This window comes from Podarcis muralis, chromosome 12 (genome assembly GCF_964188315.1).
Source record: "Podarcis muralis chromosome 12, rPodMur119.hap1.1, whole genome shotgun sequence".
Taxonomy (NCBI): domain Eukaryota; kingdom Metazoa; phylum Chordata; class Lepidosauria; order Squamata; family Lacertidae; genus Podarcis; species Podarcis muralis.
The window spans coordinates 30,008,662-30,119,707 of NC_135666.1; the positions used below are offsets into that span (position 1 = coordinate 30,008,662).

Consider the following 111,046-nt stretch of genomic DNA (forward strand, 5'->3'; position numbering starts at 1 on the left):
TCTCAGTTCTACCAAGTGCCAACCTCTGCTGATTGTCTCCAATCACAGTTCCATTTTAGCTACGCATAGCTGATAATTATCTCATCTATCCTATTACTATCTTGCAGTAAGTTAATTTTGTATTGTGCGGCTACTTACTGCCAATCAATTTTACTGGATGACCCTACATTCTAGTATTTTGAGAGAACTCAATTTATATACACTGCCCATACAAACCACAGGGAGTCATCACAAAACACAAAGCAAAATTTAAAGTTCAGCAGAACTCTTCATCAAACTAGATTTTATAGACAGGGGGAGAGAAGAATGAGAAGAACCTTTTTTGGGGAGTGCACTGAATGTAGCCATAAGATTTACACAGCTACTCTCTGGACGCTTCTAGGTGTCTTGTTTATTGAGCGTTCATCCCAGTTTGTTTTCAGGCAGGTTATACTGTACACCATTCTGCCAAAAATTGTCATCCTACACTGTCCAGTGCATTTCCCCATCACTTTTCTTACCTCAAAAATCCTTTCTACAAATCCACTTTAATTGTTCAATCTGAATTTGAAAACTTTAGGCCAAGGACAAAAGAATCAGTACCCTTTTTTGTCACAAGGTAGAGCTGTTGCTTTGACATCCAAATCAACTCAGCTTCAGCTGAATGAAAAAAAGCTATTGTGTGCAACATTTACAAAACACTTATAAAAAGGACCTGTATTTGGCAATATCCTTCAGTAAGAAGCTTGCCAGAATTAGGTCAGTTTTTCCAAGCAGTTTTGAATCTGAGGACTAAACTACATGTTACATTTACTAGCATATACTCAGACACCACATTACACTATATTTGGCATAATAATCAAGTATTTACAAGTACCAAATATTAAGACACAATAAACGGGAATATTTCTTCTTAGTGCCTTATAGGTGTGTACTGAAATAGATGAGACATAGGTTTCAGCTAAGCAAAGTGATACCTACGGATTAATTCAACAGGTTTGAATTCTCTGAAAATATGTTTGTAATGGAGTATCTGCTTCAAACATTGAGATAGTATTAAAACCTTTGCTGTGCACATTCAACACAATTCTTCATTCCAAGTCAGAGCCCAACTCAGCTTTCACATCCCCATTTTCAAAGGGGAAAGAAAAGGAAATGGGTGTTACTGGAAATTCAGTCCTGTTGAATTCAATGGGATTTATTTTTCAGTACACAGGGCATACACTCCAGCTACACTGCATAACTCTCCCTAGAAGAAGGCATGCCCTAGAATAGTAGGCAGAGGAACAGTATCAAAAGAGCATTGCTAAACGATACTGGAAAAGATAAAAGATCTGAAATAGTATACCAAGATACTCAGGAGCAGCCTATATGTTACTGGAGTCCAATTCAAGATGTTAGCGTATAAAGCCCTGAACGCAGTGGCGTAGCGTGGGTTGTCAGCACCCGGGGCAAGGCAAGTAATTTGCGCCCTCTAACCCATGGATTTGCGCCCCCTAACCCGTGGATTTGCGCCCCCTAACCCGTGGATTTGCCCTAACCCCAGATGTTGCGCCCGGTGCGGCCGGCCCCCCCTGCACCCCCCACGCTACACCACTGCCTGAACGACTTGGGACTTAGATATCTGATGGAGTGTTTCTCTCCACATCAGCCAGCCTGGACCCTGAAAACAACCAGAGGCAGGCCAGGGGTGGGGTGGGGTTTGCAGTGCTGTTGGCAACTGTCACTCATTGTGCTGGAATGCCGGTTGGGTTTTTCTCTGTGACAGCAACCTAATTTTGACAATAATCTCCTCTAGAGGCATGGATGTTAACATCATTGCTGGCCTTTTGACATCTGCACATAAACCTATATGTTGTCCCAGGCTTTCAGATGGGTTGTTTAGTTTGCACTGGGGTTGTAGGTCTGCAATATTTTGCATCGTTCGTACATCTTCATTTTGATTTTAAATTGTATATGGTTTTAATCTGCATAATCTGTATTTTTATTGCTGAAAACAGTTTACGGATCCTTTGGTGAAAAGCAATCTAAAACTCTTCTAAATAAATAATATTTTAAAATGATTGATCATTCCACAATGCTGAAGAGGCAAATGCCCATTTATCACACAGCCTTTTGATATACTATTGTTACCACAAAGCAATTATACTATGTCCATTTCAAAAAGCATCTTTTAAAGTCAGGACACTAGTCCATTTAGCTCAGTATTGCTTACACTTGCTTTTTACAGCCCATCCTGAAAATGCTGGGGATGGAGCTTGTTGTAAATGCTGACGATGAATAGCTTGAAATGCAGATGGCAGGCACATGGAGTATGTTAGCTGGATAAGCATACACAATCCTATGTAAGACACTGAACATATTTGAAAGAAGCAACTCTGCAGGATACCTTTAGGCGCACACACAGGTCCTAACATGCACACTTGCAAAGATGAATAAGCATTTCATGAACTATAATTTCAGTCAAGCCTTTCATTAAAGCCTTTATGGTTCACAAAGATATTTTTGTGAGTTGAACTCATGCTGAGTTGGACTCCAGGAAGGGCTACCAGGATATTAGACCTTGCTCTACAGAGCAGGCTGGATCCTAACAATGATTCTTCCTCATTTGCCAGAAAAACAAACAGGATCTAGATAAAGTAATAAAAAAGCTGTTTAAAAGTGGCACCAGAGGTTAATTAAACAGATGAAGCCAAACACACTGCTAAATACACTTCTGTTTTACCATAAGCTTGCAGTTACTTCCTGCTATGCGCATAAACAGAACTTCAAGGCTCACTGGACTATTCCAGTTTTCCAAATACTTTTATCCTCATCACACTGAGGTAAGTTTTGCATGACCCTGCACTGCCTGCAGTGTGTCCATTTAAAAACAGATGTAGCCGTGGAGGGGTGTGTGTCAAGTGTATCCTCACACCTGACATTGTGGGTGAGTGTATACCAAGATTGCAATCACCACTACATTAAAGGGGGCCGGGCACGCGCAATGTGGAAAAGGCATGGACCACCTAATCAAGGAGTTTTCAAACATCCTTGTGGACAGCAGGATCAAGAACCAATTTAGACTGAAAGCAACATGTTGACGAGAAATTATTCCAGATGAATAAAAACTACATTTGTGTGCTACAAACAGGTTAGTGTATACACAGCTTTTATCTGATTGTAATACCATTGACATCACTTATCTTAAATCAGCTGTGACATTCTTGCCTAGGAACATTTCCTTTTGAAACATTTTGTGTGTGCTGAGTACGGTAATTATGCAAAAATTGGTTGGTTGGTTTTGCATATGACTTGATAGCTATCAGGTTTAGATGACCCTAGACATTTCTGGTGTGGGCTCCATAAAGGCTATACTGTATGAGGGGGAAAACTGTGTGTGTTTAATAATATCTGGGTATCCTGCCACTTATTTCACTGACACAACGAGAGATAAAATAAATGCATAGTGGCCAGTCTCAAAGGAGTGTGTTGGTGGTTGTACAGTAGTTGAGTTCACTCTATCCAAACGTCAGACTGTTAAGGACCATTTTAAAATGCACAGAAGGTGAAAACATTACGCATGGCAGACAAACTGTTGTCTACCTCCATGGGCGTAGCCAGGATTTTTGTTAGTGGGGGCAGGACTTTGGGGGGGGGGACTTTGTTTGGAGGGCAGAACCTATGTGATTGGTCACTTAGTTGCTTTACTTGATCTGTCCCCGCCTTGACTACACCCATGCAGTGGCGTAGCGTGGGTTGTCAGCACCCGGGGCAAGGCAAGTAATTTGCGCCCCCTAACCTGTGGATTTGCCCTAACCCCAGATGTTGCGCCCGGTGAGGCCGGCCCCCCCTGCACCCCCCACGCTACGCCACTGCACCCATGTCTTCCTCCCTAACAGTAGACCTCTCTCTCTCTCTCCTTTCTTTTAATCGTCCTAAGCATCCCCTTGGTACATGTATGTAGTACGATGTGGTGTGCCTGCATGGAAAACTGTTTGAAAAACTGACTTGAGTGCCCATGTCCCTGGGGCTGTTCATGCATTCTACAAGCATAGCTGTTTCTGGCTGCTACAGGAAATGCTACTTATATCTGAGCCTGAAGAGGTAATGCAACGTCTGTTGCATGGCAGCACACACTGTGCTGACCTGTATTATGGGTTTTAACAGGGGCATAGTCAGGATTTTTGTTGGGGGAGCACAGAACCTCAGATATGTACTGATTTTGATTGGGGGGGAGCTGCCCCCCTGCCTCCCCTTGGCTATGCCCTTGACAGGGCCACTTTGAACCCCAGGCTTGAATTTCCTCACCTCTGCTCTGCCAAATTAATCTTATAATCTATATTCTATCTCTTGCAACAGCCCTATAAAACCACACAGGGAGTGCCCTGCACACAGGGCAAAGAGCAATAAGCAAATGGGCATGCTTATTGTTCCCCAAAGCAAGCTGGCTTCGGGGATGAAATGCCGGGCCGAGGCTATGGTTGCCTAGTAAGAACTTTTATTATTTGTTTGCTTGTTTAGTCAAAGGGCGCGACTCCCTTAAGCGACACTCTGAGTCACGAGGAAATGAAGCCCTCGGGGATTAAAGGGTATTTATTCCACCCCAGAAGCTGCCAGTTATCCATCCCCGGAAAACGGCCCTAGAGAGAGAAAGCAACTGCCGACGCCGGGCTGCTCCTCCTCCCTCAGCTCTGTCACCAGGTGGGCGGGAAGCGAGGCCGGCCAGGCGCCGCCCCATCGCAGGGCCGCGGGCCGGGCTGGTTGGCTCCGTCCTCGGGCCTCATGAGGCAGCTGGCTCCGGGGCGGGCCGGCCTAGGCCCTCCTCCTCCCTCAGGTCGGGCGGCCCGAGGGTAGCAGGATGGGCGTCGAGTAGGCGCCGGCCTGCTCAGAGGAGCCCTCGCGCGATGGCCGTGACAGGGCCTCGCTCCCGAGCGCCGCTTCCGCCGCCGCCGCCTGGAAGCCTCTCGTGGCTCCGGGGCGCCTGAGAGGAGGACGACGAGGAGGAGGCGCCTTCTTCCACCGCCCCGCGCCGCCCACCTCGGCTGTCCTGGCCGAGGCCCGGGGCAAGGTGAGGGGAAGAGAGGGAGGTGGGCTCGCCCCGGAGGAGGCGGGGAGGGCGGCGTGGCGAACCCCGAGGTCGGGGGCACAAGTGTCGTGTGGAAACCATGTCGCGGGTGGGAGATTTCGGCCTGGTTCGACGTCGACGAAGCCTCCCAAGCAGCTTTTAGGGAGAGGTGTCAACTGCCCTTTTAGCCGGGGCGCCCTGGGGCCAGAAACATGGGCGTAGCCAGAGGGGAGGTTTGGGGGGGACCTCAGATTTGTATTGATTTTTACTGTTTTTTGGGGGGAGGCCCCCTTAGCTGCGCCCGTGGGCAGAAGCTCAGAGTCCCCACTAAGCGCAGATCGGCTCCCTCCCCCCCAAACGCAGCTGGGCTCGCTTACTACATCTTATAGTAGCGATGGATCCACACCGTCGCCATTGGAGGGAAGCGGAGCTGGGGCAGCTTTTCTGGGTTGCATCCCAGGATTCGCGGGTTCCCAGCTCCGTACAGTACTTGGAAGCAGAGGATTCCATATAAGTGCTGGGAGGGAGCGATATAAATCATTTTATTTCATGGAATTTATATACACAATGCTTGATTTTGGTTTAAACAAAACAAAACAACAACTTCCAAGCGGCCTGCGGAAATAATAAAGCAAAAAATAAATAAATAGGAGAATTGGCAACCATTGCTTAAAACCTTCAAAAACAGTGGGAAGCCACAGATAAAACACACTTCGACTTTCTGAATTTCCGGGTAAACCTGTCTAAACAAACATGTTTTTAGAAGGTGCCGAAAGGAGGACTGCGAAGGTGCCTGCCTGGTTATCATCACTAGGCAGGGAGTTCCAAAGTGTAGGTGCTGCCACCTTAAAACATGTGAGTTCTTACAAGTGCGGAACGGGGATCATGTGGCACCTGCAACAGTGCCAGTTCCACAGATCAAAGTTCAGTGGGCATTGGGGGGGGGGGGTAAGGAGATCTTCTAGGTTAACTACCTCTATACCAGCCTAGTGCTTGAGCTTGCTGGAAGGACTGAAAGCTGAGTATTTCACAAGAGGAAGTGGGGAGGCAGCTTGGCAGGGTTGTAAAGGCCACCTCACGAGTGGCAGGCGCTGGGCCTTGATAACACTAGATAACACTATCTGAGGAAACCGATTGTCAGAAACAGGAAGTTTCTGAAGTCTCTGCTGTGTCGAGGTGCCGCCCCGAGGGAGTATTTCTGTGAACATTTTGAAAAGCAGATCTTGCATGAGCTGCAACATAGGAGCAAATCCCATTTAAAGCAGAGGACATGGTACTTCTGCTTGCAAAGGATAGATCTGTTTGGCTGCAGTCCGAGGTACGTTTACCTGAGAGAAAGCCCCATTGAATGCAGTGAGACTTACTTTCGCTTAAACATGCATTGGATTCTCTCGTTAGATGGTTTCGTACCTCTCTGCTGCTGTTGGTGCAGAAGCCTGAAAGACAAAAAGGGATGGGTTTTTTTAAAAAACCACCTGTGGTCCTACAGGAAGGTGGTTTTAAAATGTTTAAACTTTCCTGTATTTTTTTTGTATCACACCATCTATGAAATGTATTCTTTTCTATAGCAGTTCTAGTCCTCCAGCACATATCTTTTTCTTGTGGAGTTTTAAATATTAGGGAATGCTTTTTTTCCATATGTTAACCACTTCTCCCAGTAAGGGAATATGTGGGAAGGAGGGAGCCGTGTAACTCTGAGAAAACATGTTCCAGTTCTTTGCTGTTGCTGCTCCCAGGATAGGAGTGGGATAAAAAGGGTATAAACACTGGTGTATATATAAAAAAAGAAAAGTGACATAGTATTAATGAAACTGACAAAACCACCTACCTTTGTCAAGTTTCACTGCAGAACTGGAAAGGTGTACGTAAAGCAAATTACATGGTGGCAGGTTGGAGATTAAGTTTAGGCTGAAAGGTAATGAGTGACTGACCCAGTGAGCTTTATGACTTGAGTGGAGATTTGAACCCTGGTCTCCTAGATCCAACACACTAACCACTATACCATACTGGTGCTCACACTATTCTCCCAGCATGCACACTTTGAATTTGTGCTGTTAGAAGATGAAACACACAACATATTTTTTTCAGTGTAAGTTGTTGACCAATATTACTTGTCAGTCTTCAGATTTCTTGGATGCCTTTTATTACACGCTTCCCCAATTTTAAAGCAAGTTCACAAATGGAAAATTTTAAGCATGAAATTATGGATGTGGCCGTTGTTGGTTATGACTTTATTGTTATACTTTCTTTTTTTTTTTTTTTTTTTTTTTGCTTTATTTACGAAGAAATACACAGTTTACATATTACAGACATATACATATACGTATACAAATACATGTTACAAACATATACATATACAAATAAAGAAAAAAGAAAAAGAAAAACAGAAACAAAAAATAGAAGAAACAAACAAGACATATACAGTTACGAATAACAAAAACTTCAGTCCAGCTTAGTCTTGGAATTATCAATTCTTATATTATTTCTACAGTATTTCTAAAACAGTCTACTTCGATGATATTAATTATCGTCTACTGATAAATTATTTATTCCCTGGATCGACTCAAAATAAATTAAAAATTTGTTCCATTCATCTTTATGTTTAACTGTTTTGTTTGGACTTATTTTCCGTGTTAATCTCGCTAATTCAATATATTGATATAGCCTTATTTGCCAATCTCCGATTGTGGGTAGGTTCGGGGTTTTCCATTTTTGGGCGATTTGGATTCTTGCCGCGGCCATAGCATACTGAACAAAGGTTTGATCTATTCTCTTTATTTCTTTTCCAATCATGCCTAACAGAAACAGCTCGGGATTCTTGGGAAAATTATACTTCAAAATTTTTTTCAGTTCCTCGTAGATTTGTGTCCAGAATTCCTTCACTATTTCGCAAGTCCACCAAGTATGAAAAAAAGTCCCGACCTTGTCCCTGCATCTCCAACATATATTATCCACACTTTTATACATCTTTGCTAGCTTTGCCGGAGTTAAATACCAGCGATATGCCATTTTCTCTAGGTTTTCACGAAGGGCTACACAGGCTGTGAATTTTACACCTTTCATCCAGAGTGTCTGCCACTTATTATACTCTATATTATAACCAAGATCTTTTTCCCATTTTAACATCGCTCCCTTCACCAGATCTTCTTTGGTGTCCCACTCTAATAATTGTTTATACATTTTCGACAGGATTTTGTCATTGCTTTCCAGAATTTCTACCTGATACCTTGATTTTTTCTCACTCATCCCCACTCTCTTATGTTCCCCCCATAAGGCATTGATCTGGTGAAAACGTAACCATTCTTTTATTTTATTTTTCAATTCCTCATAGGGCTTCAACTTCCATCCTTCCTCAGTCTTCACCAGAAGGTCCTCATATGTGTATCTTTCCTCATTCATATTAATTTTCTTTATTTCAGTTATTTCCGTTGGGGAGAGCCACCATGGAATACCTCTTTCAATCAGATTTCTATACCTCTTCCACACTTCTAGTAGTGGGCCTCTAATTATATGACTGGAAAAGCCTCTGTGAATCTCCCCTTTTTCTTGCCAGAGATAGGCGTGCCACCCGAATCTAATATTAAATCCCTCCAAATCCAAAAGGTCTGTATTTCTGAGGGTGGCCCACTCCTTTAGCCAACACAAACAGGCTGCTTCATAATAGAGCCTGATGTTCGGGACCGCGAATCCAAACCTGTCTCTTGAGTCTGTTAGATATTTAAACTTAATTCTGGCTTTCTTTCCCTGCCAGATAAACCTGGACAGGGTTTTTTGCCAGTTCTTAAAGAGGGAGGTACCTTTAATTATCGGGATGTTTTGAAACATGAATAACAGTCTTGGCAAGATGCACATCTTAATTGCAGACATCCTCCCCGTCCATGAAAGTTTCAATCTATGCCAAGTGTCTATATCCTTTTTGATATCCTGCCAGACCTTACTATAATTATCCTCAATTAAATTTATATTTTTTGGTGAAAGCCAGATTCCTAGATATTTAACCTTATTCACAATTTTAATACCTGTCTTTTCTTCCAATTGTATTTTGTCCTGTTCAGTCATGTTTTTTACTAGGCTTTTTGTTTTATTCCTATTTAATTTAAAACCCGACAGTCTGCCAAAGTCCTCCAACAGTTCTACAACCCTACTTGCACTGTCCACTGGACTCTCTACGGACACGACCAGGTCATCGGCATAGGCCTTGAGCTTGAATTCTTTCTTCCCAATTCTTATCCCCCTCACATCATCTGCCTCTCTTAATCTGTTCGCGATTATTTCTAGAACCATAATAAACAGTAGGGGGGACAATGGGCAGCCCTGCCTGGTGCCCTTCTCAATCTTGAAGGACTTTGTCAGGTTGTCGTTTATAATCAGCCTGGCCTGTTGTTCTGAATAGATTGCCCTGATGCTTTTCATATAGGGACCTTCAATACCCGCCGCCTCCAAGCATTGTGATAAAAATTCCCATGAAACGTTGTCAAATGCCTTTTCGGCATCTATAAAAATCAGTGCAGCCGGGACATCTATTCTCATATCTAGGTACTCAATGATATTTAAGATGTGGCGGACATTTTCTCTCTGATGTCTATTAGGGAGAAATCCCACTTGGTCCTTGTGTATATACTTCGTTAAAAGTTTCTTGAGTCTGGCAGCCATTATGTTAGCAAAGATTTTATAATCGTTATTAAGCAACGAGATCGGTCTATAATTTTTCATATCTGTTTTGTCTTTCTCAGTTTTTGGGATCAAGGTTATATATGCCATTTTCCACGAGGCTGGAATCTTCCCTCCCTGAAAAATATTATTAAATACATCTTTGAGCACGGGGACTAGATGTTCTTCTAATGTTTTATAATATTTTATAGTCAAGCCATCTGGCCCGGGGGCTTTCCCAATCTTCATCCTGCTGATAGCCTCCTTGATCTCGTTCACTGTAATCTCTTTATTCAGTTGCACTTTATCCTCCTCTGAGATATATTTCCCTTCGTTTCTATCCAGATAGTTCTTGATTTCTATACTGTTTTCACTTCCTCTTTCATACAACTTTTCAAAAAATTGAGTAAATCTATTCTCTATTTCCTCTGGGTCTTCTATGATGTTATCCTCCACTATTAATTTATTTATCACATTCTGTTTCTTTCTTTTTCTTAACTGCCAGGCAAGTAACTTCCCCATTTTGTTTGCAGACTCGAAATATCTCTGTTTTGTAAATTTAATTTTCCACTCTATCTCTTGGTTTAATATTGCAGAATATTGAGACTGGAGGACCTTAATAACCCGGATAGCGTCAGGATCTGTTGGATTTATGACCAGCTTTCTCTCATAATCTCTCAGTTGGGCCAGGATGTCCTCTTTCTTACTTTCCCTTACCTTTCTCCTGTAATTGTTTTGTTGTATTAGGAGGCCCCTCAGGACCGCCTTGCTGGCGTCCCAGACTATATCTATGGGGGTTTCTTTATTCAGATTTAGCTCTAGATATTCTTTTAATGCACCTTTAATTCTTTCTCTCACCTCTTCATTATCAAATAGGTTCTCACACATCCTCCACCTGTACTGTCTCTTCAGTTCACTTTTTATTTCCATGTCTAGGGCACAATGGTCAGATACCGTCCTGGGCAGGATCTCACATTTTTTTACCCTTGTAGTAAGTAATCTTGTTAACCAGATCTGGTCAATTCTGCTCCAGCTCTGATGGGGTTCGGAATAGTGCGTGAACTGTTTAGAGGTGGGGTTTTTATGTCTCCATATGTCAACTAGGTCTAAATTCCCTTCCATGTCATTAAAAGACTTCGGTAATTTCCCCCTGTCCAATTTCCCCTTCTTCTCGCTCCTATCCCACTCCGGCATCGGGACACCGTTCATGTCCCCGAGCAGGATTAATTTATGCGCTTCCAACTCTAACAACATACTTGTTTCTCAAAAAACTCTGCTCTGTTTGAGTTTGGGGCATAAACCGTCACGATATTGATTTTTTCCCCTCGGAAATTTAGTTGGATCCCCAGGATTCTTCCTTCCTCATCTTTACAGGTCAAAATTGGTTCCCACTTCTCTTTAACATATATTACCACTCCCCCTTTTTTTTTATATCTGAATTAATAAAATCGACTCCTAACTTTTTATTCACCAATATATGTTTGTGTTTCTTAGCAATATGGGTTTCCTGAAAACAGATTACATCATACTTCTTATTTTTCACAACTTTCTCAATTTTATTCCTTTTGACCTTCTCGTTCAGCCCATTAACATTCCATGATAAAAGTTTTAATGTGTGTGTAATTGTTTACCTTTGTCCGCTTCTAAACCTTTAACCAGGATCACAAACTATGGCCTGTCGCCTTAGCTTCCTAGAGGCTCCCCCTCTTCTGCCGTATCCCTTCCCACTACGGCCTCATCCTTATCTTCATCTGATTCTTCTACCTCCTCTCCAGCTCTTCTCCCCTCATCTAACCGGCTCCTTAAATCTCCTTCCTCTTCCTCCCCCCTGCTCCTTGTTCTGATCTCTACTTTACCCAATTCTTTTTCGTATCTTCTCAAAAACTTATCCGCCTCTTGCACCTCCAATAATCTGAACTTTTTCTCCTTATAAAAAAAACTAATCCCTTCCGGGAACTCCCATCGGAATGGAACCCCGTTCCTCCTCAGAGCTGCTGCCACTTGTTTATAACCCTCTCTTTTCCGGAGTAGCCTGACTGGTATTTCCTTGTTATACTTTCTTATGAAATGGCCAAGATTTATATTTTACTATGTTTAGAAAAAGAAAATGTTTTTATACTAGTTAAAAACATAGTAAAATATTATCTTAAGTATGAGGCATCTTCAACATGAGGTATAATCACAAACTAATTGCAGGGAAAGAAACAGTATGTTCATATGGTCAGTGTTTTTCTGCATTTTTATCTTATGTTTTCAAGCATAACATAATTAGTGTTCTTTCTCTTTCTCGGCAGAAATCTCTTCAGGAAATGGCATCTCCTAAATCCTTAATGCATTTTTTGACCTTTACATTTGGATCAGCAATTGGATTTTTCTTATGTTATTTGCTATTTAGTTTAGTGTTGGAAGAACAAGTTAAAGTTGAGCCTCATCTCCTTTACAACAATCCTCATGGCCATCACTCAGATGATGCTGATGAAAGCCATCAGCTGAAAGGACAAATGAATTTCAATGCAGATGCTGGGCAACATAAAGGTATATTTATGCAGCTGTACAGAGCATTACAGTTTAATTTTCTTTACAATATATAACCTTTTACTTCCCTCGAAAATGGATTGTACACATATCCCATGTTATAAGTATTCAAACTAAATAAATAATCCATGTATCTTTCTAGGATACAGGCTTAAGTTTTTCCCTAAATTGTTTTGAAACATTAAAATGTTCTGAGTCCACAATTAAATGCCAAGTGAAACCAAATGCCTAAAGAAACCAGCAGCTCATTATCACATCTACTTTGAAGTGAGTTTCACTTCATTAAATGTGGCTTATTCTTATGGAAGTGCACATATGATTGTGTTTAAGTTTGTAAAGCTGAAAACTTGTTGCTGGTGGCTCTACCACCACCCCCCCCCCAAAAAAAAAACCCATAGTGCTGATATCTAGGAATCTGATAATTTTTCCATCTTCCCAACTCTGGCACTCAGATATTGTAAAAGCGCCTGGGAACTTGAAATACTTTTCGTATCCTGTTTAAAGGGGATGGAGAATATCTTAACATAAATTAGCATTTAAAAGAAAGTGGATGTCATGATAAACTTTAACTGAAGTGATGTTCATTTACAGTGTAGACAAGGATAGTTCAAAGCTTTCAGCATACCTTTACAAATCTTTATTCCATTAGCCTTGCTCAGTATCACCCCTCCCTCAACAGTCCAAGTTTGTAGAATCTTGCACCATAAAGACTGCTGGAGCAGCTGTCCCATTATTGTGGCTGTCAGAGCTATGGCAAAACCGTGTTTGTTTTGAGCTTTCTTTAGAAGTACAGTGTGCACCTTTCTGATGTGCCAACTAAGGTATTGTATCTGTCATTTAATTCAACATACTTTGTTTTTTTGAGGGTGTAGCTCTAAAAATTGGCATATAATTACTTAGAAGTGCATAAATAAATATGTGGTGTTCTACTTGGGTGAAAATTCTAACACACTGATGGTATTTTGCAATTTTGCTTCCCTGCACCCCAGATGAAAATAAAAATATTGCTGAAGAACTGTACCAGAAAGTAAGAATACTTTGTTGGGTGATGACTGGACCTCAAAATCTGGAAACAAAAGCCAAACATGTCAAAGCTACTTGGGCCCAGCATTGCAACAGAGTGCTATTTATGAGCTCTGAGGAGAACAAAGACTTCCCAACAGTGGGATTAAAAACCAAAGAAGGCAGGGATCAGTTGTACTGGAAAACCATCAAAGCTTTCCAGTATGTACACGATCACCATCTTGATGAAGCAGACTGGTTCATGAAGGCAGATGATGACACGTATGTTGCACTGGACAACTTGAGGTGGCTTCTTTCAAAACACAGTCCTGAAAAACCAATTTATTTTGGAAGGAAATTTAAACCTTTCGTGAAACAGGGCTACATGAGCGGAGGCGCAGGTTATGTGCTCAGCAAAGAAGCTCTGAAGAGATTTGTGGATGCTTTTAAAACCAACAAATGTACTCATAGCTCTTCTATTGAAGACTTGGCATTAGGCAAATGCATGGAGAGTATTAATGTAGAAGCTGGAGATTCCAGGGATACAACTGGCAAAGAAACTTTTCATCCATTTGTTCCAGAGCACCACTTAATTAAGGGATACCTACCCAAAACTTTTTGGTACTGGAATTATAACTACTACCCTCCCATAGAGGTAAGATTTTTGCAGTGCTTTTCACAGTCTAAATAGGCCACTAGAAAATACCTTTTAACTTTGTCTATGTATAGCTGCCATATACTGTCACATTGTTGGCCCATCCAATTGAGAATTGTATTCTGATTGATTATTTCCAAATTCTTACATCTGCTAATAGCTCTTTAAACACACACACACACACACACACACACACACTTGGATGTATCTGAGCCTTTCAGCATTGAATCTATTTTTTCTAACACTTAAGCTTTATTATGGCTATCTTGCCAAATAAAACTGGGCAGGTGGGGGAAGAAAGAGTTTTAGATAGTCTTTTTCTTATGTCCCCAAAGTGATTCTGCTATAGTTTGGTACTTTTATGACCAACTCTGAAACAAAGTACATTTCAAAAGAAAACTTTTTTTTGCTGTTACGTAATCCTGAGCACTGATTGTTAAGTGACAAACCATAGTCCATATTAACACTTAAAATTTATTTAAAACATTTATTTCTTTATCTTGCCTGTTCATCCTGTTTTTTCTCTTTCACGGCAGGGTCCTGGCTGCTGCTCTGACCTGGCAGTTTCTTTTCATTATGTTGACGCCACCACTATGTATCAGCTGGAGTATTTGTTTTATCATCTCCGTCCTTATGGGTACCAGTTCAGGTACAATCCGGATGCTCCTAAGGATCAAGGAAAGCAAAATTTAAGTGATGCAGCAAAGGGTGATATAAAAGCCAAAGCTGAAATGGAAAAGCCTTTGAAATCCTCTAAATAAAATGTTTGGTACTGCACTGAAGGCGCCTTATGGAATGCTGAACTAAAACATTTAGCTTACAGTGGAGCTAGATGGATTTCTTAAATAATTACAAGTGTTCCTTCATGTGGCTGCAGCCAGCAGATTCTTTTCTAATCATGCTGGTAGCAAGGTCATTTCACATGCCATGAGGACTGCAAGGTCAAGTCTATAAAACTTTGTAGTGAGGAATTAAATGTCTTTAATCTTGATTCAGTAATGTTTGCACATAAATCTTAAATTGAAACAAATATCTGTTTTCCACATTGACCCACAATATGCAGTATTTTAGTCGTTTTTATCATGAAACAATGCTTTGTGTCAATTCTTGGACACCTTCAATTAATTACATTAGATACTGTTGCATTCTTTGTTAAAGGATTCAAATGTGGAGTATTTAAACAGAAGCTTATCCTGACAAAGTTAGCAGTCAAGAAATGAGCCTCCTGCTTAGATGCCAAAGTTTAATATTTAGATCTAATTTTCGAAATGTTGGTGAATATGTTGGGTTTTAGTTTCATACATTGGAAGGAAGTTTGAGAGTGTTTGAGATGTGGCAGAAGGTTAGGTAGAAACTTGAATGAGAATCTTGAGTTCTGTAGTATTATAATGGGCACAGTTTCACTAGATAAATTAAAAACATATCCACATATATTTATCATGCTTCATCCAGAAAGTTGATTACTATAAGAACTACTATGATAGTACTATAGGAAGCAGCAAACTGTCCATAGCTCCATTCTGGTTTAATGCTATTGATTCCTTTTTTTAAAAAAAAGAAAAACCTTTCTTTGTTTATACAGCTGGACTTGCGACATAATGTGATGTTATGTTGCCTGTTTAGAATGTTAAGTGTTTGATAGTTTCCATTTAGGGTTAGATGGCTGTTATTATTTAGTTCAACTTTAATAGTATATTCCTATTTCTTGTGTGACATCCTTTTGGTCAGTCTAAAACATGATTTCCCCTGTGTGTTTCAGATGGTTGTGTTGTGTTAGGCTGTTTTAAAACAAATCTTTATCCACACATGAAGGAGCTGTGTACTTTGTGCTAAACTTAACAGTAGTGCAGTTTTCCTGTAGCCATCATGCACTCACACTCTAGATACTGTGTACTGAATTATTTTCCCCCACCCAACTTCAGATTTAGACTTTCTCGCTCTGTAGTCCTGCTAAAGTGATCTACCAAGGCTTGGTTTATGTTTGCCTTAAATTCATCATATTGATGATAACAGTGAGATTTTGTACTTGATGGTGTTTGCTGGTTAGAAATCATCGCCAAATTTCCTGAACTCATTACTATGTGCTTTTTAATTGAAATGGAGCACTGGAGAATTACCACTGTCTTATAATATTGTTTACTTCAAGGTTTCCATATGCAGTACACCTCTGCCTCTCTCCATTGTTTGGGCATGGGATAATAGTATTGTTCTGTTGCCACTGTTGCTCTTAATGAATGCTCAGTACAATCTTAACGTTTCTTCTTAACTAGGTAGGCTTTACCGCACATGAAAATAACAGACTAGATTTTTAAAATTTATACTATAGAACTGTCTGTGAAGTTTTGAAAGCTGAAATTTCCAGAATGGTGCAGATCTTGGCTTTTAGACATGCTGTTTCTCTGTTACATCCATCACAAGGGGAAAGTGCAAAAAATAATAGGCATGCCAAATTCTCAGAGCATCTTTGGTGACAGATGCATTGCTGAGACAAATGTTAAGCTATTGCTCAGTAGTAGAATAAATTTTTGCTTATGTGATATATAACATCTTTTTAATCTCCAGCTTGTTTATACCCATCTCTTCTTTTGCTTGTTTCGACTTTAGTGGCATTCATCTGTCCGACCCATGTCACATGGCAATCTACCTCAAAGTATTTTCCAAGCACCTGGTATAAATTGCCACTGCTTTAGTGAAGTGTGTGGCTAATCTTCGGATGGGGAGAGTGAACTATTCTAAGTCATTTTGCATTAAAGCATCAGAATGTCTGTTAATTATTAGACCCTTTCTATTCATGAGTTTAGGTAATTAATTGCTGACAGTTTGGCAGCAAAAGGGTACTCATATCTGCGTACTTGAGGGACTCTCTAGGTTTACAGAAACTAAAATAAATTAAAATTAAATTCTCCTTAAGGTGCATGGAATATTGATGTCAGTTGAGTGAAGATAAAGCAAACCAGATATAGGGGTGGGGTTAGAAGGAATTGACCTTCTCAGGCCCCTAACAGCTTACAGGAAGTATGATGGGATATATTGCATCTGATTAGAAAACCTCTTCTCTCTGCATTATACAGAGATGTTCTAGAAATAAAGGAAAATATATATGTATATGCATTCTGGTTTGGAACCTGAGCCTTCTAGCACTGTAGGAACATAGAAAACACAGAAATCAGCCTTATAGCTTGTCCACCTAGCCCTTTATTGTCTCCTCGACCCAGCAGAAACTCTCCAGGATCTCAGGCAGAGAACTTTCCCATCACTTTCTACCAGATACTTTTAAGCATCCAAAGGCCTTGGAGGAGAGGACTTTGCCGCTACTTTCCCCTGTGAGATCTGAAAAACAATAGAAGGCTGCCGTTCCGGGCTGGTTGGAGCCCTGAACAGGAGCAGTTATTTTTCATGTGCTGGGAAACACAGCAGCATTTTCTTGCAGGTGGCACTTGTATGCTTAATATATTCTTTCATCTGGGGTGTGCTTGACAATCATTTGGATTGACATGGCCGCTCCTGGCATTCCAAGGAGACAAGATGCTGGCTCCTGGGAATTCAATAGATTCGCTGGTCCATTGAGTCCAGACCTCCCTTAATTTGTTGCCACAACTACTGAGTTATTGTGAATAGTATAAGACTCTCCCTCTATATGCTTAGTTGTGTATATTTTTACAAGATGCATGGGATGAGACTTTTAAATCCTAGAATACACCCAAACCAAAACACCTTAATTTTAAAATATTGAAACTTTTTTGTTTATGGAAATAACAGCAGAACAAATAGTCAATTCATGAAGAAGATCAGTGTTTTTACTACTCAAACCTGGCATTTTGCTCTCCCCTTGTTTATACCTATCTGAAAACACTCTTATCAATGCCTCCATTCTCTCTCATCTCATTCCCTCCCCCCATACACTCTTTCAGCGCTTCTAACTCTCCCCTCAACATTTCATTTTAAAAATCTGTCAGTCGGAATCCACCCAAATGTTTCGTCACATGCCCCTGCTGTTAATCATTCTCCCTCTTCTATTACACCCCCCTTCCAAACAATTGTCTGAATTTGATGTTCCATGACAACAGAAAAGAATATAAATCATAGTTTAAACAGTACTACTGAATTCCACAGGTCTGTATTCCATTTGCAGAACTCATTTGTAACAACCCCTTCCCTGGATCAAATGGAAACTTCACAGTTAATAGAGCCAATATGTACAATGCCCATTGAACTGTCACAGGTGTCATGTTGACAGTTCCCTTTAAGGAATCTGATTTGAAGAACCACAACTGGTAATTCAGAGTCTCGGCCTCCTTCAGTATATCTGTTTATTCAGAAACAAGAATGAGGCCCACATTTAATCTAGGCATACATTTCTAAGAAGGATGTTTCTTGTAGGAGTCACAGAATAAACATTCAAAATTCCAGCAAGATTAGCAGTTCCTTGCCCTCCTGCAGTGACAATTGCATATTCACCTGTATCCCCAAGTTTAATGTATGAATACAACTGTCCGTTTGCATCCACAGTCAGTTGAATTTATTTTCTGATCCCTGCATCTTGGCAGGTTCTAGACGTTAAAGCAAGATAGAGTTCTTGCTCCCAACTTACCAAGGTTTCACATTTTTTTCCTTTTGGTTGAGGTGAAGTCCCCAGAGTTTTATGTTGTCTTCACAGCTGTTTTTCCAGGGCTTAAGCCCCTCTGTTATGTTAGATTTAGAGTATTCAGTAGCCTTTTTCTGGTTCCCAACAGCCAAATGACTTTTCCACAGACTCAAGTCCAAATCATAGTTATCTCAAGTGGAGTGTGTTGGACAGTCATTTGTATTGACATGATGACTCGTGATGTTCTAAGGGCCCCCATACAATTTCTGCAAGCTCTTGCAGGAATGAATATGCAGCTACTGCCTCAACAGAACCAATCTTAATATGGTCCGCTACAGAATCACACCTTAAGTTTTACTTCCTCCCTATGTCTAGTCTTGCTGTTAACTCAGCAGTGGTGGAAAGGGAATTCCATACTACATTAGCACAAGCTTCAGCAAATTCAGGGAACTTTATTTCACTACTCCTTGGCAGATGAATTCTCACTTAGAACCTTCTCAAGATCAACTTCTGCAACTGTTGGTCCATCTTTTGGTTCCAAATCACCAGTACTGCAAGCCACTTGCCCTGGTACACCATAAGGAGTGTGAACAGAGTGCAGGTCTCAACCGAACTTTTCTGCCTCCTAGTTACAACTTGTACCTGGGCCACTTAACACCATGAGTTGGCTCTTGGAGAGTGCTGTCTCTAAGCTGAACTGCTGTGGCTCCTGAACCCTCTCGGCCAAGGCTACCTGGGTGGTTCTGTGTATGCATTCTGCAATCTCACATTCTCTGACTTCTCTTGTAATAATCTTCAATTCATTCTTCTTTCTATGTCCTTGAGCTTCGATCCATGTTTCTTCTGGGCCTTCTTCTCCCTCTACTCCAATTCTTGGCTCTGTTTCATTTCCAGACAGGACACCTCAAGCTCAAGCACCATTTTTTAAACCTCTATGGAATCGGGATTCATCCCAGCGTCTTTGTTACCTCCATTTGAATTTGGTGCTTTCTTATAAGGCCTCTACTACCTCTCCAGACCAAAATAACACTTGACTGCATGGCTCTGGGTCTTCTCTTAAAGTTCGGGGTCACCAAAATTCTGGGGTATTCAGGACTTCACCAGTTTTATCCCATGATTTCCAAATTCTATGAATTTGGATGCTACCACTTTGCTGCCAAGTTGGGACATCTTGGGGTCCTATAGAAGGCCCCTGGGCATCATTAGGCTTGTTTTGTCAGCTGGTTCACTCAGTCTAGACTTTCCTATTCTCAGAACAACCTGCTACCTGCGTGGATCAGCCAAAGATGCGGCATGACACTTTGATCCTAGAATCATCAAAGCCAGAACACTTAAGAACATTAGCTGTATTTATAGAAAATAGTATGTCAAATGATAAAGAACAACAAATTGTTTTACTATACTAACCTGGCATACCTGACTTCTCTCTTTACAGCTGTCATAACTCTTACCTATGCCTTTATTCTCTCTCTCCTCAACTGTTCTTGTTCTGATTCCAGTTTTCCATCATACACCCTTGCTGTCAGTCATTATTCTACTGACTTTTCTGTTCCACAGTGGATCTTAGGCAGTTTCACATTATTTGCTGAAGCACAGTTGCAGAAGTCCTTAGTAGGGTGGGTGGGGGTATTCCTCATCCCTTTCCTTTCCCCTGTAACTTTCCTTTCCCCCATGACATCCAAAAATCACTACAAGGCTCCTGCTTCATGCTGTTTAGAGGTCCCAAGAGGAATGGCCCTTTTTGGGGCCTGGGATGCACTACAGGATTTTACCGCAGGTCCCACTTGTACATCTAAAGTTATTTCAGTTGGGGTCTGTCCATCACTTGTATTGGCACAGCAACAATAGTACCACGTAGGGAGCAGTGTTTTGCTTCATACATTGGTGCTTGTTTTATTTGCTGATTTTCAAAGTAAAGGCTTGGATCTATTTCCACCAGTTACCTCCACATGTTACATAACACATCATTCTAGAAGATCCCCCCCCCCCAACCCTCAAGAACAGCAGCTGTAGCTGGAAGTGTGCCCCGTTATTTAGTCTGAGTGAGCCACCGTTGTTCAGTATTGGGAGTGCAAAGGCTACTACTGAGCCAGCTAAACATTTATTTACTTTTTTGACCAGGAGTGCCTTTAGCAGGAGGAGGCACAGGTTATCTTCTGGGAAGCAGCTTATGACTGTGGGGTTCAAGTTTTCTTCCACCCTTTTCTTTAAACTGTTTTCTCTCTCTCAGTGGTGTATGTTCAGTGTAGAGAAGCAGAATAGCACCCAGCTGCCAAATTCTGAAGCTCGACTCATCCTCGTTCATCGCATCCCTGATCTTGGTTCTAAAAGATGGAAATTGTAGTATTCTATTAAATATCTAGTATTCTTAATTACAAAAGCATGTTTGCAGCTAAAGGCACAAGAGGTCCCTTTAGGTATTGGTGTACACTCTTGTGGATTGGCATAAAATAATGGCTAGCTGAGTTGGCCACGTCCACATCATAGGCTTAAAGCATGGCTTTCTCCAAAGAACTGTGGGACTGTATTTTGTTACAGGTGCTGGGAATTGTAGCTAAGGGAGTGGTGCAAACAACAGATCCCAGAATTCTTTGGGGGAAGCCATAACTATTAAAGTGCTACAAATGTAGTTCCAGCGTATAGTGTGGATATGAACATTGCTGAGCTGAACGTCAGTTTTGATCTGCATTGCTTTTGTATTCTTTTGTGCTATACAAAATGTGCTTGTCTTGTTCAGCTTGTGAAAAAACATTCAGCGAATCGTTGCCTAATCAGATTATTTTAATCACTTTTTGTTTAATTCACTTAACCATTTTTAAAGCATCTTTTAAAGCAGTGTTTAAATTACTTTATTGTCAGAGTGATGAGATGGCTTCTGTACATATTACACTTCTAACTTCTTTGTGTTTCCATTTAACTATAATAATAAAGGTTAGGATTGTGAGACTTCTATCTGTGGAGAAAGTATAAGCTGGTCCCATCCTTGATCTCGATGTATATTGTAAAATGATACCATACTCGGATTGTAAAGCTTTTTTTGTTGTGTTTCGTGTATTAACAATGTATATTGTGTACAACAAACTGTACAAATCTTACTAGAAACACATCTGAAAAGATAAACTTAACTGCTGAGCAGTGTATTGAGTTTTTAAGTGACAGGCTGAGGGTTTTTTCACAGCAAACGGTGGCTGACTGGTTTGTTCATGTGATAAATATAAATCACTGTTTTTAAATATCATCTTTGAAGTGCCTTTCTCCATTTTTTAGCAATTAATTTAAATGAAGTGCACAAATAAAAATAACTTATCTCAATTAAAAAAGAACTCGTGGCTTTCAATGGTATATGTTGTGAATTCCATTATAGTGTTCTGAGCAATGGATCAAGAAATACTAAGTGTTTGAGTTGTATCTGAGTTTTACTCAAGTAGACACCTATTTAAATGGACCCATAGTAGTCATGACTGTAACTAACACTAGTTAAAATCCCCTTATATGGATGGATACTGTGTTTATGATGCTTCTTGCTGGAAAGATGGATCATATAAAGAGAATCAAAGAGCTGTCAGTTCTTTGGCTCATCTAGCTCAACTTTATTCTGATGCAGCAGCTGACATGTTTACTTTACTATTGTCACCTGATATATTTGTTTTAAACTCTTTTTAACATTGTATTTTAAAATTGCTGTAGCCCACCCTGGATGTTGTGGTGAAGGGTGGCTAAGAAATTAAACTAAGCTATTCTGCCAGTTCTGCTACCTCAAATCAAGAGAGCCCCTTTATCCTGTGTTTTCAGCTACTCTCTTCATTGGAGCTTCAGAACAATCTCTCTGTGCGCCAATAGGTTAACCGTGTGCCTGAATTAAAGTTTACTTACATTGTAGTACTGTAGATTTATTACTTTTTAAAATTTAAGCTAGAAATCACCACAAAGAGCCTGACTCGGTGTGGTGTCAGAGTGAACTAATAAAACTATGGCCAAGATTCAGGTGGGGTGTGATAGCTATTTATTTCTTCACTGGAAGCCCCCTATGTGATGATACCTGATGGCTCTGCTGTTTATAAAGTGCAAGGGCAAAACCTTATTGGAGTATAATAGAGAAAACAAGGCAAGACCATGTGTGCTGAATGATGATAAGCACATTCATGACATTTACCAGATACACCTGGCTTAGGTCTATGTAAAAAATTAGTATAAATGGGAGGCACTGCAAATGACAGGCATGTACATTAATTCTAATCCACTAGTCCATGAGCAAGCTTCTACTGTGGGGGTGGAAGTGGCTAACCTCTGGTCCTCTAGATCAGTGTTCCCCAACCTTGGGCCTCCAGCTGTTTTTGGACTACAACTCCCATCATCCCTCGCTAGCAAGACCAGTTGTCAAGGATGATGGGAATTGTAGTCCAAAAACAGCTGGAGGCCCAAGGTTGGGGAACACTGCTCTAGATGATGTTGGACTACAGTGTCTCATCATCCTGGACTACAGGTCAGCACTGTAGCTCAGTAGCTAGAGGACCACAAGTTAACTACCACTGCTGTGTATCAAACCACTTTCTGAGTGAGGAACCATGGCATAAAGGAAACATGCTGTGGACATCCCTAAAGGAGGTGATTGAATTATCCATGTTTTAGTGTTCAATATGTAGAATGCATAACTGCATTCACAAATTACACAAATGCATAACTGCAGCATTTCCATGTAAAAAGAGTGGACACACACCCTCTTGTTCATATAATCAGTTTAATCATTACCCATTTAGCTTGTACAGTACTTTTGCGTAGTGGTAAGGTCCAAAAAAAATACACTTATGTACATCTTTCAGTGCTTTTTTCTGTTAAAATTCCCCTATAAATTGATTCTACTCTTCACTGCACTCATTTGTACAAGAGCCCTGAGAAATAAAAATGTGTGGACTTAGCTTTAACAAAAACCCCAAAATTACCAGCCCTGATCTGGCATAAGCCATTTTTGTTACTCATCTGAGCTTAACTGAAGTAACTTGGTGGCTCTTGTGATGAGGATACATATGGAGGGCCACCAGTTCTGTGTGTTGAGCTGCCCACCACTACAACGGGATCTTGGCTACTGTAGACATCTAAAGGGAAAGAAAGCAAATGCCACGTCTTTTGATGATCCTTGGCTGCTAAATGTAGACGTTCCCAATCAAGGGCACTTTTTTCCACTTGTTGCTTTGACAGATTTTACCAGTTTCAGGTATCCTCCATTGTTCTGCTCTTCATTTCCAAATAACAAAAGGTCATACTCTACTAAAGCTAAACATTAAAATCCTTGGTATCTTTCTTGTTAAAAGTTCCTGAAACACTGCCATGGGCAGTACTAGAGCTAAAACACAAACACGGAAGTATTAAGATGCTTTTTGGCGAGTGAAGCTATCAATTACGAAGATAATACGTTCTATAAAATCCATTGAATGCATTGTAAAAAGCAGCAGGCGTGGTACAAAACTAGTACTTGCATTAACACAGCATTTGGAACTCTCTAGTATTCTTATACAAACTCCAGGAATAGTTCGCTTTGTTTTCTTCTCAAAGCTCGAGTTCTCTCTGTAAAAGAACACAAAAACAACATTCATACCTGAAATACGTCAACGGAACCTTTTCACTTCTGTAATAAGAGTATTCTGCTCTTAACTAGTGCAGCTCTAAATATTAACTCCCTCCTGCTCAAACTTCCAACAAGCAGCGTTGAACTTTTTAAAGAAAAGGCAGGCAAGAGATATTTATAAATATATTTTATAGCCACTAAAACTTGTTTAAGTTACTATAATTACAAAGTCACAGAAGAGTCAGCATGATCTCTTGTGCATATAAGATTTGCACCTGACTGTTATAAGGAAAACACTCTTTGGCGGAGGTCTTGCTATTAACATGACGTACCTGCTCAGTCACGAACGCAGGTTTCCCGGCAGTCCTGTTCTGTCTCAAACCTATTTTGGTTACCGTCGCAGCCTCCATACCAAAAGCGAGCACAAGAATTTACATCCTTGGCATAATACCACATCATTGTATAGTCTCGGCAGTCTCCGGTTTTCATTGGTTCGAAACATCTGTCATCTGGAAACAAAATGGGTTGGGTTTTGTTGTTTTTTGGTTTTTTTACATCTACTGAGACCTGCTCCAATTCTACAGAAGCACAAAATCTTGGGCCTTGTCTTCCTCTGCTATGGTGCTATGAATAGGTGCACCTGAGGTATTTGGTAATGGGAGGGTGTATCTGTAAACAACAGCCACTCCCCTCTTTTCTACAACCAAGGCAAACCTAGCTTACTCCTGTGTTTGCCGGTTCTGCCAGTTTTGCTACAGAGCTGGGCTGTACACAGCACTAACTGACAGCTATCGTCCCTCTTCCCCAACCTTAGAAGACGTAATGCCGTGGTACCATAGTTTTCTTTTTACGTTCTGTGTTGAAGCTCTTCAAGTTTGTCCATGTTCCATTCAAATACAGAGGCTTCTTTCGTTCTATTATTTACTGACTAGACACTCTTGCACACACATAACCTGGGACAACATGTCAATGGCATTTTCTCCCAGGCTGGGATTAGACATACAAAACTGTCTAGTTAATGTGCCCCTCTTGTGGCTGTTATGTCCCACAAACCCACTGATGACATGCTAAAGACTGTAACCTGTGTTTTATTCTGTCTTTACCTGCTTCAGGCCATGAAGTGATCTATCAAAAGAGGAAGAAAGCGTTCCCCTTAACTGGTGACCTTGTTCTGTTGCCATGTGATAGCCTTCAATTTCACTGCCTCTATAACTTCAACTTTGTGGGGAGGTGGCCCATACAGTCGTACCTTGGAAATCGAACGGAATCCGTTCTGGAAGTCTGTTTGACTTCCAAAACATTCGGAAACCAAAGCACAACTTTTGATTGGCTGCAGGAAACTCTGGAAGCCAATCGGAAGCCACGGAAGCCCCGTTCAGGTTCCAAAAATAGTTCACAAACCGGAACACTCACTTCTGGGTTTGCAGCGTTCGGGAGCCAAAACGTCTGAGAACTAAGCTGTTTGAAAACCAAGGTATGACTATAAGCAAACTCAAGACCCTTAAAAGCCCATAAAGTCTGTACATAGCTCAGTTGGTAGATCATGAGACTCTTAATCTCAGGGCTGTGGGTTCAAGCCCTATATTGGGTGAAAGATTCCTGCATTCCTACCTTCCAACTACTATGATTCTATCCCTTAACCCTTCCATTAGAAGAATCCCTTCACACCTTTCGTATGAGGCTGCAGAACAGCTGGCAGAGGTTGCACACCTCTAGTTACATTAGATATGCGAGTTATATCTGGCTTGGGAGTTCTGAATTCGAAAAACTCTTGTGTCTCATGAACAGAAGGGGCGGCTGGTCGTCTGTGACTATCAGGAAGTTGCTTAGAAGGAGCTGTAGTAACATAGCGGTCCCATTCAGAATGCGACACTCCTTTCTCACTAGGAACCCCTGGCAATAGCTATAAAAAAGGAAATAAAGAATTAAATGTCAGTGGCAAATAGGAATAGAGGGAAATTCTATTCAGTTCACATCTCAGATCTATCAAACTCACACTTTCTGAAACAATATGAAAATTTAAAACACAGCCATCATTCATCTGTTTTTTCAGTGCAGTTGTCCAACGAACCAAAGTTTATGAAAATGAATGTGTATGGCAAAAATGAATGTATTAGTGAACATTACATATGAAGATGCATTGTATTAGGAGAAATTGCTTGCAAAAATGTGTACAGTCATCTATTGTATGCAAAAATGTGTTTGTTAGGGAAAATTTGCTCTTGAATGCTGAATAATTTTCAGTAGGATTTTTTAAATACAAATTCCTGCAGAAATTTGGCGAACTGACTATAAGATTGGAAAAATGACAAAACTTTCCAGCCTTCATGGTAAAACTAGGTGAACTTAAATACCAAGGCCAAGAATTGAAACCTGGGAACGCCTAAGTGCAAAAAAAAAGACATGCTTTACTACTCAGCTATAGCCCTTCCTATATAAGCACAAATCTTTAGAAATACTTACAAAATCAGTAACTTCCGGCTGATGTGGAGGGACGTAAGGCTCATGTGTCTCAACTACAGAAAACTGACCAGTGTGCTGTGTTCTTGTCTCAAGTCCTGGAGAAAGGGCTGAGCTGAGCACTTTGGTGATGTAGGAACTGAAATCGTTCTCACAGATTTGTTTGAAGATCTTATTCTCGAGAGCTGAAAGGGTTAGATGGAAATACACATAGACCAGGAATGAGACCGAGCTGATGGTGACAGGCCCATTTGTTCCAATCAGTGGCCCTCCAGAGGTTGTTGGACTCCCAGCAGCCCCAGCTGGCATGGCCAGTGGTCAGGGATCATGGGAATTATATGAATGAGTTTATTATTTTGGTCACAGACCAGTTCCAGCTCACGTACAAAATCAAGGAAGTTATGAAACACAATAGGGATACAGTGGTACCTCAGGTTACATACACTTCAGGTTACACACTCCGTTAACCCAGAAATAGTGCTTCAGGTTAAGAACTTTGCTTCAGGATAAGAACAGAAATTGTGCTCCGGCGGCACGGCAGCAGCAGGAGGCCCCATTAGCTAAAGTGGTGTTTCAGGTTAAGAACAGTTTCAGGTTAAGAACGGACCTCCTGAATGAATTAAATACTTAACCTGAGGTACCACTGTACATTTAAATTGGCAGTTCGGTATAGCAGCAGTTGAAATATATAAATTAGATCTTACTCACTAAAATATAACCTGAAGTTGTCATTTAAAACCTTAATCATAATGATATGACAGCTTGTTCCCTAAGTTTTATAGCAATCACACAGAATTTGGCCCATGGGAATTATAGTCCCAACACCATCTTGGACGGCCACAGGTTCCTCACCCCTGCTTTAAATTGATGTCCGCTCCACAGTATGATTTGTACATGTTGTGGGAGGGTTAAGATTGTTTCTTTTTTATGCAAAGAGAGTGAAGGTTATGGGCATTAAACTGTCTTGTGGGAAGGACTAAAGGAGGAGGCAGAAGAAGGCCCCCTCTGGAGAAGACCATCTCCAGATTGACTCTTCACCTCCATCCCTGCTGGGCCATTCTACTACTGTCCTTTGGGAAGACGACTGAGGACATTTTCCAAGTTGAAATTGTTCATTGTTGGGTTTTTTCTACAGTGGAACCTTGGTTCTCGAATGGCTTAGTTGACAAACAAATCGGCTTCCGAAAGCCAAAAACCTGGAAGTAAGTGTTCTGGTTTCCGAACGTTTTTTAGAAGCCAAACTTCCAACGTGGGTTCCGCTTGAGTGCAGCCAATCGGAAGCTGCGCATTGGTTTTCGAACAGTTCCGGGAGTCAAACAGACTCCCAGAACGGATTAAGTTCGACAACCAAGGTTCCACTGTAATGTGATTTAATGCTACATGTAAGCCACCTTGGAAGGAAGAGCACCCGAGCAGGCAGGATAAGAATCTAATCCTTATAATAGCTGGGCTTACTGAGAAGAGGAGACAACCTGGGATGTGGGGGGAGAGCAGACAGACTAGAGCAGGCATAGGCAAACTCAGCCCTCCAGATGTTTTGGGACTACAATTCCCATCATCCCTAGCTAACAGGACCAGTGGTCAGGGATGATGGGAGTTGTAGTCCCCAAAACATCTGGAGGGCCGAGTTTGCCTATGCGTGGACTAGAGCTTTGTACAACCCATACTTTTAAAACACATGCCATGCCCCAAAGAATCAAGGGAACGGATGTTTCTCTCTCCCAGAACTACAATTCCCTGCACCCTTCACATACTACAGGCAGAGGGCCTTCTAAGTAGTGGTGCCCTCCCTATGGAACTCCCTCCCTTCAGATGTCAGGGAAATAAACAACTATCTGGCTTTTAGAAGACATCTGAAGGCAGCCCTGTTTAGGGAAGTTTTAAGGACTAATGCCTTATCCTTATCATCTTGATTAAAACGATTTTGCATGCAAACATTAAAACAAGGAAGTCAGCAAATGCAACAGTTAGCAACATGCCGGGGGAAAATGCTTCCATAGCTATATAGGTATTCTGAATATATACACACACTAAAAACAAGCATTGCTGCTGTTCCTTATTATACTTTATCATCATGCAAAAGCTCTGACTGCTATCTACAGCAACTAAAATTTATAATACCAATATGCATTACTAATATTCCAGCAAATAACATTCCAGAGAGATTGCTCCCTCTTACCTTGCAGGGTCATGAAATCATCTATCTGGTAGACGTGCTCTGGGTCCGGGTCTGAAGCGATGAGGTCCAGATCTTTCCGGAAACTTTCAAAATTGGGATCGCTCTTCTGAACCACCCCAATGACAAAGATTTCAATGTTGAGAGCGTGGGCGTTCTTCACAACCACCTCCAGCGAATTCTGATCGCGGCGATCTGCTTGCCCGTCCGTTATCACAATAGCCACCTTTCTCACCCCTGGCCGGGCAGCCTGGAACACATCAATGGCGTTGCTGAGAGCTGTGGCGGTGAACGTGCCTTCCCCCAGGTACTGCATGGCATCAACGGCACTTTTCAAGCTGTCCTTGTTGGGGAACTGCTGCAAAGTGGACACCAGCTCAACTTTGTGGCTGAAGTTGATGATGCCGACGCGAGCCGTAGCTTGGTTAACGGTGACGGCGTCAATCACCGTTTTCACAAACCGTTTGATCCGGTCAAAGTTCTCGGGCCCAACGCTTTCCGAACTGTCAATCACAAACACGAGCTCCAGAGGGTTTTCTTTGCACTTAACACCGCAGCCTGTTAAAAACAGGGTGAGATGGGGTTAGAATTAAGTCAGCTATCTGCTATGTAGGGACACAGGTGGTGCTGTGGGTTAAACCACAGAGCCTAGGACTTGCCGGTCAGAAGGTTGGCAGTTTGAATCCCCGTGATGGGGTGAGCTCCTGTTGCTCAGTCCCTGCTCCTGCCAACCTAGCAGTTTGAAAGCATGTCAAAGTGCAAGTAGATAAATAGGGACCGCTCTGGCGGGAAGGTAAACGGCGTTTCTGTGCACTGCTCTGGCTTGCCAGAAGCGGCTTAGTCATGCTGGCCACATGACCCGGAAGCTGTACGCCGGCTCCCTTGGCCAGTAAAGTGAGATAAGCGCCACAACCCCAGAGTCGGCCACGACTGGACCTAATGGTCAGGGGTCCCTTTACCTTTACCTTATCTGCTATGTAGATTTTAAATAATTCCCCAAGAGTTGCAGACTGGGGTCCAATAAATAAATAAATGTTCTGATGTGCACACAAGGTGCTTCCTCTGTCCGTGTGCATGAGAAAGGCTTCCCTACATTCCCTTCTGACAGCAACTTCAGATACATCTTGGAATCAGTGTGTACATGCTGTTGAAAATTAGGAAAGACAGTGGACAACCGCACCTGTTTTCTGTGGATTCCCAGCACTGGTGAACACTGCACATTCATGCTATTTGGAATAACTGTTCCACTAAGGGTGGCTTCATACATGTGATTTTTTTCTTCTTTTCATTGGTATAGTGCTCCTCACCTCACACAGAAGTAGAGATGCAGCAAGACAGTAAAGGTAAAAAACAGGTAAAGGACCCCTGGACGGTTAAGGACCTTCCTGCAGCCAATCAGAAGCTGCGCTTTGGTTTTTGAATGCTTTGGAAGTAGAACAGACTGCCGGAACAGATTCTGTTCAACTTCCAAGGTGCGACTGTTTAAGACTGCAGAGACATGGGCCAGCACTTGTGAAACAGCACTCCCAGCTATTTTCCTTCCATTCATGGTTCTTTCAACTCCACCCAATAAATGTACACACTTCCAAGGTCAATTCTGAATTCTTTCAGGGAAAGCAACTAATACGATGAAATGGTTTCATTCCTTCAGGTAGATCTTACCACATATCTCCATTATGAGTTTGATTACGTCTTCTTTCTGAAAGAGAGGAGCCAGTTCAGTTGTGATTTCAGATTTGGAAGTCAGTTATGCATCATTGCCTAATTGTTTTTGTTTTGTTTTGTTTTCTAATGGAAAATTGGGTGCTTGCTTTGCATAAAGCAAGTGACAGGATGTTTTGAAACACTAAAAAATATTATTGTTACAGTGATATTCCGATGGTTCTCTGAACATGTCTAAAAGAGGGGAAAGAATCATGTCTACTTGCATGGGAGTGGAAAGTGCCAAAGTTCGCTCAATTCTCTCATGTCGAAAACGGAAATTAGTGCAGCAAATGCAATCCGTGTTTTCTGCTGTTTTCACAACAGTCTGCAAACAATATTTAATTGAGAATGTGTATTGTCGTCCTCCTCCCCCTGCCATTTGTATTTTGTGTTCTTTGCGTTGAAATGAATGGCCTTTGCATTGAAATTAATGGTATGATGTAATGCTACAATACGTAATTGATTGCATAAAATTCTGTCTGCCACGGCAAGACAAACAACATGGTTTCCCCCAAAAGCTGAACTGTAGCAGACTAGAAACAGCGCTGCGTACATGGCTCAGAACAGGTTGGAACACATTTTCCAACAAAATACGTAGTTAAATGATCCTTAATCTGTGACAGAGATGTCGTTTTTATTTGACGCAACACAAAATATACAAAAAGCCCTGCTGGATGTGGCCAGTGGCCCATCTGGTCCAGCATATTGTTCTCATATCGGCCAACCAGAAGCTTATAGTAAGACCACAAGCAGGTCCTGGAAAAGACTGATTCATTCCTAGCTGTAATCCAACAACATCTGGTGAGCCACTGATTCCCCATCTCTGATCATAAAGAGTGCCAAGCTGCAGCTTTTACCAACGGTCACATTTTTATGATAAAACACATCAGGATGTACTTACAGTAAGACCAGGTTCACCTTTGAGTCCTGAAAAACCCTGAAAGGTTGTATAATGATATAAATTATTAAGTGCACTATCTTCTGTCGTGAAAGAATAAATAAAGTAGTTGTGTTTTTTTAAGTGTTACCCTTGGTCCTGCAGGTCCAGGTTCTCCAATCTCTCCTTTGTTACCTCTCTTTCCCTGGTCTCCTTTCTCTCCAGAATCTCCCTAATAATAAGATACAACATGGCTATAAACCTGGCCCTACATAATTGGTCACATGATACAGCACACAGATACCATTTGAATGGTAATGCCCATCAACTTCGGGGGGCAGCCCCCTCAAATATTTTATTGGGGGGTCCGAAGGAGCCTCGGCTCCCATGGATAGAAGACTTTTTAATTTCCATTTCCTATTTTCCCCCTTCTTCCTCCTTTTCTTTATTCCTTTATTTCTTTAATCTTGGTTGTTTCCCCTCTTTTTCCTTTCTAAATTAGTTTGCTTTTTATTGTATTTTATGTTGAAAACTTTTAATAAAAACTGATTTTTTAAAAAAGAGATAGATGGGCAACCCTCTTACCTTAGACCCGGGTAGTCCAACCCCCACAGAGCCTTTTTGTCCTGGTAAGCCTTGAACACCCCGATCTCCCTAAAAACGACATAGAGATTTGCTTAGAAATAGCCTTTGTAAAAAGACTGTAACATTTAGCAGCTGCAAGCAAAGTACTGTTCCCTCGGTTATTTAGGTCGTTTTCTGTTTGAATGCAGAACTGTCTGCAAGGATTGCATTTGGCTATACCCATATGGACATTTATTAAACATACAGGAAACAAGCATGCAGGAAATCCACTGACAGATGTTTAGCCAGCCGTCTTATCCCTTTGAGCAGAGCAGCTTTCCTGTCACTTCCATATGGAACAGTTATGTTAAATGTGGCCCAAAAGCATACCCAGGGCTCAGCTGCTCAGCTTAAGCGGCCACCAATATTGCTCAGCCACAGGGTTTACTTACATGACCCAGAGACCTAATACACAGATGCTCCTCTTGTGAGACAGCCTCACATGATGGGAAGCAGTTTTCGACTCTATGGCTCTAAGCCAGTGGTTCCCAAACCTGAGCGGCCACTGGAGGTGTCAATGACTATCAGGCTTTGAAAAGCTGGCATTGCTGTATCAAGTTTATCAATTTTGTTGACTCAAGCTACATTGGATTTTGAATAAATGTGCAACTAATGGTTACAGCTTTTAACGCTGCTGTGTAATCACCTTTCTTAGTGCATCGTGATTCAACCACTATTCTGAATAATGCTCTTTATAGGGCAAGGGGCGCCAGGGATGAGTTTATGGAGCCAAGGGAACAGTGGCCCCCAAAAATATTTGGAACCACTACTCTTAGCCGTCCAAACCACAAGCCCCGGAGCTTTACATACGCAAGAAGTGTCACATTCCTGACATCTCTGTGGCCATATAAGGAGTGATGACATTTTTGTAGGTGACAACACACTTGCTTTCTAAATTTTGAATTGCCCCAGAGGAGTCCCTACCGGATTCTCCATTCATTCAACATTTGGTACTCTCCTCCAGGCCACACCCCCTCCCCAGGCCACGCCCCTCACAAGCCGTGTTCTGCGCCCTCACTGAGGTTCACATAAATGGGAAAGTGTCTTTAAAATGCATTGCTCTAAGTCAGATTCTTATGGGAAGGATCCAGCTCAACATTTGTTTTGTTTTTGTTTTATTTTGACAAAGTAATAATCATAAATAAATAAGAATAAAAATGTGCACCCCACCACCGAGACCATTCCATTGTAACTATCCAACCTCCCAAAATTTCAACACCTCTTGCAATGGTTTGACCCCTTTCCATTTTACAAATTCTACAAACACCTTCCGTATCAAAATCATGTCTCCTACATATTCCCCATCTTACCTTAATGGCACATCTCAATTTATCATTAATAGCTACACCTCTTTATACCATTCCTCCATTTTATATTCTGCTTGCCCCTTCCACTTCCCTAGCGATCATAATTCATGCAGCTGTTGATAAATTTGTGAGCAAGTCCTTCATAGCCTGCGAACCTTCCACCCCATCGTAAATTGATAATAATGGCAACTCTGCACTTTCAGTCAACTTTAACCCAGTGATTTCTGTTATCTCCCAGATCAACATTTTTCCAGATATTTATAGCTTTGGTATAAGTAATTGCCTAGTCTGGATGACAGCAGGTGTGTGTCTCTCTCTCTGTGTGTGTGAAGTCATCAGGTTATAAAGGCCAAAACTGAAATTCTAGTTTAAAAGATATGTCACTGCTAGGACACCCTGACACAACATGATGGCCTTTTAATTTGTTAGAGCAAACAGTATTTACTCAGTTATTTCACTTCCATGGAAGGGGAAAGTCCAGGGTATGACACATCCACAGTTCATCAGTTTTTCCAGAACAAATTTCTGTCCTTGATCAAGATAGAGTTTTAAAGGCCTGATCTTTTCACTCCAACAGGGCTGGCACTCAGTTAAGAGACCACTGTCTGTCAACCAAGTGGACATTTAAAATTTAGGTTTTTGGGGTTTCTTTCCCCTCTTAAGCAGCAACATAAATAGTTCCATGAAACAACTGTGTAATGAAGACAGGGCAGGGGGAGTCATTTGCAAAATACTTATGTCAGCACCTACATTCTTACCTTAATTCCTTGTATACTATCTCCAGGAGGACCCTGTGGCCCTGGCAGACCTTTTTGTCCAATAACACCCTAATTTTAAAAAAGGGGGGGAAAGGAAATAAAATTGTCTCAGATTAAGGGGGGGAGTAGTTTAAGATAACTCCAGGAAGAAGTCAGAATTGCATAGTGTCATGTAAAATTTTGTGCCCATCTCTGCCTTTTCCAAATGCTGGAAACTGTGAAAAGAATTACAGTACATATATGAGCCTTTGTAACTGCTTGGGGGCACTTAAGTGCATTCCTATACATGTCTACTCAGAAACAGGGATGGACAAATTGATCGATTTCAGTTTCTTGCAGCTTCTCCTTCTTTCCCATCTTAATTTCAGTTCTTTGGCAATTGGCTTTTTTCTTTTTTAAAAAAAGAAATCCTTGTGGAAACCCATCGGCATCTTAGTGCAATTTCTCCTAATCAATGAAATTTCACATGCAGTTTTGACTAATGTATACACTTTTGCAATTCCCACTAACATAATTCATTTGTAAGCAATTCCCACTAACATAATTCATTTGTAAGTCATTTTCATGAATAGATGCCTCTTTATGCATGCCATACAGTAATGTATGTATTCTTACATGCATTAGTTGGTTGGAAAACTGCATTGAAAAATTCAGAGAAGTACAAATTTCAAAGAATAGTCATGTTTTGGTTCATGTAGTGGTTCAAAAAGTGTGGATTAAATGGTTTCTCATTAAAATGCAAACAAATTCAATTTTGCACCCCTGCCGCAACTCGGAAATAAGGCCTATTGAGGTCACTCCAGGTAATTCAAAGGCTGGAGTAAGAGGCCAGCAGAATAAGGGCAGCCATGGAAGTGTTTAGGGAGTAAGGAAGCTGATAGCACAATCCCACCTATTTCCCCTTCTCTCTGCCCTTGGTCACGTTCAACAGCCAGCCAAATTAAATGACAAAGCTGTCTTGACTATACCATTTCAGGCTTGGGATACACATTTGGGGAAAAAAAGCAACCCCCCCCCCACACACAGAAAGAAGATAGGCTGAACCCTTCCCCCTGACATGCTGATTCTCTGTGTGCAAGTGCTTATCCTTTGCTCCTTAAGGTAAGCAAATGTACATCCACAGCAGTCACCTGAAGTCTTGGGCTAAAAAGAGCCTGATGGCTGGAGTGAACCACTCAGTCCCCGTTATTGAGAGCCGTAGGATCAGTAGCATTCTTCCACAACTAACCCCCCAAACAAAGGCAACACTGCATTCCTTTGCTGGGTGCACTGCATCTAACAATTCAGCCACAAAACGAAACATTATAGAAAGAAGTGCTTCTTTTGCAAGGCACCCACAAACCCGTTAAGATTAAAACAGGCAAAAAAGAAGCAGCTAAGATACTGAATGTAAGTTAGCACCAGAGCATTCCAAGAAAGGTGGCTATCAGGTTTAATTTAAATATATAAGGGGCAGGAACTTCTAGATCAGGGGAAGGGAACTTGTGGTACCTACAGATGTTATTGGACTCCAGCTCCCATCAGCCCCAGGTAGCACAGACAGTGGTCAGGGAAGATGGGAATTGTAGTCAAACAATATCTGGAGAGCCACACTGCATATTCCCAATCCTTCTGCTAGACTCTGCAGAGATTCTTGCTAACCTTGGGCCCAGGTATTCCTATTCCTCTTTGACCAGGAGGCCCCGGGGGTCCTCTTGCTCCTGGTTCTCCCTAAAGTAAAGAAAGACAAAAAGGAAGAGGTTCAACACAGGTATTACATCCACAGAATTTTATGAACGAGCCTGTTTTCAAAACAAATCATAGCAAAGGATGTTCCAACTTAAAAGCCGGCAAGCGTCTCATAGATATCAATAGCTAAAGGCCACATTACAGGTGCTATTAATTTATTTACGTGCATTCTCAGGGCAGCCCATAGAATAGAAAATGCACAATACAGTAAAATGTAAAGCACCATTAAAGCAATTCCCAATTAAGGTTTTTTCTTTATTTATTTTAAAAGAATATTTAAATGCACACCCAAACCAAAGAGCAGAGAATCAAAGCCACAGAGCCAGGGGAATATTAGGAGCTACAACAAAATTCAGAAAGGTCTTGGAAAATAAAAGACATTTAAAATGTGGTGGCAAAAAGGCATTAAAGTTAGGTACACGTGGCCCTGCTTGGGAAGGGCATTCTGCAGTTGAGTCACACAGCCACTGAGATGCCCCTTTCACAAACAGCCGCATGCTGCACTTCATTTGGCTTGGGCACCCAGAGAAAGCATTGGGATAAAGATATCAGGGTTGGAGTAGGTTATCCTTGCCCAAGTCCAAGGATCATTGGCCTGGGGCAACTCAAAGGCAGACTTTTTTTACTGGTGCCACCGGTGTTGCAAAACACAATGTCTGTATAGACATTGGGTTGGCTTTTGAATATCGCACTTGATCTCTCAACCTGTTTTTAATTGCTATGGGGTTTTTTGTTAATGGGATTGTTTTACAGTCTGTTTAATTATGGTGTGTGTCCCCCCTGTTTCTTTTAATGCTTGTGTAACCTAGGAGACCAGAGTTCACCGGGTCACCTTGAACCAGTCACCAACACTTAACCTAACCTACCTCACAGGCAGGGCCGGATTTAGGTTTGATGAGGCTCTAAGCTCCTGAAGGTAATGGGGCCCTTTATATGTCCAGCTGTCCTTTGTCAACAACAAATTGTCACTGTTCTTTGTGCTGAATATATGCTATATGGTAATTTATGGACCTAATAGGTATCTAAAGCCATTTGCCCATGTTGCCATGCAACCCGTCCATGCAGAATGTAGGCACCCTATATATATAGAAATGAGGGAACCAGTGATATTTTAGGGAGCAGGCTAGCAGGCGGGGCCCATGACTTACATCATAGGAGCCTACACAACACAAAACACTGTTGCTGTATGTAGGTTTTATTTTGTTTGTTTTTGATCTTATATTTTGGAAGTGTACATCCAGGTTTTTTTCCTTTCAATTTTTTTGGGGCCCCCAAGAGAGTGGGGCCCTAAGCTATAGCTTGTTTAGCTTATACATAAATCCGGCACTGCTCACAGGGTTGTTGGGAGGATAATGTAGAGAGTGGGAGAGCCATGGATGCTAAACTGAGATCCTTGGAGCAAAGGTGGGGAATGAATGCAATAAATAAGCCAAATATGGGTGAAGAGGAGGGCTTTTTTCTGGTGGACTCCGTTGCCATTATAAGAGAACAAGGGAAGTATTCACAGTGAGTTCCGGCACCTCTTTTTCTAGAAAAACAGCATGGGGGAAGATGTTTAAAGGTTAAAGGGGGAACCTTTAAAGGTTTTAACCTTTAAAGCCCTATATGGCCTAGGACCCTCGTACCTACGGGACCGCCTCTCCTGGTATGCCCCACAGAGGAACTTACGGTCTTCAAATAAAAACATCTTGAAGGTCCCAGGCCACAGAGAGGTTAGGCTGGCCTCAACTAGAGCCAGAGCTTTTTCGGCTGCGGCTCCAACCTGGTGGAATGCCCTGTCGCAAGAGACAAGGGCCCTGCAGGACTTGACATCTTTTCGCAGGGCCTGTAAGACAGAGCTGTTCCACCAGGCCTTTGGTCAGGGCGCAGCCTGACTCCCTCCTTTGGCAATCTCTACAAAGCTTTAGTCTATGGTTGCCATCAATTTGTATTTTAATTAATTTTTAGAATGTATTTATAATGTTGTACTGTTTTAGTGTTGTTAGCCGCCCTGAGCCCGGCTTCGGCTGGGGAGGGCGGGATATAAATAAAATTTATTATTATTATTATTATTATTATTATTATTATTATTATTATGTTTGTATAAATAAATAAGAGATGGTCTCCATGTTCTCTCTCCCCTCCTGCCAGAGAGGGAAGCAATTCGGAGCAGGTAAATATTGAGGAGTGTGGAGAGAGGTCTTCACGAAGTTCTCTCTCATTCTTTGAATGATGGGGAAAGCTTCCAGAACTGTTATTTGGAGCAACCTTCTTCTCCCACAGAGTTTCTAACCAGCCTAGCACTTAAAGGTTTAACAACTCAAACACATCATGGAGAAATGTCTAACAAAGCTGCCAGAGATTTAAATAATAGGACAGCTGTTGACAGATGGCTGAGAGCAACTTGATCTTGGTGAAATCCCTAAAGGACAAAGGTCTGTTTGACAATTTGCGTACAACTGTGGTTTGTTTAGGAGGAGGAGACGTCTGTGATATTAGAGAGGGGGCAGCCCAACCTTCAAAAACTAGTTAATGGAGAAGCTTTCAGGGCTGGAATGCTACAACTTCAATGCTTAAATCCGAGAAGCCTGTTTGACTGGTTTGTGGATCAGACTGTGAAAAGATCATGAAGATTAGAGCTGCAGCAGTCCTTAAAAAAACTCAGCAATCTTACTTGGGAATAAGTCCTATTAAACTCAGAGGAATTTACCATGGATCACACACGTGTAGGCTTGCATGGTTGATCTTGAATGCTAAAGATGGGGCCAAACTACATGTTATAGACCTGTAACTGGAAAACATCTGAAAGCAGCTGTGGCATGTTCGCATTTGGACTGGGGAGGGGGAGCTGAAGTGTAGGGACATGAAGTGTCAAATCCTTTTTTTTCTTCATGGTGGCATTGCTCCAACCCCATCCCCCGAGCAGTTATTATTTGCACATCGAGAGGCACATTGATTCCATGTGCTACCAGCAGGTGGTGCCAGAGGATGGGTCCATTTCTGTATGGGCCTTTTGGTATTTGTGGATGAGTTGAATTTGTATCTCCACCCACCCACCGGCTTTTCTGATTTATTCACCGAAAACATTGTGATTTAACTGGATTGCAGGCTACTTGGGAAACCCAGCCAGATGGGTGGGGTATAAATAATAAAATGGTTGTTGTTTGTTGTTATTATTTATTATTATTATTATTATTATTATTATTATTATTATTATTATTATTATATTATTATTATGCCCCTCTGAACTCACTCACTTAATTTCAAGTAAACCTGAATACGACCAGACTGCTTTAACTTTAATTCACAGGACTACTGCAAGCAAATGTTTCTCCTCTTAACCATTTCAAAGACGGGCTGTTCAAAACATTTACTGTAAATACTTAAGATACAGTTTAGACATGTTGCTAAACCAGCACTCCCTTCTGGATCAGGCCAAAGACGTATCTAATCCAGTATTATGTTCACATGCTGTCCAAGCAGATGGGAAACCTGTAAGCAGGACCTGAGTGCTGGCTGGGCTTCTGGGAGTTTGGAGCTAAACCACGGTTTAGAGCGGAGATGGGGACTCTATGGTCCTCCAAATGCTGTTTGGCTCCAACACCCAGAAGCCCCAGCCAACATGACCAAGGGTCAGGGATGACGGGATTTGTAGTTCGACAACATCTGCATGGTCAAAGGTGGGGATTCCATGACCTTCCAGATCACAGAATCAGAGTTGGAAGGGTAATCTAGTCCAATCCCCTGTAATGCAAGAATCCTGTCCAAAGCCGGCCCTGGATGGGCTCAAACCACCAACCTTTTGGTTAAGAGCCAGGAGCACTGACACATTGCGCCACAGGAGGACTATTGCTTAACTGCAGCTCCCATCACTCCTGACCATTGACCATGATGGATGAGGATAATGGGAGCTGGAGACCTATATCATCTGAAGAACCACACTGAGAGCTACATGAATGGGCCTATTCTCCCAGGCTCACACACCCCTCTTTTCTCCCCTGTGTGTCCAAGGGCAGGGTGGACGAGGAATCAGAAGCTTTTCTTTCAATTTTTTAAATTAAAAATGCCTTCTGGAGTTGTCTGAACCAGTGGCTGTGGTTTAGCACTATGGTTAGTTTCAACAAGACAGCTTCACAGCCTGTGATTTGAAGTTGACTTGTTTTGGAGCTAATCATAGTTATTATGTGATACATAGTCTAAATTAGTGTGAAATCAAACATTAAACAGTTTGCATATATATTATATAGACAGGGGTGTATGTCTTATTTTTCTGCTCCTCTCGATTAACTCTGTGACCTCTGGTGCATTTATTTTTAAATTGTTCCACTACTGTGAAAGACAAGGATAAGGTTCTCCAAGCGACTGCACATGCATCATAAATTTATGGAATGATATGGGTTGGAAACAACTCTATATAAGGGAAGTATTATGTAAATCTGTTGAAATGGATCCAAAGATATACAAAGAGTTACCATGCTGGGCTTTTCACTTTGTTTTTGTTTTTTTGAACCGCAGGAATTTTTCTGCATACTTATTTTTTCTTAATTAAAAAGGGCGAGGGAGGAAGAAAATGCAGTCAGCTGAAATTGAGCTAACTGGCAGTTACCGTGTGTGAGATCAATTAAGACGCCTGGGGCGAGGAACAGACACTCAGCTCTTTACTGGAGTTGAGCCTATGTTTGATAGGCCAGGATCTTAACATGATACGCTTCCTGCAGCTGGCTCTACCTTGCCCCCCAGAGACCACTGTTGGTGGGTTCCCCTTCCCCCAAAAAAGCTTTGGCTCTGTTCTTCAGTAAAAATGCTAGGGTAAGCTATTCCCACTGTTGTGGTATAAAGGCTGCGGCTTTACAATTTGCATGCCTTTTATATATATACTCAGTTGTTGTGATTACAGCCTGCTCCTTTGCCCTTCATGTCTATCCTATACACAACAAGAAAGTCACGCCTATAGTGTTCCCGCATCCCACAGGCGGTTTTGAGTGAATCGGGCCTCTGTTTCACCAAATTCCTCCTTTCTGCTGCCTGCATATGTGAGCCATCTCTCAAGGCCAAAGAACAGAGCTCCAATTGAGATTGAGGGAACATTCTTACAGAGTGATACTTAGTGGAATTCCAACTTGTATGTAAATGTGTTTATAGGGGGCTCTTCGGTTAAACAAAGCTGTTCGTTTTTTTAAAAAAAATTAGAGGAAATTAGAGCAGTACAGAAGAAGGATTGGAGCAGGAAATCAAGCCCTACTGATCGCTCTGTGTGTGTGTGTGTTTTCTATACCTCAATAATACAGAAAATAAATGACAATGAAAGTGGCTGCCAAACCTCTGTGAGAAGGAAAACAATAGCCGGAACAATTTCTATGCCACATTTCCAAATATTATCTCAGTAACCAGTAATGAAGCTGGATCTGGGATGATTCGGGACAGATAACAGAAAGTGCTTACGCATGGAACTACTTTCCACAGGAGGCAGCAATGGCCACCAACTTGGAGGACTTTAAAAGATCATTAGGCAGAGTCATGGAGGACAAGGCCACCAATGGCTTCTAACCACAATGGCTGTGTTCCACCTCCACTGGCAGAGGCAATATGGCTGTCAGGGACTGGACAGAGGAGGAATGGTGGAGACCGCCTCCCCAGCCCAGGCCTTCCAGAGAAGAGGAAGACAGTATGGATTTACAACGGGTTTGTGGGAAGTCACAGCTCAGAGGCAGATGAGGGGGAAAGTTGGGAAGTAATGGGAGAGGGGGAAGCAGAGCAGGAGCAGCTGGCTGACACATTATCACTAGAAAGCATCCCAGACCACTCCCCACCCCCGTTCTCCCAGAACCAGGCAAGCATTGAAAGTAGGAGAGCAAAGGTCTTGGAGGCAAATGGCCCTAAGCGGCCACCATAAGCTGGGTGGTACTGTTGACAATTGAGGAGAGAAGTGGGGTGGAGATTACTCGGAGCAATGCCGTTACTCCAAGAGACAGCTTTTCTAAGCCTCTCTCTGTGAATATTGAATAAAAGACATTGGTAAGAACTCTCCTTGTTTATCTGTTCCTGGCAACCTACTGTTGGGGGTGGGGGTCGGAGTCCCTGACGCCTGACAATGGCTTGAATACAAATTGCAAGAAATCATAGTTGGGGAGAATGCAAAGGTTCTGCTTGTGGGCCTCATGCATCAATACCTGTGTCAGCAAATGTATTATTTGCATAACTGCATTAAAGCCAATATGTAAGATTGTTTTCTGCCACACAAACTGTTCCTTCTTACAGGTGCAGGGATCCATAATAGCTGCGGCTTCAAGGATTTGTCTGAAAGAATAAGGCCACTGAAGCACAGGTTGTGTCTCTTATTTAATGAACATGTGGATTATTGTTTTTTCAGCTTCTTGGGTACAAATATTCAGGGGTCCCAGTAAGGAACTGGCCCATGGAGCCAAAATGTTCCCCCCCCCACCATGGTCTAGAGCAGTGATGGCCAAACTTGGCCCTCCAGCTGTTTTGGAACTACAATTCCCATCATCCCTGACCACTGGTCCTGTTAGCTAGGGATGATGGGAGTTGTAGTCCCAAAACAGCTGGAGGGCCAAGTTTGGCCATCACTGGTCTAGAGGGTTACAACAGGGAAGTGGAGTGAAGAGGAGCAGGAAGGGGGAATGGTGAGCAGCACAAACAGAGAGGCACAGTCCCTAGTATACAGAAATGCACACTGCATTCCTCAGAAGCAAAAAGCAGCAGAACTTTTGCTGCATCTAATTTTTAATAGCTCTAATTCCGCAAATGGAATGATTTTATAAGAATGCTCATATGACAACCATGGAATGTAGGAAGCGCTCTCTCTCTCTCTCTCTCTCTCTCTCTCCTATTTACTAGGATAATACCAAGCTGGTTTGTCATTGCCAGAATATGCTCCAGAGTACTATAAGTGATTTATCTGTTTGTTTTGACAAATTCCTGTGCTGTTTTGTTCACATGGGGACAGAAGTGTTTAGCAGCCTTGAGGGCAGCCACCAAAGAGCTCAAGACATACTGAAATGTGCATTTTATTCAATGGCTCAGCTGTGACAGGTTTTGATTTCCCTATGTAAATTGGGCAGCAGAAGGCAACAGCAGATTTTTACATTGTTAAAGCAGAGGACTGATTGAAAGCGGGCAGATTTAGACAAGCACACATAAATATTTCACACAGAGTTTCTATAGACTCTTCAAACTTTAAAGTAGTGTTCAAAAAGCCATTTATTTGGGGCCACCTTTCCTTAATTTCAGCTTTTCTTTAAACACCCACAGGTGAGGGGATAGCATTTTTGTTTTTCTGTTTTCTCTATTTTAAAAAGAAAACATGGCCTATGCTTTGAAAACACTTGCTGTACTGCTGCTAGTTTTAAATTGCTGATTTCTGAGAGTTGGTATGGATTTTTATTTTTATTTTTGAAATGCAAGCTAGTCACACTGGGTGGGCCATTACCCCAAACGGCAGCTTGACATAAGCAAATAAACAAACGTTGTGCCAGAGGTCTAACTTCTGTTAACACTTAAAGGGCTACGTCAAGATGGATTCTGTCAACTTTATAAAAGTTATGTTATCCATCAAGAAGAAACTGTGATTTATGTTCATTTCCGAGGAAATAGAATACAAAAAGAACCTGCTGGATCAGCCAATGGCCTATCTAGTCCAGCATCCTGTTCTCACAGAGGCCAACCAGATGCCTGTGGGAAACCTACAAGCATCCAAGCACAAGAACATTCCTCTCAATATGGAGGGAATAAGTGCATAGAATTTGTTTTAAGAAGAAGAAGAAGAGTTTGGATTTGATCTCCCGCTTTATCACTACCCAAAGGAGTCTCAAAGTGGCTAACGATCTCCTTTCCCTTCCTCTCCCACAACAAAACACTCTGTGAGGTGAGTGAGGCTGAGAGACTTCAGAGAAGTGTGACTGGCCCAAGGTCACCCAGCAGCTGCATGTGGAGGAGTGGAGACGCGAACCCAGTTCCCCAGATTACAAGACTACCACTCTTAACCACCACACCACACTGGCTCTCTTTTAATGCTTTTAATGACAGAGTTATCTATTAAAATTATAGGTGTTACTTTAGCATGAGTACCTTTTGGCCAGGGTCCCCTGCTCCTTTAAGACCTCTTGGTCCCTGAAGGCCAGGCATTCCCTGAGGTCCCTAGAACGAGGTCAGAAAAATACAGGCTGGTTAGTCTCACAGAACCGAAGGATGTACAAATAACGGGATTTTGGCCTCAATCTAGAAGCTTTTATTTCTTCATTTAAAAACAAACATACACTTTATTTTATTTTAATCTGTTGTTAAAATTGTATCCTACCTTTCCATCAGGGTGGCAAAACCATATTAAAACAAATGCAATTAATAAAACAAAACAGCAATAAAAGAAAATAAATGACATAATAACAAGGCAAGTAAAACACCGATAAGAACTATCAAAACATAAAACCAATTTCAATACATAAGATAAGAGAGGAAGGAGATACCTAAAGCTGGGGGCAGAATATCCCCAGTGGTGGGCTAAGTGGCAGAAACATAAATAAACCAGCCTAAGATTGTGTCAAGGGCAGAGAAGAGCGCTAACCTTGAAAGGGGGAAGAGACTGGAAAAGTAACAATGTCTTCACAAAAACAGGCTGGTTAGCAAAAACGATTGACTATTTACATATTGCAAAGTTAACATGGAGACTAAGAGGAAACACTATACAAAAAGTTAAAAAGGAATGGATGATATTTAAAGAATATCTCAAAAACTATATGGATGACAGACATAGAATGAATCTAAAAAACAGAGAAAACACATAGTAAAATTCGTTTAGAAAAAGAGAACAAACAAAAATGAAATGTGTCTTAATTAATAAATTGCAAAATAGCACAATGAGAACAGTTGGAAGTCAAACACTGTGGTGTATTTATGTTAGGTATGTAGCTAATGTATGTTTTGCAGTTATATTTGTATTGTATTGTACTGTATTGTATTGTATCACATTGTTTATGTATAATAAATGAAAAATTATTTTAAAAAGAAAAGAAAGGAGGAGAGACTCTTCTGGTCACTATGAACCTAAGAGGCGTGCTGGAGCTCTGAAGGCACTTGAGATCCCCAAGGAGGCAAGGTGTGACGCTTCAGGACACTGAGGACAGTGTACTATTCTATCCATTTACCTTTTACCTATTACCTATCACAAATTAGAAGTGAAATTACACTTACTGGTGCACCTGGAAAGCCATCCCCCTTTGCTCCAGGAAGTCCAGGTGGCCCCGGTAAGCCTGGAGAACCCTGAAGACAAATAATCAACGTCAATATAAATTATCTAAACATCATATTATTAACTCTTAACGTTGCCAGACTTCGATGTCGGCATGTGAGAAGGCAAAACTGGCAGGCTGCTATTTCACAGCACACATAGATTATGCCCGGGACAGAGAAGCTTCACCTTCCTGTTGTACTTCTGGTTGAAAAGGACTCTGGGAGGAAGGTGGAAGCTGTTGCTCATCGGGTAGAATACTACCAGGGAAAGTGTTCGTGATCTGGACATTGACAGCTGATTTACAAATTTGAAAACTGGCAATACTTGAAAACTGGCTTGCACCACAAGCCACAATGAACCGCATGCCGCGCTTGGGGAAATTCAGAAGTGGTATACGATATAGTGCACGGCAAGCTCCTCTTCCAAGAAGACGGGAGGAGCAGAAGTAATGCTGGACATGTCTGAGTCCTCAGGGTGTGCCTAAAGGATTCCTCTGGTTTGTTGCCAGTGTTTTAAAATATCAAGTAGTTTCCCCATTAATTATTTCAATAACGAAGGAAATCGGGGGCAAGGGGTCTTGTCTCTATTTTGACTTCCAAATTCCTGCACTGGGAAGAGTTGCCAAACAGATGTTCTCACTTTGTGAACAACAAAAATAGGATAACAATACCCTTCTCTTATGAACTGAGGATTTTGTCGCACATATTCCTCCTGATTTTAGAAGGCGTAAGTATTGCTGCATCTTCATTACACAATATCCTAAATCTGACATCCACGCTTTCTGCAGCCAATCGGAAGCCACACCTTGGTTTCTGAATGTTTTGGAAGTCGAATGGACTTCCAGAATGGATTCTGTTTGACTTCCGAGGTATGATTGTATTGGGTAATCAAAATATTTTACAATGAATTGCAACAAAGACTCAGATGGCAGCTTGCTATTATAAATCCATTGCACCTGGTTGGATATGACTTCGGATTACTGCTGACATCATAACATTTGATTACTCAATAAAGAGGGCCACTTAAGCTTGATATCACTTACTATTATTTTATTACTTACCCTTAACCCAAGTCCCCAGGATGGATTGCAACAATTTAAAACACAAAATTAAAAACGATTCAAAAATGTACAAGTACAAAAATGGTATTGCAACAGAGGAGGGGGGGCATTTGGGGCCTGAGTCATTTAGGGCTTTAAACACTAATTATTAAATGTTGAATTGGGCCCAAAACAAGCTGGCAGCCAATGTTTCAAAACAGAGGTGATATGTGATCTAAATGGAACCCCAGCCAGTAATTTGAGGCTTAGGGTTTCAGCATGTCTTTAACCAGCCCTGATCCTGCCCAACAAGCCTAAAAACACCCAAGTTAGTATTTCATTCTACCTCTTTGTATGTGGTCATACTGAATCATATGGCCAATATTTTGTTTTATTAAAACTGCACACCTGAGGTCCCATGATTGAATTTCCAGGGTTTCCATCGCTCCCAGGAGGTCCTGTATATCCTTGCTCCCCCTAAACATACACACAAAAGAACACATCTTTATTAAAGGATCACACAGTTTTGGAGGAAAGTACCAGGATCGGGTGTTCCACATTGCTTTTGGGCGTCATTTACCTTGGGGCCAGGAAGCCCACGAATGGAAGGTCCAGGGCTACCAACTGAACCTTTGATACCAGATTCACCCTGCAGAAGAAATATATAATCAGTGCATGTCTATATTATCAGCAACATATTCACACGATGACAAGGAGTCCTAAAGTACTGGCTTTCAAGAGTATCCTAAAACATTTTGCCTAGCTGCAAATGATGATTGGATATCCAGTAATTGGTTCATGAATTCATTAGAAAGGACTTCAAGGATCATCTCAGTTTTCTGAATTAAGGTTTTGGAGCCACAACAATTGCTCTTCATCTCGATCATAGCATTTTTCAGGATAGCTACAATCTAGCAACTACAGTATTCTATCATTTTGTTTCCTTTCTGCTAATTTTAATTTCAGCGGGATGCGTCTTCAGTGACGTAGCCTGTGCTCTCCCTTTGGTGTTTGTGATTGTGGAGAAGTCAGGTTTTCATTTGGAAATCAGCTAAGACCAAGGACCTCTCTGTCCACGCTGTTTGTCATCGTTCATTCCAATCAGCTTCCTGGTCCAGAGATGGGGAGCCTCAGGCCTGAGACCTCTCTATCTGATCCTCAGGACTCTGCCCAAGGCCACACCCCTTCTAACAAGGCCACACCCTTCACTGGCTCTGACTTGCATCCTCCCTGAGTATTTCTGCCTGTTTATAATGTGTACATGACCTGTGGCCCTAGGAAGTTCTCCTAGAAGTGGATGCAGCCCTTGAGCTGAAAAGTCTTTCCCACCTGTGGCCGAGATAGTTGAGCACTAGCTTCTGCTATGTGGACTATGGTAGTCAGGTGCATTATATGAATTGCATTTGATGCACTGCACACAGACAGGCTCTTAGCAGACAGAACCCACACACAGAGAAGCAACACAGAAATGAAAGTAACATACCTTTGGTCCTGGATCACCTGGCAAACCTCTTTGACCATCATTTCCTTTTGCTCCTCTTTGTCCCTCTTCACCCTAATTAATAAAATAAATAAAATAAACTGTGGCACAAAGCTATTTCCATCCAACATATATTTATGGGGTTTTTTTAGAATATCTAAAATGAAAATTGATAATTGATGGGCCCTGAAGTGGTCAACTATCAATTCTATCCATGAATTCTTTTTTTTAGGGCAGGTCTGCAAAATGGGGGGTGGGGTTCTTATTGGCCAACACAGTTTCCTTTGGGTTTTCATATGAAATCTGCCATTCAGCTGCTGGACAACTGCAAGTGAAGTGTTTCTGAGCTGTCACCACACAATGGTCACATACTGATGAGTGTCAGTGGTCCCAGAGAAGAGCAGAGGGACAGAAGGAGCTCCAGAAACAACAGACCATGAGGTCAAACTTCTAGATTAATGCCTTTGCCCAGTATTTCATTAAAGAGTCTCCAGGAGGAAAAAGCAGCCTAATTTTTCAGCTGGACGAACATTAATTTCAACGAAAATTCTGGTGTTGACTTTCAGAATATGCTATTAATATTTCATTATCTTGTAATTTTATTCTTCCTGTTTTTAGTACAGATAGGGTGAACCTACAGATCAGAGCTTGCCACAATCAGCCCCATGGAATCTTTCTTCTTTATTAGGGCCACTTGCTTTTAAGGATAAGGCAGGTGCTGTGATGTTTTTATTGCAGCAATCTGTATGTGATCTTTTTTTTTTTTTTGTATATATTGTACAGGTATTGGTATACAGTATATACAAACGTGTACTTATATTAATTTCATTATTAATGTCCTGCCTTGTTAATAACTGCCTGTTCTGTGTTACTTCTTCAAATCTTGGAATCCCCTTCTTTTCTCAATTAATAAAATCTGCTATTAAAAAGAAAAAAGCTTTCAGAAGGATGTGCACACTTGGAAGTTCTTGTAGTTTTAGCTAGAGCCCCTTCCTGACTTGAAACTAGAGCCCCTTCCTGACATGAATTGTGTGTAGAACAAATGCAGGTAGGAATGCAGAGCGACATCACAGCGGTGGAAGCATTTGCCTGTGGACTTCGCAAGTTCAATTCCCCATCTGTACAGGTGCATAAGTGCATCTCTACACAGTTGGGAAGACTTGCAGCCCACAAGAACTCTATCCAGTTTTGTTTTCATAAGCAATATTGAAAACAATTGAACTATGGAATATTAGTGATTAAAAGGTGTCAGTCCTACAACTTCCTTCACTGAGACAGAGAGATTTTACTTCACTCACTCTCACACTTCTAAAACACATTTTTTCAGTCTTACCTTTGGACCCACCTCGCCCTTTCCAGGAATTCCCTCTGGGCCTCTTGGGCCAGGTAATCCTTGTTCCCCCTAACAAAAATAAAAAGAGGGTCTTAATTTTCACACAGCATTTATTTGCCTTATTGATTTATACTCCACCCTTCAGTAAACTGCATTTCCGGTGCAGCTTAAATACTTCCTATGGATACAATAAAATACAAAGGGCAAACACAACAACCTGAAACAGGAAAATCTCAGTATCACAAGACATCTGGAGGACAGCCATAGCTCAGGGGTAGAGCATCTGTTTTGCATGTAGATGGTCCCAGGCACAATCACAGGCATCTCTAGGTAGCGTTGGAAGCAGCTGAGAGCCAGTGAGGTATAGCGGATAGAGTGTCAGACTAAGACCTGAAAGACCAGGGTTCAAATCCCCACCAGACTATGAAGCTCACTGGGTGACCTTGGGCCAGTCACCATCTTCTTTCAGTCTAATGTACTTCACAGGGTTCTTGTGAGGATTAAATGAGGAGGAGAATTATGTATATCACCTTGAGTTCCTTGGAGAAAAAGGTGGAATATACGGTACATGCAGTAATGAATACATAGTATACAGCCTCTCTTTCTTTATTATTTTCCTCAATCTCTACCTTCCTGTATGCTAATTTCCTAAATTATCCTCCAATTACCTGGCAGTCCTACTGAGGATATTGTCATTCTTGCTCTGAGAAAAGGCCATGAGCTGTGCTCCCTCACATTCCCCTTCCATTATACCACTGTAGGGGGCACAAATAAGATTTCGCAGGTCGAAAGCTGAAAAGCGGGTCTTTATGCTGAGGAATGGTTTGTCAAGGGTGAGTACACTGCAAACCGAACTTGGACCTTTTGTTTTAGACAAACGGCTGACAAACAAAATGGTGTTACCTTTTTCCCAGATGCTCCTGATAGACCTGGCTTCCCACTTTCTCCTGGAAATCCTGCTCTTCCTGGTTCTCCCTTTGGAAGGAGGTTAAAAAAACAAACAAGTTGGAACACACCATTGGATCAGTTGGGGAGGGATGCTTTATCCTTTTTATTCTACAATGTGGCCTAGTGGGCTCAGCATAGGTTGTTTGAATATCTATTCCTTATTTTAACTTCCCTTGATAATGTCAACAATCGGTGAGGCACTGATGCTTTATGGACCACTACTTCTGTGCATTTTGTCAAAAATACCACTGCTATTAATAGTCGAGCTATTAGCAATTGGTGCAACTGGAATATATCTGGTACCTATACCAGAGTTCCAAAAGTATCACAAGAAGCAGCCATCAGTGTTACAAAGCTGAACTATCAGGGAGTGAGGCACACCTCTGAAAGGAAGCTCTGGAACTCCATTTCCTTTAAAAAGGCAGTTTCAAAACATTTAGATACAAGTGTTCAAAACAGGCTCACTTTAGGTCCAGGCTGTCCAATTCCTGTTGGTCCAACTTCTCCTTTTGGTCCAGATGCACCTTCTTGTCCCTTAGAACAACAAAAATATTTATATTGAGCATACTAAGTAATGTTTTCTCCTAATTTCCTGTTAATGTAGGGGGTGTGTGTGTGTGTGTGTGTGTGTGTACTCATTCAACAGCCCTTCCTTCAACAGGTTCTCAAAGCACCTAACAAAAAGTTAAACTTACAATTAAACAAACAAAAGCATGATGAAAGCAGTCAACAGAATTAAAAACCCCAAGGAAGAGACTGAAGGTAAAATGGTGCCAAGCTTCTCTGGGGAGAGCATTCCACAGCCTTGGTGCTACCACTGAGTAGGCCCTTTCAGCTATGCCCATCCACTGAAGGGGGTCAACTGAAGAACAGCCTTTGTTGAAGATCTTAAAAGTGCAGGCACACAACTGAGTTCAGATAGCATGAGCACACAACACTGGTCCTTTTTCACCTTCACTGACTTCCCATACATTTCCATATCCCTATCAAAGTGCTGGTTTTGGCCTGCACCCTTTTGAATCCAAATACCTGAAGGCAGTGGTTCCCAGAAACTGAACTAATTATGGCAGAGACAGGTCATAACAGAAACCACTGCCTTAATGCATCCCTAGCTGTAGCGATCGTTCCATTTCTAAAACACGGCATTGTGCGCTTTGAGGCAAGAACACTCCTCCAATACAACAGAGGAGAAGCTTTAAGTGCTGGTCAGAACGTGGTCATGCACATGTCTTTGAGATCACCCACTGATATTGTGGATGTTTCCCACAAAGATCAAGGATGGAATGTGGCTCAAAAGAGAGAGAACTGTGTTTTCTTTCCATTGCTCCCATCAAATAACATCCTTCAAGAAATGTTTTATCTTTGACCAGGAAGTTGGTCTGATGAGTATCTGTGCACACACTTCCCAGCTCTTGATTTTCAGTCAGTCATGGAAATGCAGATGTAGTGGCAGATCACTGAAATTGTAATTTTCTACTAGTAGGGTTGCCATATGTCCTCTTTTTCCAGGACACATTCTCTTTTTCATGGGTAGAGTTGTCATCCATAGTTAAAAGTAGATGTCAGCAAATGTGTCCTCTTTTCAGCTCTTCAGAATATGGCAACCCGGAAGCTAATCCATTATGATGGTTTAGGTGGATAAGAATGGGCTTATCAAAACAGATGGTTTAAAACCTATACTTTACTAAGATTTATGTCAAGTCCTTGTAAGGGCCAAATAAAAACAATGCGACAGCCACATGTATGGTATCATTGTGTAGCAATGGACAAATCTGAAACTGAATCTGATTCCCCCCCCCCCCCATCGTACAACACATTTATTCCAAGTTCAATATATACCTTTGGTCCAGGCAGACCGATGCCTCGTGACCCTTTCACCCCAGGCACACCTTTGGGACCTTGAATGCCCTAAAGAGATAAAAGTATGAAGTTAATCAGAACTGCCCTTCCTTAGACACTAGAGATCCTAAAAATAAAGCCAAGGGGAGTGACCTTACAAGCTTTAGTCACAAGGAAAGGTAGGTCACAAAAGCATACTGTGATTTTGTATGCACACCAACAGGCATGCAGGGTAAATTGTAAGTTCAACACAACCTAAGACTTTCCTTATTTCCCCACCCCCATTAAAAATTCTATTAAATTCTAGCCTTTCTTTTATCTCATATTTTGTATTATAAACCTGGAAGAACAGGGTGACAGTTGTTGTTGTTGCTGCTGCTGTTGTTGTTAAGGCTAAGTGTTCTACATGAGCTGTTCACACATGACTTGTATGCTAAAAGCATAATCCAAACATGGAAGTGAATCAGGACTGGGCAATGACTTCCAAGGGGTTCAATAAATCTGTCCTGGCTATGGTTGCATAATGCCCTCGTCTTCAAAAGGAATCACATATCCACAATTCCTTCTCAGATTTGTTCATAAGTTAACCAAATACCTAGTCAAAAATAGGTAGTCTCCTGAGGTACATTTACCTGCTTTCCTTGGATGCCAGTTCCAGGTGGTCCCATTATGCCCTGTGGTCCATCCATCCCTCGTTCACCCTGCATGAAAATATGGTCTCTCCTATAAGTTATTGCTTTAGTCAAGGCATTCTTCATCATCTTCATCACCATACTATTTTTAAGTTTATAATGCATTTCCCACATTCTTGCACATTGACTCACAAGCTATTCAAGAGGAACATCTCCCGCGGGGAAAGATCATGGGACAGAGAACATTTGGGGAAATAATGAGACCTCGTCAGGACGAAATGATATGAAAAAATGTGGTCATGACATCATGGGGCGCATTTGGATGTCACAATAAATCATGTTGGGAACAAACATAACTTCCCACCAGTCTCAGGCACTTACACCTCCTCGCTTATTCCACTAGCATGCCTACAAGTTCAGGAACTTTTGCTTCCACGTAGCTTGTCGCATCAACCAAATCTGACAAACCATGGTAAATATCAACTATCAAGCCAACTCCAAATTGTGATTTAGGAAGCCACCTGACTTCAAACAAACCACAGTGATTAAACACATGCAGTTCACATGCAATGCTATACTGTGGCTAATCAAAATCATCAGTGAAAGCTTTCAGCTTCCTCCCCACAGCCATGCCAGAAAAGAAGCTGAGAGGGGGACTGTGCAAGTCTGGAGGCTACGGGGAAGCTAGGCTCATTTCCATCACAACAAACCACAGTCTACCATTATACCTGAACACAGACATTATGTAGGCTCTCTAACAATCTAGGCAACTATTCATTACACCTTTCCTGCATTCTTTACAATGACTTTCTTCTTTGTCCTTCAGACTCCTAGGGCACCATCTTCAGATAAGCTTTCATTCTACTGGTTCAGCACTGCAGCAGACAATTTATACCCTCTGTTCCACACATCGTACCTTATCTCCTTTGATGGAGGGCCCTGGTGCTCCAACAGGTCCTGCTGGCCCTTCAGAACCTTTGTCACCCTGAAAAGACATGACGTTAGCATTGAATTAAGCTTCTTCTTCTTTTACACTCCTTCAGGACTGCCGCAAATGCATACATGTAAATCGGATTAGAATCAGATATGGCCAGTCATCAACTACTTCACAGCAAGGTTCAGTTCTTTAACCCCTAGATTAGTTATATACAGGCAACAACCAATTTATGCATATCCTCTCCAGTAGCTAAATGTCCGCTAGTAGCGAAATAAAACAGGCATAGCAATATTGAAGTAGTAGGACACATACAGCAATATTAACGTGGGATGAGCATTTAGTTTCAGTCTAGACACTGTAAAAGTTGCAGGCAACTTTTCAGTTAGAGTACGTGGAATGCAATATTTGCATACTGGAGGGGAAAATATTGTAGAAAAACAAATGAGTTCTCTCAAGCCACAGGAGGTTGTGGCTCTTCTGGTACATATCTGCTAGGACAGGATATATGTGGGAAGAGGACATTAAAAACTGCTTTTATTTCCACAGTTAATCACTTTTGTATTTTTAAACTTGTATGTTAATGAGTAGGTTGTTTAATTTTCCAGAAACTGCTAATGGTCCATGAAGATGCAAGTCTCCACAGAGATTTAGTCTAGCATTCTTTGATGTTAGACTTTCCCACAGCCCTGTCTTTAGCATATGCGCCGCTGGGGTGCAAAGATCCACCCAGTGCCCCCAAATTTAGTTTAGCCCCCATATTATTTTTTATTATGCTTATGTCAGACACCACGCTTATGCCTTATCTCTTGATGTGAATGACAAGCGCCATTGTTGAGTCTGACAAGTGCCGCCATTGTGAATGGCAAGCGCGCCATGTCTTTGGTAAATGAGCGCACAAAGTCGAAAGTCCTTTAGTGAAACAGTAGGTATACATTTTGGTAATAACTAGGTATATATGTATTTTGTCTTTCTAGCTAGATCAAAATTATTTATTATTTCATAACAGGTAGAAGCTTAGGTGGCTTCAGCGTTGGGTGCCTGGCGCCCCCCCAGAATTTGGCGCCCAGGTGCCCCACACCCCTTGTACCCCTAGGTAAAGATGGCCCTGCTTTCCCAACATACAACTGCAAATGGAGTCGTCTTTGAGGGTGAAGAATGAGTGGCATGAAGATGCTGAGAAACCAAGTCCACTTTGAGAGTAGGAGGACAGCTGGGGCTGCTAAGGACAGCTGGGTTCCTGCTGGTCTCATTGAAGTTACAAAAGGAAGCCACTTCAGACAGGAAATCACAACCTAAACGCTACACCCAGAGAGCTCATGATGCCATAACAAGGTCCCAGAGACATTGTGGGGGCATTAAAACAATGGATGCCAGCCACAGCCACCCAGGCTCCAAAGGAGTGCTGAGAGGACCACTGACCTCAGATGGCTGCAGATGGATTCTGGATTGGCTGGAGACTCAGCTGTGGGCCCTCCTAAGGATTTGGGCTGTTGGCCATGTTACCAACCCACAAAATTTGATCCATATACCCAGTGCCATTTTTCTAGAAAAAGAGGTGCCAGAACTCACCACGAACACCTCCCTGTTCTCTTAGAATGGCAATGGCACACACCTGAAAGGTGCCGGAACCAAGTTCCAGCGAGTTCCAACTGAACAAAAGCTCTGCATATACCACAGACACACAAATCCTTTTGTGTAATAAATCAAAGAGCATTTGATTTATTGGTTTGCTTCTGACATTTTTATCCCACTTTGCTACAGAAAAAATAGAACTAAGCCTTTGTTGTAGGCATTTCCTCGACTGCAGGAATATTATTGAGCTAGGTCAAACAATTCCCCTTTCTGAATAAACTTGGAGCAGGGACTGGTGCTTTGGGATGCAGGCCTAATACAGAGATCCATTTAATTAATGGTTCATAACAATCACTAGGCTGTTAATACTAATTGGCCTGAGGGAGGAGAATGCTAACTGCCTGCGAAGGAGTCACGCAGGCCTGGTGTTTGGTAGCATAAATCTAGGGAATAGGAATCACCACAGACCCAACAAGGCAGCAGCAGGAGGAGGAGGAGTTTGGATTTGATATCCCGCCTTTCACTCCCTTTAAGGAGTCTCAAAGCGGCTAACATTCTCCTTTCCCTTCCTCCCCCACAACAAACACTCTGTGAGGTGAGTGGGGCTGAGAGACTTCAAAGAAGTGTGACTGGCCCAAGGTCACTCAGCAGCTGCATGTGGAGGAGCGGAGACGCGAACCCGGTTCCCCAGATTACGAGACTACCGCTCTTAACCACTACACCACACTGGCTCTCAACAGAAGAAACTGAAGGATTGGGGAAAGAACATTTGTCACCAGTGTTTACCCCCATCACCTCCAATAGCTACCACCACTGAGTGCTTTGAGAGGCAGGAACTGTCAACAACATCTGGCTGATGTGGTCTACAAGACCCAAGGAAAGCCCTCTTTAAGGAAGGATTAAGAGAAAACAGTAGTGATTTTTTTAGAATTTAGTTATTTTAGGATGTTTAAACTGTTGTCAGATTTTCGCTATGAAGGTTGTTTGTTAACAACACAGAGTTGACCAGAGATATTGATGACTACTGAGGCATTCTCACACGTATTCCTGAATAGAAAAGATAAATTTCACTCCCAACCTCCTTAAATGGTAACTCTGGGACAAAGTGAAGAAATACTAACATATTTTAGACAAAGGAAGGGAAAGTTGTGACACGAAGATATAGAAGAACCAAACGCACGCCTAGTAATTCACTCAAAGAAGTGGAGGGGGAGGTAATAAATTGAGTGAACTGGAAATCCTCAAATTTTTTGACTGAAACCTTTACCTTCTGTCCTGGAACTCCTTCTCCTGGTGGTCCCCTTTCGCCTTGCACGCCCTCAGGACCACGTGGACCCTGGAGTTGAATGGACAAATGGTGTTTAGAGGTCTCTGAACTACACCTGGATCCCACAGTGCATGAAAGAACTTCCCTCCAGTTTCTTCAATGTTACAAAATGCATCACAGGGATATGAGGTGTGAACTGTATTTCCACATCGGGGCTTAACTGGATGCTATTAGCAAATCACATTTGGCTTTTTAACAACTAAGCAGGGATGGGCTCATCTGTCAGTTTCAGTTTCTTTCAGTTTCTCGTTTACCCAACCTTAAATTCGGTTCACATTTCCACATCAGTTCGTGGATTTTACTTTAAGTAGTCCTCATGTAGCCCCCAACATTTTAGCATACTCCTAACATACATGCTTTTCTATGTCATTTTTGCCTAACATACACTTTTCTGCAACCCAGTTCCCTCTAATATAATGCATTTTTGCATGTGGCTTTGACCAACTGCCAACCTAGCAGTTCGAAAGCACATCAAAGTGCAAGTAGATAAATAAGTAAAGCTTTGGCGGGAAGATAAACAACGTTTCTGTGCGCTGCTCTGGTTTCGCCAGAAGTGGCTTAGTCATGCTGGCTACATGACCCGGAGAAACTGTCTCCGGACAAACGCCAGCTCCCTTGGCCAGTAAAGCGAGATGAGTGCCACAACCCCAGAGTCATTTGCGACTGGACTTAACTGTCAGGGGTCCTTTACCTTTACCACCAATATATGCATTTATATGCACACTTCACCCTAGGCATTTTTGTATACATTCCTTGGCTGGGGAGCTGCCCTGTAAAATTTGGAGAGGTGCAAACTGTGAAGGAGGGCTGCGTTTCAGTTCGTGTATTGTTTTGACAAGTAATAATAATAATAATAATAATAATAATAATAATACCCTGCCCATCTGACTGGGCAGCCGCAAATTAGGTAGGTTCATCTTCCAATGTGAACAGAATTGACTTTCTTCCCCAGCCCAACACCATGTGAAGTTCGGTCTCCATGCTTAAGAGACTAGAGGAAGCTACTCTGCAAAACTTCATATATGCACTAAATCCCCTGCATGCATGCCAGGGACTTGGGTTGGGATCAAGAATGTACACTCCATTAAAGCTGCTAAAGCTATAGTTAATATTTCAAGTATACAGCCATCAGAAGACGAGGTGGGGGAAATAAGGCCCCTTAACAAAAGAAACAACCTTGAGCCAACCCCTTGCCATTTTCTGCTAGCAACAAAACAGCAATGAATACAGCAAGAATACAAGGGGTGAAAAAATGAATAAATGTTCTATAATCAGGGATGCTTTGGGCAAATTATATGATCCTAAGGAAAACACATTGCCTCTGTTGAAATGCATGGGACAGTCTTGCAGGCGGTAGAATTCCACATCAGAGCTCCAGTGGCCATGTCAAATGGGTGGATTTAATATACCAAACTAGAAAGTTCTGCACAAGTCCCCTTGAAATGACTCCATTCAATTGAATGGGACTTATACAGGAGAGGTGCCCAGTGCATTGTGCCACTTGTTTCCAGCTAAAATGCAGAAATTCTTTAACAGTATGTTATTTTTAATTCTCAGTCTCATTTTGATCCCTTGCACAACTTTCTTTTGCAAGAAGAAGAAAACCTATGGTTTACTTTTGTTTTTGTTCATTACTCTTTGTAATGAATCAATACACATTGCCACTGCATTTTAATCAGCTGCACCCAAAAATTCCAACAGCGTAGAAAAAAATTCTGAAAAACTTGACCGTTTTACTTACTGTTAAGCCTGGCTCGCCAATCCCAATAGGTCCTGGAAGCCCGATTCTTCCTTCCTGACCTCTGTCACCCTTGTAAAATTAAAGGGTAAGAATTTAAAGGAAGGTGTTGCTGTTCTGAATGCAACACAGTCCAATAACCATTGATGTTTCCATGCGCATATTACCAACGTTGATCTTATACATTACCTTAGGTCCTGGATATCCAATTCCCTGGGCTCCAGCAGGGCCATAAGGACCAGCTGGGCCTGGCTCCCCCTTAAAAGAAGCAGAAATAAACAAATGAGTAGTCTGTAGAGTGGCAAACAATGTAAATAAGTAATTCCATTTAATGAATTCGTGATCCATAGTACCCAGGCTGAGAACCGTGTTGATTTGATCCTTTACAATCCCATTGGACTTTAAGTACAAGGATCGAGCAAAATGGCTTCTAGGAATTGCTGTGCTTCCCCAAGCTCTATTGCTGCCCTGCATTTCAGCTCTGGCTCCTAAGTTATCCTTGTGTGACTCCACTGAACACAGTAAATAGCAGGTGTTCTGACACACTAACATATTCCCATACCAGGAAATAGTCCCTTTATGACTGGGTTGTTTTTAAACATATGTTTCTCTTGTTGTATCTTTCGCTCTTCGTGTGGCAGTGAACGAGCACAGAGAATCTTTTTCAGTGCTTTTACTTTAGCTAGAAGTTAAAATAACAAAGCAAAGAAACTGGATTTCCTGTGGTTTGGGTACAGTTCAGCAGCACTGCACAGATGAGATAATCTGAAGCAATATGGGCTTTCCATCTTCAGACAACATAATTGAATTTAGAAATGGGTGTATGTCAAATTCATGAAAATGCCAGCTTAACTGCAGGAAAGTAAGGACTCAAAGCTTACAAATCCAGTCCCATTTATTTCTGTGTGGAAGATTTAAGCATGTGCTGAATTGTCTTAAGTGAAATCAATGGAATTTAAGGCGCAATCCTTTACACAGTCCCCTGAGAGTAAGTCCCATTGAACCTCATGGATTTTACTTCTAAAGTAACATGTACCTCGAAATGGATTAAATTAGTCCCACTGTGTTCAGCAGAATTTACTCTCTACTCCAAGGCTACAATGCCACATTTGCTTTACTTGGAAGCAGGAATGTAATGAGGCAGCAATTTCTGTCCTATTCTGTGTTTGCTGCAATCAGTACTGTTTCCATTCCGCTACAGCTCGCCTTCCACTAAAACCTACGTTATGTATCTCTCTACGTGCCCTGACCAAAACTAACAGTTGGCTATGGAATTAATCACATCATTAATTTCAAAGCATTTTACTGTCAGAACCAATGCAGAAAACAAAGCAATTGCTTATGCAACGTCTGCAAACTAAAACAATAATAAACAATAAAAGTGAATACTCATATTCATTGGCATAGTTTCCGTTCCTGACCTCTATGAATTGCAGCCATTTCCACTCCCATTTCCAAGGAAGTCTCTGGCATCCCTACTTGGGAGTAAGCCCCACTTAGCTCTTTCCTTACCAGGGCTTCTGTAGTAACAGCAGCATAGGTGGTGGCATGTTAGCATAATAAGGCACCCCCAAAATCCTGAAGCCCTCAGCCAGTGGAATATCAAGTATAGGATTGTACCCTTAAACTATTGACTTTCAAATTAGAAGGCACACCCTTTCCATTGATTTGTTCTTTCTTAGACTAAAATCTCTTAGGAAGAAATGTGAGGGTTTCAGAAGTCTGCTACACACAGATGCTTTGGTGGTGAAAAAGTTAATACTTTTTCGATGTTAATTATCAACGAGAAATCTCTTTTTTCCCAACAGCAGGAAAAGGAAGAAAAGCCAAGAACAACATGAGAGCTAATACATGTCTGCTTTCTAATGATCTTGGCAGAGTTTCTACCGTAAATACTATACAATGACAGGATTCATGCAAGGAAGCCCTATGAGGACATCAGAACCAGCCTTTCTAAAAAAGAAGACATTGTATCTAGATTTTTGTCATTTGGTCAAATATATTCCATTCCAAAAGCATCTGATTTTGTCCCCCCAGGCAAATTAACTCTTAATTGCACAAGGATCTTTAATGTCCAGATGCATCCATAATGATATCAAGATATTAAAAAAAGAAACCCCAGCCTCCCTTTCCAGGTATCTAGGTCAGGCATCTCTGATAGCAAGTATCACCTAGCCAAATGCACATCAAGAGAGGAAGGCTTAAGAAGGTCTTTCTCCTCTCCGCCCCTTAAGAACAATAGGTTTCACCCCAAAAATGGAACCTGCAACAAAATGTACACTCCTGTTTAGAGTTCCAGCCAATCAGACATGCCCTTTTCTAGGAAACTCCATTCCATCTCTCCACTGATTTCTTCCCCGCCCTCTACCAGCAAAGAGTCAGCATGCATTCTGCGGCCACCAGACATGCTCAGTCCTCAGGTGGGTTGCTTCTAGGCTTTTCCCTAAAGACATTTTGTACATTTCAAATATTGGGGTTCATTGAAGCCTACCGATTTCTCTGTCTGGATCTGTTGACTACAGAAAGACCCACACTCAAGAGAATTTGGTTCATTATTAGTACATAGAGTAAGATGGGGTTTAATTTTTAACATCTCTCATTTACTTTTCTTGCACAGGCAGAACCATAACTTTTTTTTTAGCAGCATAACTTTAAAGCATGGCTTACACGCTCGTTTTGGTTTATGAGGATGTCCTCCAAGATCTGTAATATTGATAGTAGGCCTCTTTCAGTGGAAAGATTCGGAAAGCCAACATCTGAAATTTCTCAACCTGACCCAGTGTTTTCACTTTGTGCGGGAACTGGCAGTTTTCTTACAAGGCTGGCTTTCTGCTTTCCAAATATCCCTGCTTCCAAGAGCTTGTACAACAATAAATCATCCAGAATATTTAGCACAATGGAACGTTTCCTAATTTAAAACACTTGTTTGTCCCAGCATTATCCAGAGGTGTATGTACATCCATGCGTGTATGCCTGAGTGGAATGAAAAAGGCTACCCATGAAGATCATGTAATTGTTTGGATTTTCTTCTTCTTGGCTATGTCAGATGCACTTTATTAGTCCCTTTCAAGTAACTCCTGGATTGTTTCCAGATTCTCAGCAGCTGCTAATACAATTAACATATATGCACCCATGACATTTTCTGGCATTAAGCTGAAGCCCTAAGGCTGCAATGCCTTTTGTGGGTGGGGTAGGGTGAAGACTGCGGTTTTTCTTATGTAAGCCATTTAAAAAGAAATATCTCCCATTTTATCTGTGTGAGGGAAGGGGCTACATCTGGCAACTTCTGTGCTTCTTCCCTCCTGTACAGAACAAGAATGCTGAGAATCACAAGGTTTCCTTTGTGCCTCAAGATGGTCAGGTGTCGAGACAAGGACGTGAACCAAACAGGCAAGGTCAAAGCCAGTGCAAGCAGATTAGACTCTGGGGAACCAGAGGACACGGCATAGTCAGGGATGAGTTCAGAGCGGCCACTTTTAACCATAAAAAGGAGTATAGATTTGCATTCTAAAGCTAATGTATATTGACAGACACAAATTTAAAAAGCAATACATATTTATTTACAAAAAGTATTTGTATACCACAATTTCATTTTTTTAAAAAATATCAAAGCAGTTTATAATAATTATGAATGCACCTTAAAAAGGTAAAGGGACCCCTGACCATTAGGTCCAGTCGTGGCAAACTCTGGGGTTGCGGCGCTCATCTCGCTTTATTGGCCGAGGAAGCCAGCATACAGCTTCCAGGTCATGTGGCCAGCATGACTAAGCCGCTTCTGGTGAACCAGAGCAGCGCACGGAAACGCCGTTTACCTTCCCGCCAAAGTGGTACCTATTTATCTACTTGCGCTTTGACATGCTTTCAAACTGCTAGGTGGGCAGGAGCTGGACCGAGCAACGGGAGCTCACCCTGTCACGGGGATTCGAACCGCCGACCTTCTGATTGGCAAGTCCTAGGCTCTGTGGTTTAACCCACAGCACACCTTAAAATCACACAAAAAATCGAAATGACAGATAACCAGCTAACTACTCCAGAAAATATTTGTTTTAGTTGTCTGAGAAAGCCTGGCGGCATAGAAAAGTTTTTAGCAAATGTTTAAAAGTTAGTATAGAAGATGCCCGTTGCATCTATGTTTCAAGTGCACCAGCCCCAGGTCGGCACAGCAGAGAGCTCCAGATTGGGTCCATCACTGACAGGCCCAGCTAATTCTTACCTGTCCCATCCCTCTCCCACCTAACACCATATTTCAGGGGGTTTACTCTGGCTGCTGCAGGTAAAGATGTCACCAGTGGTAGCTTCTGCATCTGCTCACCTGTGCTTCCCCCTCCCCACCTCAAGGCCAAACCTGTAGAGCCAAACAAAGGGACACTTCTGCTATATCTTTATCCCCCACTGCTGCAATGGGTTGGGAGTTAGGCTAGCCCTGCCCAAAAATCCGAATTAATTTCATTGCTTCGCAGGATGTATTTTTAGCACAGAATCGAAATTTCCTAGAATATGACTCAGAGGGAACATCCACGGCTATCAATATTGGCTTGTTTCACGAGAATGGAATTCTCTTTCCCCCTTGACAACCTACAAAACTAAACAGATGCCTTCATCAAGTGCTTAAGGAGACCCACAGAAAATTTTGGCAGTGGCAATCCTAAATGCATGCCACATTTGTGTCCCAGTTGGAAAGCCATCGGTAGCTTCTCCATTAATTTTGTCGGAAACCTCTTCCACGGCAGTTGAATTGCTCCAGTGGTATTGTCCTGAGAACAGACTTATTATTTATACACTTGGGAAAAGTAGCAGTCCACCATATAAATAACTGCAAGACTTTGAATTCATTCATAAGTGTATGGAAACTTTTTTTTCTAAAAGGGGGCACTGAATGATCTTTCTGTAAAGATAACAGACTTTGGAGAGGTTGCTAAGTATCTGTCTGCCATAGTACTCACATGAAAAAGGCACTGACCTTTACAAGCTGAATGGGTATTTATTGAGCTGTAAGCAGCCATTCATTTTACTGGGCAAAACTCTTTCTTGGGCAAGTTCATTTACTAGTTGAAGCTCATTTGTCTGAGAACCAAAGGGTGCAGAGATGCAAATTCCACTTTAAAATCCGCTAATTAAAAAATGGATGGCTTCTGTATCTTTGTATACAGTTTTCAGTCCAGAAGATAAATAATGGAGTTGTTTAATAAAGGAGTTGTAAATAATGACTTGCCAAGGCTTTGCTAAGGATGGAAATGTTTCAGATCCGAATTTACTTTGCAAACAGAGAAAGCAAGAGATCTCTTGGGATTTGTCTGCTAAAATGCATTTATTCATAAAAGCTTTTTTCTATATCTCTATTCAGCCCATGAAACAACAATGTAACGTAAGAGCCGATTATTGGCAATACTACTCTTTTTAATCAAGTGCTTTAAAGATAAAAAATACACTGTTTCAAGGTAGTGCTTCCACAACAAGGGAGTTATCTCTATATTATTGTTGTTGATGGAGAACACTGACCAATTCTTAAATGGAATTAAGCAGGAAGCAAGTGACATTACAGCTTTTTACATGGTGAAGTCAACACAAGTTAACTTTTCCAGTGATTGGAGATTATTCTGAATGCTCCAGCATGTGTAAAGATCACAACAAACCATGTGCTTAAAAAATGTAGTGAATGTAATCAGTGCCCGATTTACGTATAAGCTAAACAAGCTATAGCTTAGGGCCCCACTCTCTTGGGGCACCCAAAAAAAATTAAAGGGGGGGGGGGGAAACTGGGTGCACATTTCCAAAATATGAGATAAAAAACAAATAAAATAAAACCTACATACAGCAACAGTGTAAGTAAGTAATGGGCCCCGCCTGCTAGCCTGCTCCCTAAAATATCACTGGTTTGCTCATTTCTATATACAGGGTACCATATAGCATATATGCAACACAAAAAAACAGCGACAATTTGTTGTTGACAAAGGACAGCTGGACATATAAAGGGCTCCATTACCTTCAGTAGCTTAGGGCCTCGTCAAACCTAAATCCGGCCCTGAATGTAATCAGAACATCTTTGATAAATCCCAAAATTTTAGATAAACCTACCCCCCCCCAAAAAAAAACCCAACTGCTTAAAAATGTATATAAAACCTACACAGAGAAACTGGCCCTGAGTTACAGTTATTCACATTTGGTACATGCATTCAATTGATCTCACTTCTCTGTGATACAATATCCCAGAATTGCCTTTTTTGATCACCACTTTGTTCTCCAAGGGTGGCTTCTAAATAAATTATTAGGGAGAGATTCAAAAATTCTAAACACACCTTTAAATCACATGGTTGGGATTCTTGGGATTCTTTCAACCAACTGCAGCTGTGGCATCCCCCGACTTGGATCATGATCACAGCACAGGGAGGGGTTTATTCACCTGTCCCAATAACAGCTTTATTTGAAATACAGTTAGCAGTTTCAGAGGGGAAAAATTTGTTGGGGCTGTGGCAGGGAGAGAAAATTACTCCCTGGCCCTAATGCCTGGTTCTAAGGCAGCTCAAGCCTTGTCCTTGGAGGCTCTTTGCAAAATATGCATGGTAACTGCATTCACACAATTAACATCATGTCTAACTTGCCCTGTATGTACAAAAGGCAAATAAATGTGTCAGAACCAAGAAATAAGTTTTAAAAAACGCAAAAAAACCAGTTAATCTCCACTTCTCATTAAGGTAGCTAGTACTACTAGCACAATAGAGCATGTTGGATTTTTCAACTTTCAGATTCCAAAAACGAGCAATGCTGAAAAGCTGTATCATGACTTGGGCATTCAAAAGATATTTTGGTTAAATTGAGTTTTGCTTGGTGTATAACTATATAAAGATAAATGCTTTTTATATTTTTTTAATGCAACTTCCAATGATTTTAAACTTGTCCTATTTAATAAAAAGGTGAAAAAAATGAAACAAGGTGATGTTGCATGCTTAGTAGGATATGTTTTATGCAGAGAAACCTAAAAATTTATTGCATTACCTGACATTTTCAGAAAATTTAAATTCTTTGGTTTTTCCAAGACCAAATTTATGTGCTTTTGAATCAAATGTAGAATTGCCAAGCAAAAAGTTGTCCAGTCACAAAAATAATAGCAGGTTTGAATTCAATACATTGAAAAGCATATTTTTAAGACCCATCAATGAAGACGTTTGCAAAAATTAAGTTTCACCCCCTAAAATGATACCTGCTACTGGCGCAATGAGTAGGAGACAGGTTGTTGGTGTATCACAGCATCACAGATGATTGGCCAATGAGACGCATGGGCAATTGGTGAAGCTGAATCTCCCTTAGATGGGGCTACTCCAAGGCATCAGCTAGAACCCAAGGGCTAAGGCTGGTCACCGCACACCCAGGTTGTGGGTGTGACCCTCCAGAATGGCTTGTGCCAGGATGGCCCCCTAATCCCCAAGCAAATCCCTTCTGGTCCCCATCCAGGAGAGCTGGAGGCAAGGGCCATCAGTTGGGCAGCCTTATAGCAGGCTCTTTGCCCTATGCTATTATGACCGCAACCAATAAAAGTTGTGGACATGTGTTTTTTTCCCTCCCCTCCTGTCTGCACGTGGTCTCTGCTCCCCAAAATGCACATCAAATCAATATTATAATCAAAATACATTCTGTTTCGGAAAAGCTTAAGATTCTGATAACATGTGGGATTTATTCGCCCTTTTTTTTTTTTTGTCTGCTGAGATGGCACAGTAGCGATCTGTACGAAAGGCAGCAAACAAAGAACGAGAAAATTCAAGGCAAGGAAAAAGCCTGTGTGAGGCCAAGATTCCAGCATCTTTTACTGTCACAAATACTTTCCACATATAGCAGTTCCTCTGTATCTTCAAATGTTCTGGTTGCCTCAGAAACAAGGCCAGGATGTTTCACATAATGAACGCCCACATACAGTGTAACAGAGGCCGCATTCATGAAAACTCCCGCGTCTTGACAGTCAAGTGCAAAACAGTATTGTTAACACTAGTCCTGGCATTTATAAATATTTAGCTATTCAATGTTCAAAGAGACCCAAGTAGCACAATAAATATATTGATACACGCTGGCGTGCCAATGATTGGCAATTACGGGGCATGGGGGAAATACACAGAGTTGTATCTAGGGATAGCTAAATGTGCCACTTTTAACAAACCCAAGCCCTCGTGAAAATTCATCAGCATTTTGGTGTGAATTTCTCCTAACATACACATCTTCGCACTCAAGTTTGCCTAATATACATATTTTTTTCCAGAGCAGTTTTCTCTTATATGATACATTGTTTGTGCACATTGCTTGGTGAGAGAACTGCACGGCACACTTCAGAGAAGTGCAAATTTCAAAAAATGCCTCAAGTCATGCACATATCGGACGCACCTAAAACTGTTACAGCCTGTACTCCCACTCTGCCACATTCTGTTGCCAATCCCACTTGCAAAATGGTACATCTTACCTTATTTCCTTGAATGCCTTTTGGACCAGGCTCACCTGGAGGGCCACTGATTCCCTTTAGAAAGATAAAGAAAGGAGAATTTTGACTTTTACCAATAAGCATGTTATGCATAACCTCAGGCACAGTCTCAGTAATAAACACAAACCTGTAAATATGTGTGTGGATCCTTGCAATAAGAGAGAATTCATAGCTGTGTATATTTATTTTCATTGTAAAACTTTTTTATTCCCTTGTTCTTAGTTCAGGGGAACTTTCCAACTGACTCTGACCTTCTTCTTTGGTGATCACTTATAGCCACGTAAGATTGTCTTTCATGAATACAGTCTTAATAGTGAGTCTGTAAGTGACTGTGGAGGCCAATTCTGGATCCACACATCCTTCCACAGTGGGGACATAGGTTTCTGGGCGGGAGTTGATCACGGTGAGGATTTGCCAAACGCGCCTTCCTTTTAGCTCATTTCTTCCTTTTGTCCAGAGTACGTGCTTCTTCAAAGTCCATGACGCCTTTGGTAAAGGCTATTCTCCAATTGGAGTGCTCACAGCCCAGTGGTCTACACACTGATAGCACCTTTCAATGCAGACCCCCCAAACTTCCTATTACATTTGAGATGAAATAAATATAATATAAACTTGGGGGGGTTATAATAAGAATAAGAATAGTATCCACTATTCTTAACCCCAGGAGTTCAATGTGAATTTGAAGGAATTGCTGGAATATGGCTAAAACCCAGTCAGCTTCTTGGTATATCTTATTACTATCTTCTTGTCATATTGACATTCTGGAGGATTTCAAGTGAGTAGGAGCCAATAACATGCGATCAGTTAAGAAGTCAGAGCAAAATAATACTACAGTCAAGGCAATACTAAGACATGTACAGAATATATATGAACTCTGTCCTCTATCTCTAAGCACATGAGCTTGCACACTCAAAGATTTCAGTGTTTACAGAAGAAAACTGTGTATGTACATTGTCAGAAATGTTATTGTCAGTCAGAACTATCCTGTGGGCAGAAAGAGAATCAGATTCTGGGGTGCAATATCGGTTTGTGGGAAGAGACTTCTCATGGCTTAACATCAACAAGTGCAGTCTCAGAATGAGCTGCTGCCGTGCAAATGTCCGGGAAGTCATTTCCAGGAAGAATATAGGGTGTTCAGACATTACATTCAACAAGTGTACAATGTGGGTATACAGTAGTTGAGCTGTACAGATCCGCTAAAGTACACAAGTCTTGCTAAGATACTGTAATTTCAATTTCAGCGGTATTTCAGGGATATAGCTATACAACAGTGCTATAAGAAGAACTCATCAAACTTTCCGGGAAATCCCTGCTTAAGTCTTGCCTGACGTTATCACTGGTGCTGTTCAGTAGCAGTATGATTTTCTACCATGGGAACTCCTCTTGATCACAACAAAGCATTTATGGAGAAATACTAGACATTTTTCTTTGCTGAAGAATTGGCAAGGGGGTTCAACAGTTCCACTGAGAAGTCAAAAATGTTCTCACAGTTCTACTTTAAGCTCAGCACTGTAGCTACAGAACCAGGACACTGTGACAAGGAGGAGATTGATAGCAGGTTCCCCTTGAGAATGACAGCTTTTAAAAATAATCACACAGAAGGAAAGCTGTACATTTCAAGAACAGAACAGCACAAAGTTCTCCATTGCTTCAGTTCCTTGGATACAAAGGATATGCTGCCACTGAGCCATATAAGAACATAAGAGGCCTATGGGGTCGGAATCATAGAATCATAGAGTTGGAAGAGACCACAAGGGCCATCGAGTCCAACCCCCTGCTTGGCAGGAAACACCATCAGAGCACTCCTGACATATGGTTGTCAAGCCTCTGCTTAATGACCTCCAAAGAAGGAGACTCCACCACACTCCTTGGCAGCAAATTCCACTGTCGAACAGCTCTTACTGTCAGGAAGTTCTTCCTAATGTTTAGGTGGAATCTTCTTTCTTGTAGTTTGGATCCATTGCTCCGTGTCCGCTTCTCTGGAGCAGCAGAAAACAACCTTTCTCCCTCCTCTATGTGACATCCTTTTATATATTTGAACATGGCTATCATATCACCCCTTAACCTCCTCTTCTCCAGGCTAAACATGCCCAGCTCCCTTAGCCGTTCCTCATAAGGCATCGTTTCCAGGCCTTTGACCATTTTGGTTGCCCTCCTCTGGACACGTTCCAGTTTGTCAGTGTCCTTCTTGAACTGTGGTGCCCAGAACTGGACACAGTACTCCAGGTGAGGTCTGACCAGAGCAGAATACAGTGGCACTATTACTTCCCTTGATCTAGATGCTATACTCCTATTGATGCAGCCCAGAATTGCATTGGCTTTTTTAGCTGCCGCGTCACACTGTTGGCTCATGTCAAGTTTGTGGTCAACCAAGACTCCTAGATCCTTTTCACATGTACAGTACTGCTCTCAAGCCAGGTGTCACCCATCTTGTATTTGTGCCTCTCATTTTTTTTTGCCCAAGTGCAATACTTTACATTTCTCCCTGTTAAAATTCATCTTGTTTGTTTTGGCCCAGTTCTCTAATCTGTCAAGGTCGTTTTGAAGTGTGATCCTGTCCTCTGGGGTGTTAGCCACCCCTCCTAGTTTTGTGTCATCTGCCCTTGAGTCCATCATCCAAGTCGTTGATAAAGATGTTGAATAAGACCGGGCCCAAGACAGAACCCTGTGGCACCCCACTAGTCACTCTTCTCCAGGATGAAGAGGAACCATTGATGAGCACCCTTTGGGTTCGGTCAGTCAGCCAGTTACAAATCCACTGAGTGGTAGCATAGTCAAGACCGCATTTTACCAGCTTCTTTACAAGAATATCATGGGGCACCTTGAATAAAGGCCCAGCATCTGGTTTCTTAGCAACAGCCAATCAAGTGCCTCCAGGAAGCCCACAAGCAGGGTGTGAAGGCAATAGCCCTCTCCTGCTGTTTCCCGTATCTGGTATTCAGATATATATCTTCAGTTTTATCTATTTTTATTGCTTGCATTTATATCCCATCCATCACTTTGTTGATTCCATGGTAGGTGCCAATGGGTCATATCTCACCAAGTGTTACTCAAAGTAAACCCACTGTAATCAATAGACTTAAGGTAGCCATCCATTAATTTCAGTGTGTCTGTTCTGTTTTAGTCAAATTTAAACCAATTTAAAAAGCTGCTAACAGGGTTTGTGGGACAGAAACACACAGAGAGAATTTATACTCGAACACAATGTAGAACAGCAGTCAACAGCCATTAACAAGACCTTCCCCCACAAAAGTACAGCAGCAGTAACCAAAATCATTCCAGTAGCATTACAGCAGCAGATATAGCCAACAGAATTTCTCCCATCAGTTTTCACTAAAAGCCTGGGAGAATAAAAACGCTTTTAATTGTCATTGAAAGATGGACATAGATGCCATCAACCATATTCCAGAAGGGAAGGAGCCCCACAGTGCTGTCATGGAAATTATCATATCTTGGATCATCACACAATGTGCCTCACTCAATGACACAATATGCCTTTTTTTGTCACAGCTATAGAGTCATATAAGAACACTACGACACTGGATTTTTTATTGTTACTCTCCTTCCCTTCCCCCCCCCCCAACTCTACTTTTCCAGCTGTAGAAGCCATGCTAAACTTTTCTTCAGCATGACTTGTTCTTCTCATATTTACTTATTATTGCGGGAGAGGGGGTTAACTTTAATAATTGCTTTCAAGAAATGTGGTTAGGCCAGGCACAGGCAATGTCATCCCTCCAGATTTTTGGGACTACAACTCCCATCACCCCTACCTAACAGGACCAGTGGTCAGGGATGATAGGAGTTGTAGTCCCAAAACATCTGGAGGGCTGAGTTTGCCTATGCCTGGGTTAGGCTGACAGGTCTGTAATCTTCTGGCTCTGCTCCACCTACCTTTTATAAACTGGTGTTTATCTGCCTATCTTACAGTCTTCTGGTAAGGAGGCCCACTGTAGCGCTAAGTTGCATATTTTTGTAAGCTGATCAATAAATTTGGTTTCGAGTTTTCAAAGAGCTCTTGGGCATAAGCCATCTGGCCCTGGTGACTTACTAATTTTTAATTGTCTAATAACTTCATCCCCTTGACATTTCTATTCAAGTCAGTTCTGATACAGAGCAGGGAATGCCGGCAAGCAACAACTGATGCATACACAGATAAGACAGTGAGGTGATAAATGTACAGAGGCTGCATCTCTTCAGGCTTTGGAGAGGGAGGGACTCACATAAAGGGCCATTCAGTCATGTATCTTGAAATGTAGGGCCAGCTCTATCATTCAGCAGAATGTAGTTGCAGATGATGCTGGGCAAGCAGTAGTGGTGAACTGTTGTAGGACAGACCTGTGTGTATAGTGGTGTGTGTGTGTGTGTGTGTGTGTGTGTGTGTGTGTGTGTGTGTGTGTGATGTTGGAAGACAGAGTTGGGTGTGCTGCCCTCAGGTGTGGTAGAAGATGCTGTTCCATCACAAGTGTTCAACTGCTATCAGTCCAGTCATATTTTGCACATGGAACAGGAGAAGGTGCCACCTAGTTCTGCTGAAGTATAGCCCGGGCACAGATTGACCACCTCTAGCCAAAGTAATCCACATATCACAAGCCAAACGTCCCCTGGAGTTGAATAATGCAAATGAATAATAATCTTCACATAGAATTAGGTTGTAAACAAACTTACCTGAGGTCCTCTCGGTCCCTTTGGGCCAAAAGGGCCTTCTAGCCCCTGTTTAAATAAAACAAAAATAGAAAGATTAATTGCAAGTTCTGATTCAGCCAAGGCTCACTAAAACACTTCTCAGCTCCCTCCCTGCAGCTGTAGTTGCTGTTATCTGCACATATAGGTGTAAGGCGGATTTGCCTTTACTTCCCCTTTAATGGTTGCTCCTCCATGCTCTGTCCATTTCAGATCTCTGACCTGAAACTAGGGTTTGTCAGTGGGCTACCACAGCCTTGGCCAACCTAGTCATCAACAGATGGTTTGTACTACAACTCCTCTCTGCCCCAGGGATGGATAGGAGTTGCAGTCCAAACCATCTGGTGAGCACTAAGTTGGCAAAGGCTGGTCTAGTATATCTATGTTGGGAAATATTCAGCATCATGTTGCACACTGCACTCAAAATATAAGCAGCTTTAGCTGAATGTGCAAAGGAGAAAACAGGACCATGGTAGCAAATCCCAAACCTATTGCCTGTACAGTTGCACGCGCTCAGGTTCTCAAAATGTAGCTGGTGAGGCTGCTGTTTTTTGTAGGGTTCCTCATCTCTTGTACAAAGCCTGCACAACATTGTACATGGCATAGGCTGTGAAAGGACCTACAAGAGCAATTCTGCTCCTCCCCATGTCCATTGTACCCCTGTTTGTTGTCATCAGAGCAAGGCAAGTATTCCTGGGGATTGCTACCCTCTAAGAAGGGAAGGAAGGGGAAAACAAAGACTGCTCAGCACCCTTAGGAAGTTAAAAATCTCAGGGTTTCTGGGAGAAAGCCATGACGGTTTAAAACAGATCAATCGCAAAATATATTTTGAACAGACGTCAATATAAGCTTCTCTCTCTCTAAGTTGCTATGCAGACCATGCAAGATCATTTTCTTTCTCCTAACAATAATGCCTTGGTTTGGGAATGGAGTCTCTGAAAATGAGAAAGTGTATCTGGATGGCTGGAATATCGGTCTGCAGCAGAGAAGAGGAAAGGAAGCAGGGCTTTTCAAAGAAGCCACCTCCATCCACGAAGTGTCACCTGGCAGCCGTCATTCCATCAGCCTGCCCCAGGGGGAAGGAAGGGGAGCAGGACCTGCCACCCACCCTGCTGAGAGACCAGCAGCTTTTGGCTCCTGTTTTTCTCCAGCTGTTTCCATTTGATCTGGTCATTAGGGGGGGGGGGCGAAAACTCTGAATGGTAGCCAATTAAATCCCACCCAGAGCAGACTCATTGAAATGAATGAACCTGAGTTTGTCATGCCCATTAACCTCCATGGGTCTACTCTTGTGTTTGGCTAATGACCAACAAGTTATAAAGTCAATCATTCATATCTAATAACTAATGCTGGAGTTTGCTATTTCTTCTTCTTCCTCTCAATCCCCTTTCATGTCACATCTTTTAAATGGAAAGTCTGATTACAGGGACCATCTTATCGCTCATCTGCTCAGGGAGCCTTCTTTGACTGAAAAGGGGGATAAAAGTGCTCCCAGACAAGTACATGTTTTCTTCCATCCTAAAGTCAATCATTTCCTAGGCTAAAGAAGGGGAGGGATGGGGGCCGGGGTGGAACTCTGTGGTCAAAAGATGTGCCCTTCTCCCTTGGGAGCATCACTCTCGTCCTTAGCTGCTTGCTATCTCAAGTGGCCCCCTTTGAACTTGTGAGCCGTTGGGCGGGAGGAGTGGGCTCCGGCATCAAGGAAGCAAAACCAGCGATGGAAACAATTACAGCTAAGCTTGGCCTCTGCAGACTTGTGCACACGATCCACATCCAACCTGAATTCAAACAGCCAGCAGTTATTTGCATTTTCAGCTAATATAAAAGCTGTACCCTCCGCTGACTGCCCTTTAGGGAAACCCAGAATTCTGGGCAGTGGGAAACACCAGTAAACACTGATGAATACTATGCAATAAATCTCTCTCCTTTCTTTCTCTTTTTTTTACATTTTGTTGGGACACCCAACAGTACAGTCAATTATACTGCTGTGCTGATCTTTCCAGATCATAAATGTGCTCCAGAATATTAGTGCTGTGTGTCCCAATCTTTTGCTCTGTGCTTCTGCTGTGTGTTCTCCATGTCTGCTCATTTTCCACTGGCATGATTGCTGCCTCTTATTCTTCTTTCTTTCTTTTTTAAAAAAACTCTTCATTCATTTTTGGCAATGCCGCTTCATCTCCTGTTGTAAGTGGGAATCTTGTGGGTGATGAGAACTTTGGCCTGTTCAGAAGTTTCTGCAAGTGCTTAATCCATTATGGCCTTTTAATCCTTTACAGATGTTCAATGCCTTCTCCTTCCTTGCCCTCAGTAAAAACAACAACTAAAATGCTATTTCCTTACATTTCTACAATCTCAACATATGGTCTTTATGTCCATTTTTCCCCCTTTCCATTTTAACTGCCAGCTGCTAACTAATTTTCTTTTAACTTCACACATGTGTACATTTCACATCCTCCCTTACAATGTCTTCACCTGCTAACCATGTAAACTGACACTGCTGTATGGAGCTATAAGAACTAAGAATCTGACAGTTCACATGGATTCCTTCTTAACAAAATATTTAAGCACTAGGTTTTCTCTCTCGGCAGGGACGCAGGTGGCGCTGTGGGTAAAACCTCAGCGCCTAGGGCTTGCCGATCGCATGGTCGGCGGTTCGAATCCCCGCGGCGGGGTGAGCTCCCGTCGTTCGGTCCCAGCTCCTGCCCACCTAGCAGTTCGAAAGCACTCCTAAGTGCAAGTAGATAAATAGGGACCGCTTTCTAGTGGGAAGGTAAACGGCATTTCTGTGTGCTGCGCTGGTGCCGGCTCGCCAGAGCAGCTTCGTCATGCTGGCCATGTGACCCGGAAGTGTCTCCGGACAGTGCTGGCCCCCGGCCTCTTAAGTGAGATGGGCGCACAACCCTAGAGTCGGACACGACTGGCCCGTACGGGCAGGGGTACCTTTACCTTTACCTTTCTCTCTCGGCAACCACAAAAACCAGACCGAGCAAACAAAACAGGCCAATCAAATTTGAGTCTGGATCAGGGATGAGGAACCTGTGGCCCTCCAGATGCTGTTGGACTAGAAGTCCCATCATCCCTGCAGATTGGCTATGCTGGTTGGGGCTGACAGAAGAGCAGCGACATCTGGAAAGCCACAGTTCATTCTCAATTCAGGCTGAATTTGGATTGTTTTATATTTATATTAGATGTACTGATTTTTTTGGTTGCCCAATTCCAGCTCCTTGTTGTGACCCATAAGTGAAGTAGTGACTTGGAGATTAAGTTGGAGGTTACAGAGTCACCAGCTAAGGAGCTGGACCAGTTTCCTGGCTCCAGGCCTGATGCTAGTGACTGGTGAAGCACTGAACCAGAGGCTACAGGCCTGATCAAACAAACCCCATGACACCAGGACCATCACAGGTTCCTTCTCCTGGACCTGAGAAACTGAGCGCCTTCCTCACAACTTCAGTGGTGCAGCTGGGAGCACACTAAGGAGGAGGTTTTGTCTTTAGCAAGTTAGCCCTAGTTCTCCAAAAGGGGGCAGAGTATCTATTTAAGAAATTTATATACCTCATGTTTCTTACAGCAACAAAAAAGCCTACAAAATTTAAAACATAGGGTGGTATTCAATTATTTTTTACTCAGAGGACACTCACTGAAAATAACAGACCTGACTGCACTATATATTTAAAGCACTGTGATACCACTTCAACAGTCATGGCTTCCTCCAAAGCATCATGAAATCTGTAGTTTGTTAAGGATGCTGAGAGTTGTTAGGAGGCCCCTATTCCCTTCACAAAGCTACCATTCCCTGGGACTGGTTGTTAAACTACTCGTTGACGTGAGTCCATGGGAGACCACTAATGGTGCTTCCCTCAAGTGATTTAGTGATCCATTTGGAGCATATAGAGCAAAGTGGTCCTTAAGGTATAGGAGTTTAAGAAAGGTGGACTGGAAACGGTGACTAAAAAGGCCCCAGTTCACTTTCTGTCTGAGTTGGAGCAAGTTGCTCACCAGGAGCTCTCTGTGGTGCTGCAAAAACCAACCTGCTTTGCTTCCTTGTGCCCCTTGGGCTCCTCCATGGGGCCAGAACATGACACTCTTCTATTTATGTATGTTTGCTAAGCACCTTTATTTTATAGGCCACTACAAATCTAGAGAGGTATGGAAATTCTCAATCAGGCCAAGGAAAGCCTGTTCAGGCAGCAGAATCTCAAAGCAACCCATAGAGGTCTGAAACAGTCTGACTATTGCCACGGTGTTCCCAGAGAATCAAACTGGTCCACTTTGACCAATTGGATCCATTTCCCTTGATGAAACGCTTTCAAGCTAACAATTAACTAACCTTCCACCAACACCGGTAGGTTCAACGAGAACAGTTATAATTGCCTTTTGCCATTTTAAGAAAAACACTCTTTGCATTTTCACACAGTGTTCTGAACAGAATTTTGACACAGCTTGTATGTATGCATATGGCAAATTGTTTACGGTACTTACTCTGTCTCCCTTTAGTCCTGGTGTTCCGCATTCTCCTCTCTCACCCTGCAAAAAGTATATATTATTGGCATGATTTCATAATGATGCTTCATTGAAATTTGCTTTTGCATAGGAAGTTGAAATGTCACATTCTCTAGTTATTCTGACAATCTAGATCAGGGTTGGGAACCTGTGGCTCTAGACTACAAGTACCATCACCCCAGACCACTGACTATGCTGGGTGGGGCTGACTGGAGTTGTAGTTCAGCAATGCCTGGAAGACCAGAGGTTTGCTGCCCCTGATCTAAATTATCAAAACTTCAATCTGCCTGCCCTGTGTTGAGAGGGTCATTCTGCAGCTTAGTTGCTAAGTGGCACTGAATTTAGTCATATGTGGCTGGAGTTAGGGGTTTCCTGCTACTGTTCTGTTCTTGTTAGAGAGAGAGAATTAAGTTGTTCTGAAGTTTTCCTGACCGGTGTGTCCTCTAAGACTATCCTACTAGTCCTTACCAGCCTCTTTCAGTCCAGAGCAGGATCCTAAAGAACACTCTGAAGAAGCTTACAGTGCAAAAGACTCTAGCTTGTGAAACTTAATGGACTGTATTCATATCTCTTCCTTCTTTCATCTGGTTCTATTAATATTATTCTTTTACAACTCATCCCCTATATTTTTAATGCATTGTCTTTGTAGACATCTAATTATAAACTGCTTAATATGGCAATATAAGTAAGCATTTGTGCATCATCTCACCTTGTCTCCCTTATAACCAGCACCTCCCTATTAAAAGAACAAAATAAAGTTATCTTAACATGACTAATACAATGTCAAGAATATGATAAATAGATATGCTATTTAATCAGCATGGAGGTCAGAGTAATAACCTGGTTGGAGAAAGAATGAAATGCCATCCTTTGAAGAGTGTGTGTGTGTGTGTGTGTGTGTGTGTGTGTGTGTGTGAATAGCATGCTTCTGATCTTCACACAGAGCTCTCTCCATTCATTTAATTGGAGGAAGGCAGTATTCATGTGAAAAGAAATGAATTAACAAATTGGCTCCCTTCATTAAAATCCAGAGAGAAAGGAAGTGTTAGCATTAGCGTTTCCACATGCAAGACAGACTGCTATTTCTATAGGATAGTGAGGCAATGATTATACATCACATACATAAGCATTCATCCAAAGAATTCAAAATCCATCAACTCTTGGAGGCGCCGTTTGAAGACCCACTGTTTCAATACCACTGGCAACTTGATTTGCATTGTGATTGTAGACCTCACTATTTACTATGATTAATATCCTCGCCATTACATTTACTACCTACCGTTCTTCCAAGCAGGTCAAGGCAGTTAACACGGTTCTCCCAAAGCCGTGAAGTAGGTAAGGTAGATAGAGAGACTGGACAAAGATTACCCAGTGAATTTCATGGTTGAGTGCGGGTTTGAATCTGAGTCTCTCCAGTCATAGTCCAGCACTCTAACCAGTGAGGCTTGTTCATTTGGGCAAATGAAACACTGCCCCACCAATCTCAGTCTGCCTTTGGCGAGCCCCATCTGCCTGTCTTCTTAGGACTTAGGTAGTACCAGCCCAGGAGCAAGAACTGCCTATCAGCTTCCTCCTCCTCCTTAGTCTCCTCATTGCCCTTATAGAACTCAGCAATGAAGAAGACAAAACTCTCATTAGTTGGCTCTTCCCACCATTAGCTCTGTCTCCAACCCACTGTTGGGCTCCCTGCCTTCTGTCCTACCAGCTGTGGTTAGACACAACTCCACCTTGATCTTTCTTAGCCTTGGGCAGCGCAGCTAAGTCTTGCATAGGCTGCTGTGACGTCTGAGATGATAAGTAGTTAAAGGCCCCAAAAGGAGCTACGATAATGGCTCTGCTTGCAAAGTCCCACTGTGACAAAAGAGCGTATCAAAAGAAACAGAGGACAGTCAGAGAGGAGACAGATTAAAGAACATGGCTTGTGAGAAAGCAGAAACACACTTCACACTGAATTATTGGAAATAGCAATAATTCACGTACCTCTGCACCTTTTTCTCCAGGCTCTCCTTTCTCAGCCTCACCCTGGAAAAAAGGTAGAAACCAGTGAAAATATTTGGAAATATTATTTCCTTTTATACTACACTTACACCCAACTTTGACCATAGTCTTATTAAGAAATATAACAGTCAAGACCAGGGCATTTTTTTTTTCCTCAGCTGGAACTTGCTGGAACTCAGTTCTTGCACCTCTCAGGCAGGCCCCATTGCCATTGTAAGAGAACAAGGGAGGCGTTCGTGGTGATTTACCTTTTCTCCTTTAGTTCCTCGATCACCTTTATCTCCTCTGCCACCATGACCACCCTTGAGGGGACAAGGAGAGAGAAATATCATTAATAGAGCAGATGCCCTCTTTGTTTTGAGAGGACATAGAGTTGCATAAAGTTTGCACACCCCAATTTCTGTGAATCGAGGCAATTTTAGAAATCATTACTGGAACTGAAATGCTATGCTTGGCTCCAAAGTGGGGAAGAGTGTGACCAGGTGACCTGTGTCCACGCTCAGACAGCTGCCCGGGTCCTAAATGTTGATGAATAACTACAAGGTCCCTGCTTTCTCTCCCTTCCTATAGTTCTTTATCTTTAAACCACATTTGGACTGGACAGTCTGTCAAACAGAGAACTCCTTAAAATGGAGGAATGTACCCTGTAAAGCAGACACGGGTGGCGCTGTGGGTTAAACCACAGAGCCTAGGACTTGCCGATGAGAAGGTCGGTGGTTCGAATCCCTGCAACGGGGTGAGCTCCCGTTGCTCAGTCCCAGCTCCTGTCCACCTAGCAGTTTGAAAGCACATCAAAGTGCAAGTAGGTGAATAGGTACCGCTCTGGCGGGAAGGTAAACAGCGTTTCCGTGCGCTGCTCTGGTTCACCAGAAGCGGCTTAGTCATGCTGGCCACATGACCCGGAAGCTGTATGCTGGCTCCCTTGGCCAATAAAGCGAGATGAGCGTCGCAACCCCAGAGTCGGCCATGACTGGACCTAATGGTCAGGGGTCCCTTTATCTTTACCTTTACCCTGTAAAGCAGAACACATGCATGGTCAGCCTAACTAAACGTGATGCTTTTTATACTTTCTTCTTGAGTGAACAAGGCACACTTAAACATATTATATTCTCCTTTAAGCTTTTATGTGTGATAGTTTGCTCTTATAAACTATAAGCAGGAAATCTGAAGGTTCCTACTGCCCATCATATATACTCACAGGTGGTCCTGGAGGTCCTCGGTCTCCTTTCTCGCATTCACAGCTCTTTTGCTCACACTACAGGTTCAACAGAAACAGCAATGTTAGAATTTCACCTTTCCAACTATGAACGTAATTGTCCCAAATTGTCCCAGGATACTAATGGTTCATTAGTCTGGTGAAAACCTGATACTATCCACCAGAAATGGAGAACTGGAGTTAAGTCTCATCTCCGACGTAATGCTGGACTTTGGTGGCTCCCATAATCAGAAAGAAGTTCTTACTGGACCCCAGGAGAAGGGAAGTGTCTTGTCTATTATATGATGTAGAGCTCTGGTGCCTGCACAAAGTCAGGCTCAGCGCAAGGCCATACAGAAAGTGCCTGCCCTTCTCCTTAGCCTGGAACTTAAGAAGAAGAGCATGATCTCCAGCTTGTCCTCACTCTTGGCTTCAGAGCCACTTGGAAACAGTGAAAGGTCTTGCTTCTTCTGAGTGCCTCTGAAGCCAAGGGTAGCATCGAAGTTGAACCCTGGTCCTTATGGGAACGCACACAAGTTAAGTGGCAATCACCCACAAAGACTGGCTACATGAGGCCCACAAAAGTGTGTTGGGTGTGGGTATAGCTATGGGTATCACAGTGTCCATGCACCAGGCAGTAAAATGCAATTACAATTTCTCAGAGACTTACTAGATGTCATGGCAACACAACCCATGTGCCACATTGTAGGTAGTGCAAATTTCCATTGAAGTCTGGGGGCAAGTTAAAGCCCAGGGGGGCTAGACAGGAGATCTTCTCTCAAAATACTCCCCCCCCCCCCCCAATTTTCAGATGACTATCAAAACCCCACTGGGAGAAAACTGGCCGAGAAGAATTGAACACGCATACCACACTACTGCCCACCTTACAGAGCAATCCACACCCCTTCTCACACTTGATAGGAAATTGGTAGATCACCTGGATCCATGACATCTAGCTCAGCCCTCAACATGCAAAACTCACGTGCAGGCAAAACGTACACGTGTTTTTATCATCTTGCATCTTGCCTGGTTACACAGAAGTGCTTCCCCTGTGGGAAGTTTTGTCGCATCCAAAGTGGCCTTGATTCCCCAATGGAATGAAATCTTTTCTGTTCCCTTCCCTTGCAACTTCCCTTTCATGCCTCTGTTGGCTTCTTGCTTCTGAGAACAAGTCACTCCGATTCCCACCCCTGCATCCGCTCCTCTGGTCCCACAGGCCCAGGCAGCCACCTTGAAAAGGAGGAATGCTCCTGACCTTTAGTCCTTGCACAGCTGCAGAGAAAAAAACCACTTCCATGCTGTTTCTGTTTGATCTATTCCTCTTAAAGAGATAAAAGCTGCATACACACCATACACTTAAAGAACATTTTCCTCTCCCTCTACCCACAAGGAATCCTGGGAAATGTGGGTCAATCAATCCCTCTTCACAGCGAGCTCTTGGAACTGTAGCTCTGGGAGGGGAATAGATACCCCCTAACAACCCTCAGCACCCTGAACAAACTACAACTCCCAGAATTTTTTAGGGGAAGCCATGACTGTTTAAAGTGGTATCATAGCACTTTAAATGTATGGTGTGGATGCGGACTATATTTTACTCACAGCAGACCCATCGAAGTTAATTAACATGCCTAAGTTAGTTCCCTTCATTTCAGTAAATTCTACGTAAAGCTTATTTTGTTAAGGGTGCTGGGAACTGTTGCTCTGTGAGAGGTAAAAACTACAGGTCCTGGGATTCTGTGTGGTGTGTGTGGAATGTGCTTTAAATATATGGTGTATACACAGCAAAAGATAACATTGGGGGGGGGAGTTCCATGTTTATGCTGATCTGTGGATGATCCTCGGGGTCCTTTCCAATACTACAGTTCTATGATTCTATGATCTCAGCTACATTGCTTGACTGCAGCTTGCTCTTACAACAATTCACTTGTCCCAGTACGCAAGGAGAAGAAACAGACAAAGTGGAAATGGAAATGGTATAAATGATGGACGAAGGCAAAGGTTTTTAAACTGTGGCTGCCAACCTTGCGCCCAGAAATCTCCACGCAGTTGCAGTTGGAACCACACCAGAAGCAAAACGCGCCTGGCACCTGGCTAATTTCTAACAGCGCATGTGCCATTCAGTGGAATGGCAATATTGGGTTGTGTTGGTTGGAAAGAGCACAAGTTGATGATGATGGTAGCGATGGCATGTATTTGGGGGGTGGGGCCGGCTGAATCATGGAGGAATCACATGATTGTGCACATGTGCACCCCTTTTTCTTATGAGGACGTTATCTTTTTGCAGGGAAATGTTATCTGAGAATCAGCATATATTTCCCCATGAAAAGTGGGACCTGCAACAAAACATTGCAGTGTGCAGAGCTGCTGATCAGGAGTCCATACTCTCCATTTCATTCCTCTTCCCACCCAGTTTTCTTCACCACCCCCCCCCCCCACAATAATCTAGCATGTCATTGTCACAGAACATGTTCAAGTCATTGGTCTGTTTTTGTGTGTGTCCCTTCATCCCTCCATTCTAAAGCTTCCCCCTTCAAGATCTTTTTTTTTTTTTTGTACTTCAGCAAACCTTCCCCCTCATGCCTGTTGATACCTCATGGTTGTGCATGTGCGAATGGTGCTGTTTTGACTACAAAGGCAACGGCACTCACAGCTTGAACACTGGAAATGGAAGGGATGATGGACATGCCACTGAATACTCAAAAGCTGATCAACTTACCCGCTCATCAAATAGCGTTGCCTGGAAGATAAAACAATTAAATATATATATATTAGCATGACATGCCATTTCAACTTAGATTTTTCAGGTTAACAACAATGTTTATTTCAGGCATTTATGAATCGCTTTTCAGGTAAATCTCACAAAGTTGCTTACATATTGGAAGAATAAGCATTACTAAAACAATATCATAAAATGTCAAGATGCAGCAGGAAAAACACTTCTGGAAATAACGAAGTAAACCTGATGTGATAGAGTCATTAGCTCTGTTTACCCAAACTTCGTGGTGAGTATGAATATGTAAAATGGAACAGCAAGGCTCAAACCCAGCTGACTATTAGAAGATCAGAACAAATCCCGTCCGCCTCACTTATTCCTTTCTGTAATATGTTTTCTTCTAATGAGCCACTAGAGGCTCATTTCCTTATTTGTCATGTATGTATTCACAACTTCTGCATCCAGTTCTCCCTTGAGAGCTTCGGTCTTCTACAATGTCTAATATTTCTTGCCGTCTGACCTTACCACATCCTGTTCTTCTTCTGTGTTTCTATTTGACAGCAAACTGCTAATCTTTCTCATTATGCCATGGTATAATTAAGGGGCATAGCTCAGTAGTAGCGCATTTGCCTTGCTTGTAAAGAGTTCTGGCTTCAATCCCCAGCATCTCCAGATAAGAACATAACAAGAGTCTACTGGATCACACACCAATGGCCCATCTAACCCAACCTCCTCACACTGACCAGCCCACGAGCACAGCCTGACCACAAGAGCATTCTTCCCTCCTTCTGTTTCCAGCCACAAGGCTTCATTCACCTGAGCCACAGGCCACTGCTGGCCATGGGGGAAGATCTCCATAGGTTCTGCTATGACAGACCAGCTTCATCAGGCCTCCTCTGCCTGCAACCATCACCTGCAGGCAGCCATTCCAGCAGTGGGAGAGCTGGGAAGCAGAACTCAAGTGCATCCGCTCTGCTGTGACAGGCCAGCTCCATCAGGCCTCCTCTCCCCTGACGGTCAACCCGGGGGCAGACTTTCCATCAGTCGGGGGAAGAGCAGTGCTCGTCTCATCGCCATCAGGCACCTCCTGCCCCTGAACTGTGCCAGCTGGTCATTATGGAAACGGCTGTTTAGAAATTGGTGCCAGAGTTGGGATTTGGGTTTTCCTCTTCCCTCCCTGTTCCCTTTCCCGTGTGTGTCATTTCCATTTTTAAGGTTGTAAGCCTGTGGGTAGGGTCTGCCATGTTTTGATTGCATGTAAGATGCTCTGGGAGCATTTTTGGCTGAAGAATGGGGTACAAATGTTCTAAATAAATGAATAAATAAGACCTGAGCAACATAAGCCCTCTTCTCCCACGTGAATGTTCCCAATAACATGTGCTGCCCCATTCATATGTTAAAGTTAGCAGAAGAGTTGTGTGTGATCTGAATGGGCACAAGGCTGGAATGCTACTGTTTCAAGCCACCGCGTGTCACAGGAGCTGAGCAGGATTGGAGAGCTTACATGGCTAAAGTCATTCCTGGTCACCATATTGATTGAGTGACCATTTGATTTTTATTTATCGAAATTTATATACCACTGGATTGCGTTTTTTGTTAAAAAAACAAACCCCTCTAAGCTGTTTATGGGGGGGGGGGATAAAATATTGAAATTACCAATAAAAAACAGTTAAAAACAAGCATTTAAAAATATCCAAAAGATTATTTTAAATCAACGGTAGCTGCACAAAACTTCTGCATGTTTGGATAAAGTTAAAGGGTAAAGGGACCCCTGACCATTAGGTCCAGTCGTGACCGACTCTGGGGTTGTGCGCTCATCTCTCTCTATAGGCCGAGGGAGCCGGCGTTTGTCCGCAGACAGTTTCCAGGTCATGTGGCCAGCATGACTAAGCCGCTTCTGGCGAACCAGAGCAGCACACGGAAACGCCGTTTACCTTCCCGCCAGAGCGGTTCCTATTTATCTACTTGCACTTTGACGTGCTTTCCAACTGCTAGTTGGCAGGAGCAGGGACCGAGCAACGGGAGCTCACCCCGTCACGGGGATTTGAACTGCTGACCTTCTGATCAGCAAGTCCTAGGCTCTGTGGTTTAACCCACAGCGCCACCCGCATCCCTCATCCCTCATCCCGCATCCCTGCATGTTTGGATAGGCTTGCCTAAACATCAATGTTTTGAGCAGGTGCTGAAAAGAGTACAGTGAAAGCGCTAGCCAGATGACAACACACAGTGTTGATGCTGCCATGCTAAAACATTGGTTCCTTACAAGTCCTTCTTTCTTAATTATTCATTTATTTGCAGCCATTGTATGCCACTTCATAACATTAACTTCTCTGGGTGGCTTACAATCAATGAGTAAGAAAAACAATTTTGATATGAATAAGCCACCCAGAGTGGCTGGGCAACCCAGTCAGATAGGTGGAGTACAAATAAAATATTATTATTATTATTAGGCATGAATCCATACAATCAAAATACAGTGGTGCCTCGCAAGACGAAATTAATTCGTTCCGTGAGTTTTGTCGTCTTGTGATTTTTTTCGTCTTGCGAAGCACGGTGTCGGGAAAGTTTTGGAAAAGCTTCAAAAATCACCAAAGTCAAGTCAAGTCGCAACTGTATTAACGGTGTTAAGAAAAAGGAAACAAACTTGCAAGCCCATAGGGAAAATCGTCTTGCGAAGCAGCTCAAAAAACAAAAAACCCTTTCGTCTAGCGAGTTTTTTGTCTTGCGAGGTATTCGTCTTGCGAGGTACCACTGTAAGCAAAAAATGAAATCATTGCACCCTCAAAATTAAAGAAAACCCCCTCAGATTTAAAAACTGAGAGGCCCAGGCCACATCAGGTTTTTTAAAAGGCTTAGATAAACAGAAAGGTTTTAATTTGGCACCAAAAAGATCACCAGGCAACATTCCCTGGAATGGCTGTTCCATAACTGGGATGCCACTACTGAAAAGGCCCTGTCGTTGGTGACTACTATTGCTGTGGTATAGCTCAGCTGGTAGAGTGTGAGATTCTTAATTTCAGGGCTGTGGGTTCAATCCCCCTGTTGGGCAAAAAGATTCCTGAATTGCAGGGGGTTGGACTAGGTGAGCCTTGTGGTCCCTTCCCCCTCTACGTGTCTACGAAACTATTACTAGAAGAAGAACCCTTAAAAAAATCTTACTTACCAATTGGTCCCGTATTTTGTCTGACAGGTTGGGATCGTTGAGGATGAGCACAGGCTTCCCGGGTGAATCACCAGATATCGAACGCAGTTTGGCTTGATTGGCAACCTTAGAAAGGCCAATGGTGATGAACGATATTCCAAGGGCCCGGGCTGCTTCAGATATGCCCTGCACATCAGGAGACTTCGGGTGGTCGATCCCATCCGTCATCAACAAAGCCACTTTGACACCTATTTTACGGCCTTCTGTTTTGAACAACTGGGTAGCGTTGGAAATAGCATAATAGGAATACGTGCCGTGCCCAATAAAGGTCATCCCAGCGACTTCCTGCTTAAAGCTCTGCAAGTTTCTCCATTCGGTAAAAGGATGGTCGATTTTGACCGAACTGCTGAACTGCATGATTGCCAGTCTGAAGTCGTACCTGCGGACTCTGGTGGGCTTCATGAGGAAAACCTTGTCGCTTAAGGTGGTGACGAACTCCTTCTGCTTATCAAACAGGACATCTTTTGCGCTTTCGGAACTGTCCAGGACGAAGATGATATCGATGAAGCAGACGGAAGCTGCGGAGGGCAAGATGGGACAGAGATCATTCAAAAACAGGGAACAAAGCCGCAGTGGGAGAAGACAACAACATGGGGTGGTTTCAAATAGAAAGGGAAGAGGTGAGGGCAATTCCAATCCAGTTCTAGGTTCTTCTCATCAGATGGTGGAACAAGCAGGAGTCAGTGGTGGTTCTGCTTGTGGGTTTCCAAAGGCATCTGGTTGGCCACTGTGAGAACAGGATGGTGGACTAGATGGGCAGTTCTTATGTTCTCAATTCACATGATAACAATAATATAATGGTAATAATAAATTTTATTTATACCCTGCCCTCCCCGGCCAGAGCCAGGCTCAGGGCGGCTAACACCAGTAAAATTACAGTAAAAACATAATAGAAAAAAAACAATTTAAAATACAGGTTAAAATGCAATTTAAAACGCAGCCTCATTTTAAAAGTAGCCCATAGATCAAAACCATAAGGGGAGGGAAACATAAGGGTCAGACTGAATCCAAACCAAAGGCCAGGTGGAACAGCTCTGTCTTGCAGGCCCTGCGGAAAGATGTCAAGTCCCGCAGGGCCCTAGCCTCTTGTGACAGAGCATTCCACCAGATCGGGGCCAGTACTGAAAAGGCCCTGGCCCTAGTTGAGACCAACCTAACCACCTTGAGACTTGGGACCTCTAAAATGTTGTCATTTGTGCCCCTTAAGGTCCTCCGCCATAATAGTATTGCTGAAGTAGGGATTGGAAGTGTTGGTTTAACATAGGGCTGCAGTCCTTTACTATAGGCATGGGAAACCTGCTGATGTCTGAATGTTCTCTTATTAGTTCATGACTCCATGTACATACTGTATGTTTTCTGATTGTGAATTAAGAAACAGTTCCACTGTGTTATAGAAATATCGTTAGAATACTATTAGCCTATGTGTTGCTTTCTGTTTATCAGACCGTTTTGTTTTGCAACACAGAGGATTTTTGTTGTTGCAAGGCGTCTGAATGCTGTCGGACTACAATCTCCATCACCCCGACCATTGGTCATGCTGGCTGGAGCTGTTGAGAGCTGGAGTCCAACAACATCTGCAGGGCCATTAGTTTCTCACATCTGCTTTAATATGCCGTACACTTCATACAATCAGGACAGCCTGCATATTGCTGAAGGCAACCTTTTGTGCACTGTATCTATTTACATTACAGTGGCTTCTTCTGCTCTGTATTAAAGAAAACCCTTAGAAGTTTGCCTGTTATGTGTGTATTATAGGGAAAATGAAAAGAGCAACAACTAGAAATGAGTCAATTGCCTGAGCTGGATGGGGCTGCACTGCCCTGAAGAAGCAGGCATGCAGTTTGAATCTAGGGCTGTCCCGGGAAGCCAAGAGTTTGTGCATTGGTGACTGCAAAATTGGATACCTGCAATGCACTCTATATGGAGTTTCCCTTGTGCTTGATCTAGGAGCTGCAGTTAGTACAGAATGCTGCAGCATAATTGCTGTCAGGAGTGAGAGCCTTTCAGCATATAACACCCCTGCTCAGAGATCTGTACTGTTTGCCCATTTGCTATTGGGCCAAGTTCAAGGTGTCACAACAGCTTGGGATCACCTGATCCCATATATGCCTTCTAGACCACTTTGATCTGCAGAACTGACACTTTTGTAGGTGCCACATAATACTAGCTGTGCAGTTGTAAGAAATCAAGCTTTTAGTGTAGCAGCAGTTACACTTAGGAACTCCCTGCCAATTGACACCAGACAGATGGTTTCATCATACTCTTTTCAGCATCTGCTTAAAACATTTTTGTTTCAGCAAGCCAATCCAAACATGTAGAAGTCACATGTGTTTTATCTCTTTTTAGCTACTGTTGGTTAGAATCGTCTCTTGAAAGTTTTTAAATACCTGGTTTCAACTGGGATTTTTTTAATAAAATTTTTTATAGTGCTAATGTTTCATTTTCCATTATTGTAAACTGCTTAGAGGTTTCCTTGCAACAAGATATTTTGTTTATTCAATAAGGAAATAAATATTCCAATCTATTCTGAAATTGTGGGTGTGCAATATTCATTTTCCAGTAGCACATTCCACCTGAAGAAAAGTCTGTTGAGTTTCTTTATGTGAAAGGGAACATGCCTTTTAGAATAGAATAATTATGTCCCTTGTAGTCTGGTCTTAATGGAAAACATGCTGTTCCCATAGAACTCAGGACTTGTTACCAAAATGATACAAAATCCCCATATATTAATAATTTGCCACTTTCCCTTGGAGATTATTCCATTGCGCTTGGAAACATTTCATGCAGCCTATAGTAAATTCTAAGAAAATGACTTTACCCTGAAGGTTCGCTTTTCCTGTTAGAGAACTTGGCTTCTGTCCCCTTCTTCTGTTTTGTCCATACACTACACAGTTTGTAGCAACAGCCAAAACCAAAAGGCAAAAGACAGAATGTTTTTTCCACATAGCGACGGAGATTCAAAAATCAAAGGGTCACTTACTGCTCCTGCTAATAAAAACAAAAAGAGCTGTTAATGTCTCGTGCATATTAATAATAAATCTGTAACTACTTAACACACATTTGCTCAATGAATATAATCCAGCCTTACCACAGACCAGAGCCAGCACCCGATAAAAAATATTGGGGGAAGAACAGAAGGGGCGTAGTATATTTCTGGGTGGGCGAGAAAGAAAGAAAACAGCAGCATATGTTAGTGGCAGAGATGGAATGGCCATCTGTCAGGGATTCTTAAGCTGTGATTCCTGCATTGCAGGGGGGTTGGACTAAATGACCCTTGGGGTTGCTTCCAACTTTACAATACTATTATTCAATGAATTCAGAAATGGGGGCAAGGAGAGCAAGCTCCTTGTTTGGGGGCATCCCCCCCCCCCGTGCCGCCAATTTCCCAGGCTTAAAAAATAGAATAAAATTACTTCCCATTTTTTTTAAATTAAAATTATGCTTAAGTTATAATCATTATCCTTTTAAGCAATGTTCCTTCCATTATTCTGCCTTTTTTGCTTTTTGTTTTTGTTTGCTTAATTTTATTTTATAATAATAATAATAATAATAATAATAATAATAATAATAATAATAATTTATTATTTATACCCTGCCCATCTGGCTGAGTTTCCCCAGCCACTCTGGGCGGCTCCCAATCAAGTGTTAAAAACAATACAGTGTTTAATATTAAAAACCTCCCTGAACAGGGCTGCCTTCAGATGTCTTTTAAAGATAGGATAGCTGCTTATTTCCTTCACATCTAAAGGGAGGGTGTTCCACAGGGTGGGCACCACTACCAAGAAGGCCCTCTGTCTGGTTCCCTGTAACCCTATTAGCTTTAAAACAATTTGTTTTAAGCTCTTATACTGCAAGCTGCATTGTGTATACAGTCATACCTCAGAAGTTGAATAGAGTCTGTTCCGGAAGTCCGTTCAACTTCCGAAACGTTCGACTTCCAAAGCGCAGCTTCTGATTGGCTGCAGGAAGCTCCTGTAGTCCGCAGAAGCCCAGAGGCATAGCTAAGTGGGTGCGGAGGGTGCAGTGCACCACAGGTGCCATCTGGGTACCACGTGGCGCTCCCCATCCCTAGCCCCTATGTTTGCCCCGCCCCTGGGTGCCCTGCCCCATGTGCCCCAGAGGCTTCCTCTGCCACTGCAGAAGCCCCATCGGACATTTGGATTCCGAAAGAACATCTGAAAACTGCAACACTTGGGAGCCGAGGTACGACTGTATATGGTAGGAAATTGTGGGGAAATGTTCTAAGCCAGGGGTTGTCAACCTGGTCCCTACTGCCCACTAGTGAGCATTTCTGGATTCTAGGTGGGCGGTAGGGGGTTCTATGGCACAAGCTGAATCCTCCTTCCATTGAGCACTGGTGGGCGGTAAGGAAATTGTACCATCAAGAAAGATGCATTAGTGGGCGGTAGGTATAAAAAGGTTGACTACCCCTGATCTAAACAAACAGACAGACAGACAGACAGCTTTGCCCTTCCAGTTCATGAATTAGATACACATATTTTCCAGAAAGCAAGATAAACGTTTCCCTTGGGAAAAGGGTCATAGCTCAGGGACAAACCATCTGCTTTGAATGCAGATGGTCTCAGGTTCAATCCCACGGCTTCTCCTGGGAGGGCTGAGAGATATCCCTGACTGAAGCCCCAGAGAGCGGCTGCCAGCCAGAGTAACCAATACTGAACTAGATAGGCCATTGGTCTGACTTGGTTTACATCAGCTTCCTATGTTCCTGTTGTCCAAAGCTATATCATCCTTTTCACTTTTTTGAAATATTCTCAGGTATACTGTACTTGGAATTCTCCTACAATAAAACAAGCTGCCCCATGGTCTAATACCAGCTATTATAAACGCTGGAAATAATTGATGCAGAGAAATCACTTTAAATAGCAGGAATTAGCACTGTCATCCTATGTACACACTTCCCTGGAAGCCAGTCCCATTGAAGTGAATGGGGCCTACTTCTGAGTAGGCATGCATGAGATCGTGCCGCAGGTTACATTCTGAGATATGTGCAAAGTTCAAACTCTCCATTCTGTGTAGAAAACCTTTTGAGCCCACCTCAACCCTTTCTTACAATGCTGCTCATTTGGGTGCCTGAAGTGAACGTGCCTCAAAATTTCATTTGAACACACAGGCGTGTCCATAATAATTCGTAGGCATTGATTTTAATTTATGTAGCCCCATATTTTAGAAAGAAAATTATTTAGCAACAAAAAGCCACTACTAAGTTTTCCATTATTATAGCATTATCTTTAACATAGTCCATGGGATGTTGTTTGGCATATGCATATTTGGTTAGATTTACAAGATAGATGAGCAGCTTGATTGAACACACTTGTACTGTGACTTGCAGCCAAGTATGTCTACTCAGAAGTAAATCCAGCTGAGCTCAGTAGAACTTAATCTCAGGTAATTGTGCATTAGACTGCAGCCTTACAATGCAATCCTATACATATCAACGCAGAAGTTAATCCCACTGAGTTTATTCTAGTAAAAAAACCACCTCTAGCCTTAGATGCAACTTACAATAATATCTTAAAGAAATGCATTTACAATATCACTAATATGAAACATTTAAACAATATGCTTCACTTTCCAGTTCCAAACTCCCCTTACAGAATATTGTTTAACATCACCCAGTACTTTGATCTAATTCATTCATTCGCCCCCCCCCAAAAAAAAGATACAATACAATGTCATTTTAACAATAGGACAATAATTATTATGTCATTTTGTTTCAAGTCCCATTTGAAATTTTTGCTAAGAGAAACAACTTCTAAAATATTGGTATCTTACCTTATAGAACACCAAATCAGCAAGCTTGGGAATAAATAGTCTGTAAACAAATATGAACTAGAAAATGCATTCCTAGGGTTGCTGGGTTTTTTGTTTTGTTTTTAAATACTTTTAAGCACAGCTGTCCTTAAATAAATAATTAGTCCTGATGCAAATCAGGGAACCCTGCATCTGGATTTTTCATGATCCTTTATTCATGTTTTATTAGTCCAAGTTGAATGCAGAGTGGTTAGGCATGCAGCCAAGTCTAGCAATCTGGGTGGGAGCATAAACAACTTTAAAGGAACAGCCATTCAGAGAGTTTGCTATAGAGTTGGTTGCTGTTTGCTATTCAGTAAATGAAAGCGGTACTTCTTACAAACAACTTCTATTGGCATTTGTGCCTGTCCCTGCCATGCCTCCAAAGCACACCCATGCTTATTATTCAATAATGCTTCCTGTATGAGATAAGAAAGCAACCATGATACTATGTGTGCATTACAGTGAATGGCCAAAATTTGGGGAAGGTTACAGATGAGCTTTGAGAACATCTGGAAAGAGGTACACCTGTTTGTTCACCACACACACACACTAGTGAATGCTAGCAGTTACCTTTATGCCACAGGTGGGGAAGCTTTTCGGTGCCATGGGCCAGGTCATTATCAAGATTGGGTTGCTACCTGTCAATCATCTGATGTCACAATGGCTGGGAACTGGCATGCACTGCCAAAAACGGAACAGGATTTAACCCCCACTCATCAGCTGCTGGTGTTAAATCCTGATGTCTTGGTTGTGTGTGCCAATACAGAATTGAAAGCCACACCCCTGTCCATCAGCTGATATCACCTGCCAATGGGTGTGATATCAGCTAACTGACCTATAGGCCAAACTAGAACCCCCAGCAGATGGGTGTAAGTGGGTGGAGCTATTTTTTGTGCTTAGAAGTGGAGCATGTCCACCTGCACACTTGTTCAGATTCAGACTGTTCATAAGGTGCTTTGGTGGGCTTCCCAGCCAGTCTACTCAGATACACATTATCTTACCTGTGCATCAGTGAATTTCATGACCTACGAAGGTACTTTTTCTCTAGGCTCTCCCTTGGGTTTGGTGTATTCTTCAACAGTTGGTTCAACAATTAGAACTGAAGAATTCTGCTCCCGTGAATTATTTCAAATACCAAAAAGAAAACAGAGTTCACAGTGCTTCCAAAAACATATCTACTTCAACATTTTTCACTTCAACAGTATAAATTAGGGAGTCATTTTGTAGCTGCGACTTTGGAGAGTCCTAAGTCCTTGGCCATCTACTGCAAATCACCCAGGGATCTATGGCTGGACCCAGATCTGCCCATCCCTGCTATGGACTACATGTATGTAAAGATCTGTACTCACAATCAGGAGAAATCAGGGTCCTGAAGCAGTGGGGAGAGAGCTCTACACACATAGAGCTGTACACAGTCAATCAACTGGACACATGGAGGGGCAGCACCCTACAATTGCCCTCCATGCATTCAGTCTAAGGCATGAAACAGGCTGCATACTGTCCTGCAAAGGTTAGGGGACATCACCTACCAAACAACCATTTGCAGTTATCAACACATTCTGTTACCACTCCAGTTATTACTAAATATCTCTTTCCGAAGGTTGGCCTACTGCAGAAAAAAATAAGCAAATAATCTTCTGGCACCTTAAAGACTAACACACTGATAATGGTAGAAGTTCTCATGGATTACAGTCCACTCTATCAGATTTGTTATGCCTCTGTGTGACAAGCACAATAAGTACTACAGAGGTGGCAGAGCCTGAGTCCATTTAGTCAGAAGCTTCAGTGCCCAATAGGCACTATTCAATAGGCTCAGGATTGCAGCCTAAGACTGCAGTCATAACCCTACTTACTCGGGAGAAAGTCCCACTGAATTTTGAATAGACACAATTAGGATTGCAGTCTTTGTCTGTCTCCCATTCCAGGCTGGGTCCCACAGAGATGCTCTGGCTAGGTGTGTGGAAAGGTGCAGGCCCGGCAGCAAATGATCAGGACCAGGGACAGCTCATTGTGAAGCTGGATTCAGGAGAGCAGCCAGATACCAAGTTCACTCAGAGCTTGGAGTGTTGCTTTATGCTGTTTAGAGCCAACTGATGGCAAGCAGTCTTAGAGCAAGATGGCCAATCCTTTACCAGGTCAAGTTCAAGGATTTGGTACTAACATTTATGACCATAAACAGCTCAGGGGCATCTTGAGAAAACACCTTATCTCTGATATGTCCAGTAGGCCTCTGCATTCTGCAAGAGAGTTTCTCCTCCCAGTTCCTAAAATATCAGAAATCCACTCCACAGCAACATGGAGCAAAGCTCTCAGTGTGTATACCCCTGTTGTGTGGAACAGGATTCCTGTTGTGATATGACAGACATCCACCATTTGTACTTTCCCCAAACAACTGGACACACTTTTGTTTCAACAGGCGTTTCCAACTGGATGAAAATGACTCTGGATTGCATGTTATCATGTTTTGGTTGTAAACTGATCTTCTATTGTTTTTGGTATTGTTTTTGAAACTTTATTATTATTTTTTTAATTGTGTTTGTAAATTGTCTTCATACACTTGTAGAAAGTAATTCATAAAATGATCATTATCATTCTGATCATCATCCTAGCTTCCCTGGAGAAAGCTGGCATTCTGTTACGTAGCCATGTGCTTCAGTGGACTGGAATGCACACAGTGGGCCTCCTTTTGTAGTAGATGGTTCTCCTGGGCTGTTGATGGTTCTGGGGATGAGTCTTCAAAGTCCACTTAGACAGACCTATTTCCTCAGGAGCAGGGGATGAAGGCTCCACTCACTATTCTCCACTCACTATTGTAAATGTAAATGTAATTGTAACTTCTTTTCTTTGAGATCAACATGTCTCTACGTTTCTCTAAAGCCACAGCAGGCGATGCAACCTTCCAGCAGTTTGACTTCACCCCAAAAGGTTGTCTCCTGAGACAGATGGATGCCAGCAACTTTGTTTCTTTGAAATCAACATGGCAACTGTTGCCTCTGAATACCTTACAAACAAAATAGAGACTCATTAGTGTAAAGTCCAGGAAGTGCACTTACGAGCTCCAGCATTTCCCAAACCAAGTAATTTGAGCAGACTAACATATGCTGCTGTAAGGGTATGAATTATTTCAAGCTACACAGAAAATCTAATCAGAAATGAACCAGTTTGCCACCTTTGGGGACCTATATGATTGGACCAAATATTGTGTCACCATGTTTATTATTTCAGAATTAACTGAAATAAATTTCTTGTCAAGTTTATCATATAGTTCTTTCTTTGGGTCATTAGCAATTTATTATTAGCATTCCTATCTTTCATAGCATTCATGAAAGTCACATGGCAGGTCCATTGAATCTTTGCCAGCCTTGCTTGGGCTCTTGGGAGCTGGAATGCAATAACATTTGGAAAACCAGAAGAAGAAGAAGAAGAAGAGTTTGGATTTGATATCCTGCCTTTCACTCCCCTTCAGGAGTCTCAAAGCGGCTAACAATCTCCTTTCCCTTCCTCCCTCACAACAAACACTCTGTGAGGTGAGTGGGGCTGAGAGACTTCAGGGAAGTGTGACTGGCCCAAGGTCACCCAGCAGCTGCATGTGGAGGAGCGGAGACGCGAACCCGGTTACCCAGATTACGTGACTACCGCTCTTAACCACTACACCACACTGGCTCTCGCCACAGGTTAGCCACCCCAGGTCTATAGGAAAGTTAGTAGTTCTTTTCTCATTTGGTAGTTGTTATGTAACAACTTCAGGCTGGTCTCCAGACTGTCTGGGAAATGTTGCTTCCATTAGCCTCTTTTCATGGATATGTTCTTGGAAACCTGGCAAACCCTGAATGTGTGGGAATATTGGGAAAAGGTTGATGTGGAGGCTGGCTGGATGCTGCCTCACAGCTTCCAAAACTTTTTCCTCTTATAGTTCACTTTCCCTGAAAACCTAAAGAGAGAGGTTAAACAAATCCACCAACATGCACATATCTTGGCCTGTTATTTTCTAAAATGGGAAAAACTTAGGATCAAATTAGGGAACTACTATCACATACACAGATATCAAGGATTAGGTAAAGGTACCCCTGCCCGTACGGGCCAGTCTTGACAGACTCTAGGGTTGTGCGCCCATCTCACTCAAGAGGCCGGGGGCCAGCGCTGTCCGCAGACACTTCCGGGTCATGTGGCCAGCGTGACATCGCTGCTCTGGCAAGCTAGAGCCGCACACGGAAACACCGTTTACCTTCCCGCTAGTAAGCGGTCCCTATTTATCTACTTGCACCCGGGAGTGCTTTCGAACTGCTAGGTTGGCAGGCACTGGGACCGAACAACGGCAGCGCACCCCGCCGCGGGGATTCGAACTGCCGACCTTTCGATTGGCAAGCCCTAGGTGCTGAGGCTTTTACCCACAGGATTAACTACTGCCTAATAACTACTTTGATTGTGAGATAACTGTATATCTAAAGAGTAAATAATAGATTAAAATAGATGGCATTGTAGTCTGTGGTTGTTGGGTTGCAATTAGAGGGAAGCAGCTATTCTAGATTTATATTTTCATATTTTATATAGTTGTTATTTTAAAATGTAAACTGTAAAATGTAAATTGTTACACACACACACACACACACACACACACACACAACAGGAGTACCCAACTCAACAGGGTGCCCTCCAGATGTTGCTGGATGACAACTCCTATACATAGCTGTCAACTTTTTCCTTTTTAAAAGGGAAATTCCCTTATTCCGAATAGGATTCCTCGCAAGAAAAGGGAAAAGTTGACAAGTATGCTCCTATAATACATGACCATTGGCCGTGCTGGCTGCGGAAGATGGGTGTTGGGAGTCTAACAACATCTGGAGTACACCATGTTGGTGCAACCCATCCAAGATCGTTTCCATTGCCAGAGTCAACTCTTCGCAAAGTGTATTTCCCACACAACTGCTAGCCCCTCAAAGATCTGTGATGAAGCAACAGAGAGTTACTCTATATGTAGCTTTCAGGCAGACTTGAGGGGCTGGCAGCTGTATTTTATTGTATCTTTAATCATTAAGCAGTTGGTATTTCACACTAAATAAACTGGCATGAAGTGTGTCGAAAGTTTTGTACTTTTGTTAATATCCATTGCCTGTTTGACAGCACTGAATGTGGGGCTCACTTCTCAGTCCTTAGTTTTGCAAAAAGAAAGAAAGAAAGAAAGATGATTTGAGCTCCACCTTGTGGGTCTCAAGAGCACATCATTTAATTCAGGTCCTGTTAAACAGCTGTTTCTGCAACCTTTACAAGACTAATGAATGTTGTAATCTTCCTCTCATATGCTCTGCTACATGCTGTTACTTTTTTGTCTGTAAACTGCTCAAAGTTAGGATGACCAGAGTCATCCTAACTTTGAGCAGTTGCCTTCCCCTTGCAAAGGGGGAGCTTTGAAAGCAGGGCCAGATTTAGGTTTGATGAGGCCCTAAACTCCTGAAGGTAATGGGGTCCTTTATATGTCCAGCTGTCCTTTGTCAACAACAATTTTTTTTTTGTCTTGAATATATGCTATATGGTAATTTATGGACCTAATAGGTACATAACAAAATAACACAAAACACTGATACTGTATGCTGGTTTTATTTTATTTGTTTTTTTATCTTATATTTTGGAAATGCAAATGCAGGTTTTTTCCCCTTAATTTTTTGGGGGAGCCCCCAAGAGAGTGGGGCCCTACACTATAGCTGGTTCAGCTTATACGTAAATCCGGCACTGTTTGAAAGAGCCTCCTGGAATCCCGGGCAGCCGAAGTCTGCGCCACCTCCTTGCCACGTAAGGGCAGCCGCTTATCAACCCCTCCGCGCTCGAAGAACCGAAGCCCAGGAAAGCCACGCCCATCCATTCTACATAAGGTCTCCTCCTTCGACTCGCCCCCACCTCACCGGATGTATTCCCGCTCGCACCGGAAGCGGAAGTCTCCCTGAAGACGGAAGTGGAAACTGCGACTCCCACCCCCACCCCCAATTATCTTATACTTTTACTGGTTCGCTTCATTTTCACTGCGCAACTCCGGGACCCCAGGAGCGGAGGGGCTGCAGGGTGAGTCCCTCCCGCGAGACAGCTCCGGTTTGGGCGGTGGCGGACTCGGCCTCTCTTTCCTCTTGAGCCGCAGGGGCGGCAGTGCTCAGCATCCTGCAAAATTGGGGTGGGGTCTTTGGGGACGGGCGGCCTCTGCGCGCCTTCCCGGTGCTGCGCCCTTTTGAGTTCAAGGCGGGTACGACACGCCCATTCGCGCTTCAGACGACGGGTGTGGACGCTGGGCGGGTGTGCAAACTGCGTATTGAGAATCACGGGTTTTGCAGGATGTATCGACCGCGCGTGCAAACGATCCCAAGTAAAACTTTTAAAATTATTATTATTTTACCTAAAACCTAGGTAAAACTGCAGAAAAATTTAAGTGGGTTATATAGTGCAATCTTAACCATTTCTCCTCAGAAACTGGTCCCACTGAATTCATTGGGGCTTTGTGGCAGGTAAGGGGTTGGGATTGGAATCTTAGTCTCCCGTTGCATGATTACCCCAGAAAGCATTTGGGAACGAGAAATTTGAATGTTATTAAGAGATTCTCATTTAGATCTGGAAGATATTTATGGCCTTGTCATGCTATAATATTCTGTTTTCTTTTTCTTTTTTTGAAAAAAAACAGTGTCCATATGAACGAACACAGTTCTAGTCTTCCAACAACACTTTAAACTACTTACTTCAATTTGCAGCAGCAGACATGAGTGGCTCCAAACCTGATATTCTGTGGGCCCCACACCATGTTGATAGATTTGTTGTCTGTGACTCAGAGCTCAGCCTCTACCACATTGAATCTGCTGTCAGTTCTGAACTCAAAGCAGGATCACTGCGTTTATCTGAAGAAACTACAGCTACCCTTTTGTCCATTAATTCAGACACTCCGTATCTGAAATGTGTGGCTTGGTATCCTAAATATGATCCTGAATGTCTCCTGGCCGTTGGGCAGGCCAATGGCCGAGTTGTCCTTACCAGCCTTGGCCAAGATCATAACTCAAAATCCAAGGATCTGATAGGAAAGGAATTTGTTCCAAAGCATGCTCGGCAGTGCAACACACTGGCATGGAATCCATTGGACAGTAATTGGCTTGCTGCAGGCCTAGATAAACATCGGGCTGATTTTTCAGTGCTGATCTGGGACATAAGTAGTAAATACACTCCAGAAACTCCAGTTGCTGCTGAGAAAGTAAGGCTTTCATCTGGAGACACTGAAGCAGGACTTGTTGTGACAAAACCACTTTATGAATTAGGCCAGAACGATGCTTGCCTTTCTCTCTGTTGGCTTCCACGGGATCAGAAACTTCTTTTAGCTGGAATGCACCGAAACCTGGCTATCTTTGACCTTAGGAATACAAGCCAAAAGATGTTTGTGAATACGAAGGCTGTTCAGGGTGTAACGGTTGACCCCTACTTCCATGATCGTGTGGCTTCCTTCTATGAAGGTCAGGTTGCTATATGGGACCTTAGAAAATTTGAAAAGCCTGTATTGACCCTGACTGAACAACCAAAACCTCTAACTAAAGTAGCATGGTGTCCAACGAGAACTGGATTGCTGGCTACTTTGACTAGGGATAGTAACATAATCAAGCTCTATGATATGCAGCACACTCCTACACCTATTGGGGATGAAACTGAGCCTACAATCATTGAAAGAAGTGTGCAGCCCTGTGAACACTATATTGCTTCCTTTGCATGGCATCCCACTAATCAAAATCGAATGGTGGTTGTGACTCCAAACAGGACTATGTCTGACTTCACTGTGTTTGAAAGGATCTCTCTGGCATGGAGCCCCATTACCTCTTTAATGTGGGCATGTGGGAGGCACTTGTATGAGTGCACAGAAGATGGGAAGGCTAGTTCTTTGGAAAAAGACATAGCCACTAAAATGCGTCTTAGAGCATTATCCAGGTATGGCCTTGACACGGAACAGGTCTGGAGAAACCACGTGCTAGCGGGAAACGAAGACCCACAACTGAAGTCACTTTGGTACACTCTGCACTATATCCTTTTAAAAACTCTTGTATGCTGGAAGGAGTCTTGATATAGAGGGCTGGCTGCATTGTTAGGCAATGCTTTTGTCCTGGTGACAAATGAATGAGATATTCTCTTCTTAGCATTGTTTTGATGTATTTATTTCTGCTGCTTGGGAAGACTGTAGGTGGGATGGACCAAAGCTTCAGCTAGGCAAAAAAGAACCAGACAACTGCAAAGATTCCATTGGTTGTAGGACAGGAGGTGAAAGAAATAAGCAGCAACAGAAACTTGAGACTTAGGGCATATTGGCAGGAGCAGGATATGTATTGATGATCCACTGGTGTCCAAGAAGACAGTGGTAGTAGGAAGGAAAGGTAGAGGAGGGAGCACATGGAGCAGCGTGGGGTCAGGGTGATGCACCACTTTCCAATTCTTTTAAGGAGCCAGAACAGTTCTGCTGACATGATGCAGATTTAACCAGTAGTATAGTCTGTGTATTACATAGGACACGTGGCTGATTTTTCATTAAAAGGCTACTCCTCTTCATCCAAATGTGTGTTACTCTGTTGAAGTTTATTTATTGCCTTAGGCTATGACAACCAGCAGAAAATAATTTATACGTTCAACAGAACAAACATCAATAGTTACAAAAAATCCAAACACCAGAACAAACTCATATAAACTGCCCCAGACTATATCTTTCATTAATTTTTAAGCCATTAGAAGAAAAAGGTTCTGCCATCCCCCTCCCCCAATTCAATCAACCTGTTAGATAATGGGCTTTGCAAAAACTTTAATTAATTTACCTTATGCCTGAAAAGCAAAGTCACCACTGGCCTTCAACCCAAAACTCATTGCTGGCAGTGCTCAGGCCACATGATATGGCACAAATACCAGCTGTTGAAGGGTCATAAATTCCACTGGGATAGCACAAGCTCTTTCTTTGCGGACCTTAAGTAGCTTTTGGGATCCAAGCTGTAGTTCGTTTCTTCAAGAACTAAGGAGGGCCAAACCCAGTGGGGTATAGGAATTTCCTAGCCACCAAATGCATCACCATCATCATCTTTGCCGCATCTCATTTTAATGTTAATTTGCCAAGTTTCCTATACTTGAAAATACTTATGAAGCAGTATACTGAGGATATGGATCAGAAATGCACAGGAAACAAAGGATCTTTAGTTTATGCAGGCATCAAATCTATCGTGAAATCCTCTATGGGTAAGTGCATTTTGACTGATTTCTTACTTAATTTTTAAATTTTATTTTAATGAGTGATTTTGGCCAGCTATTCTGTCCCAGCTGCACCTACTTCACAGGGTTTATGTGAGTGGGAAATTTAATGGCCCGATGTACACCACTTTGAGGTTCTTCAGAGAAGGGTGGAATGTAAACACGTCTGATAACAAAAATGAAACCTTCCTGATGTCTTTTGAACTCATGCCGTTTCTGAGTGTGTTTTCTCAACCACTTTTCTGGTTCACATGACATTCTGCATGACTTCCTAGTACCCCAAGCCAACTTAATCTATTTGTACACAGATTTCTAAAAATAGATAAATCCTTTCTCCCCAAATGAGTAATTTTTGTCAGGTTTTGACGAACTCTGCAAGAAATAGCTGAAGAGCTGACTTAATTAACAGTAACTGTGATGCCTTTGTCATAAATACAGTGGTACCTCTGTTTGCTGATGGGATCTGTTCCGGAGCTCCGGTCAAATCCCGAGGTTTCTGCAACTGGAGAGACCACTTCTGCACATGCATGCATGGCAAAAACCCAGAAATATACGTCCGGGTTTGCTGCTTACGTATCCCAAAGTTTACGTAACCAGAGGGATACGTAAGCGGAGGTACGACTGTATTGGTTTTAGCTTTACATGTTCCTGAGTCTAAGATTCTATTTATCTTTGTATGCAAATAACTCAAAAAATTGCTCTTTAGGAACAACAGAGAACCTCCGGCACAGCAGGAGTGGATCAGACAGACAGGCTGACATTATTCAATATCTGAGTGAGGAGAGGTCACTGGCTTTGCAGCTTTGTGGATGGATAAAGAAGGGCACAGACCTGGATGTGGAGCCCTTTTTATACTCTTTGGAACAGGAAGGAGACTGGGAGCGAGCTGCTGCTGTAGCTCTATTCAACTTGGACATTCGAAGAGCAATACAGATATTGAACAAAGGAGCATCTTCTGGAAAAGGTACCTGCTGTGATTTGGTATCACTTTGGCAGAGTGAGCTGCTCCTTGTTGCATTTTCTTTAATAATATCCTGCTTATCAGTGAAAATAGAGATTTCATATTCTCTTCTGCTTCACAAAGGATTGGATCAGGAAGGTGCTCTTCCAGATGCAGCTTGTGTCTTCTGTTTGTGGAGGGCTGTTTTACACCCTATGTTAAACAGCACATGAGAAAAACAAACCAAATCTGAATGTTTTCCACTTGCAGAAACAGGAGACATGAATGGAACCCACTGATTATAGCACTGTGCAAGTGTTTGTATCCAGTGGCTGTTTTCTATCTGTTCATGGATCTTTGCATCCAACACAGTATATTGGGGAGGACGGGGACCTGGTTGGATCCTATAGCCAATTGCATTAGTAACAGGAAAGGATAGACATCACAATTCTACTGTACCATGGATGAAGCATTGCCATGGATGAAGAGGCTGAAGGAGCAGTGGTACCAAACCCCCCCCCCCCCCATTTCTTCATCTTTTGTTGCATTATGTCCTGGAATCAGCCATTCTGAATGGTAGATCAAACTAAACAGTTGTGCATGAACAGAATGTGGTGTATGAAGTAGTTCATGTCAGTACAGTGGTACCTTGGTTCTCGAATGGCTTGGCTCCCGAACAAATCGCCTCCCGAACGCCGCAAACCAGGAAGTGTTCCAGTTCGTGAACGTTTTTTGGAAGCCAAACATCCGATGCAGCTTCTGTAGCCAATCGGAAGCCGTGCCTTGGTATTTAGTTTTTTTCAGAATTGACTGAAAACTTCTTTATTATTCAAGTGCCCTATCCCACCCCGCCCAGCAGTTATACATGCATGACTGAAACATTTTGGCTTTTTTTAAATGTATAGGATTACTTCCAAATACAGTCAACATAAAATAGAAGGGAATACAAAGTTTGTACACAAACTCAGCAAGGAATACACAGGTTTGCAACGGTTTCGGGAGTCAAACTGATTAAGTTCAAGAAGCAAGGTACCACTGTAGTGTTACTTTTCCCAGTATCGGGAAGTCAGGTTCTTCTCATAATCAATAAATTGTACCAGCATCTTTTGTTCTGCCTTTCAGAGCGAGTTCTGTTTCAGGGTCAGTGGCAGTTGTTTTTGTTGAACACCTTGATTGCTGAGTTTGGGGGTACAGATCCCTCTGTCATCCCAAACAAAAGATTTTAACTGTATTTTCAACATGTCCTTCAGAAGTGGAAACCAAATGGCTTGAAATGTTTGCTATTGTGCGGCCTTTATTTTTGCTGTGCAGGTGATCTAAACCTCAACGTTGTGGCCATGGCATTATCAGGCTATACTGATGAAAAGAACTCCTTGTGGAGGGAAATGTGCAGCACCCTGAGGTTACAGCTCAACAACCCGTATCTGTGTGCCATGTTTGCTTTCCTAACAAGTGAATCTGGTTCTTTTGATGGGGTTTTGGTAAGCTATTTTTGTTAGCTAATCTCCGTTGACTAAATACACACAGGCACAAATATTCAGATGCAAAACTGAGAACTTGATCTGGTTCTTTGTGTGTTAGAAAAAATGGCCCTGGGCTGCTTAGGACTTCAGTCTTCAGCAGCTTTCATGAAACAATCCACTGTGAAAATGTTATTGAAAAGGGAATAATGAACTCAGGTTTACAAGCATTGGCCATCATCTAAGAGGCGGAACATAACCCTAAATAATTAATTTCCCCAGATGGATTCTACTTCTCAACTTTGAGGTGGGATCCCAGCTTCACTTGCTTGAAAAAAGTACATGAAAGGTCCCATTCTGAAGATTAAGGGCAGGGATGTAGAATCTGTGGTCATCCAGATGTTGCTGCACTCCTGGCTTCCATCGGTCCCAGCTAGTGGGGCCAGTGGTGAGCAGAGACAGGAATGGGATGGGAATCCAGAACATCTAGGAGGTCACAGGTTCCCCAGCCCCATGTAAACATTTTCCTTAGATACTGCAAAGAGATAGGATTTATTCAGCAGAGGTAGAGCCTGCTCCCCCTGCCACTGATGGTACAGTGGTACCTCAGGTTACATACGCTTCAGGTTACAGACTCCGCTAACCCAGAAATAGTACCTCGGGTTAAGAACTTTGCTTCAAGATGAGAACAGAAATCGTGCTCCAGTGGTGCGGCAGCAGCAGGAGGCCCCATTAGCTAAAGTGGTGCTTCAGGTTAAGAACAGTTTTAGGTTAAGAACAGAACTCCGGAACGAATTAAGTACTTAACCCGAGGTACCACTGTACACTGCTTCTAAAACTCCCCCAGATTTGGGAAGTGGTGCTTGGAAACCAAACTGAGAAGTTGCAACATATCTTGCACTTGGCAAGCTACTAGAAAAGAGAATAGTTTTCTCAAAATGACTCAGGCTGTTTTTATTAATTTGTCATCTTATACAACTGTAAATATAGAATTGTCATAAAACTTAACATCAGCCTTTTTTTTTCAGGAGACAGTGGCTGATTTTTTCCCAGGCTAATGCTAATGTGTTTTGTATTCTTTCAGTATGAAAGTAATGTAGCTGTACGAGACAGAGTGGCATTTGCTTGTAAATTCCTAACTGATGCTCAGGTGAGATGATCAGATCTGCCCTCATTTTCTTCCTTTACTCTGTTCTTTCTAGATAACATAAAGGGTTGAATAAGTAATCGCACACAATCTTGCATGCTATTTTCTGGGTGTTGGAAAAAGAGTTTTGTCATCCAAAAGAATTTTGATAGCCATTTGAAATAAGTGTAAAATCTAATAAAGTCTTCTTGTACCTTAAAGATCAAAGATTTATTATGACATAAGCTTTTGAGGACTCGTCTAATGATCTCTGTACAGTCTTGTAAAGCATTTGCCCATGGCAAGTATGAACTGCATCTGGGCAGCAAATATTTAACAGAGAAGAGTCAGCTTGGAATTCATGATTCTTTTAGGCCACTGCATTTGTTATGTATCCTTTCGGAAATATTTTGAAATTGAGTACACATTGAAGGTGGATATTATTTATTGCTTTTATCGCTAAACCCTGATGATTAGATATAATAATCAAGACCTTAATGCTGCAGTGAGCCCAGCCCACCCACACCCCATTTGTGTATAAGTGTGTGTGTGCGTGTGCAGGTTTGTGGATGTAATTCAGGGTATGAGCAAAACACTGACCAATCTTCTTATTTTAAATAGCTGAATAGGTTCATTGACAAACTGACAAATGAAATGAAGGAATCTGGGAACCTTGAAGGAATTCTTCTGACAGGTCTCACAAAAGATGGAGTGGATTTGATGGAAAGCTATGTTGATAGAACAGGAGATGTTCAAACAGCGAGTTATTGTATGCTGCAGGTTTGTATTTTTTTACATAAAAAATCTCCGATTTATAGAATTCATGTTAATACTATACAACTATCATTATTTTTTGTGCAACATGCATCATTTAATAAATATTTAATATATCAAAATTTAATTAAATAACACTGTGCATGGGGTTATTGTTTTTGTTCATTATTATTGTATGTATTTTTGTGTTTTTATATTATCAACCACCCTGTGATCTTTGGATGAAGAACGGTATAGAAATTTAATTAATAATAATAATAATAGCAATTCATTATTGTGCTACCCAAATGTTAGCTATCGTGAAGCAATTCTGATAGGATATTGTGGGGCAATTTATGACTTAGTTCTTGGTAGTGTGGCTGCAGCAGGGGTGGGAGAAGCAAAGTGACTGCAACTTTTGGTACATGCACTTTCATCCTTGTTGGTTTACAGAAAGCCACAGTTTGGATTGGGGTTATTTGCAAGCTAGGCAAATATATTATTATTATTATTATTATTATTATTATTATTATTATTATTATTATATTTATTTAAGTGGTGTTCATAAACAAGCTTTAAAACTATTTAAAATGGGTAATAAAACATTTCTTAAGCTAGTGTTCAAAATAATGTAATGATGGTTTCAGACCATCTTTGGGCAGACCTTTGAAACAGTCTCCTCTATGCCTATCTTTTTAGGGTTCTCCATCCGATGTGCTTAAAGATGAGAGGGTTCAGTATTGGATTGAGAACTACCGGAATCTATTGGATGCATGGCGGTTTTGGCATAAGCGAGCAGAATTTGACATTCATCGGAGCAAGCTGGATCCCAGTTCAAAACCTTTAGCCCAGGTAAATGTGCTTCTAATTTTCCTGGCCACGTAATGAGTCAATTTAGTCAATGGACATAAAGCAGCAGATTTCATTTGACAAAGAACAGGAAGATCCAGTTGTTTGCACAGTGCTTGTCTGAGCCGCTACTGGTGAGCATTATTGTTTTTGTTTGGTACTGTTTTGTGTTTTTATATTGTAAACTCTGATCCTTGGATGAAGGGTGGTATAGAAATTTAATAAATAAAATAAATAAATGCCAAACCTTTATTTCTAAACAGAAAGTCCACCCAATATTGGCATATATATATTTATATTTTTCAAAATCAGTCTCTCACTCACCCCATATCACCTGTCTGTCCTTTTTTTCTTTCCCGAACATACAAGCTTTTAATTTTTTAAAAAAAGGTTTTGCTTCTGAACTTGTAAGCTCTGTTTATCTATTATGGCCCATTGATAACCCTATCATCCCAATGGGTGGGTATGAAGGGGTGCAGCTTGAAAAACCTATAGGGTAGCAAATATATCTACTAGTTGCTTAATAATCAATAAAAGCAAATCTAATCACCCTCGTACCCCTTTTTTATATTTGCAAGGTGTTTGTAAGTTGCAATTTTTGCGGAAAGTCAATTTCGTACAGCTGCTCGACCATCCCTCATCAGGGCCGAGGATTCAGTCAGTATGGCGTAAGTGGCTCCCCGACCAAGTCCAAAGTCACAAGTTGTCCTGGTTGCCGCAAGCCCCTTCCTCGCTGTGCACTTTGTCTCATAAATATGGGCACTCCAGTTTCCAGCTGTCCAGGTATGGCTCCCTCCCATTTGTTGAACTTCTCCATTTTATTATTCATAGGCTTCTAGCTTTGTGGTACAGAAAACTGAACACAGTTCTGTGAATGCTTATTTTGCTGAACTGCTTTACATCAGTTCACATCTGAATTACTTTCTCTGCAAATGAGCTGTTTGTTACTGGCTTTGGCCTGTTTGTATTAACTGCCCCATTCTTATTGGGCCGTTGTTGTTTAGTTGTTTAGTAGTGTCCGACTCTTTGTGACCCCATGGACCAGAGCACGCCAGGCACTCCTGTCTTCCACTGCCTCCCGCAGCTTGGTCAAACTCATGTTCGTAGCTTTAAGAACACTGTCATTCTGTCGTCCCCTTCTCCTTGTGCCCTCAATCTTTCCCATCATCAGGGTCTTTTCCAGGGAGTCTTCTCTTCTCATGAGGTGGCCAAAGTATTGGAGCCTCAGCTTCACAATTTGTCCTTCCAGTGAGCACTCAGGGCTGATTTCCTTAATGGATAGGTTTGATCTTCTTGCAGTCCATGGGGCTCTCAAGAGTCTCCTCCAGCCCCATAATTCAAAAGCATCAATTCTTCGGCGATCAGCCTTCTTTATGGTCCAGCTCTCACTTCCATACCTCACTGCTGGAAAAACCATAGCTTTAACTATACGGACTTTTGTTGGCAAGGTGATGTCTCTGCTTTTTAAGATGCTGTCTAGGTTTGTCATCGCCTTTCTCCCAAGGAGCAGGCATCTTTTAATTTTGTGACTTCTGTCACCATCTGCAGTGATCATGAAGCCCAAGAAAGTAAAATCTCTCAGTGCCTCCATTTCTTCCCCTTCTATTTGCCAGGAGGTGATGGGCCCAGTGGCCATGATCTTAGTTTTTTTGATGTTGAGCTTGTTCACTGTTGGCTTGTTCACGGTGCTGTTTGAATACCACTTCTTTAAATGCCAGTCAGGCACTGAGAAAACAAGGCCTTGTGAGTTAAGTTCAGACTAAATGGTTCTTGGAGTTTTTAAGGCCTTTTAAAATTTTGTAGATAATGAGAAAACTTAAATCATGTCTGGAATTCAAAGAGCTGCTTAGGGTCAACTCGGAAAATCTTTAAATATTTTGCCATAAATAAGAAAACATGCATACAGAATCACAAACTGCTTTTGAAAATCTGTCTCATCAGCAGTTTGCCATGTTTCATGGGGAACTGCTCTTTGCAAAACACAAGCCCAAAGCTGGCTTGGGTATGCAGGACCCAATGATGAAACATCATGTGTTTCATCGGATCCTGACACCTCTATAGCAATTTCACGCATCTGTTGCCCTGCAGATACACATGCTGGGAAGGGCGACTGGCCTCAGCTTTGTGTGCTGTGAAATAGATGAGTATGGTGATGACACATGACTACATTTTTGACACTTTTTATCTGTGAAGAAGTGCTTCATATTTACAGGAAACATAATGTTTGAAGAGACACTTATTTCCCTGATAATGATTACCCTCACAGCTGGGAGCCAAGTGTAAGATCTTTTCATCAAAATGGGTACAGATTATTTGTGCAATATTTGAAAGATGCTCTATGCTGCATGAAATTCCCATTTACAAATATTTGTAAACTTTTAAAAAAATCTAGAGATGTTCTCACCTGTATTATGGAAATTGGCTTAATACTTTTTTTCAGTCTGGGGATGTTAACTGCTTGAGACACTGATTACTATGTTGCTTTGTTTAAACTGGTTAATTTTGTTTTCTGTGCCATTTCAAAGTTGTTTCCAATCCTAGTCATACTCAGGATAGACACATAGAACTTATTGGTCATTAATTGCAGTGAGTCTCCTCTGAGTTGAACTTAATTGGATACAACCCTCTGTCTCCGTTGGTTTTAAACAACCTGTTCTCATTACCATAGAAATCAATTTAGATTACATTTTCTTATTCATAGGAGGCTCAAAGTCAGATGAAAAGGTGGATCTTAGCAAGGACAAGAAATTGGCCCAGTTCAACAACTGGTTTTCCTGGTGCCACAACTGTAGGCACGGTGGTCATGCTGGACACATGCTTAGCTGGTTCAGGTAAGTTAACAAAGAATAACAATGTTGCTTAAGCCATGGGTTCTTCCTGACTGCATCCCACCTATTTAGAGCGTCTGCTTATATGGATTTATGGGCCAGCACATACTACCAGGCTACTAATTCTGCTACAATAGCACCGAGAATTTAAGACAAAGCCCTAGAAATTATAAGATTACCCAGCAAATGAAAGCATAGACATGAATTTGATACCTTCGATGAAAGTCTTTTCACATTTCCTCAAAATATACAAGAATTAAGGAGCTTTTTTTATTACAAAACCCAACACCACCTTGAGCATTAACCGAACATGGTAACACATAATGTAGAATGATTCATAAGACAAATTTAGTGTATTTGAAGACTAAGGGAACACAGGGCTTTCTGCTGTTCTCATGTGTGGTGTTCAAGAGTGGTTTAATGTTGAATGTTTGCCTGGACTCTAAAAAGTGGCGGTATAAGGATTGCAGCCAACATGGCATGATCAGAGTTCTGCTTGCACAGAACTTCCACTTTCCCCTGCAGTCCCCCTACTACCCTCCGAATTTTCTCTGGAAGGTCCCCCAACCTGCCAGTGCAAATGTCAAAGGCATACAGGGAGGTTAAGTTCCATTGTGCAAGTGGAACTTACTGTAGTTCTGCTTTTGGACTAGCACTGTTGACTACTGCTCTAAGTCTAAATACCTACAACAGGCATGCTCAAGGATTCATGTGCCGCTTTGGTGGGATTTCCCCCCTCCCCGCCCCCTTCTGAACGGCAGGTCTCCATTGGAACTAGTTGCATATGGTGCCTTGCAAAACGTGACTTCCTAGTAACATGCAGTTGGCATGAGTGAATTCATTATACATGTGAAGGCTAAATTGCTTTTTTTGCACTTCTACAACTTGGGGGCATTTTTTATTTCTCAGGGTCTTACAAGTATTTTCTCTGTTGTCTTGCTGTAGCCTACATGCCCTCAGATGTTATAATAAAGCTGTTCATTATTATCACGGTAAATGCCAGATGACACATGGCAGAGGATATTTGAGGCATATGGTTTTCTCAGTATTGATCACAAAGCAGTTATATTACCTTTTAAAGCTACCGCCCTTTGTTCTAGAAGCTCTTTCAACACATTAGCTGTAGCCCAGAGCTCTATACAGATGCACTCATGAAAGATTCTACGGGGAATGAGCATAATGTTCCAACTGCAGTCAATTGATGTTTCCAGGCAGTGCATTTAGGCTCAAATGGGTGGTGGGATGTTACATACATTATTCTGTGGTAGCTAATCATCTTGTATTACATTCCAAGCTGCATTCCTCCACTTCCAACTGTTCAATCTTTAGCATCAAATCAATTTTTCTTTTGGAGCACAAACACACTGCTTTCAATTTATTGCTTAAAATAAGAATTGGAGGGAGATATTTCAGAGACACTTTTAAAACGTAGCTTGTAGAGTGGATTATAGACATGAGCAGCTCTGGATTTTTATTTTTTATAACAATTTTAACCATTTGTGTATTCTGTAATCTCTAACCAATACCAAAGTGCTTTATTCTTTTTTAATGAGAAAAATACACATTAAATTTGTTGGTTTTTTAAAAAAAATAAAAAGGCTGCCTTGCAGTGTTATAACGCTACTTCTTTCTTGTCCAGGGACCATACTGAATGCCCGGTTTCTGCCTGTTCCTGCAAATGTATGCAGCTGGATACAACGGGGAATCTTGTCCCGGCAGAGATGATCCAGCCATGAAACATTAGAGCTTAAATAATGTCCTTCACGAGACGCTTTCTCCAAAAGGTTTCCCTCAGAGCCCAAACACATACCTCTGAACGTGTTACTGTTGACTTGCCTGTAATAGAAAAATAAATCATCCTATCACATCAGCAATTTGATGTGTGGTTGATTTTGATTCTTCAAATCTGGCGTGTGGACTTTGTTCAGTGGGTTGTGAAGCAGTTCATTTCAGAGGCATTTATAGGTTTCATTGAAATTCAAAGCAGCCTTCAGGAAGACTTTCAGCACTACACTGTCCAGACCTTGAGGCTTCCATCTGAGATGAAGTGGCATCATTTGCTGTGCTATGGTAACTCCACGAACCTATAAAACACTATTGAAAACTTCTTGGAAAGACAGTCATGCTGGATATACAGATGTTTCCACCAGCATTTTTTCTAGCTTAGATTTTCAAGTTTTTATGCTCCCATCTATAACTTAGCTCACACTGCATTGCTTTTCTGTGACACTCCTAAGACAAATCTTTGCAGGAGTTGAGTGCTTTGGTTTGGATGAGTAAATAGTAGTATCTCAATGCCAGTGTAACATGCTTTGCGGGGCATCCCAAAATAATTAGTGTTAAAAAGCTTCAGATTAATTAATACCGGACTGTAGCTGTGTAAGTTCAATGATGTGAAAGACCTAACCTTTGAAAAATACGACAATTTACCTGTATTCCCGAAACATACGTATAGTGTGAATTGCATACATCCAAATTTTGCTTTGGGTCAAGAGGACATTTATTTGCATCAGAAAACCACAAGCATATAATAATCAAGAACAGCCTGAGACGTTACAGTTAAAAGTTCACTTACAAAATGTGGACAACATAGAATATCACCTGCCTAGTTGTGGCAATGGCTGCTTGTATCAGATGTTGATGAGCAAATAAATCTCACCCCTCCAAAAAAACTCCCCATCAACCTGGTTTAAACCTCTGTCAAAATAAAAAAAGAGCTTATCGATTTGGATAGTGGATAATATATAATATACTTCCATAGGGTAAAATATAGAAAGGTAACATTGCCATGAAATGAATACAGAAGATGGCAATACACTGACTGGTATAGAACACTAGTGCAGGTGTAGGGAACTTTAGATTTTGCTCACCTACAACTCGCACTATCAGTGGCCATGTATACTGGGGTTGATAGGAGAGCCAAAGATTCCTCACACCTACTGTAGTAAACTTACATTTTAGTTTACAGTTTTTACAGTTTACATAGTTTACAGTTTACATTTTTTCTACTGTTAATTAGCAACACGGCAAGTAAGTTGCATTCAAACTTTCACTAGTCAACTAGAAACTTGAACTGCCTTTGTGCACATTTTCAATGCAATGTAATAATTGTTTGGCCTACATTATAGCTGCCTAATTGACAATCTTCTGTTGGCTTGGATGCAAAGAACCATGCACAATATTCTGTGCATGCCTCTGGGCTTTCCTGCCTACTTTCTCACTGCATTATGAAGGGCAATGTGGTGCAGTGGGTAGGTCAAAAATTGGACACAGATGCAAGTGGGAGACAGTTCTACTTGCATGCAGGCCACTTTGGATCCAAGCTTCCGTCTTTGTACAAAGATACGATGTTAAAAGGGGAGGGGGGAAACAAATGCTTAATGGAAGCAGAAATATTTATTTCTATGTACCCCATTTTTTAAATTGTTGTATTGCCTTAGTCAAAGTCTACTTCCTGTCAGAATTGCATTTTTACTATTGATCAATATTTGAGATGCATATCACAATATCTAAGTTCCTGTATTTTTGTAGTTGCTTCAATACATTTCCAGAATATCTAGAATTAATTT

General features: G+C 42.1%; 3 protein-coding genes across 8 annotated transcripts; 2 read left to right on the forward strand and 1 right to left on the reverse strand.

The window, feature by feature from the left end:
• The first annotated feature begins 2,882 nt into the window (after positions 1–2,882).
• C1GALT1 (core 1 synthase, glycoprotein-N-acetylgalactosamine 3-beta-galactosyltransferase 1) lies at positions 2,883–16,414 on the forward strand. Of its 2 annotated transcripts, none has more exons than XM_077936968.1 (4): positions 2,883–3,112; positions 11,971–12,211; positions 13,201–13,868; positions 14,405–16,414. In XM_077936968.1, the coding sequence occupies exons 2-4, from the start codon at positions 11,986–11,988 to the stop codon at positions 14,627–14,629; spliced, it is 1,119 nt and encodes a 372-aa protein (XP_077793094.1). In that variant the 5' UTR covers positions 2,883–3,112; positions 11,971–11,985; the 3' UTR covers positions 14,630–16,414. The 2 variants fall into 2 exon arrangements, with proteins under 2 accessions (XP_077793094.1, XP_028605721.2); XM_028749888.2 differs by lacking the exon at positions 2,883–3,112 and adding an exon at positions 4,684–5,029.
• Positions 16,415–23,174: 6,760 nt separating this feature from the next.
• Positions 23,175–90,476, reverse strand: COL28A1 (collagen type XXVIII alpha 1 chain). Of its 3 annotated transcripts, none has more exons than XM_077936970.1 (36): positions 90,264–90,476; positions 87,289–87,455; positions 84,432–84,988; positions 81,272–81,292; positions 78,559–78,615; positions 77,609–77,662; positions 77,343–77,384; positions 76,072–76,098; positions 75,342–75,386; positions 70,848–70,892; positions 66,165–66,218; positions 57,911–57,979; positions 57,725–57,793; positions 55,924–55,992; positions 53,064–53,132; positions 52,148–52,216; positions 51,516–51,584; positions 50,142–50,210; positions 49,632–49,703; positions 48,729–48,797; positions 47,399–47,470; positions 46,496–46,564; positions 46,324–46,392; positions 44,837–44,905; positions 43,718–43,786; positions 35,564–35,632; positions 33,923–33,991; positions 31,819–31,887; positions 31,385–31,465; positions 31,258–31,293; positions 30,315–30,351; positions 28,656–29,210; positions 26,480–26,661; positions 25,685–25,919; positions 24,349–24,525; positions 23,175–24,015 (listed from the first exon to the last, which is right to left on the reverse strand). In XM_077936970.1, exons 2-35 carry the CDS (start codon positions 87,413–87,415, stop codon positions 24,353–24,355), a joined length of 3,507 nt encoding a protein of 1,168 aa, XP_077793096.1. In that variant the 5' UTR covers positions 87,416–87,455; positions 90,264–90,476; the 3' UTR covers positions 23,175–24,015; positions 24,349–24,352. The 3 variants fall into 3 exon arrangements, with proteins under 3 accessions (XP_077793096.1, XP_077793095.1, XP_077793097.1); XM_077936969.1 differs by having other exon boundaries at positions 87,289–87,458; XM_077936971.1 differs by lacking the exon at positions 90,264–90,476 and adding an exon at positions 87,559–87,629 and having other exon boundaries at positions 87,289–87,458.
• Positions 90,477–96,188: 5,712 nt separating this feature from the next.
• MIOS (meiosis regulator for oocyte development) lies at positions 96,189–109,551 on the forward strand. Of its 3 annotated transcripts, none has more exons than XM_028751406.2 (11): positions 96,189–96,338; positions 96,946–98,317; positions 99,411–99,509; positions 100,228–100,485; positions 101,773–101,942; positions 103,006–103,071; positions 103,669–103,827; positions 104,500–104,652; positions 105,228–105,432; positions 107,351–107,480; positions 109,117–109,551. In XM_028751406.2, the coding sequence occupies exons 2-11, from the start codon at positions 97,021–97,023 to the stop codon at positions 109,211–109,213; spliced, it is 2,634 nt and encodes an 877-aa protein (XP_028607239.1). In that variant the 5' UTR covers positions 96,189–96,338; positions 96,946–97,020; the 3' UTR covers positions 109,214–109,551. The 3 variants fall into 3 exon arrangements, with proteins under 3 accessions (XP_028607239.1, XP_077793098.1, XP_028607240.1); XM_028751407.2 differs by lacking the exon at positions 96,189–96,338 and adding an exon at positions 96,520–96,633; XM_077936972.1 differs by lacking the exon at positions 105,228–105,432.
• Positions 109,552–111,046: the final 1,495 nt, after the last annotated feature.

What these genes read in the sequence shown, in the direction of transcription:
- C1GALT1 (XM_077936968.1), top strand. Translation starts at nt 11,986, where the DNA reads ATGGCATCTCCTAAATCCTTAATGCATTTTTTGACCTTTACATTTGGA. An exon ending in AGATGCTGGGCAACATAAAG is followed by an intron (nt 12,212 to 13,200) that starts GTATATTTATGC and finishes CCTGCACCCCAG; the next exon opens with ATGAAAATAAAAATATTGCT. An exon ending in ACTACTACCCTCCCATAGAG is followed by an intron (nt 13,869 to 14,404) that starts GTAAGATTTTTG and finishes CTTTCACGGCAG; the next exon opens with GGTCCTGGCTGCTGCTCTGA.
- COL28A1 (XM_077936970.1), bottom strand. Translation starts at nt 87,415, where the DNA reads ATGTGGAAAAAACATTCTGTCTTTTGCCTTTTGGTTTTGGCTGTTGCT. An exon ending in CAGGACTAAAGGGAGACAGA is followed by an intron (nt 70,893 to 75,341) that starts GTAAGTACCGTA and finishes TTATTTAAACAG; the next exon opens with GGGCTAGAAGGCCCTTTTGG. An exon ending in AAGGAGTTCCAGGACAGAAG is followed by an intron (nt 53,133 to 55,923) that starts GTAAAGGTTTCA and finishes ATGTCTTTTCAG; the next exon opens with GGTGACAAAGGTTCTGAAGG.
- MIOS (XM_028751406.2), top strand. Translation starts at nt 97,021, where the DNA reads ATGAGTGGCTCCAAACCTGATATTCTGTGGGCCCCACACCATGTTGAT. An exon ending in AATTCCTAACTGATGCTCAG is followed by an intron (nt 103,072 to 103,668) that starts GTGAGATGATCA and finishes TATTTTAAATAG; the next exon opens with CTGAATAGGTTCATTGACAA. An exon ending in CGAGTTATTGTATGCTGCAG is followed by an intron (nt 103,828 to 104,499) that starts GTTTGTATTTTT and finishes CTATCTTTTTAG; the next exon opens with GGTTCTCCATCCGATGTGCT.